The following is a 144,179-nucleotide window of genomic DNA, read 5'->3' as shown; positions in this document are numbered from 1 at the left end:
AACAACGGAAGGTATTAATGGATTTTTGCAAACCCCTTAAACTCACTTTTGGTCAACTGAATTTTCAGATGGGCAAATGACATGGTCAGGTTTCCTGTCCAGTATTTTTTGGACCCTAAATTGATACAGAAAGCTAAAGGATAGCTCACAAGTCACATTACCTGGGCAGCAGTAATCATAAAGCTTGATTTAATGTCATATGTTCCATATAGTAGTTAGTGTGTATATATATGTATGTGTGTATATATATATATGTATATGGTAATGAAGTTCCATCCTGGGGGATAGGGGACCGGAGCAATTTAGATTCAGAAGAATGTTGCTGGAAGAATGAAATTTTTATATCCATGGTTGAAAATGAATTTACTTGTAAAGGGTCAGAAGAGCAGAGAGGCAAAAGCTTGTCCCTTGGACCGAAGATTTTTACATGGTGCTGGCTCCTTTCCCAAGGTTTCAGGATCTTACACTTGCTCTGCTCCTTGTTTTGCAGTGATTGGTGAAACTGTAATTGTCACATGCTGATAGAGAGGGGATGTTGGTTCATTTCCTTCCTTTCCTGGCTTTTTTAGTAGGGGGATGCTTGATTTTATAAAACGTAATTGCATTGACTGCTCTTGTTATCAGGATTGATTGTATTGACTTGAGTTGCATGTTGTTATGTTTTCACACTCTTGCTTTGAAATACAGTTTTGCTTTTGTGGTTTGTTGGGGTTTTTGTTCCTCCGTTTTGAGATTATTTACAATACATTTTGAGTTAAGGCTCTCCTGCATTTGATTTATCAAGCACTAGGATTGCTCTGAAATGCTGTCAAAAGTATTCATAGTATCTACGTGACAGTAACCACTAGAACCAATTGCTGTTGACCCCAGCCGTGTCAACCGTCATAACCTTCCCTCAGGTTAGGAGGCTGAAGCCAGGAAATACATTTCAGCTTCTTATTCCTGTGTGTCACGTCCTTATTGCAATCCATTTCAATTGTTCATTAGGGAATTGGGGTAGTTGAGAATACCACAGTGAATAAATAATAGCAACTAGATGTCTGTAGAGAATGATGCTAGTAACAAAATGCAGGGGCTGTGCCATTGAGCCCTGGAGGTGAAGGAAATTATGAAGATTTAATTTTAGATGTGGTGATGATGCATAAGTTATTTGTGGAAGTGTGTATTTACTTGGACATGCATGAGATGGGGGGGGGGGTTAAGGCTGACATTTTTCAAACTTGGGCACTTAGAATTAGGTACTTAACCCTATATATAGGTACGTCAAAGGAAGTAGTCTGGTTTTAAGAGCTGAATGATGCTGAACTTATTGAAGACTGGAAGTACTCAGTATTTCTGAAAATTAGGCCATTTCTCTTTAGCGGCTCAAACATTGTTTTGGGATATGATTTTCAAAGACATTTTAGAGCATGTGAGAAAATGCTGTCGTTGTTTTGGAAAACCTTTGCTTGAAGTGTCTGATTTTAGGTACTTAGGTGGAATTTGAAAAATTGTACACACTGTTATAACTTTTCTTATACTGAAAGCAGTGGGAGAATTGCCACTGATTTCTGTGGGAGCTGGGTTAAGCTGATACATGCATGAAAACCTGACTTTAAAATTTTGCTTAAATCTTAAAAGCCGTATCCTTTCTTTCCTTGTAAACCAACTGATGCTGAATTTAAGGAGCATTTACCCAAATTTGTTGCAATGGGAATATATAAAAAATATCTCTTTCCCCAGCAAAAAATGCTTTAGAAACAATAATTGAGAACTTTGCTTTTGTATAGTTTCTGGGTTTGCTTTATCTATGTGGAATTTTCACCTTTTCTCCCTCTTTGTGTTCTGCAACATTTTGAATTCCTTCTCTGAGTTGATGTATTTGCAAAGACTTTGAGAAAAGATCTGAAATGCCTTGGAAGAAGCTGCTAATAGCCTCAAAGACCAGATTAGAGGACACATACATACCGTCTGTGTCGTATTAGGTCTCAAGTAAAGTCTTGTTTAAAGTAAAATACCAACTGTCTTTTGAAATGCCATCATTCCCCAAAGTCCTGTTACAGAGCCCTAAATCCCGAGTACAGTATCTCTGCATCTACAGGCAAAGGACAAAGGGTCAAAGACATAGTTTCTCCTTATTTAAGATTCCTCTTTCATTTTATTACAGGACCCTGGGGTAGACTCTCTCTTCAAGTCCAGTCTTCACCAATCACATGCTAATAACTTCAGCTGAAAGAGGGCTCTACCCTAATGTCATTATACTCCCAAGCAGTGATTGATTGTGTTATAGTATGTTTTTGAAACCTAATTACTGTCTCAGTTTGTATTTGAGCTCATTAATCTTCTAGCCTGTAAATAAGTAAAATTGACTAAATAACTGAATTTCTTTAATGATGGGTTCAAGTTATCCTTATACCTACTGTTTTGTGTTAACCTTTTTATTGCCAGAAATAATTTTTTTTGTTGTTGTTAGTGTTTTCTTCAGCTCTGATAAGCTTGCATGGCTGGCAACATAGCTGTTTCAAACACTTGTCTCACCAAACGCATTGCTGGTAGTGAACAGAGGGACCCAGCCTGGCTTGCAGCCTCCCTGTCCTTCTCAAGCCAGAGGGCTGCTCTTTTAGGGTCCTGTAAGAAGGAGCCCTCCCTGCAGTTGTAGTCTTGCAAAAATTAGCTAGTAAGGCTGTTAGGATGGTACAGAGCCAGTTCTCAATTTCCCTTAAGAATCAGGTAAAAGAGGATGGGAATTACTCAGAAAATTGCTTATGCTCTGTCTTCAAAGCATGGGCCTTTGGATTCATCAGCGATCTCCAGCTCTACTGGGCACCCTCATGGTGCTTGATGCCCACAGCTGTGACTGCTAAAGAGACAGTCAGTCCTAGGAGCCAGCAGCAAGATCACAGCAGCCTGCTGGTTGAAGCAGCACTGGCTAGATTTTAAGACTAGGACCTTAGCAATGCGTTCTGCAAAAAAGCACCACCAAATACTTCTGGCAGTATGCATTTAGGCAGCCTGGACTGGCTCCTCAGCATACAGATTTTGGCTGAACACCTCTCCTGTGTGTGGAAGCCTTTGGTAGTTTTGACTGTAGTTACTTGAGAGGTCAGCGCTCTCTGCAGTCCTTTTTTTCTTACAAGAGCCTCATCTGCTGGATCCTTGCCACTGCTGACAAATAAATGAAGGCTCTGGCAATAGCCAGACTAAGCTTGTGGAACAGATTTCCAGGAAAAACAAGCATGACTACTACCTTCAGCACAAGCAGAAACATATGGCAACTTCATCTCCTTGTTTTGGTTCCCTCCAGTAAACTGATTTAATCTACAGATACATGCACCTATTTAAATCCTCTTTCTACATGCCAGTCAGGAAGCAAGGAAACTGTGATTGATTATTTTCATTTATTGTGATACACTCAGTCTGGACGACAGGGACTTTATAAGCACCCAGGTGGACAGGACATCTCAAATGCTGTCGCGCTTGCCAGATGTGTTAGCTGTGACTCCAGGCCCTGATGAGAGCCTTCAATTTGATCTGTGTCTTGCCAGAGCACTTAAGCACATGCTTATCTCTAGATGTATGGATAGTCCCTTGAGAACGCCCATGTGCTTAAAGTTAGGCATGCATTTAAGTGCTTTGCTGGAGCAGGCTCCTAAGTCTTACCGGGGATAATTAAGTCATGCCAAAAGCTATTTTACTGCCACATTTTCTTTCTGGTTCACAGGATGAGAAAATCCATTCTCATCAGAATACCAAGTGGATCATTTTTAACCTGATTATTTGTTAAAGGATTCATGTCATTAAAGTGAACTTCTTTGCGCCTTCCTTCCATTCAGTGGGTGCCTGTATTTTTAATACGTCCTCCTGTATTGCTCAGCAATGAGCTATGCTGTAATTGAGCCAAACTCTACTTATATACCTGGCAGTGCTAATGAAAGGTGGTGACCTTTGGCCACTCCTTCAGTAATGAACCTCTCTACAGTAGGACCAGATGGTGCTTTCACTTCCAAGGGTGCAACATTACTGAGGTTATGCAGGTGCAAGTGTATTTCTGGAAAGGTTTGCTGCCTGGAGGAGTGACGCAGTGGGATTGGTAGCTGGAAGCAGAAAATAGCCTTTGGGGCACAAACATAAAAGCAGAAAGTGGGAAATAGTGGTTGTGCAATTGGCATTATGCAGCATAGATTAAGTGGTTACAGCCATAATACTCCTCTGTGTGCTGTAGGTAGGAACTTGCATGGTTTCATGGTTCATGGGCAAATGAATTTGCTTGTTTGCTGCTTTGAAAGGTAGGAATAAAACCCCTCAGTATGGCCATGCATGTAATGCTTCAGAATTTTCCATGCAATGCCAATTAAGGGAAGGATTAAGTAAAGGAATAAGGAAAGCTCTGGTTTGAGATTCTAAAAAGGAGCATTTGTCCGGTCTTGGAGTGAACAATATGCTTTCCACAGATGTCATCAAAGGAGTCAATGCGCAAAGCATGAAGTGAGGTGACAGTAAAGTCTGGAGAAGAGAATGCTCAGAGGGGGACCTCATTGCTCTCTACAACTACCTGAAAGGAGGTTGTAGGGGGGTGGGGGTCAGTCTCTTCCCCCAAGTAACAAGTGACAAGTTAAGGGGAAACAGCCTCAAGCTGCACCAGGGGAGGTTTAGATTGGATATTAGGAAAAAATTCTTCACAGAGAGGGTACTCATGCATTGGAACAGGCTGCACAGGGCAGTGGTGGAATCACCATCCCTGAAAGTGTTTACAAACTGGGTAGATGAGGCCCCAAGTGATACGTGTAGTGGTGGTCTCAGCAATCCTGGGATAGAGATTGGACTTGATGATCTTAAAGGTCTTTTCCAATCTAGCCTATTCCATGATTCAACAGAAGGAGGAGGAGAGTGATGTACCTCCCTGCATCCCTGGGCACTCCTGGGTTGGGGTGGTTCAGCCCCTGATAAAACCAAGTACGTTCTGCTTCATTTCCTGTTTCAGAAGATGGGGATTGAATGCTAAAAGGCTAATAGCACTTTGTTTTTGAAAATTAGTTTGATAATTCATCATATTGTAATTAAACTAATTAGAACACTATTCATTTCCAGCCACCTTAATTAGGCCTCAACTTGGCAGGGAGCCCATGAGACCAAAATGTTGCAATTTGTTAAACAATCAAAAGACTTTGATAACAAATGACTGTATTCAGCTACATTTTAGTTAATAAGATTTATATATTAATCTAGTTATACTTTGTTCCCTTAGAATTTGGCAGAGCTTGCAGGTCTTCTGATCCCCCTATGAAATTCCTGAAGTCTGAGTTAAAGTAACTGGAAAATTTTCCCCATTTAACAGAGACTGTCCCATTTTTTTCACCGGAGCAGGCGTTCATAAGGTTGTAATGCTTTTTATTTCTTATTTTTCCCCTTATTTAAATCAAGTAAATAGCTTTTGTAATAAAATAGCTACTTTGTGGAGCAGTCTGAGGCAGGGCTGCAGGTCACAGTGCCCAGAGGGTGTTGGGGTGTCTGGTTGCCTATGGGTTTGCTTTTGGGGGCGCTGTTGGATCAGGCTGTGCTTGTTTGCCTGTACAGGAGACTCTGCTTGTACCGGTTTGGACCCGCAGTCCTTGTCACATCACTGTGACAAATGCTTGGCCAGGGCAAGAGCTGGCACCCCAGACTCACACGAGAGGTGGAGGACTTGCGTGCTGTTTGGTTCATCAGTGGTGAATTTCCCCGCATGCTCTCTTTGACAGCATAATGAAGTGATAATTACCTAAATGAATAAATGTTGATGGCTGAGATAAATATCCACATTCCCTTAATCTATTTTCCTCTGAAATTGCTAAAGGAAATTTGGCTTTAATGGGGGGTATATGTCAATTTTTACAAATGACTGTAAATCTGTTTAGAGAGAACTTAGATGAGTCAGTCTGTGTTTCAGCATTAAAAGTTATTGATGTATGAAGGCATAAGATGGACAAAAAAATGAACAAGATACTGTAATAATTATCTTTCTCAGTGTCACTACCTTTGGCAACATCTGGTTTGTTTCTGTTCTTTCCACATCCTGCAGATGTTGCTGAACACATGAAAAACACTGACAGGAGAATATTTTAGCCAAGAAGCAATTTCAGTGAATAATATAAAAGGGTATCCTCTTAACTCTCCAGAAGTCGAGTAAGCAAAGACTTCTAGTTTCATTGCTAGTAAAGATCAGACCAATAAGCAAATGGGCCAGGGGCCCTCTAAAAGTGTCAGGAATAATCTGTTGTGGATGAAATAGAAAAGTATCTGGAAACAGGATGAAATAATAAATCCAGATTGAGTCTTACTCTGACACCCTTCCTGAGCCTTACCCCTTAAGCAGTCCTACTCGTATTAGAGGTTTGTGTTCAAGCTACCAGTATGGGATTTCCTTCCTTGCCTATCCCTGGTTTGCACGGCAGAGAAAAGGAAGATTAGGGACATGTCAGAAGCCTATATAAATACCATTTTTATACTGTGTTTCAAGGTCATGTAGCATACTGATGAGTTAGGTTTTGAGTTCTGTCTGTCTGTCTACATCACCAGCAGATATGCCAACAGTGGTTTGTCCACACAGCACAGTGTACGTGATGGCTATGTGATGCATGGTCTCCTGTTGCTGCAGGGGTAGGAAGGGAGCTGGTTCTGTGGTTTGCCTTTACCAAAGCAAAGCTGTTCGCTGAAGCTGCCCTTAGCTCTTAAATAATCCTGAAATAGTTTGGCTGAGGCTACTGCCTAGTTTTCCATCCTGATGACCTGCTGCACCACCTCGTTACTCTGCTGATGATTTTTCCATGGGTCTAGTCACCTTTCTGAGCTCCGGGGAGTCTCCTGGCACAGGCTGGTTCACCAGCTTTATGGGTGGAAGGCAGGGAAATTACAAGCCATCATTGAGCAAGAACATGGTTTTCTGCCATGGCCTTGGTTAGAGCAGCTTGGAAGGTACTCTAACCTTCCAAGACAGCAGTGTAGCCACTACTCCTCCATGTCATTTCAGTGGGGTCTCTGTAAACTCCTGCAATGCATTCAGAGTAGATACTAGGAAATGTATTAGATTGGATTTTAGGAAAAATTCTTGACTATAAGGGTGGTGAGGCACTGGCCCAGGATGCCCAGAGAAGCTGTGGCTGCCCCATCTCTGGAAGTGTTCAAGGCCAGGTTGGACAGGGCTTGGAACAACCTGATCTAGTGGCAGGAGTCCCTGCCCATGGCAAGGTGGCTGGAGCTAGATGAGCTGTAAGGTCCCTTCCAACCCAAACCTGTGTTCCTATCTGTGATTCTGTGATTTGTGCTGCACAAATGGGGCTGCACGGAAGTCTAGCTTTTCTCCCAGGAGTAACTCATTGTCTTCTATCAGTGATGTCAGAGTTGGGATGGAACTTCTTCTTGTGCTACCTCCTGAAACATAGAAATGACAAAGGAGAAAACAAAAGAGCGTGGAAATTAATGGTAAATTCCCACTGTTTTCTCAGTGGCTTGGGTTTCACCGCACATGTTGCATTCTGAAATGAGAAGGACTTAGAGTGATCAGATGGGTGACTCCAAAGCAGCCCTGCACAAGTGCAGAAGCAAAGACCTTACCTGAAACAAATGAGAGGAGTTAAGAATCTGAAAAAAGACTGAAGAAGGAAGAGGCTGATCCTATGTGTAACTGCTCTTTGTCAGGGGAAAATAGGACACTCTGAAGGAGATACTGGAAAAACTGGGCTGGGACTTAGCAAGCGTTAGAACAGGAGTGAGCAGGTGCCAGAAAATACATCCTGTGTGCCTCGGTCATTGCTGTAGTACCTCCAACTGATTGCAGAATAATTCAGAGGTGGATTTAAAAGTGTGTGCCTGGGAGATAGGCCATGTCAGCTGCCCTTGCTGCCATAGAAAAATCTTCTTCAAAGCCTTTTCCTTTTATGCAGATGAGCATAAATTAATGGTTGTTTTTCAGCAAGGAAACAGCAATAGATGGGAAGGTGCATAAACAGGTGCATCGTTTCTCTCCTCCCCTCTTGAGCAGCTCATTTTAATATACACCAGTTATTGCTGTGCATAATAATGAACATCTGTCAAACGCTTTTCGGAGTGTGTGAAAATACACCTACAGAGCTATGAAGCAGGCGAGCTGTGTAGTAGTTGTGCTGCACCCTGTATTGCCAGTGAAGCTTCTCCAAATTGAAATCTCTCCTGTTCACACTCTATTCCAGACCTGTATTTTCTAATGAAATATGTTATTCCTCTGCACAAAATGTAAGAGACTCCAGTGACCACCAGTGCTCTCTGATGTAATTCCAGAGAAATCTCCGACTCCCTCCGAGTCCAAGGCCCTGGAGAGCCCAGTTTCTGAGGTGACGGGCTCCTGCCAGGAAAGAATGAGGTCCCCTGGGTCACATTCTCCCCCCAGATAGAGCCATTGCAAGCCTAATAAAGGAAATGAGGTTGCCAGGGTGTGGTTGGAGACAGAATTTGGCCATATTTGAAGTGTGTGGAGTGACTCCAGGATGAGATCAAGAGCTGGCCTCTCCCCCCAGCCTCCCCTTTAATATTAGTTCTTTATAAAGCAGCATACATTGCCTCACGGATGCATTCCTGTAGCAGAGGCTGGGTCCAAATCCCTCTCAAGAAGTTAAGAGTTTTCCTTTTGGAGGCTAGGGTTACTATAGAATACACACTATCCAACTGCAATAAGCTCGTTGCTTAAGCATATTTTATCTCAGACTTAATGCACACAGCTGAATTTGAAAACTCCTTTTTGCCTTTGCTTCGCTCCATAGAGAAGTTAAAAAGATGCAAAAAGTACCCCCAGGAGAAAACCCAATGCTCAACTCTGAGAGCCTGTATTTGGTTGGTGATGCTTTGCAGGGGTCACAGGGATTAATGAAAAACACAATTAGAACAACATCAAGCTGGGGGCCCCAGTTTGGCACTGAAGGATCCATTTGGGTGTATCATATTGCATTATATGATGTAAGAATGTGGGCTAGTGTAATCAAAATGTAACTGCAATCCTTACCAAAAACACCTGTTTAACCTCAGCTAACCTGGGAAGAGAACTTTAGACTTTTTTTCCCCTTCTTCTGCTGTGGAGGCGTACTGGTGGACGTGGAATAATAAAGCTTCTGTTCATAGGTCCTGGAAGTGGAAGTATTCAGAGTTTGTGCCCAGTCTTTCCCCAAATCTATTTTATGTTCTTTTAGGTATGTGAGTACTTAACTTAGTTGTGTGCTTGGGAAGCCTGCCGAAGTGGGGGGAATGGAAGCTGACGATGAAAGTATTTCATCTGTGATTTGATAAATTGTGGCTAGTGGCAATACAAGCATCGCCTGGCCCAAGAACAGAGGACTGTGAGGTACAAATATCCCAACTTGTGGAGGCAGTGAGGCCTTCTGGCGCTTTTTGAGGAAAAACTGGTTTGAAAATGGAAAGTGAGTGACGAATAATGATCAGAGCTCAGAACCCAGATCTGAGCTGAAATTGCCAATTTTATCGCTTTGCCCACTGAGCCGTTGGAATCGTTCCCTTGGTGATAAATGCTGAACAGACTCCAAGGCAGAGTGGCTCGGCAGCAAGGAAGAAATGTCCTGATGGTTCAACTGTTGGTACGAGACTTGAGAAGAGAGATTCTTGTCTTCCATTCTGCTGCAGGCTTTTTATTTTTTTTTTTGTGAGATTAGGCAAATTATTTAGGGTACGATTAATCTCACCTAATTTTAGCTGTCTAGTGTAAGTGAGTCACTAACATTCCTTCTTCCTTCAGTGATTCATCCTGTTAATGCAGTCACTTGAGTATGGGATGATTTACCTTCTGAAGGCATTTCTCTCCAGCAGTGCAAAGGAGCACTTACAACTACCTGAGATGAGATGCTCAGCTTTTAGTTACCTAAGATGAAGTGAGATGACTCACATCTTTACTTACGACAAGACACTCATCCTTCCTTGTTTCATTGGCGTAAGTACTCGTAAGAATAAATATGGTAAATTTTAAAAGGAGCACCTTCCTAAAAGTGTGCTGTTATCTTAACCTATAGCAGGCAAAGTGTTCCAGGAGTTAGTGGGAAGTACTTGGTTTTTCATATTTCCCAAAGAAGAATGAAAAGCCACCACAGATGCTACAGAGCTTTTTTTCATCACCTCTGTGTAGACTAAAGCTTTTCTTCACTTTCAGTGAGAGCTTGGTGTTGAATTGCTGCTTGTACCTTAAGCATCCTTATCCCCTTTTGCCATGTTGTGGTGATAAATTTAGGGTGCTCACTATCTTACATAAGATCAGGAGTCCTCAATGAGATTTCAGGTGTCAGGCTGTTGACCTAGGAGCTCCAGTGCAGGATGCAGATGGCTCAATAAAGACACATGGACCAGCAACTGAGGCTGCATCCTGAGCTGGTGATAAATCAGAAAGCTTTATTATAGACTCCAGAAGAGCTATTGCCTTGATTCCAGCCCAAAGTGTCTAGTGGATATATGGTATTTTTACACCTCCAAAGAGAATCCTGAGTGAAGTGTCAAAGCTTTTGCAAGGCGAAGGTGTAGTTTTGGGAAGGTGGTCAGTGACAGAAAGTCAAGAAGGGATTTCTGAGACAATGTCAGGCAAGTGAGAGACTTGGGCTTTGTGTTCTAAAGATTTGGGGAAGCTGTTCTGGTAAAAGGGCTCAGAGCTGAAAGGCCACATCAGAATCTCTCATGAAGGGCAGAAAACTCCAGTGCACCAAAATCCCTGGTTTGCCATACCCTGATTTTGATGAGTGACCTACTGCGGCTTTTTCTGCTTAAATACATCATGAGACCTTTTACAGGGTAGGATAGGAAATAAAAGAAGCATCAGCATAAACTAAATGAATAAAATAATGATGTCCCAATGCTACCACCAGGCCATACTGTAGGTTACTTTATAGTATGTTCTGGCTTTGGTGTAACAGCAGTTGCAGGGGCCATAATCACTGCATGGAGTCTGTGCGTTGCCTGTGTGTGCTGTGACTGATTTAACCAGCACTATATAAATCACTCAATCCCCTGGGCATTAAATTGCCAATATTTTTCTAAGCAGCTTACCAATTGTATTTTTTTTTTTTTTAATCAAAGCAAAGCAAAACAACTTCCCATGCTCTACTGATGTCTTGTTTCAGGGCATGGTTTACCTGAGGCAGACAGAAGTGCATCGAGTTCTCCATGGACTTGTCAGGGCAAATACTTGTCAATGGCCTAAATGTTTCTGTGGATATTAGGGAATCATGAATATTAGGGAATAGTCTTGCAAGAGGGATAAAAGCACAAGCTCCCTCTGACCCCTCCCACCCCTTTCCTCAGCCCACAAAACCTGGAGGGATTAGTTACATTTTGAAACAGATGCCCCTGTAATCAGGGAGGAAGAAACATGACTGTTTGGAAAAGACACCTTTGGATTACACAGCAGCAGACCCACAGATCCATTACAGAAGTGCAATCTGACAAAACAGCTTAAGGTCTCAACTCGCTGCTCCCCTTTCATGATGGCACTTTATATCAATGAAGATGCCTCGTAGTCCTTCATCTTAGAAAGGTTCAGACATGGGAGGGCCTGTGGAAAAATTTACAGCATCCAAAAAGCCCAGTACTGAAATTTCTTTAATCTGATCAGACTTGTTCTTAACCCTGAGACATAAATATCCAGCATATTACACTTTTGATTTACTATTATGCATGTATCAGAGCAACAGTGGTCCTTTTGAATTATGCATTCTCTTAACAGAACATTAAACCTTATGGGGAGATGGAGTGGCCCAACACATAACTATTATCCTGACAGAGGGGAGGGTGAGATGAAGAGTAATGCTCCCAAGCTACAGAAACTCTTCAGTTTTTGTTAGATTGCTTGAATGAGCATTATAAATAGCACTTTGTTCCTTCTCGTTAATAAATAGTGTTTAGATTGCTCACAAGAAACCTGATAGATGACTCATCAAGAGGAAAAGGAGGGATTATTCTTTGACATAGAAGAATAACAACATCCCTAAGTCTTGAAACTTGCCCTGAAACTGCTAGAAGCACGCAGCAGAACTGTGCCTGAGCTTCTGAGAACAAAGCTTACCTTTTAATAACTGGATAATCCATTTGTTTTGGGTTCTTCATATCAAGTCATGACCAAAAGTTACTACAGTACTACAAGAAATCAAGTTTGATTTTGTAATATAGTCAAACGAGTACTTTGGAGTGCCATGTCTAAGATCAATAAGGAAGCGGTAACTACGTTTGCTGTCATATGATGATATTGATGTAAAAACATAATGGTCAAAATTATAAAATCAATTTCATAATTTAATCAGAAATGTTTATTGATACTATTAAAGCTGAATTCAATAGCTCCTGGTATGCAGTTAATTTCTTACCTGTCAGAAAAACATATTGAATGCTTGGAGTTAATTCAGTAAAAAACCCAGCAGTGACCTGTGGCTGGAATGGGCAGAGGGTGTTGTTAGATGGGGAGATGGGTGAAACTTTTTAAGTAGTTTGTAGAAAAATGTTTCATGCTTTGCAGAGTGCTTGTGTTTTACATGTCTGCACACAAGTGTGTATAATGTGACTTTGGCTCTAACAGTGCCAGTAAGTGCAGTGTCACAGCATGAATCCTGACCCTGGGGAGGACAGTGGAAACTTCACTCAGATTCAGCAGAGACAGGACTGGCTGTTGGATAAAGGTTCTGAGATTTTCCTCCTACACGGCATCTGTGTGTGGGCAGGAGCAGAGATATGAAGTGGTAGGCTGTGTTGGCTTCTTGTACTGCATCCCCTGTCCCTGGGATTGTGTACTCCTCTGCGGTAAGCACTAAGGACTGAAGTAAATGCAGATTTTAGGATAAAAACTTAAGTGGTTTTGCCTTTGCTTTTCCACCCCAATCTAGCCTATGTTTGGGATAAATCCCACAATGTGGTGTGCACTGCAAAGACAGTGGAGGCCAAAAGACCAGGGCAGCAGTGTGTTTGAGGTCAGAATTCGTGGGTGAGAGTAGCCTGTGCAGGTGGAAGAAAGGAGAAGGCAGAGGGGAGTTTGCTGGGTAGAGATGATGTCTACCATGTGGATATGAAATCTTTATTCTGGGCTGTTCTCTTCGTGATGCTTCTGTGAAGGAACCTCTGAGCACACAGGGTAAAGATGCTGCGGGGGCTAGGAAAGACACAACCCCAGGGTGTCACCACTGCGGTAGTTCTTTGGGAATAAGAGGAGAAGGGGAGTTTTCCAAAAAACATACAAATACATAGATAAAAATTTGAGATTGTTGTGTGATTGGAATTGACTGGCCAAGAGAAGATCTCACCAAGATACCCAGAGAAGCTGTGGCTGCCCCATCTCTGGAAGTGTTCAGGGCCAGGTTTGATGGAGCTTGGAGCAACCTGGTCTAGTGGAAGGTGTCCCTGCCTCTCCAGGGACCTTGGAACTAGTGGGGCTTTAAGGCCTCTTCCAACCCAAACCATTCTATGATTCTGTAAGGATTTCTTGGACCACAAGTCCCTAAGAGATGGAGAAAGAATTAAGATTGCCTATTTCTCTGTAGACTGTATGCATAAAGAATAAATCTATTCATCTTGGGGAGCAATACTGAATACATGCTTCATTATTGAACAAAACCTGAGCTGTGCCCCAGACAGATTAATTTAATATATTTTTTTCTATATGGTAGTTCTGATATTTAAATACTTCATTCTACAGGAGGCTGTCTGGTGAGAAGCCTTCTATGTTATCAGGGTTTTTTTTTCACTCTAAAGAAACTAATTTCTTGTGAACTGCATGTAATGGGTAAACCATACTATCTATTTAGGTCCTGCTTCTCTATTTAAGTATGTGAGATTCTAGGCCTTGTATGTGAGCATATATTTGAAAGTGATCAATATACATTATTGATGCAGTATTTCTTTTATTTTTATATCACTAGTCAAAGTTTGGTTTACATTCTTTTAGTGCAGTGTTAAAAAAAAAATGTTAAGATTTCCTTACTGTGACAGAAAGATGTATTTCCATTCCTTGAAGCGGATGTGAGTGTGTATAGGAAAAGATCTAGGTATGCACAGAGTCATTTATACTGAGATTTGTGTTCTTTATGACTTTAAGCCCGGTGTGAGGCTCTTTTTAATAGGCCTGAAACCAGCTCACTTCATATCTCTGGGCCAAGTAAGAACGAAGCATGACCATCAACCATGCCTTCCTGTGGCTTTCAAGGCACTCTGCAAAGATGGACACCAGATTTTCTAACTAGCATGACTAAGTGTTGAGAACCAAAACTATCTGTGGGAGGTGATTTCTTTTTGGTGGATAAAATGTAGCTCTGGCTACAAGTCCAGGCTTAACAGTTAGTTCTGCTACAGGCTTTCTGCAACCTAACCTGTGGAAGGTAGCTTAAATTGCCTGTTCATCAGATATGAATCTTACCAGAGATAGTCTGCCGAGTGGTTGTGAAATGAAGACAGGCTTAACACATGTGTAAGATTTTTCCTTTTTTTAAAGTAGCAGAGACCATTTGGGAAGCCAACAATGAAGTTTGCTGCTGTTGTCTTTTATTATATTTATCAGCACAGAGTCAATCTTTTCTCTTCTCTACCCTAGCCAATAATAGGAGCAAGCCTGAAAAACCTGTTTCAAGGTTTGTGGAGTAAGGTGATCTTAATGACAGGTGAGAAGATAGATGAGGCATTTTTCCAAATGAAAGCAAATTTAAGTCACTAAATCACACATATGGAACAAGAGTTCCTTTCTCTGCATTTCCAGAAATTCCTCAATGTCTTTGAAATGTGACTCTAAAATTTGATATCATGAAGATATTTTTTTTTCTCTCTCTGTAGAATTACATGGAGGATTTATATTCAACTTGGTGGGTCAGACCACTTCTTGAGAACATAGGCTTGTTGTCCTTGATTTGCACAGGCTGTTTTACTGGACTGAAACCTTTTGAAACTGTGTCCAAGTCTGCTCTGTGGAAGGACCTGTTCACTCCTCAGCTAATGGTGGAGAACCAGAACTGCCAGAATGTGCATTTCACCTCTGACACCTATTCTAGTACGGGTTAAAACATCCTCAGAAAACTCTCTCTTGCTGTTACAGAAGGAGTTTAGAGGATGACATTAAACCCAATTCTGAATTTCATATAAGGTTATAGGAGAGCCAAGTGACTGTAGATTTTGGAGGTATGCAAATCCAAAGATGTTGTAAGCTGGCAGTAGATGAACTACGAAGTTCAGAAGACTTTGATACCTATTAAAACAGGATTGTCTGCCTCAATATTTAATGCTTTTATATGAGATTTAACTGAGGGAGTGCAGCTAATTAGTTAAAGATTAGACTGCGGACTAAGTGGGTCTAAGGTCTGTTCCTCACTCAGACGCTGTTTTTTCTGAGTGCTAATTGCTTGTCTATATTTTAATTTTCCTTCAGCGTAAATAATCATGATGATGTGTAAACCATAATGGTCTTCTGTAACGGAATTCAGGCAGGATTAGTAACCGCTACATTATTTTGGGTTGATCTGCATTTGAGAAATAGGAAGGACAAGATTTGTTTTCAGAAAACAAATAGCTGAGCCTTTGGCGTCTGGCTTGGGATATTTGTCTATATAATACGAATCAGGAAAGCAATTTGTATCCAGTTTCTATCTGCAAAACTGGCATATTTTATGACCAATATAACTGATTTAGAAACTTATTTAGACTTACCAGATTGTCCTATGTACAGCAGAGAGGAATGGGGCCACTGAACTGTGCCAGGGTAAGGGAAGAATGGAGACTTTCTTGGAAATGTTCCAGCATTTTGGAGAAGCATTTAGAGAAGCCACAGGAATGCCAGGATTAAGAGCCTGAATGCAGAATATAAGCTTAAGGAGATGGTGATGGATTACTTAATTCTTTTATTAAGATCCTGTACTGTTCCATATTCAGTATAGGTCCCTGTAATTTCCAAAAGATGTAGTCATATCTGAGAAGGGACTGAATGAAAAAGGACTGTGAGATGAAACTAGGTCTATAAAGAGTATTAAGATTGACTAAACATTCTGGTCTTCTAAAGGAATATTTTATCTGGTTCAACAAAGCTATAGAAAATCTTAAATCATATACTTAATTCCGCACTTCTATCATGGTGTCATAAAGCCCATAAGAAACATTTGGTTCTTTGTCTACCATGAAAATGCAGTGCTGATGCATTTTGCTGTGAAATGTGGTAGGCTGAGCTCATGGAGATATTATCAGATCTTTCATCGCCATGCATCCAGGCAAATAAAATGTGAAAATCAGTTTTCAAAGCCCAAACCTCTAAAATGTCATAATGGTTTCTGAGTTTTAAAGCTTGAAATTGCAGCTCTTAGTGAAATGCCTTGTGCTGCACTGTTAACATTTGTTAGATGGCAGCAAAAAGGCCACTTAGAGCAATCAGGATGACTTTGTTTGTGTTTGTTTTCATCTTCCATTAGTCTATGACAAAGTATGAAATTTACCATTTTAACCATAACTACCCCATTAGATCTGTTGTCTATTCCCACGGTTTCTGTGGAATTCTGAATTCAGAGCAATGCCCATTTAGATGAGAGTTCTTGGCCTAAACCAGATGATAGAAATGCTCCAAAAGAGAGTCTGTGTGTGACTATAAAGCACAAACATAGCAAGTCTGGACACGGAAAAATTTGGTGATATCAAAATATCATAGTGAATGTACTCTATAACCAAAATAGACAGGCTGAGGAAAAGAAACCCAAATCCTAAGAAGTTAAATAGCGCTTTTGTTTAAAAAGGGAAAAAGAAAAAAAGAAAAAGAAGAAAGAAGCCACTTTATCATGGGGGGAAGCCAGGATACGTAAATAGACAAAAGAATGTTTAGTGTCACAATATGACTTGGGAGTGGTGCTAAAGCTTAATCAGCCATATAGTTTGCAAACTTTCCCACAGCTAAATGGATGTCCAGGACTAAAATAACTCAGGAGCTGAGCTGAGATAAATTGATGGATAGCTATGTAGCTTGTCTCTCCCTTCCTAAAAGTAGGAAACTATCAAGATGACAGTTCATCAAGAAAGTCTTGCAAATTTTTTGGAAGAGCTGAAAAAAATGGCAGGAATGTTTTGGTAGGGTGTTCAGTTTCTGGACCTGTAACATAAGAAGGTCTAGCAGAAGAAATGTTAATGCAAGGTTAGTCTGGCAGCTTTGATCCCAAAACTAAAAAGAAGAGATCCAATTCAAAAGATTGGCTTTGATCTGGCATTGACTTTTGAGTTTTTTGGGGAAATTTTTCTCCTCTAACATAAATTAAGCATCTAGGAATTCATTATCTTTAACTGAATGATATAAGCTGTCTGTTGGTGGTGGGAGAGAAAGGATCACTTCAATGGAATGTTTCATCTATATTGTCCTTGAGAGTTATTTTAGGATGGGCTGACTCATACCCTGAAGATAGTTATCCCTCTACTGGCTATGGGCAGTGCCAGTGGGTAGCCTAGACTTACATACACAAGTTTTTGGTGGCTAATGTGGATGCAGTGTGTCCTCCCTCAGTGACTTCAAGTCCATCTGTGATCCAGTATGTCTGCTTTTAATAATCCAAAGTAAAAAGCCTCCTCCCCTTCTAAAGCATTCATATTAATTAGGTATGAAAAATTACTTTCTGGATCAGTTCACTAGCACTTCAAGGTTTTTTAACCACCTCTAAATGACCTAAGGCATATTAACCGAGACAGAGCAAGTGGGAAGAGGGAAACAGAACTACCGCTTTTTGAAGTATAGAAAAACAGGATGAAAAGAGTTCCTTCTCTTTTGGTTTTAATATTTACTTTTGTTCATCTCTTAAACTTGAAAATCTCATCAAACAATCTGTCAGCACCTGTACAGTGAACAGAGCCCTTTAGCAGGAAAGGAAGCCATCAGTAGTCGGTCCTGCTTGTAATTTTAAGCATATCATTCAATCTACTTATGCCAGTAGGACTTCTCTTAACAGTCATTGAATGCATGCATGTCTGTGAAAGGGCTTTTTCGTCCTTAATTACATGAATGTGAGTAACACAGCAGAAAGCAGCCACATGCAGGTGGCCTAAAATCCAGCTGTGTCTCCTTTATGTGGTCAGAGCACAGAGCTAGCTAGCCTTGAGAAAAACAACACGTCTCCATAAGGTACTGGTAGGGAGCTGTCTAGAGCTAATTAATAGGAAACTATGTAAAATACTGAATTAGAAGAGATTTCCAGCAATAAGGAACAGCTGGACCAGGAAGAGGTTGAGAATAATGTTTCAGAAATAAATTGGGGAAAAAAAATGGTCCTGAAGTTGCTAACCTGCACTTAGAACGTTCTTGCATCCTGCTGAAGGATGGGTTTAGTTCTAATACTTGATTCCAAAGAGTGATACCGGCCTCATGGTGTGGAGAATCAAACAGCCCATATGTCTGCCAGTACTTCAGGGCCTGAAAATCTGTTTTGCAAATGCTTTGTAAACCTGCAACAGTGCAGAGTTGTTTTGGTGTAGTACGACATCATTGCAGTAAATAATTGTAGTTTACAAACTAGTGCTTCTTTCCCTGGTGTTTCCTGGGCCTGAATACCATAAATCATAACACATTTTAGCAAGATGGCCAAGTGATTTTGCTTAACTTGAAGTTTGCTGAGCTTTTCTGTTTGGTCGGGGAGTCCTTAGGATGACATTCTGTTTCTCTTGCTTTGCAATTTTACAGCGTTTTGTTGCTTACAGGGTATTACAATCTTCTGGTACTGCTGAACTCTTCTTGCTGTGAGCCTAAAAGATACTGATTTCCTGGGAAAAGATTTATAATTGTCACAGAATCGATTTCCCGGAGGTGCAGGCAAAGCAAGAGCTTTGATTTGACATGGAGTTCAGGGTCTTGGGGATAAAGCCACCTAAATGACTAGATCATCTAATCCAATCCTCTGCTTGGAGGAGGATTTATTTTATGTTTCTGGATAGATGCTTGTTGAAATTGTTCTTGCAAATCCCTAATGCTGAAGACTTCATCATGTGCTGTTCTTCCCAGGTCTAATTCAGTTCTGCACTCTTATGATCAGAAACTCGTTGCTAGTCTCCAGCCTGAATCTCTCAGATGGTGGTTTATGCCCATAACTTCTAGTTTATCTAATCTGAACAGAAAAAACAGATTGTGCTTCCCTCCCTGATCCTCCCAAGCTCTTTGATTCACAGGCTGGTCTTAACTCTTTTTTAGCTTGTGACTACTTGTCCAAAGTCAGAATAATTCAATATTAGATACTCGGCGTCGACAATGTCAAACCTTGTTCATCTATGGTGGTCATGAAATAAAAGGCTATTCCTGTCTCCTTATTTATTTGTTCAAATTTAATATTCTATAGGCACACAGACATCAAGAGCTGATTCTGCTTTTAGCTGGTAAGAAAATGCAGTACACTTCTAGAACTCCAAAAAGAGATCTGGCAGGGATTATTTCCCCTCTAAAAGCCTGCCTGCCTATGGGGGTATCTTTGCCCAGGAGATTGAAGCATTAGGCTTCTGCTCATGAAAATGTGATCCTTTGTGAGAGAGAGAAAACTGTGATCTGGTGTTCTGGTTTTGTGCTCTTTTTTTTTTTGCTGCTTTTTGATTGGCAAGAACCGAATACACGCTTTAATTACATCTGGCCTTCTTTACAGCATGACTAAGCTGTCCAACAGATGTCTGCTTTAGGTCCAAACAGCATGAACATATGACAGGGAGGCAAACAATAATCTCATGGAGTTTCATCCCCGTTGTCTTTCACACAGATTTGGTCACACTATATCAAAAGCCTGTGCAAGTCCTTTATTCTTTTGGAAAGTAACATTGCCAACAAGTAGCTTCTGAATCTGGTCTCCTCTTATGACTTCCAAAGCCCTCTCTGTAAAGATATCTTCAGATCGCGTCTAATTGCCACTCATAACCTGATGATGCGCGCAGGGGTCGAAGCTTTATAGGCCACACTCCAGCAGAAATCCTTAAGGAGGACTAGGAAATGGATACCATCAGGCCAGATTTGGAGGACTGGAAATAATTTACCCATAACTCTTGATTTAATCTGTCTGTTCAAATTCATCTCTCATCTAATCAATCTGAACAAGAGGACTGAAATTCTGGAAGTAGTGTGTTTATTAGTTTAAAAAAAAAAAATAATAAAAAAAGAAGTTCTGGAAAGATGTGTTTTAACAAGTTGTTGAGTTAGCAATTCTTTCTTACACTACAGCCCGGTCTGCCACACATACTGTAACTTTCATCTCCAGCCAGAAAACTTCAAAGTCCTTCTGAGGTCAAGGGCAGTATGGCAACATGTATTAAATAAAGAGTTTCCAGATCAGTGTACGTTCTTGGATGTGGACATGGACTGCAACATACAGCGACACTGTAGAAACTAAACTAAGCTCCCACTTGCAGAAATTAATGATTTGAGGCCTGCAGAGCTGAGAGGGTTGGGGGGTTTTGTTGTTTTATTGTGTTTTAACTACTGTGGTTTAAAGAGCAGAAGGCACATACATGACTTCAGTGTATTGTTCTGCAGCTTGCTTTATTAGATTTACTCATGGGTGAAATGGTGCTGCACAACCCAACCAGTAAGCAAAATCCTCTCAAAGCCAGGCAAGAAAACAGTCTTTTTCCAAATGTAGCTTTATCAGAAACATAATGAAAACCTGTTTTATAAGGTGAAACAGTCATCTGTAAAAGTAGTAAGCTTGCAATGATGCTCTGAACTGGTTGGGTTTGCTCCTGCTTCTAGTTTGTGTTCCATTTGGAATAATCTTATTTTTCATTCACAACCATCATGTTCTGTCTGTCCTGAGAATGAAATGCAAGCTAGTCCCTGCCTGATACATTTCTGCTCAGAGCAGTGTAATACATGGTCTTGGCTTTATTAGGCAACAAGAACGGTTGTCACTTTTCCTTCCAGCAGCTTGGAAAGAACCTTAATGAAAAATGTACCTGTTTTACTGCAGAAACAAAACCAAAGCCTTATAGTAACAGGCAAGAGTTTAAACATTCTCAGGTGAACTAATATTCTGAAATTGTCTTCTTTAATCTTGGAATTACCAAAACTAGTGGCAATAAGAATTTTTTGCAAAAACAGAGCTGCATTTGAATCCACAAAATAATACACACAACAAAGTCTCCTTTCATCCCTTGAAAATACAAGCACTTAAGTAAGGTTTTATGTAAGATTTTCATTACTGCAGATTCCCTCTAGGATCAGTAAAGATAAACAGAGGGAGGGCAGCTTGGCTTTGAATGTGCAGCTACACCCTTCTAATTTTTCATAAAAAGAAAAATCTTCACAATGTTTATGTGAATTTGCATGTGTGATGTTCTCAGTCTTCCTACAAATGTTACATCCATAGAGCATACATATTTAATTATAGAATCATAGAATGGTTTGGGTTGGAAGAGACCTTAAAGCTCATCCAGTTCCAACCCCCTGCCATGGGCAGGGACACCTTCCACTAGACCAGGTTGCTCCAAGCCCAGTCCAACCTGTCCTTGAACACTGCCAGGGATGGGGCAGCCACAGCTTCTCTGGGCAACCTGTGCCAGTGCCTCAGCACCCTCATAATGAAGAATTTCATCCTAATATCTAATCTAAATCTTGCTTCTCTCAGTTTAAAGCCGTTCCCCCTTATCCTGTTGCTACCTGCCCTGTGAAAGTCCCTCTCCAGATTTATTATAGGTACTGCAGTGCTGCTCTGAGGTCTCCCTGGAGCCTTCTCTTCTCCAGACTGAACAAGCTCAGCCCTCAGCCTGTCTCCATTGCAGAGGTGCTCCATCTCTCTGATCATCTCTGTGGCCTTCTCTGGACATGCTCCAAGTGGTCCATGTCCGTCTTGTGCTGGGCACCCCAGAGCTGGATGCAGGACTGCAGGGAAGGGTCTCATGAGAGTGGAGTAGAGGGGGAGAATCTCCTCCCTCAACCGACTGGTCACACTGCTGGGGATGCAGCCCAGAAACCAGCTGTATCCCAGCACACACTGTTGGGTCATGTTGAACTTCTTGTTGACTAACACCCCCAAGCTCTTCTCCTCAGGGCTGCTTTCAATCCATTCTCCACTCAGGCTGTGTTTGTGCCTGGGATTGCCCTGACCCAGGTGCAGGACCTTGCAGTTGGCCTTGTTGAACTCCATGAGGTTGGCACTGGCCAGAAAGGAAAGAAAAAAAGGATATCTCTTTTTATAAATCCCACTTCCAAATTCAGTCACAAACCCTGGTTCTCAGGGTGAGCTTAGTTAGCTAAAGAGAGAATAACAAAATTAATTCACAGAGCCTCGGCTGCAGTTTCAAATATCCAGTCTGATTGCCCCAAAGTGCCAGATAACCAAGCTGGAATGTTGTTTTCTCAGAAAACCTCCTTCCAAATGAATCACCCTCTTTGCTTCAGGCAGAACATCGCTCTTCTTCAAGTTTCCCATCCACCTCTTGGTCGCTCCTAATTTAGTATGGGTGCCAGTCTGTCATAATTAGAGTGGGAATACGAAAACGCAATTCAAGTGAACTTAAACTAAAGCATGGTTTAGGTTTTCAGCCCAGATTCAGGTAGTTTCTATTTTTGCCAAACAAATTACCTCACTGCTGAATAAAATGGCTATCTTGCTTCATCAGCATTGCTCTGTGAAAAAAAGGAATTAATCAGATTTCCTGCCGTTCCATTAGCTAGTTTTTTTTTGTTTCATTTAATATTTCAGCTGCCTCCAGAATGATTTTTCTAATACCAAAAGGGCCTAGTCAATTTTCGGGACTAACTACTTGCAAAATGTCAGTTTAATAAAGCAGGTTTATTGCTGGAACTTGGCACAAAAAGAAAAGCTGAAGCAATGTAAAAATGTATTTTGATGAACTTTAAAAAAGTGGGGGGGAGTAGTGCTGGTTGTTTCTCAGTGCCCTTGATTTCTGTAACAACTGAGTCAATTGAGGCTACTCAGCATTTTTGGTGTTTGCATTCTTCATGTACAGGCATATTTGGTTGGCATCTTTACAGTATTATCCAGATCTGCTTTGAACTTGCGTGGTTTAAATCTACCCGTTGATGAAAGATTTACATGTAAAGTTTAAATATTAGAAAGGCAAAAATAGAATTAAAACAAGAAAACACTTTGACAACCAGACATGGAGAGAAATGCTAGTGATTAGTCTTTCAACTGACTGTGCTTTTTCATTTTATGGAAAAAGCATGCTTCATTCCGATACAGCTCCAAAAGAGATTTCTTTTCACGTTTGTGGCCTACCGTGCTCAGGTACCCATCTGGTTTGTGCCCTGCTAAAGCACCGTGTAGGGCAGGAATGTATAGATACCAAGACAAAGACAGGCAGCTCTTCTCAGAGTTTTTCCCCTCTTTGCTTTCCCCCGCCATGCCTGTAGCCAACCTGCTTGTGTAAGGTGAACGCCGAACGTTCCCAAACAACCTTGTCTCAGGCTTCTTTAAAACTGCTAAACGAAGGAGAGGAGGATGGGGAATTCAGTTTTGCGTGCGTGTAGGTTTGGCGTGAAAAACTCTCTCACCTGCCATTCATCAGAAATAGTCACCAGCTGCTCCCAGTCTAACGTTACAATGTCAATGGGAGGTCTTTAGCATGAGAGGGAGAAAAAGGTCTTTGCCAAGATGTTAAAAAGTGGAGTACAGTGAAACTGGAAACTTCCCTTGATAGTGAGCACATTATCTAAGCATCTTATTACAAATTACTGAGAGCCCTTTTAGCATTATTTTTTTTTTCATGTCTTAAGGGGATTTAACTAATTAGGCACAAAGTCTTATGCTCGGGATTTATTCACTCATATTTTTTCACTTAAGGTATGGCAAGTTGTCTGGTTTTTTCATGTTCTGGTGGTCATTTGCAGACGAAGCAGATTTAGCTGAGAGAAATCCAGCTGCAGTTGCTAATAATGTTCAGCAGTGCTGACTCTACACACTTGCTGTGCACAGACTCCTGTTGGATTCAGCTGAAGACCTATGTTCTTGCTAGTGTGCAGTTCTGCTCTTGCTGCTCATGTTGCCACTGTCACACAGCGTCGGTATATAGCTATAGGACTAGATTTTGAGTATACAAGGATGGCAAGGGTGGCTCATCAATGCTGATATTGCCCCCCTTGTTTGGAGAACATGAGAGCATCCAGCTGCCTGATAGCACAGCCTTGGTAGTCCTGAAAAGCTCCACCTTGGAGGGGAGAAGAAGCAACAATTCAAGGACCCCAATAGCCAGTAGGGAGATGGCCTTACAAAACAGCATGGAGTATGTCAGTTCAGGATCTTCCTTCTGCCTGGTGCTCAGGTATTCAAAGGAGGCAACGTGGTAGCTCACTTTGGAGTTGGATTGATTTGTGGAACATAGTCTCTCTTCCTAGTACTAAAACACATGCATAGAAACAAGGACTGGCCCTGAGTCCACAAGCATCCTTAGACCATGCAGTGACCTATGAAAGGTCTCTAAGAATAGGAGACCTATTGTCTGTGGATTTGAATTACAAATTTGAAATGTATAGAGCTCTGTGGATAGATTGAAAACCACTTTTAATCTGACAGTTCCTGCTGTTTTCCTTGAGACCCCTGTGATCTCACAAGCATTTCCAAAGCAACCAGTAGGAAAGTCACTGAGATCTTTGTATTTAAAGCAGGATCATGTAGCAGGAGAGCGTAAAGCATACTAGAGAGTACTCTGTGCCTTCAGCCTCTTGGACCTGCAGTGGGGCGGGAGGAGCAGCTTTGCAGACTTATATCAAAAGTCTCAAAGATTATATCCAAAGCCTCAAAGACTAATCCATCCTTGCTCACTTATCCATCTGTAAAAATCAACACTGCATTCTGGGTTGCAGAAATGTCTGGTATATGAAATCGTTTCTCATTAAAGTTTGTTGCTCTCAGGTGTTACTTAGCTTATTAAGGCTGTTTGAGAAGCATTTGTTCTTAAAGAGTCAAAAATGTGTTGCTGTATGTGGAAGAGTTAGCTAATTCAAATAACTTTATAGACTGTTAATGGTCAAATCCTCAAGTTTTCTTAGAGTCATGTCAGGTGAAATTTGCAATTGGTTTTGGTGAGACATGGACTCCTCCATTACAAAAGGATCTTTTAAAGTCTTCCTTTGGTTCCTACCTAGTGGTTAGCTCAGAAATCCAACCATGTTCATCCAAATGTTATCTCACAGCCATGCCACAAAACTACTTCTTCTCACCTATTGAACTTGGAGGTACTGGGGGCCACATGTAGGTTTCTACAGAACTTCACTTGGTGTAAAGTATAGGGCGATATTGCTGGCACATTCTTTAACCCACAGTTTTGGTTAATGTAATTCAGAAAACCAAGCTGCGAAAGTGCTAAAATCTCACTACTCTTGACTTTTACTGAACATGTTGCATGATATCTCAAACAACCAGAATCATCTGGCACCAACTATGTTTGACTTACTGTCGTACTAAAAGGTGTATAGGAAAAATCAATATCTGTTTTGTTTCACAGTAGAAGATCTCAGTATTTTGTAGCCTAACATATATTTTAGTGGTTTCAATGCATCACTAAAGGTCAAATACCATATCTGTGCCTGTGATTTCCTGTACTGCTTTAAAGCACATCCAGGGCCTGTAACTCTTTTAAGGGCACAATCCTGTTATACTGAAACAAATGGAGGTATTTTTTGATGGTGAAAAATTAAATGTAAGAAAATAGCTTGTGCAGTAGTTTTTGAAGCTTTTCTTCAACTTTTTCTCATCGTCACTTGTCACATCTAGCAGTAATTTTATAAACTATATGCTTAATTATAAGCTCATGGCTAAACCCATACTATAGCTTACAGGCCAGGGACTCAGACAACAAGGATGAGATCTGAATGACAGCAGATTGTATTAGATATTTCCTGATTATAAATGTTGCAGTGCTTTCTAAGGAATTTCAGATCTTGCATATTTTGCTTAGTTTTTTACTGACTCAATTCATATTCTATTGTGCAAGCCACATTATAGCTCTGTTCTGTAGTATTTGCATTTTCCACCTCTTCTATTTGTCTGTTACCTGATATGTTGCATTTTCTTTTTAGAAACTTACCTGGTGGATTGCTTGACACCTCAATATCCCATACATCTAATTCCAGACAAATTTATAAAAAACAGATAAACCCCACACTTGTTTCCTAACCACTTTTGCATTTTATTGACATTTCTGGTTCTGCCTGCGTTCATTATTTATTTGCTGTGATGAAACAAGTTACACTCCCTGATTTATTTGGTGTAAAATACCGTTCTACATACAAAAGGTCCAATGTAAATCAATCAATAATAATAATAAGTAAAGAAAGTTAACATTTCACTTTATGATTTTCTGAGAAACAAAACACAAAGTCTCTGTTGACTGTGAGACATTAAATAAAGCACTACACAAACACACCAGCACACACCCTTTATAACTTACTTGATGCAATTAAAATCCAGGCTTAAGGGTGGCTGCCCAGGAGTTTATGACATGTCTGTTGTTGTCCTATCTTTTAATTTTAAACTGCATCTTGTAAATCAATTTCTGTTATAATTCTCATAAAGGAGTATTTTGTTCAATGAAGTGTGTGCTGTGGTGATACCAGATAACAGTACCAGTTCCCCTTAGCTTGTTTGAGCTGTGTAGGACATACGTATCTTATAAATTACTTCCCCTGTTCGATGATACGTCTATGGCTGCTTTCAGGAAAGTATATTTTTGTGAAGTGGGGAAGCCTGTAATTCTTCAAGTGATCCCTGAACCTTATTTAATGCTGCAAAACACTACAGGAAAGGGGGTTGAACTTTAATGTCTGCAAGGGGGAAAGTAATAACTTTCCCCATCTCTTCTGTAAGCGACTTGGGCTATGTGATGAATGCAGAACCTTCACTCACAAGGTTTTCCTGATATTATACACTTGTAGCAAATAAGGTTGGAACCTTTAAAATATAGCATTTAGTAATGTACTGGAAATAGCTTCTTCTCGATTCCTTTAAAGGTCACTGCATTTGCTTTTCAGTCGTAATTTTAGTTCGGACCTCTACAGAGTAGAACTGAGAACAAGCTTCACAATGTTCTCTCAATTTCCCCAAGACTGAAAATAAAATGGCATGGGACATTCATATGTAGTGAACAAGTGTGTGTTTTGTGTGTGTGTTTGTATGTATGCCTGCAGAAAAATGTTTAGAACATGTTTGTGAATAGGTTACTAGACCAAATAATCAGAGATAGACACAAACCACAGAGAAATAATCACTTTAATATCCACTGTTTCCCTTAAATCTTAGCATGACCTCACTCTCTGACACTGCCCAGAGCTCGGGGATCTCCAACCTCCCCAGCCAAACAACAGGCCTGTTGCTGACCCTGTAATCATGTTTTGCTTAATAATTTGGCCTTGCTATGAAATAAAAACCAAGTGTTTCTTTAGCAGTTTGGTTAGGACATCTGAAATGAGGAAAGATGCTGAAAAGTAATGAGTGCCTGTGAGATATATTTTTCCTCTCAGACTTTAGAAATATTCCATAGAGAGCAGTTTGTTTTGTAGTTGGCCTAAATTTGCCAGTAATGCTAAAGTTTATTAGGAATTGACATTTACTCATTAAGGACAGGTGTGGAACATTCGGGTAGAATAGGGTTAGAAGATGATGTGAGGAGCATCTGTGAAGTGTGGGCTGGCAGAAGTTGCATTTCACCTGAAAGACACAGATGCAAAGCAGTGGGTTTGGGTTGCTTGGGAAGATCTTTTTTTCTGGCTGTGGAAAAGTCACATGGGCTCAGATCCAATGAATATTGAGGCTCCAGACTTCTAATTTCAGTGCAATGATGAGGAGTTACAGTAGCTGTCTGGAGAGGGGCTGTGATGCTAGAGGTCATTGTTTCAATACCTAAGTTGAACAGATTCCTCTGAGCAGATGCCATGACCCTGAGTTCACGTGCCTTTGCTCTCAGCATGGGGAATGGTTGGCAGCTGAAAAGAGGTTGTAATTTTTTTTGCTGAAATAGGTCCTGAGCTGTAATATTTTTTACACATGAACTTATATTTTAAGTCTTGCCCTAGGCTTATAAAAGAAATGCTTTTTTTAAAGCACATAAATCAAGTTGGGTGCCAGCTGGATTTTCCCAGGAGAATATTCATATTCAGTGACTGAAAGGATTTATTCTCTGTTTATGTTTATGAGATTTGGCAACGGTTAATGGAAGTAGAAAAATCAGCTATCTTCCTTTATAGCAGGTAACTATATCTCTTTGGCTGATCAAGATTTACAGACATCTTCTCAGTTGATTTATTCATGTTAACATTGATACTGGTCTATTTTGAAACTCAGGAGAATGATGCCAATTTTCATTTCTGTAAATGAAGGCGAAGAATTAGTTTTGTCAGCTGCCAGCTAATAACTTCCTAAATAATATGTTTGGGTGGTTTCACTGGTCCATTTGGAAGATGTTTGACCTGTTTCGTATTAACTGAAGGACTCAGAGCTCCATTTTCTGAAGTGACTGCTGCGAATACCTGATGATTTAGGTATACAGCTGAGATATCTGGTTTTCAGCTCTCAGGTGTTCAGTGCATGGAAACCTACCCTCTTTTGGATGTCTCTGCTTGAGCTCCAAATTTAAATAGTCTGATCATGAGTTATTCTTTCTACTAAATCATTTCTCTCCTCAGATACTCTCTTTGCTCTGGAAGCATCTGAGCTTGAAAGCAGTGCTAGTCATCCTGCAACAGGGTGCTTGCTATAGCCGAGGTCTTGGTTGTAGTCTTTTAGCTAATGTGGATGGTATAGACTGGATCAGATTGTGTTTCAAAACTACTTGATCCTAGCAGCGTGGCAGGTAACTGTCTGCCTGAGCTGATGAACAAACTGTACCTGAATGTCGTGGAGAGGAATCCTCATTCTGAAAGTTGTAGCACCCTGTGAAAGGCTTTTATTTTTCTCATGCTTGTGGCAATCCAGGAGGACAGTGAGTGATTCCCAACTGCTTTAGATCGCTGTCCAATCCTCACAGATCTTGTGGAATAACACCCTCTCATTTATGTGAAAACACCATACATTTCACTGTCTGATAGGTCTTTAGGGACCCACTGCAGAGTGTTGAAAGAGGCTTTGTAGACCATAAGTGGGGCAGGACCACACTGTGAGAGATCATGGATTAAAGTCTGTTACGCTTTCCTGACTGGTTTACTCTCTTAATCTCTGTCTTGGTTGATGTGCTCTGCATTCAAACTAACTTGCAAATATACCTGATTAATTACCTCAGTGCATTTGCTGGGCAAGGCATTTCACAAATATACTAAAGCTACAATTACCGCTTTAAAAACATCCTAAGCCATTGATCCTATCCTTCTGAAAAACACTTTGTGCCACAGCCAGAGCGTAAGCCACTTTGGTGATTGAAATACCATTATATAGTCTCCTTTGCATCTATAAACGCCTTGCAACCTGAAGACAAATTTCTTTGCCAGCTTCTGAACTGGAGGAGTTAACCCTGCTTACCATCCCTCACTGCGCGGAGTGCTGTTGGCTGCCCAGCGCAGGGGGGGCATAGAATATATTATTCCATTAACGCTTGTCTGTGTTCTGTACTCTGCATATTAAAGCAACTGAGGAGATCAATTATCTTCAGCTGGGGATACTAAGCCATATTATGTCTTTTTTTTTTTAATGTTTATCCAGAGCACTATGAACTTTCATTCTCTAAAGGTAGCAATCAACAAAGATAAACGGAGTGGCAGAAATCTGCTCCCTAACTAACATCTTTTTCTGCTCAACACAGGGTTCTGAATTCAACAGAGGTGAGGCTCTAAAATGAAAGCTAAAGGAGGGGTTGGGAGACAAAAAACAGCCAATTGAGATCTCAGAGTAAGAGATGTTAATGGCAAAGATCACACACAACAAAACCAAACAAAATGAAGCAGCTAAAGACAGTGATTATATAGATCTGAGCAGACTGTTGACTATGTGGAATTGCAATTATCTCTCGGGCTCCTGGGACCTTGCTCAGGGAATCATTACTACAAAACTAAGAAGATTGTTCTCAGGTGCAGAACATATTGATTTTGCTGTTCTCCAGCATCCTGCAAAGCAACTGACCATGTCATTTAAGTGTTCGTTAACCAAACACATCAATAAACATAAAACTTTCAAAAAAGTAAAAATCACCTCATAAATAATTATAAAGGAGTGAATTATTACCTAGGAGCAAGTGTAATTGATGTCATTATAAATAAACCACAAAATATATTCTGTCCCAAGCTTAAAAATGTATGAAGGCATCCATCTACCTTGTTAAAAAATGATAGTTTATCTTGCCAGGAGGACAGCTTTCATAGCTGCCTGATTGGAAGAGGTGTGTGCAGAGAAGAGATTACATTGTAAATATTTTTTATTTGCTTTATTTTTTTTCTTTTTTAGTTTTATGTGAATTCAAAGCTTATAAAGAGAGAGGAACAGATAACATTTGTTACAGCTGAGCTGCAGGAAGGGCAAGAAGAGTTTCTCAGTGCGGTTCACAGCAACCCTGACCTGCAGTGCTCCAACTATTGTAATCCTTGACCTTTGAAGAGCAGCTGTCAGTAACAACAGGCTTTTTTTTTTTCCCCTCAAGGACTGCAGGGACAAACAAATTCGTTTTGAATGTGTGATGTGAGGTAATCAGTAATGGCAAAGCACTCACATCCTCTGTTCTCCAGCATTGCCCATTCACCCATAACCACAATTAACACTAGCGAGATATTAATGCAGGAGGAAATGAGAGCCTTGGCTCTGTGTTGACCAATGTCCCAACATACCTCTTAATCGGGGTCCCTTCTTCTCCAAATGCTGAGACAGGGACAAGCCCGCAGGGTAGGTCAAAGGGGTAAAGATGAAGGCTTTGGATTTTCGCTGACTAGTAACTGAAAGGGACAGATGAATCCATTTGGTAATGGTGGTCTTTTCCTGCATATTATTCCATACATGAAAGAAAACAGTTGAATACTTCCTTTGTGTGCATGCTCATTTAAATAAGCACAACTCTGGGGCTGACCAACTCCCAGAGAAGTCAGTTGAAGACTGTCAGTTGGATGTGAGATAGGGCTTCACGTGTTCCTTTGAAAGAGAGCTTTTAATAAACTTGGAAACTTCTACAACTTGTCATCCAGAGTGGATGGGAGACTGTCTCCATCTCCCTTCCCCTGGATCCTGCATGGATCCATACATCAGCATTCCTCCCCCAGGCTAGCCAGATTTGGCAATACTGGATATAAACTGTGCGTATGCTATATATATGCAGATATAACTTCACATTGTGGGATTTTGTGAAATGAGGTATTTCTCCATCTAGTGTGCTGATGTATCAGAAAACAGTGATTTCTGTTTTAAAAATCTCAGTGAAGAATCTGAAGGAAAACTGAATTTGTTTTCTTTTTTGTATGTCCAGTGATCTGTTTCTTTTCAGGTCAGATTAGCACTGGCTGGTGGCTCTGCTTGAACCCTTAGACATAAGGAGAGATTTCAGAGTCAAAAGGGGCTGTTGGTTGTTTTGACTTCCCAGCAGTTGTTGCTTTTGGTTATTCATGTTTCTCTTCTCTCCTGCATTGCACCCCATTGGCTTCTGTGAGGGTCTCTTTTTGCAGCTGTATTTTCACAGAGTTGTGAGACTCCTGTTCACGTAATAAAGCCAGAGGTTTGTCCAAGAAGGTATTCTGATTTTTTTCACCCTGGTTCCAGGAGTAAAGCCAATATCAAAACACTGGACTTTCTCACAGGGATTTCAACAATCTTTGCTTCCAAAGGCTTTCCACAAATTTGGAGTTCTACTTTGCTGTCTGTTTTGGGCAAGCTTAGGAGCACATGGGCACTGCCTTGGAGAGATGAGAGTGTGAAAAAGCAGAAATGGAGGCAGGGTGAGGGACTGACACAGAAAATCCCATGAAAATATTCCATTGATATTTCCATGGGGCTTCTTACAGATCAGTCTGAGCAAAGGGATGTACTCAGAGAGGTCAGGGCAATGTCTGTCATGCATCTTACTAGTTTTATTTCCTTTCCCTGCTTAGAGTCTTTGTTTATTAATTTACTATTTTCATGTACGAACTTCTTCAAACAATTTTTCAGAGCATCTGAATCATTTTGGTTTTGACAACATATTCCGAGATGGTATTTGTGCAGGGGATAATCACCAGCAAAGGAAAAGTGGATTTGGTGAGCAGAGGAGGAAGGAAGAAGGTGGAGAAATAAATACAAAATGGATGGAAAGCAAGGCTAGGGTAAGTTAGTGAGCTGCTTATTAAAAAGAGACTCTATTTTCTCTTCTAAAAAAAAAAAAGGAAAATTACAGGTTGGTGCTGCCAAGTTTATTGTGCTATGGGCTTGTGCCTTGATTGCTTTGATGTCTGATGCTGGCTTCTTGGACAATGCTGGCCACTGAGTCTAGTGAGACTTCTGGAGGAGCTACTGAGTTAAAAGTAGTAAATAAATAAATACTAAATAAATAAAATAGTAAGTAAATAATAAGGACAATAATAATAATAAACGGGAGATTTAGGTTAGATATAAGGAAGAAATTCTTTACTGTGAATGTGTTGAGGCACCGGAACAGGTCTTCCAAGGAAGTTGTGGATGCCTCATTCCTGGAAATGTTCAAGGCCGGGTTGGACAGGGCTTTGAGCAACCTGGTCTAGTGGAAGTTGTCCCTGCCCATGGCAGGGCAGTTGGAGCTGGATGAGCTTTAAGGTCTTTTCCAATCCTAATCATTCTATGATTCTGTAATAATAGAACATGGACATATACCAGACCTGGTGGGTCACTAGCTTATCTCAGACACCAAAGTTTTTCTCTGAAGGGGCCTTTTCTCTCTGCATAGACGGTTCTTGGGAGTGCAGATTACCAGCTTGACTTGCCTTATTTTTAGACAGCTGATTTTCTGTGTCTAAAGTCAAACCTACTCAAAAAGTAATATTCTTTTCATAGAGGTCATGGCCATGACAAGCTTTAAGTTTTCACTGCATGGCACCATATAGATTAATTAATAGAGCTGGCTGATGCAAGGTCTCAGAGGTCTGACTCCTACTGGCTTTGCATTATTGTAACAGTAATAATTTAAACCTATTTGCAATCTGCAGAAGAGGAGGGGATGGAACACAGCTGTCAAAAAGTAAATTTGCTTCATTAAAAACAAAAGCGATCTGAGGGTTTGACTGATCTGTCAGTTGACGTGAAACAAGAGACGGTGTAAGACTGCAGCTAACTAAAAGCAAGAAAAAACGTGAGTTCTGACATAAGCAGTGCTACAGAGAAGTGAATAGAGATCTGAATACTTTCATATTGCAAGCCTGAAGTTAAAGCAGTAGATTGTGCCATTGAAAAAAGTAGGGAGTTGATTTGGATCTTCAAAACTTCAGTTTTGAATTCGGAGCTTTTTCCTTTGCTTTTCTAGACTGTCCAGCACTCCCTCCGGCTCCCACAGCATTTCCTGGCACTGTCTCCATAACCCTGGTTGGAGGAGCTTATCTAAAGCTCTCCACTGGGGAATGGAAACAGAACATATAGTGCAAGTTACTTGGCTTATCATCCACTCTGACAACAACCACAGCAACAACAAGAAGCTGGACTTATTTTTACTACTTGGCAGTGGAGCAGCTTTGGGAAGAAAACATTTCTGAAATTACATTTTCATTAAAACTTGAGAAAACATTTGAGGGGGAGCACAGGGAGGTATATTTGATGCTACATTATGAGACCTATTTTCAGTTAAGCAGAGGCATGCTTGGGAATAACATTTGCCCCTGGACAAATCCACAATGCAACAAACTAAAACTGAACCTGCCATTGAATTCCCTATGCACAGAAGTTGTCAGCAAATCAGGTCAACAAGGAGGGGAGGGCAGCCTTTGAAATCTGAACCAAAATAGATCTCCATTTCAGCTATCACATCAGTAAATAAGTCATTGTTTTTTACCTTCTTGGCATGCAGAAATCTTTTATATCGATTTGTATCTTTTATATAACAACGGGAGGTTCTGCGTGAAGGAGTGATGCTGTAGTGACTCACGAGTTAGATATTTCTGACAGACTAATTATCTAGATGATAAGAATAGTTCTCACACTTTGGAATAATAATAAGAAAAAGGAGCAAATTAATATTTATTAAGTGTGTTTGAAAAATAATTGTTATTCATCACTTCTTGCAGTTAGCACTGTATTAATTATCTCTGCCTAGTTCATTTGCTCAGTCGCACCTAATGAAGACAGCAGCTTCTGGAAACAAAATCTATGTCTATTAGAGAAGATTAAAATTATTGGAGGAAATCTGAAATTCATTCATTTAATTCTGCTGCCAGAACTTTTTCTGAAAAGGCTTTGTTAAGCTACAGATGAAATCCTTTTTTTCCTCCAGATTTGCGGAGCCATAAGTGAGGGAAAACTCTGACACATAGGTTTTGGGGGTTTCTTTTGTGTGCTGGAACATCTTGGTTCTGCACAACCCGAAAGTTGGCTGGTTCCCACATTCCTAACGATGACGTGCAGGAAGGAGTTCAGTGTGTTGGCTGTTGATTTGTCAATAGCTTAATTCTCCATGACAACCTCCCCAGAGGAGTGAGAAAAGTCAATAGCAGAAAGTTCACATCACCTTGGGTAGCTGATGAGAGGCAAAACACAATAAAGAAGATAGAGGCCATAAACTGTGATAGGCAATGATTAACCCATCAAACTGCAGAAATATAAAGAATCATTAAAATGACAAAATACGATGAGTCATTTGGTGCTGATCTAATTAAATAATATTCCAGTGTAAATCGGTGTAAATCTGAGAGCTGGGGGAAATAGGCATTTGGCCTAAGTAGTGATTTCTGAAAAGTCCCTATAATTATGTTTCTCTGCTTGACATCTTTGTCACGTGCCTGTAGCTCATTTCTGTGAATTTGATTTTGGTCAGGACAAGGTTGACCCAAAGCCAAGCAAAGGCAGTAGAAAGGTGCAGACTAATTTCAGTATGATTTTTGTCAGAGCCAAAAACTGATAGATGATCATCAGTTTGACAGAATGGAAGGTTTTCCCAGCTTGGGAGGAAGGCTGCTTGTTACCCACAGCATGTGGTTAGGTCTCATCATCGTTTAAGAGTCAGAGTGTTCTTTATTTCTAATGGCATTAGTGGTGGCTGTTGTAAGAATGTGGATGTTCAGGTTTAGCTTTGGAAGAAGTTGTGATGAGTGATACAGATTTCAGATCTATTTTACCCAGGCCCTGGGGCTCTGAAATTCCTTTGACAGGAAAATCAGGAATGATTTGTTTTTACCAGGACTTCATTAGTAATGATTTGGTTTCATAACATCGAAACGGACTGGGTTGGTTCAGGTTTAAGTTCCATTCTGTGTGCATGCTCTAAGTCTGAGGATGAAAGTTCTCGGGCATTTTTTATTTTTTTAGTACAAAAATACTATTTGTGAGCTTATTTCTTTGGAAGAAGTTGAAAAGATGCAGATGATACAGGCCTTTTATTTTCTGCCTCATATTTGAACATGGTTACTCTGGCTGATGTGCATCTTCCTTTGCTGTTATTCCCTTACCTGTATTCACTCTGGTGCATGGCGCTGCCTTATTCACTCCCTTCAACTTTAGCAGCTGATAAACAAAGTACAGGAGTAAAATTCTTCTGCTTTTCCTTCATGCAGAAAGCCAGCATTTCTGATTTTACTGGTTTCATCACGTGTATCTAGGCCAGATACTGGGTAGCTGTGAAATGGGATCAAGAAGACAGATGACCGGCTCTTAAGGATGTTTTTTAAAATGTCCTGCTTTAATGCAGTTGGCCATATTGTTCACAGTGTGTGGTATAGTTTCACATGAGTTTATGTCACTATGTTGTTCTCACCAATTTATTATTCATCTGCCATGGCTAAAATATTTATAGGCTGTAAGGTTTGTTTCTTCCCAAGCACCTGTAGTGCTCACACACAACAGTAACTTGGGCATCTGTCACAGCAGGCGTATTTGGTAGTTTTGGCTGCTGTTCCACCATCAGTGACCCAAAAGGCTCCCTAAGTGACCTAATTATGAAATCATGCTGACCAATAGCACATTTACATCGCTCTGTTAACGGCATTATTTTCAGTATAACTCTTTCACTTACTATCCTTCTGATCAATTAACCATGCCAGCATCTGCTGTAATGAATGTCAGGTCCCCATCAAATAAACCTCTCTTATCCATTAGTAATTATTGGCCGTGGCCTTCATCAAAAAGAGTGAGCTGAAAGTAAATGTTCAGATGGTCTTATTTGACTAATGTACTACTTGAATCTGACCTTTTCTTCATTGTGCAGTATAGGCTGATAAGGAGTCTTTCAGAGACTTTGCTCCTTTCTAGTGAAACATAATCTCTTTCATTAAAGTTTGAGTTATTTAATCACATCCTTTTCAATGAGGCCAGCTTTTCCTGAAGTCCAGGAAAAGACTGCCATTGTCAGGGGCTGCTTCAATACCTCCAAACTCGTCATCTTTCTTTTTTGGTTCAGTTTCCATACAAACGCCTTGTGGTTTTATTTTTGCTGTTTTCAAGTAAGTTTTTTATTTAGTAAAGATTTCCCTCATTGCACCTTCCTTGTATCTGTCAGCTATTGTCACTCTTCCTTCTGCCTTTCCAGGGATGCTCAGTTTCAGCCTTGATAAGGCAGGTGGGTGTTTTGCGGGCAGCTGAGGGACATGACAAAAGTTCTGTTGTTCCGTGGATCAACATGGCTTAAGGCCTTCTCTCTTCACAGGCACAAAGTCTCTCACTCCATTTCTCTGTGTAATAATTTGTATTTTAGAGTGAGGGTTTGCTGGGAGATCAGGCTTTGGCTTTTGCATTGCTTGTAATACAGTGAGTTTGCAATTAAGAAACTGAGAAGGTCCAAGTAGCTGATAAGTGGTCCTAAGCTTCACCTAATATTGCAAATATTTTTAATTTTTAATTGCTTTTTTTTTTCTTCAAAGTGACCTATTTTCTCTGGAAGCATCTCACTTTTAGCTGCCAAGTTCTTGATTTCTCCCCCTTTTCCTTCCAGTCTGAGGGATTTCCTCTAGGTACGGCTGTTTTCTACCTTTCAGTGATACTGGAGAAAAACCATCCTGAACCTTTTGAGATCTGTGACCAGATTACAATGCCTGCTTCTTTTTCCATCCCTACTGCTGTTTCCTGGTAGAGTTGTTTTTTCTATATCCACTTACACACTAAGGACACAAAACCTCTTTCACTTGCACAGTGAAGTTAAATATCTTACAATTCAGCACTCTTTATTTTAAAACATATCATCTTTGCATGCGTAGATGTTTACTGCAAAACTGACATAGTCACCATTCACACAAACATGGTCTCCTCAGGAAGCAGATAATTTAGAACCAATACCTTCTAAAACAGACTTCCCCAAGTGTACAGGCTTGATCAGCTGGAAATCAGCTGAACTTCCTCAAATAAGTTGATCTTACTATTTGATACTGGGAGGCAGAACTTGCTGTTCATGCATTTATTTCTACTGGGTGATAATCCTATAGAGAACCCTGGAGAACTCTTGCATTACTTCTTATCCGGTGGATTACACACACAGAAAGACTTCAGCCCCTTAGTATAGTCTCCCCTCCTTGACAACATTGCTGCCAGTTGCTTATTTTGAGATACATCCCATTTTGCCTCTCAGCATCAGGGGGAAGGAGAAGCTGGAGTGTGGTCACAGGCTCAAGCTCACACAAGTGCTTAGGCTGTGGCTCAGCAAAGCTCTCAATGATGGGCTGAACTTTAAAATGAACTACAGGTAAGACAGTTTCCCATGCATCAAATCAGATGTGTGTTTTAGGGGCATTGCTAAACTAAGACCTAGAACCTTATGACTTTGTTTACTGAGGGGTGAATGATTGTATGTGCAGTGTACCTCTGCCTCTGGTGCCAGTCAAGCCATACTGGAGAAGGGCTCCACAAAAGAGGGCCTTACTCTAAGCCTGAAATTGATTCCCAACCTGAAAATTGCAGTGACCAGCATCAAAACTCTCCATTTTCCTCCTTTTTACCCTACTGGCTGGTCAATAGCAAGACCAAAGGCTTGCTAGAGACCTGAAACCAGTAAAAATTTGTAGCAGCCTTTTCATGCAGCAGGGCTGCTTGTGCTGCTGTGGTATCTAATTCCAACCCAGCCAATTTTCTTCTTGGTTAATGGAGAGGAGTTGAGAAGCAGTGATTTAAGGCTAGTGGGAGGGACAGATGCAGGAGAGTAGCAGTTCTGGCTCTAACACTGTGTAGCCTGTTGTGTAAGATTAATGACTGTGGACTACTCTATTTTTCTCTCCCTACAACTGTGAGTAATCGCCTCCAAAATCAGCCTGCTGCTGGCTAGCCAGCAAATAGATAATAAGATCCCTGTGTGTTAAATATGCACAGCTGCACGTCTGACATTGCTGATCCATCTGCACTCCCAGATACCACGTGCCAGCTGTCTTGTTCAGGGTGAACAAGGAAGGGATCCATTAAAGAAAGAAAGTCCACAGCCTCATCTCGGCACTCTCCCCTTTACCATCGCTGTGCTCTGTTGCTCCTGTTCCTGGAGTCTCTCTCCCCTCCGCATCTGTCTTTTGGCTATGGAAGTTTGAAAGCACCAGATGCCTTTACTTTACCATTTAAAAAGTGAGCTGCGTTGCCAGGTGGGTTTTCCCTGAGCTCCTGCAGTGCTAATTTTCACCTCCCCAAGGTGGTGGTGATTCAGAGGAGCTTAGCCAGTCAAGTGAGTCACAGCACCTTCCTACATCCCTCTTTTATTGCCTGGCATGTTCATTCAGTAAGAAAACTGAATAGCCTTTTCCTTGACTTCTTTCTGTCTGTATCTCCTGCTCTCCATCCTCTGCCCCTCCAAGCAGCTTTGCTTCTGGCTCTCTCTTTGGCAGCGGGGGGAGAAGAAAACCAGTGTACTTCTTACGCTCCATGCGCCAATGCCTGCAATAGCCATAGGGGTCTGATCACAGCTTGATGAAGAAAGGAGCATTGGTTCTAGCCAAGAGTTTCAAAACCAGGAGCCTTCAGCTTTGCTCCTGGGTCTGTGTTTAGGCACTGGGGTCGGTGTGGGCTGTTCTTGCTCTATGCTTTTTTGAAAACCAAGCTTCTTTGATGTTTTTGCCAAGGTAGAGATAAATTGTGCCTTCTTGTTGCTGTCACCTTCCTCTTGCTCCCCAGGGCTGCAAGTCTTGGCCATCAAGGGAGGGAGAGAGCAAGGGGGTAAGGAGAAGTCCAAAATCTGTATGGTAGCCACTGACTGCACTAAGGAGTGTTTTGTGGGGCTTACAGCCCAGTGCCATGGTAAACACCACTCTGCAGTTGATGTTTCTGTGTGAACTAGCTCACATCTGGCCATGCTGGATAAAATGATAGAATGGTTCAGGTTCAGGTTGGAAGGGACCTTAAAGACCATCTAATTCCAACCCCCTGCCATGCACAGGGATATCTTCCACTAAACCAGGTTGCTCAACTCACATCTACATCCAAAAGGCCACGTAGAAGACAGGTTCCCAGCAAAGTGCCCTTTGGGACCTTTGGTGGAGGAGGGAACAGGGAATAAAACACACTGTTATCTGTCTATAGGGGCTCCTATTTGGCCTTATCCTTAATCTTTTACTTGCAGCTGAAGCTGCGTACCGTGCTTGTAAATGAGGAATGTCATCACTGTTCTACTGACAGATGTATAAATCCTTTAAGCCATGATTTTATTATGTAAACTTTCTTGCCACTGGCATCCTGTCAGTACTCTAGTGGGAGGGCTTTCCTCCCCAGGTGTAACTGTGCAAACATTATGGTTATGGCACAAAGTCCAACTTGGTTAGGTTCTGTCACATAAATATACATCGAGTTAAATCAAACACAGCTTGCATCCTGTTGGAAAAGCCCCTTCATAGTCAGTTGTTTGCGATCCATAAGATAACCCAGTGTGTAAAGGTAGCCAGTTCCTCTGAAGCATAGTTCCTGGGAAAATGTACAATTGAAGATCAGTATTTAAGCTAAAGCTAATAGGTGACCAGTGCCCTTGGATTTTATATGACTGGATTTCCAACACTTCTCTTTTTTCCCCTTTCTTCTTTATTTTTGTGGTGAAAAATAGTTCTGTAAGTGAAGGAAAACCCAGAATCTGGGAGGGAACCCTTCCAAAATAGCATGTTACAGACAGTCCCTGTCTGGGAAAAAAGGAAATGATAATACTTTGGAACATAATGACATTTTGTATATAAAATAATGGAATTGGCAAAAGTATCATACAAGTGCACATGCTTCAGTTTATTGCTAAATGAATGTGGGAACGAATCCCCTCCTCCCAGTTACTCCTGTGTTTTAAAGTGCAAAAACATTAGCAACATCTAAACCCCAACTGGTACAGAAAAGTTTAGCAGAATAAGCTAAAATGGATATAAACAATTTCTGGGGAAATTAAGTTTCTCACAGTCTTTTGGAGAACTAGGTTTGCTATGACTACATACAGGATACTGCCCCAAAATACAAAAACCAAACACAATACCCCATTCGTGCTTGAAATATTGTGGAATCTGTGGCGAGCAAGACATTTATGTTCCCCTGACAATAAAGGCAGCCAAATAACGTATCAAATATATTTGCAAGGATGTATCATCATTGTTAACATTTTTCTTCATGCTTTTCAGTTTATTTTGTTAGATAAGTGTACTGGGCCTGTTCTTGAGCTCAGCCAGATTTTAGATGGGCATGAATACACTGGCTCCTGATTAGCATCTCTGTAAGTGAGAATGGAGCCAAGGCAGTACCTAGAAGGGAGTTTGAACCAAGCTTTGTCATCCATGTGATTTCTTACAATTTACTTTTTTTAAAAGACCCTTTGGAAAAACAGCACCATCTTTCTGAGCAGAATGAGCCCCTGGATGCAAATGAATTTGAACATGTTTAGGGCTCCATTTCTAAAGGAGACCTGATGAAGCAGTAGGTGTCTCAAATCCTCACACATATTTAGGCATCGATACCCCAGTAAATTTTATTTGACAATTGCATATGTGTAGACTCATCCCATATCACTTTCTGCAGTTAGAAGGTCTGTCTAAAACCCCAGGTACCTCTATAATGGAAATAGAAGGGGGGTCTCAACTAGAGTAAATCACCGTCACGGAAATAGCTGTGACTCGAGTGATTGTAAGGGCAGTTAACGATGATTTAGGCTTCTGAAGTGGACATGGTGGTTAGCTGCCCAAAGTTAGGTGGACCTGTGATCTTTTCTGAAGCATTTTGAACCCCTGGTCAGCCTGGTTCCCACCATATCTTCACAGTGCCTAGCAACTCAATCAGATCTAGGAGCCTACCTTAGATAGGAATGTTTGGCCTCTGCTTGCACACGACAGCAGGAGACACAGTTTAGAGTGAAAACCGTGATTATTATAATTTTATGTATCAAGTTTTGTCATCTGTCTATATACACAAGGTCCTGAAGAGTGTGTACATAAATTAGGTTGTTGAATGCAAATGGGGCTACGTAGATATCTAGAGGGTTATCTGACAGGCATAACTCATGGCTGATTTATGCCTGCAGTCATTATAATGGAATGTACAGTTGTTCGGAGGCCAGAAAAGTCAGAGGGTTTCTTTTTGACTTCAGTCAAATTTAAGCTAAGCCCCCTATAAGTAGTGCATTTCTTCTGCATTCCCAGTGGAAAAGGCTTGACTTCCCTCTTCTTTACCAAAATTTCCATTAAGATAAAGATGAAGAGGATATGAGGTATCTCAGCTTTCAGTGCTAAGGAAAATGGAAGCACTGAAAACAGGAAAATACCTTTCAGTTCTGAAACCATAAAATGTTTGCAAAAAGCCAGAGAACATATGAAAGTAGTCTGGTCTGGGTTTTTTGTTAAAAAAAGAAATTGAGATTCAGCCAAGAGTCATTCAAACATTTACAGGGTGAACAAGGCGACTTGCAAAAGCAAAAGTGCAATTATCCACCAGGAATTTCTGCTTGTCTGTGGTACTTGTTCTCCTAAGACTGTCAGATACTCTCTGAAATCTAAATAGTAAATGTGTCTGTGTCCCTCGCAAACCCAGAAGCCTGATCACAATCCAGATTTCACTACAGCTCTACATATCACCTTTTTTGGCAGATCTGCTCTTCTTTGCTGGGCCCATTACTAGCTGAAATCAAGGACCAGGCTGTGTTCTTGCTTTAGTCTGTGTAGATCTGAAGTAATATCTTTTGACACAATGAAATTATGCTGGGATAAATGAAACTCGAATCTGGCCTTAGAAGTGGCGCGTTCTGGAAAGCCATGAGAAAGGTTAAAATCTACATGTTGATGTGCCAATATCCCACAGGAAGAACAGTTATATATGCTCAATATATTTCTATACAGCCTGAAATTCTCATCAGAGTTCTTGTCCAGCTTTACAGGTTTGTGAAGGCAGATGGTAAAAGTTTCAAATTTCGTGGGACACCTCAGAGGTAGTCGGCTGCATATTTGAAACATACTTGAAGAGGTGTGTCCATTGGTAACGACAAAATCAGCTCTGTGTATCTTGGTACATAAAGGAAAGTATGCATCCCAATGAAAACTGCTTTAGCCTTTTTTCACCTTCCTGGTTTTGCATTTATAAAAATCTTTCACACGTACCAAGATCATTTCTCCTGTATGTTTACAGCATTTAGAAAGAAAGGAAAAGGCAGCCACTGAAATTAGCAAGTTGATGAAATAGTGTAAATCCTGCCTGCTCCCTGCTTGTGGGAGAAACTCTACTTCTGAGTCTTCTCTAATGAATGATGACATTTTGCATTCAAGGAACAAATATGACTTTTCCTGCTGGCCAACACGCTCTTGCTTTCTCTTTGAGTACACATGACAGAAGCTTTCTAAGAAGGAAAACAGTTATAAATGAATTGCAAAGCCCTAGATCTCTTTGTAGAAATGTGGTAACTGCGTAATGTTGTGGTCATGAATTAAAAGGTGAAATAATGTATAGAGCTTAACGGCAGAGTCATCTCCCTCTGTGCAATGAGGAGCACAGCTGGGAATTCCTCAAGCTGCAGCTGTGCAGGGAGGGAAACTGCAAAACCAGGAACAACAGAAACGTTTTTATTCTTCCAGATTGTTCCTGGTAATAATCTAAAATAAAGATCTGCAGGCAGAGTGGTTTGCATGAAATGGAGAAGATCTTGCCAACTATGCATGCAGGACAGGGCTTGGGGCTAGACTTTCAACCTGAGTCTTCTTGCAGGGTTGATCACCCCAGAGTTTCGCTATCTTCACTCCTTTATTATGTGAAGTTGCCTTTGGTGACAGAGCCAGCTGTGAAGAGCTTGGAGAAAGGTACTCTGCTTGATTTGTTGAGTCAGGGTGGAGAGCAGAAGTGGTGTTCTGCTGCTGTTCCCTCTTTCATTGCTGCTTTCCACTAGGGAGCTGTGCAGACTTGAAGAAGTGCTTCTTCATGTACTGCTGGGAAATGCTTTTGGGTATTTGGGTTCAGTGGGAGATAGAGGCCCTGGGACCCCATACCTTCTCTAAAATGCCAAAGTTGTCACTTCTCCTAAAGTGAGAATGCAAAAATGGGAAGTGACATATTTTAATTATGAAGTAGGGTGGGAGTGAGAAGGAAGAAATAAAAAGCAATCCAACAAAGCCAAGATTTAGAGTGACATCACTTTCTATATAATTGCAATGCCAGCAGACACTCAATAAACATATCAGCATTGTTAAAATGATTTATGACCCAAATAGTTGAATATAAAGTATTATCAATAGATGTGTCATCATTGATCTTTCCTGGGGCTAGCAGCTGAAGGATGGAAGAGGGAGATGATTTTAACAAACAATCCTTGACAGGAATCCAAAGGAAACAATGTGCAGGGACAGACAGCTGACAAATTCAGTATGGGGCCATTAAAACATGTGATGAATTTGCTGGGAAAGTATATATTTGTGGAAGAGGTGAGCTCATATCTGCCATAAATTTGTCAGCTGTGACACAGTGTTCTCAGGCCTGGCATGAATAATGCCTAGCTATTTACAGGCTTTGTCTGGCAAAAGCTCTATCAGTCACTCCAGGGTTATTTACAAAGAAAAGTGTCTGTCAGTTACAAGGACATGACTTTGCCACTAAAAGATAACAAAAGAGGAAGTCAGCCAGTGGCCTCTCAGTGCAAGATGCATCTTCTCCAGAGAAGCTCAGGGTTGGAATGAATCAGATGGACTGCAGTAGGACCTCCTGGCAGAGTGCCTGGCATAGGCTGCAACAGTACATTTATCCACACTGATTAGATTAGAATTATTAATAGGGGTCTATGGAGTGGAGCAAAGGGTCATTTAGAGTTTAATTCTGTTCTCAGATAACTTCATTTTAGCTGATGGGATTGTTATTGTAGGGGTTTTATATGTTTATAGGAAACAATATACTCAATAATGAAGTCATGCATCCTTCAGCAAGATTAGGAGAGCTATTGTGTAGCTGGAGTGAAGTCTTCACAATTGTGTTAATTAAGTAATAGTGATTTGACTTTGTCTCCTCATAAAATGCATTTAAGAAGTGACTAAAAGCTGCTGAGAAAGTGTTCCCTCAATAGAAATATATAGCAAAACAAGCAAGAAATGAAAGCAGCCTTGGACTGAGTAAACAGAACTGATGATGCGATGCTTTTACTGAAGACAGGCAATGACTTGATCTGGGGTTTCAGCTTCCTGCTATGTTAATATAAATGTGTATCAATTTAGTATTGAGTACACCAGGCTCCTTTTTCCGTGTCCTCATTCCTGATAAAAGTGGAAGGCAGGACTATAGACCATGGTATTTATGGCATGTTTACATTTGTCAGTCATTTGTTTAAAGCTTCAGATTGTGGAGTTTGAGATTACATCTGGCTTCTTCAAAGTGGGCACCTGACGTTAGGCATTGAATTTTGTATTCAAGATGATAGATTGAAATGGCCTAATATGGGAAAGTAACAGAGCTGGTAGGAACTGGCAGGGCAAGATTTGCAAGTGCTCATGAACAGTGCCAGTTAAGCCACTTTCCGAAGGAAATGCAGGAGGCAATTTCGTATCAAATCATAGAATCATCTAGGTTGGAAAATACCTTGAAGATCATCAAGTCCAAGCTCTACTCCAGCACTTCCAAGGCCACCACTAAACCATGTTACTAAGGGCCTCATCTACACGATTTTTTAAATCTTCCAGGGACAGGGACTCCACCACTGCACTGGGCAGCCTGTTCCAGTGCCTGACCACCCTTTTGGTGAAGAAATCTTCCTGAATGTCCAGTCTAAACCTCCCCTGGTGCAGCTTGAGGTTGTTTCATCTTGTTCTGTCGCTTGTTACTTGGAAGAAGAGATCAGCCACCTCTTCTCTCCATCCTCCTTTCAGGTAACTGTAGAGAGTGATAAGGTCCCCCCTGAGCCTTCTCTTCTCCAGAATTATTGCCCCCAGTTCCCTCAGCTGTTCCTCACCAGATTTGTGCTCCAGACCTTTCACCAGCTTTGTTCTTCTTCTCTGGACCGACTCCATCATAGAGAAATGTTACACACCAGAAGTGTTGACCTGTGCTCTCTTCTGAAATGCCGTTGTCCAGATTTCACAGTGTGTGTTATGCTGTTCCTAGTAACAGTTACGGTTTTGTCACTAGGTACTTTATCTTCAAGGGCTTAGAGTCTGGTGATAAAATTTTTCTGAGAAGTTTAATTTTGCCTGTTTTTCAGTGGCGAGGAGCCAGCTCCATACGTGGTGTAAATTGGACTCTTTTCATTCACTTCAGTGGAAGTGTAGTAACATACATCATTTGAAATCAAATTAAGCAGCAAGCATGGAATGTGAAAAAGCAGCATATTAATGCTTCAGGATAGGATTTCAACTGCAAGTGAAGGAAGTGTCTTGTTCATGACCCCAAGATGTGACCACAGAATAAATAATAAATCCTGACAATGGCAAACACTTCCTTATCCTTCTAAAGATAGTATTCCCTGTTAAAATAAATGTTATCTCACCTCAGTTTCTCAGCCAGAAGCGTGCAGCTAGAAGTTTGTCAAGCAGATGCTTTAACGGGATGGTAATTAATGAGGATAAAGAAGGTTACCCTGTTTCCAAAATGACCACCAGCTTGTGCAGTAAAGGAGTTTCAGAACACTGATGTTTGTTTCGTAGGCTTTGCAGGCATGTGTGACAGCCCTGTTGGTGTGATAAACTGTAAGTGCTCCAAAGGAGCCATCATGGCCAATTTTGTCATTGATACGTTGGCTCTGAGTGATTTACCCTCCATGGTATATGAAATAACTCAAAGGAGTTGCTGTGGCCTGTTGATCAAATCTATACTGGAAGGACCTCAGGAAAGCTGCTAGATCTATTGCTCTAAAGCCTGTCTAGGTACAGCAGGTTTTGTTACCAACATGGTTACACCAGCTTTCTGTGACTTGAAGCAACACGTTTTCATATTCGTGAGTGGAAGTGAAATGTATTTTCAGATTGCTCAAATACTTTTATCCATTTTCTCTTTAAGTTTATTGTGTCACTTAGAAAGCAAAAGCAAATGTTTAAAGACATGTAGTTTGTAATGTGCCAGCTGAGAAAAAGGGATGGAAGATGAAGCAGGTACACCTGCAGCCATGCTTCTCCTTTTTTCCCCTTGGTCCACAGAAAGTGTGCTGGTTCAGGAAAGAAAAATGCAGGTACTAAAGCCTAACTGTATTTGAAGGGAATCTTGTTCTGCACACGTCTGGTCTGGTGTTTGTTGTTGCTGGCAAACGTGTGCTCTGACAGTTTGGGAACTTCTGTTGTGAGGACTTGCGCCATCCATTCACTCTGGGAGTGAAAAGGCTGGAGATCTGGTTTGGCTCTGTCCCGAGTCTGCTGGGTGTGTTTTGAGAACTCTGGTATCCATTTGAATTTCAGCCACTCTGTGTATGTGTCCAAGGATTTATGCCTTTTCCTGGCGCTGCGTCCCATGACTTCAGGAATTTACCAGCCAGTGTGAAGATTGTTTTAATGAAAATCTCTTTCAAAATTTGGTTTCCACTACAGGGGCCCTACTTCCAGCTCTGTTGATTCCCATTGACTCTAGCAGGAGTCAAAGGGAATAGTACTTTAGAGAGACAGCTTTAACAAGTAATTCAAAGGCGGTGAAGACAAACAAGAAATAATCTGCCTTCAATGAACTTTACATCACATTTTCAGGAAGGTGTAATCCCACATATTCTCTTGGTAGGAAAATCTTCCTGCACTGACCTGGAAACTCTGCATGTGCCTCATTTTTATTGGACTTGTATCCAGCCAGCTGTTCCATCGAGATTCTTATTTTCTTCTGAGGACCTGGTTGGCTTTTGTATTTATGAAGTTAACGGTTATACAGCAACAGACTTGAGGGTCTTGAGGTGAAATTTCAGTGTGCTTCATCTCCTTTGGAACTGTCAGCATCAAGGTGCAGTCTCAAGGCACTTGCATGCAGCTTGGTATCTTCATTCCTGCATTACAGGTAGGAAACTGGATGCACAGGGCAAAACGTTTTGCTTGGGAAGCAGAACAAAATCTCACCCACCCAGCCTAGTGCTGTACCCGTGGGGGCTGTGGGGAGGCTTGCAAGCACCTGATAGACACTTTGAGAGGCATCAGGAGGGCAGAGGTGAATGTGGGCTGGCCAGGTTTGCCTCTAACCCATGCCAGCCATGGCCGTAAGAGAGCTCATGGACCTGTTTGTACAGCATTACATTTTTTGGTGTTTTTTTGACTAAATAGAATTTGACTCTAGAAAAAAAGCAAACCTTTCAAAGCTCCGAAGTGGCCAGAAGGATTCATTCTTCTGACAAGTAACTTTAACAACATGTCTTCAATGGAGTCCATGTGTCCGCTTTCAGACAATTTCTACTGGAAATGCCTTCACAAGTAGACGCATTGCTGTAAATAATCAGATTTCAAACACTACAACTCCAAGTCATTTTGAATATAGTCCTGGAGTTGGAATAACAAACATACATAAAGCTGGCTGCCCTAATGCAGAAAAAGGAACTGTAAGGCAAAATCCAAACCAGGAAATGCTGCCAACTTAAGGCAAAGTAAACTGAGAGCAATAAATCAAACTGAAAGACATATTTTATTGTGGACTGAACAATATAGGGCCTGACGTTTCCACAGGCAAGGCACAAATATCCTTTTACTATCAAAACCAAAAGCTTTTAGAGCTTCAAAAGGAGCTGCAGGCAAAGGAGCAAATAAATGACAGGCTGAGCTGGTCTGATGGGGCTTTGTGGGTTGTGTTATAGAGGTCTTAGAAGATTCACAGATGTCTGCTTGCCCTCCAAGCGTCACTGCTGACCATGTCATCCCCAGCTGCTAACGCTTGCAGCAATTTTGGGCAGGTGAACTAAAACAGCTTAACAAGTTAGCTCCCTTCAGCTGAGCTGCTGTGAGCATCTGTGATGTGAGCCCATCTCCACTGCAAGGCAAAATGTATCAGCTTGCATTTCGTTTGCTGAAGATGCTAAAATCAACCTTCCGATAAAGATTTAAGCCAACATTTTGAGCTTGTGGTGGGGACTTCTGGCAGAGACAGCTCAGCTGAGAGGAGATACCTCCTCAAGCTCTTCTGGCTTGGTTGCAGTTAACAATGAGCTCGTGTCCAGGCTGTTGCTGTGAGGCCTAATTCTCTACCTGCTGTAAAAGCGAGTGGGACACTGAACCCAGTGGATGATGTCGCATTTTGCTTTTTAACTTTACTTTACTTTGTCGTTCAATGTGTCAGCTCTTCTGGAACCTTACACGTGGAGTAAATATCCCCTGACTGCTGCAGAGCCAGAGTTTTCCCAACCAAAGGCAGACAGCTTTCCGGAAATGGGAATAAAAGATCCTATCTGCTGTCCTCTTCTCTATGGAGGAAGAGCAGAGAGGGCATTACAGTGTGCTGTGTTCACACATGAGCAGCCTGGGCATCTTGTCATCCTTTTGGAACATACTTCAGAGTTCCTCATGGCGGTACTCAAGTCTTAAGAGTTCCCTTTGCACCCCAGGTTGCAAAGCAAGCATGTGCTGGAGCCTGGAAGGCGACTGCAGCCTGCAGAGGCCTGTGGCCGCCTTTCCTGTGCCTTGTCTCTGTAAGGGCTCGTCCGCAGACTGCTGTGGGTGACATTTGGCCCACACAGGAGGATAAGATTAAGACTGAAAGGAACTTCCTAAGTCATCAAGTCCTGTCCCCCGCTGTTGAAGGCAACCACATCATATGATGTCTTTCGAACACTTATCTAGTTCCATCTTGAAACCATTTCGGTTTCTTGCCCTCACTACTCCTACTGAGAGGCTGTCTTTCTTCTCGTGGTTATAAACCTTCTTCTAATTTCCAGCTTAAATATGTCCAGGGCAGTTTAGGCTGTGTTTAATAGATACTAAGAAAATAAATTAGTCACCAGCTTTTATTTATGTGCATCAAGCTTTTGATACGCATGTATATAAGGCCCCTCTGCTGCCGTGTGTATGCTGTGCTCATGGGGAGATATCTGGATGAGGGGGAAGGGGGCCAGCACTGCTGGGTGCCCCGGTTCGGGGAGGAGGGGATGACCTGGGCAGTCAAGGGAAAACAGGGGGCAAAGGGGAGCAAGTGGAGAAGGAAAGTGAGGAATGGGAAAGGAGAAGACAGCTGAGGCAGGGCAGGGGTCAGGAACAAGGTGTGAGAGGCAGCGAGGCCTGATAACGAGGAGCGGAGAAATTCTGAAACAGAACGTGGTGGGGGGGAAAGGCGCTTTTAAGAAAAGCAAATAATGATGCAGATAAAACATAAGGAAACAATATTAAGGCAACAGGCAAGCAGATAAGGAATGTAAGGCAAAAGGGGAAGATTCACAGAGAGTTCAGAGCAATGAAAAAAGAAACCAATTCAGAGATGAAACCCAAAACTATTTCAAGTATGGGGTATCCCACTTGTTGGGGCAGACTCCAGTTCTGACGCACAGACTGGCTGGGCCTAAGCTCTTCTCCCAGCTGCAGGTCCCACGAAAGGGAAGCACAGGCTTCGTCTTTGAGAAAGACATGACTGTAGAGAGGCAAATCTGTGTTTTCTGAGAATATTCACATATTATTTCTGAGGAGGGTGGGGACTTGAAGAGGGAATGAAAGGTACAAAGGTGTTAGCTGATGTTTGCTGGTACTCAGCAAAGCTCCTCTCTCTGCTGGTCTGTGTGAAGTTGCATTGTTAATACAGCAACTAAAGAGTACTAAAGGAGAAGCCCTTCCCCTTCATCAAAACACAGTTTAAATAGCAAAAGACAATTCCTAACAGAGTGGGTAATTTTAAAAAGGGATGGGGCTTTTCCCCTCCCTGAGGCTAGCACACTATGGCACTGTTGTGTAAAAAGACTTGCGGATGAAGTGAGAAAAACATGGGTCTATGGGCATATGCATAGGGGATAGCAGAGACCTTTGTACTGAGCTAGCTTTAAAGATCCTGCAAAGAGCAGAATTTACTCATAGCTCATGGCAAATGTTATCCTGCAAGTTAGCAGAAAGCTGTATCTGGGAGGTGGGGGAGGTAGCTGTAAGATGAGGTTATTCTGCTCTGTAAGGCTGTGTTAATAGCCGTTAAGGATCCTGTCATGTTGTAATTACTTTATGCACAGTGAATACTTGCACAGAGGCCTAACAGGCTCCTGCAGCCTGTACTGTGTAGGGACAGAGGCAGCACTGGAGGCACAGACATCAGCCACATCTGAGACTCTAAATGTTTAACCGTGTGCTTTGCTTTGAGAAGTCCTGGGGACAAGGCAGGTGCTTATGTGCAGCATATGTGCAGATGGCTTTGCAGAGTCAAGACCACTGTGCGTATTCTGCATGTGGTGCTGATGTGATGTGAAGTCATGGGAATACGACCAGTGACCAGAGTGAGGATTGCTCCAGCTCTGGACTTGTTGATACTCATAAACACTAAATGGAATTTTGGTCATCAACGGGATATAACATTGGCTCTCCTGTCAGTTCTCTTTTCCTTAAAATACGACTTTAGAAACTTCTTTTTCTTTACCTTATGCTGGTACTCAGTGAGATGGGACCTTTTCTGATACAGATTCCTGTATTTCAATATCAAAACTTGAAATGCATTCCTCTCAAGCTAAACAGAAGCAAAGCCTTTATGTGTTTTAGATGAGACTGGTGGGTTTGAGTCCAGTCCCAACCTGCAAATGAGACAGGATTTATTCAAGAGCATTAAGCTTGTATTACTGTGTATTTTTTAGAGGACTGTAAGTTGTTCCTTTATTTTTTCTTTCTCTCCTCAGATGCACATATATGAAATGGGTGTTTTCTGTCCTTATAGCAAGAGTGCTAGTTTCCATCAAGCCAATTAATGAATGGGAGGCGATGTTCAGTGTGAATACCAGGGGCTGCTATCTAATCGGAGAAGAGCTGGGGGCATTGCCTGCATCTTAGTACAAGTCGTCAGGTGGCATATTCACCAAGGAGTCTGCCAGCAGTTTGATTGACTTCATTACAGTTTATCATTATGTCTGCCTCCTTTTTTTTATTTCTACATTTAATCACCTAATATCATTTTTATCAGCTTGTCAGGGCGTGGGAGAGAGTGGTGGGGAATTTGTTCCACTTCCTCATAGTACATGTCTGTTTTGGTAAAACATTATGGCAAGTTTATGACTGTCCTACTTTAAAAAATAAGATCCAAGTGAACTATTTAAGCCTGTGAGTAACAAAACATCTAATTAGCATTAACTCTTAGCTGTAAAACTATCATAGGTTCTTCATTGCAAGATACATTTCTGTATCATTTGAGACACATAATGAACCAGTAACTGGTAGCCAGGTGGTTGGTTAAAAACTGCACCTTCCCAGCTCAAAACTTGCTTTTGATTGAATCATGTTATTGTCCCTATGATAAGACCTATCACATACTATTGGAGAACTGATTCCCAGTTCTAAGAGTATCTTCTTCTTCATTTAATAAGGCACCAAGCCAAACCACTCTTCATGCCTCTATAGCTTGGCCACCAGAAAAGAAGATGACTTCCCTATGTGCCATATGTGTATTCTGGATGTGGAAATGTGTTGCAGTTTCGGTGGAGAGCCAACAGTTGGTTAACTCGTATAAGATTTTAAGACAGCAGTTAATAGCGAGGTTGGAAACTGAAATTCTAGCTATTTAACATTTGCTGTGTATGCCATGCCTGGTTTTAGATGCTGTTCTTGCAGGGAAAGTGCATTCTTGCACGGACATCAATCTAGAAATAGCTGTTGTAAAAAAAACCAACCCCGACATAAAAAAAAATCCTGTAGGCTTCCAAGATACCCTTGCGTCCAGATATACTGTAACAGTGTGAATTTAGGATGATGCCATGCGTGCAGTGGTGTTCATCTTTTGGTTCAGAAAATGGCTAGTTCAGCCCATACAAAGGTGGTATGAAACAGTCATCACATCTCCTTGTTTGAGAAACTGCTTCTCAACAGTGACCCAAGTTTCACTGGAGGTTACTGTCTGAGAATAGATGGTATAAATCACACTTTCCCCACCTCCTCCTCTGCCAGCTCTCCTGTCTAGTGCCTGCATTCAGAAAATTGCCTCCATCCCAGAAGGTCAAGACAAGTGCTACCAGTGATGAGATCCTCTTCTATGGCATCTTCAGTACAGGTCCCCAGGAGACTGGACCTCTGCTGATTGTTCTCCAGATTACTGCATTTCTCTAACAGGCTTTAGTGTCTCAAAAATTCACTCCATTCCTGACCTTCTCAGATCTCTCAGCTGGCAGTTTTCCACAATGCCATCAAACTGGATGCTGTAACCTTTTAAAAAATGTTGTTAACGGAGGTTAAAATCACAGATGCATTTTAGGTTTGATTTCTCTTTTAGAAATTCCAAATTACGCCGCATATTGGAAAGGCCTGGTTTGGCTCGGAGCCATTCTGATAGATGTCATATTGCTAAACAAGATGGGCCTAGAAGTATGCCTAGATGTTTCCTTTTTTATTTCAAACAAATACAAGCAGTAGATTAACATTTGGCTGACCCTGGCGGCAATTGCTAAATGTAATGTTTAGAGCAATCTAACACCCTGGTACTCTGCGGTCCTCCACAGCGGAACGTTGTTTTCAAGCAGCTTTCCAAGTTTTACAAATCTGGGGTATTTCTACAACAGAAGCCTAACCCATGTACCAGCAGATCGAGAGCACCCAAACCGCATGGTCTGATAACATTATGGGGGTGTTTCTCGACCTGGTTGTGTGGACAACAGCAAAGTGCTCTGTAGCTGGCCGTTTGCTTGCAAGTAGTCGATTAAGAATCATACTTCTGTATCATTTATAAAGTTTCTGCACTGTATTGCCCCAAAACAGCTTTCAATGAGCAGGGAAGCCCACGCCAAAAAGCGTGTAAGCAAGCGATAGAGTCAAGTCACGTGAGAGAGAATGAAATTTTCATGTCTCATAAATGAAATATACATTAGGGACTCTCTCCAGCGACCTCCAGGTTCTGTAGTTTTTGGATCAGAGCTGAACACCTAAATCATGGAGCCACAGCGGCCTGTAACACATAGATGGCGGGTATTGCCTTGCTATGGGCCTGCGATGGTAAACAAATGGAACTAGTTTTGGAGAACTGCTATTGACAGTAAAATTCTAATTTTGCTCCAGCTCCCAGAACAGATGTACCTCAGAGTCCATAGACTGCAATACTTAACTGCAGCTACTCAGCTGTGACCTTCAGCCTCAGGCTCACTGCAATAAAATTTTCATGCAACCATATGGAAGAATATTTTAATAGAGATTTACTGTCAGTAACTGTCCCAAAGGAGCAAATAAGGAAGCTGTAACATATTGCGTACAGTAAATCAAGGGGACTTCAATGGAAAAACGAAACCTCCCTGAGGCAAGCATCTTTAAAATTACAGGCAACACTTTGTACAAATATGTGTACAAAGGACTAGATACGCACTCAGTTAAGCAACTCAAAATGGTTTTGATTTGAAGATATATTTATTAGAACTTATTTATTGTATTTGTAAGTGCTAATGGGGGAGGGGGTCATCTCGCCGGGCTCACCAGCAACTGCTGAGCAAGTTTTTGGCTTCATCGGGCGTGATGCGAAACAGGCAAAAGCAGAGAGCAGGAGGGAATGGGAGCGCCGAGACCATGAGTTCACATGGCAAATTGCATCTCCCAACAACCACAACTGCAGTGGTGCTCTCTTAGCCACTCTGACCATACTGAAGGATTTTTAGTTAAGAGCAATTAAGCTTTGCAATTGCTGGTTGCTTCCTGAAGCCTGGTGGAACTGTCAGGAAATGAAGGGGAAATTCCTGCTGGAGTGCTCAGTAGGAAGCAGGAAACACAAATGCTGTAGCTTTGGAAGCATGTCAGAGCTGTTCCCTGTTGGCAGTCCTCTGGGGAACTTCATGTGTGTAGACTGAATCTGAGAAGCACAAACGGGCAGAGGTCTGTCCATTTGGATGTGTTAAGAATTCACCTTTTAGGGCTTCATTCTCTTTCCCTTTTTCAGGAATTTCTACAACTGGATAAAGGCAAACTGGAATCTGAATTTCTCCTCTACTCTCACACTGCGCACACACTTGTTTCATTCCTCTAATGAAGCTAATAACATGACAAGGCAATAAATCAGGAGCAAGTAGATTAAATGCTCAGAGAGGTAGGACCGAGTTATCCTTTGTAATATTCGGTACTAAGCATCATGTAAAGAACAGCTTACGTGAAAACTTACAGGTGTATATTGAGCATACTGAATCATGAAGTATGTGATGAAAGACATAGCAAAGCCCAGGAAAAAAAAATAGCCAAGCAGTAGGATGCAGATCTGCCTTTCTGAAGGAAAAGTGGAGTATTGCATATGAGGGACACCTTCAAGCCCCAACAGCGAGATGATTGGCAAATATTAATGCAGTGTGAGGATTTCCCTGGGTTGCCATGGAAACCAGGTAACACACATATACATATACATATGCACATGCAAATTCATGTGGGCTGCCATTAGCAAGCAGTCCAAAAGCATCCTTTATCTGGTTCCTTGGCTCCAATTCAGTGGTGAACTCTGGTTATGAGGAGGCGATCACACCTGTCAAAGGCAAAAGTAGCACAGGGTCCCTGCCTTCTGACTGCCATTGCCTTCAGCTCCTAGTTCACTCTTTGTTGTTTCTGAATGCACGTGAGTGGATAAGACCACTATTGTGGTCACCAACCTCATACTCCAAACTCTCCCTTTTCACATGCATATTTTGGAGAGACGTGGGTGCAAATCTTAGTTTGGATAGGCCTTTCTTTACTCCAAAGTAAAAAAAAAAAAATGTTATTCTTTACTTGGGTACATCTTAGAGGGCAGAGGGCTTGAGGAGCATCCTTTGCTCAGGATGGCAGTAAGGACAAGCAGCTCTTGATGCAGGAGTGCTCTCCAAGCACTCTGTGCCAGGGAGCATTACTGTCTACTGCCTTGGATGGGTGAACAGGAGAAGTAGCAGGGGTGTATCTTGGTGTAAAACTGCAAAGAAAGGAGTTATAAACATGCCATAACTGTGTGCAGTTTTGGTGGTGAGACAAACATTGTAAGAGAGAATGAGGAAAAGCAAAACAAACCAAGGCATTTTCCATTTTGCAAATAAACGAGCTGTGTAAAAGAAACTGCACTTCATCCCCATGTTTTCCTAAATGGAGTCCTGTGCAAGACCCTTCATGTTGACTAAGTGCATGGTCCGAAGTGACCACTGGAAAGGAAAAAGCATGTTAAAACGGTCATTTCAGTATGGGCTCTGAAAGCACTGCTCCTCTCTGCCTGGTGCAATGACTCTGGAGGCTGCTGTTGTATCAGCAGCCTAGTTCCAGAAGAACTTTATGATTTCCAACAGCTATTTCAAAGGAAGGGCAGATTTTAACTTTAGAACATCTCATGCCTACTCTGGATAGCAATTAGAGATGTTTAAAATAAGGCGTTTTTACAAGAAGTGTTTTTAAATTGCTGTTTTCCATCTCTTTATTTGTACTTTGCAAATCATTCATTTCTGTGCTATAAAATAGGTTGGGTAGCAGTTCTGGGTCCCCTCCTTTGCTCCTCACATGTGTCTAATATGTAAGAAGTCCTCACTTTGCCTGAGTCTGAGCATTTCCATTTCACTGAACTCTTGCTGTGCTGTGAAACATCAGCTACAGGCAAAGGTCTGCCAGTATATATTGATTTTGTTTTCATTTATTTGTTGTTTGTGTTATTTGGTGGGGTGTTTTGGTATTAGCCATAGTGTCAGATTTGGACTAACCTAAGGAATCTATAAGGTGTTTTCCCCTTTTGCTTCCATGTACCTGTTTCCCTCTTGAAATGCTCTATTCAAAGAGCGCCCAAATGAGAGGATTATAAAAGTTTTGTTTTGCTGATCCACTGTTGATAGAGGCTTTTGAGGAAAGACAAATCACTGACAGGCTCTGAGCATCACAGAGATTGTCTCTTCTTAGCTCAGTACTGTTTAATCACCTGCAGGCATCCCAATTACCATAAGCAGAATTACTATCCCAATTAAGCAGCAGTCCTTGCCACTTGGTGTCATTAGGCTTAATTTGGTTCCTTGGGAAGTGTCCTGATTAAGTTGATTACCTGATTAAGTGGGTGTACTCTATATGATGGGCCTGATGCATCAGTGCTTTATGCCAGTTCTGCTTGTTGATTAAAGTGCTATTATGGCAGCGTAGAAATAGAGCAGTGCCAAGGTGAATCTGGCCCGCTGCTTTTAGCAGTCATTGTCCAAGCTTACAAATACTTTGCATTTCTAGCAGGAAGCCACTGGACACAAATCACTCCTGGGTTTAATTCTTCATTTTTGGAGGAAATGAAATTGGGATGAAATCAGACAGTTCTGCTTCTTGCGAGCAAAATAGTGAAATTGGCTGTCTTCAAGGGGGTGGCTGACATGGTGAAAATGGACTTGAGTAATACAAGATAGGAACATTTAGAATTTAAAGACAGGGAAAAAAGAAACCAACCTAGCAGCTCAGGTTGCTACTTTTGCACTGGTTTTCCATGCTGGAAAGTACTGGTGTAGCGTATCAGCCTATTTCTGCAATGAGCTAGAGACCTACTGCCTGAGAATACAGTCACAATTATGTTTTTAAATACTTTATATCTATTTGTTTTTCTTGGCTACCTCTGGGAATAACCTGGAGTGTCAGAATATTAGGAGCCATATTCATTCACTGGTTGACATTGTCAAAAGCAGCGACATCATAAGAGGGGTTAAGTAGGCATCACAAGAAAAAAGGAAGTTATTTCTGGCCAAGCCAGAAGTAAGAGGGAGCAGAAGTAAAACTCCTAAAGCAAAGTCTGGGAAGAGTTTCTTCTTAATTTCTATTTTAGGAATAAAAAACATGGAATACTTCTTAGGTGTGCCGTCTTTGAATGTAATTGTGATAAATGACAGTGCTCAAAATTTGCAGATTAATCTTTGAGCATTAACTCCATCCCTGATTAATACCTGTCATAGCATTCATCTTGCCTGCCTTTGAGCACGGTTGTTATAGAAGTTTATATGGGGATGTTGTGTCTCGGCTTCTTTCATAGCCAAGGAACTATGGGGTTGATCCAACCTGGTACAGATGCCTGTTTTAGGGTGAGGTGTCCTGTCACCTCATCCTAGTAAGTCTCCTCAGCTTGCTCAGAGGTTAATTATCTGTATTAATATCTAATACTGTAGGCACCCAGACTTGGCGAGGCGAATCAGACCCCCACTCTTTGTTGAGGTTGTGCGCTTGGGCTGCAGACATGCCCACTGCTTTCAGCAGAACATGTTGAGAGAAGAATCTGCCCATCTGCCGTGAGATGGAGGGGTAATATCTCTGCTTACTTTTATCTCTTGTCCCTTTCATCCAGAACATATTGCTTCAACTGAAGTTAATACAGCTATTGGCAATGATATGAGCATATTCGATTTTTTTTCCTCCCATTAGGTTTTCTTGGAGGACAGGAAGCAATTTTCCCTTCTGTCATGTCATTTATCTAAGGATAAAGGAGGAGGGATGCAAACCTGCATTAAACTATCTTTGCTAACAGAAATCAGTTGTCCAGTAATATCTGTTTGATCTGTCCAGCTGATGGAAGAGATACAGCACTAACTTAAGCTGATGCTATATTTTCCAGGCTGTTAGCCAGCTTTTATCCATATTTTGGTGCAAAAGGGGGTGTGTACAGCAGAAGGGCAGAAAGAAGGCGGCTTGCCCAGAAGGCTCATCAGAGCAGCAGCCTAGTTTAGGTGCTTTGAAAGCCTAAATGTGATGGATGTGGTAGCAGTAGATACTCTCCATTTAAAAGATTTTGAAATAGTGCACAGCTGTCGTAGTACCTGTGTCTTTCCTTCTTACCCAACCTTCTCTAAAGTCATTCATCCCTAATAGTCAGTCCTTCATGAGGACTGTTTAGGGAATGGAGGGGTTTCTGCCTTCATTTGTCAGACAATTTCCAGGGACCCTTCTTGTAGCCAGCATAGTCTAGCTGACTTCTGAGGTTGGTTTGGTCTGTGCTGCAAAGTGGCTGATCCCAACAGGACAACCTTTCCCTACATATTTTCTCTTGTGTTTACGATAGCTTCTTCAAATCAGATATTCTACCCAGACCACAGGAAGTGAAAATACCGATTTGGACAACAGCCTCCAAAAATGCCTTTAGAAGTATGTGAACCTGTGAGATAGAGGTTTATTTCATTAACTGAACAACATTTAAATCTCCTTCTCTGGTTAATTCAATCCGCCCCTGTTCCAATCAGGAGGGTAAACAGTCTGAGCTCAGGAAATGATTCTGAACCTTGTTTGTAAGCTCTCATGGGCCAGATTGAAAACGGGGGAACCCTCACATGGAATTGGGCTGATACACCGCAGCTGGAGAATCTGGCTCTTTGTACTGACATCCCCTATGTGTGTACATTCAGCTGCTGAGACCTGAGCATGTGCAGTGCATTATTTCCTCCATCTTCACAATCTGGCAAGAAACTGTAGTGCCCTGAAAGGTTACACATGTGGCTATAAAGCTTGCGTGGATACTTGCTCAGCTGCATGCGTCACAGCTACATGAGCCTGGCTCCTCCTTGGAGTTGAGTGAAGGAGGGGTAGGGCTTTCTACCAGTGGATGCACCTTTAAAATAAGAACATAAACACCCACTGTAGTGTAGGAGTCCCCAAGCAAGCTATAATGTGGGCAAGTGGGCCATGTTCTGTAGCCAGAGATGCATATGGGAGTGTTTCCTGCTTGCACAGCCAGCTGCCTTTGGCTGCGCAGGCTGAATGCACAGCTTGTAGATTTTGCCACACATGCCTCAACTTGGCTTTTGCTAAATATTAGGCATAAACCATTTATTTATTATGCCTCTTTGTTTCTTGTTCCTGAAGGTATAATCCCTTTCCACAGACATCAGCAGTGATATTCCCATTTGCATCAGCAGGGCAGGGACAGGCAAAAGTTGCCACCATCGCTCTCCCAAGTGTGTCTGCTCCCTGAGTAATCAGGGATCTGTTCCTTGTTCCCTGCATGTGCTTCGTGTTCAAGGTCTGTTGTTTAGCTTTGACTGGACAAACAGGCTATGAAGTGTCAATTGTCTTTGACTGGATAAACAAGGCATTTAGGAGCAGGCATCTAGTTTGAATATTCATGGCCAGTGTACTTAGAACTCTTTCTACGTGAGTTCTTCAGGGCTTCATTAGGGGTTATTCCCTCTGAAAGCACAGTTCCCTAGAACACTAACAGGAAGAAAACATGAAAAAGGTGAAAACGTAATTGAATCCAATTCCTTTAAAACTGGATGAATGAATATTGCTGTAAAGTATTTGCAGTAACCTCCCAGATGTCTCTCTTAGACTTTGGATGAACTTGGCTCAGAAGTACCTTTTCTTTTCCTTTTTTTTTTTTAGATTTTGCTTTTTATTAAGCTTTTGAACAACATTTTACAACCAGTAATAAAAAGGAATATTAAATCTCATGCAATCTTTCATAGCCGATAAAGAAAAGTGTGCTGTATCTTCTAATATATCACACTCTCCTGGAAAGCTTTTGTACCTTAGAACTGGAATGGGCCTGACTCCCCCATATTAAGTACTTCCCTGCAATTTGTGGGGTAGGAGTTTTAGGTTTGTTAATGTGTATTTCTGCAGCACAACCAGAATCCTCTGTGCTCTGTCATGTATTTGAAAGATGGGATAAATCATTAGGATGTGTCCTAGGAGATTTGCACCCATTACAGACCTTGGAAACTTCATGAGAGGAGCTCATCTCTGAGAGTTCTTGTCTTGCTGAGGTCAGAATCCTGCAAGAACATGGCTATTCTAAAGAACTAAATGTGAACCCGATGTTAGCACTGATTTAATCTTGCTCATAAACTTAAAACTTGAGCCAAAACCTCTCTGCATGTGGATAGCAGGGATGACAGGTTGATGGATCTGAAACTTTAAGTGTTGTGTACAATTGGGATTGCTAAGCAGGATGAGAGACGTGTAGAACCTTGGATAGTCCTGTAAGGATATATAAACCCTTCACAGGCTTGTCAGATGAAGAGCAAATATGGATTTATGTGTTAGGATGAAGGAAACTGGAACCTTCCTACTGGTGAAGGTTAGGAAACCTCTTGCATTCTCTCCAATGAACTGCATGCCTGCATAAGCCAAGGGGATTCACAATCGATGTTCTGCCTGCCAGGAACCGCAGCCTTCAGAGAGTGCAAGTGGCTCTGGGAGATCCCTGAAAAAGAATGAGACCTTCATGTAGGAAAGGGTATTTTTAGTGATTGTTTGTTTGTTTTTACAGTTAAAGGAAATGAAACCAAACTTTCTTTGTGTATTAGTCTGTGCTAATTATTGCTGTTAATAGAACTGTGAGCCCTCAAGGCCCCAAACATGCAAAGACTAGTGCTGCTGTTTTGCGTGCCCATTGAATCCAGAACTGACAAACAACTGCTTGCAAAGTTAAAGGTGTATATCTTTGCAGGATGTGGGCATGAGAAGGGGTTTGGAATCATCGTTGTTTTAAGATCCCAAAAAAAAAACAAGGGCTGGTGGAAAAGATCAAAGTAATTCTCTTCATTCAAGCATGATTCCTGATCAGTTGCTGTCTTCGAGGCTTTCTAGTTAAGCCTTGTACAGGAGAAAATAGTAAGGAATCACAAGCAAATGACAAAATCAATCAAAGGCAGGAAAGAAAAACAACCTCCTTATTTATGATAAGTATCAGTTCTGTTTCCTCTGTGTTGGCTTTATCCGCAGCCTGCTGTAATCAATTATATCTTCCTCTTGACTTGGAAGCATTCTGGGAGAAAGCCTGTGGCTGCTGATGATTGTTTTAAACTGAATCTCTGAGCAAGCTGCATTGGGCTGTAGCACAGCAGTCCTGGACCTCATGCTGCACATGGTGTCCTGCAATAATCGTTGCCCAGGTCCGCTACTGGTGCAGCTGCATAGTCACGGTGTGCTGCCAAGGCTGTGCTGTTCTGCAGAAACATCTTCTTGTGCTAATCCATCTGTACCACTTCTGGTTCCAAGGGAAATGTACAGTGAAGCATCTCGGGAAGCATTAATACCACCAGTCTCTTCATAAGCTACAACTTAAAGGGCAGTTACTGCCAAGAAGTGAACACACCTACGTTGCAGTGGGGTTTTGGCTAAACAGTCTAGACAGGCTGGTTGAGAAATGATTTGTTTTCTTCTCTTTTAAATCCTCTTTAGCACCACCCCACCATGCACAAGCGCACACAACTGGTCATGACAGTGTTTTGACCCTGCTGTTGCAAAGGCAAGGAAAAACGCAATTGGTTTTGGTTAATACTTGTTGTTTAGTTTCATAGAGAACTGCCAGTTTTAAATGACTACAGAGAAGAGATTCCTTTAAAAAGAGATGGAGAGATTAAAATGTGAATAGAAGCATTTTGCAAAAGGAAATGTAAAGTTTTTTGGGGAAAAAATTTCAACTTGCTATATTTTGCTGTATAAGGGGAGACAGGCAACTCTGCACAGTGGTTCTTCCAGTTGATGTTATAATACCTACATGTGGAACAAATCTTTTAAAGTCTCTGGATGAAACTCTTGGAGAAAAACACATGAAATCTAAGGAGCAAAACTGGTTGGAAGAGACATTATGCCTTATGCAGAGAATAAAGTAGTTGTCGAGGCTTCCAAGAATCATTGTGGACTTCCTCCTGACTGTTTAGGTGAAATATGAAACTGGGATGTTTAGGCGCTTACACTGGAGGTAATCATCTTGTGTGTTTCAGAACCATTAACTAGGCTGGGATTTCCAGTGATGTCCAGGTTTGCTAGGTGCCCAACCTCAATGAAAATTCCCTTTGAAAACTATGGAGGAGGTGGGTGGTAATGAGGGTCAAAGTATTTGTGGCCCTAATAGCATCTCACAAGTAAAGTTGGAGTATTACATTGGAGTATTACACAAAAGGAGAACTTCACTGCCTTTGATGAAAGTGTGTATTATGAACTTTATAAGGAACCCCCAAAGCTTGAATGAGATGTCTCATGCTTCATTCTATTTTGGAGTTCAACATTTGAGAGATGGGCTTAAGAGAGGCCACCGTTGTAGTCCTGTTTGTCATCTGCTGGGACCAGGTGGAAAGCAGATAAGAGGATTTTCAAAAGGTATATAGAGCCTAACTCAGAGATTTGTAATTCTTTCTCTAGAAGTGAAAGCACTTCCCACAGAACTTTAAAATATTTTATGATAAATTGAAAAACTGCTCAGGCATAGTGAGCCTTTAAATACAACCCTCACACCATGTTCTTATTTATGTAAGACCAGGTCATCCTGATTAAGAGAGTGATAGTGTTAAGAATAGGAACAGTGACTTGTAAAGAACACTGAGGCTGCATCACAGACCTGTTCTTCTGAAACATAAATTTTCATTACAAAAATACAGTGCTTTCTTTGCAAGGAGCCGTAGAGCGCTTTAAAAGGCTAATGACATTATTGGTAGGTGATACATTTTGCAAATAGAAGACAAGGAAGAGAAAACATAATTTCCTCTAAATTTAGCATAAATTCTATTACCTCTGTTATTGTCCCATAGGCCAATGGCACAGCTTTCCTAAAGCATCTGCTTCCTAGATTATAAGGTACGGTTTGTTCTTTCAGAGTCCTGTATTGTTTCTATGGAGATGAGTGCAAACGCATAGCTCTTCATGCCTATATAGGGCTTATGAGTTATAAAATAAAAAAGGAATGGGAAGTTGGGTATCTGCATATATACTTGGGTAGCAGTAATGTGGAATCCAGTGTGGATTGGCAACTGTGAAAACGTGCTTCATGCTTAGGTTCAGGGAGGTGAGTGCCATGCTCCTGTGTTTAGAAAACCTTGGCCGGAGTCTGCAAGTTACTTACTGATTAGTTGTATTTTATCTTGATTCCCACCTCTTATTTCCTTCTAGTTAAGAGAACTCTTGCAGTTAATCACAGCAAGATTTTTAGACATCAATGGTGAGGATTTGGTGGTGCTGGGCACCTACTGAGTAAAAACCTTTTCCCGTGTTTCTAGACAGGTACTGAATAGATCAGATCAGGATTAGGAAGTGGTTATGTTCATATTGCAGAGAGGAGGCACAGGTACAAATAGGTTACACGGCATTTTGTCCAGACCCTCTGACAGAACTGGAAACTGAACACAGACCCTATTTTCTTGTTTGAGGTCTGTAACCCCAGAGCAGCTCTTCCACCTTCATCTCTCTCACAGGTTTTATTAGCATGCAGCTGGACCGTGGCATCCCAGTTACTCATGGTAATTATTCAGCAACGTCTTGCAGGACTTGGGTGCTGGAAGTATTAGATCTATTCTACATAATTTATATAATTTACTTGTGAAAGTCAGAAGGGAAAAGGAGCCCCTAAGTTTTGATTAGACACTAAATTCATTATTTCACATTAGAATTGCCTTCACCAGAGGACCAAGGATACTTATTTGATTCAGTAACAAGAGCTCCAAAGGGTACTAATTTAGTAAGACTATTGACTGTTCATTACTCTGATGTTGCTCAAATAGCTGAGAGCATGTGTGGTGTTTAATGTGATCTTAAACATTACTATCTACGGTAAATCAGAAACAGGGCACAAGTGCTATAGCTGCTGTTTAATGATGTATGAAAAAGCTGCCTGGTAAAGTGCACCATTAAGAAAAGCTAAAACCAGTGCTGAACAAAGACCCGATGAAATATTGATACCTTTGCAGCCAGTACGATTTCTTCTTACTTGGAAAGTGACTGAAGTCTGGTTTTCAGGAAAATCACACTTAACTTGAGCAAAGCAATGCAATCAGATGCATGGGAGAAAAATATCTACTGGGGCGAGAGAACAAAGAAAAATAATACAGTTAGTCTTCTATACATCAATGTTTAGTTTAAAATCAGGAAGACTTCCAGTTCTGCCATTATTCCCTTTCCATTAAACTACCAAACCTCTCCCACTGCATCCCCAACTCTTTCCTCTTTCTTGGAGAAAGAATCCAATTAAATCCAATTATTATTATTAATCCAATTATTATTATTATTAATCCAATTGAAGAAAAAAAAATAAGACAGTCCTTTTTAAAGGATGAACTAAAGGATGTAAACTTCATCCAACCTTTAAAGAGTGTAAAAAGACTGATGTTCAGGGGAGCTCTCCCTGATCAGATGCCATCATTGCCAGACCTTCCCTCAGAGATTCTCAGGAAAAGCATCACTTTTCTGCAGTGGACTTGCATGTTCTTAGCAGGGAGGAGGATGCTCCTCTGTGCATGTATATCCAAGAGAATGGCTTTTTCAGCACTGTCATGAGCACTGTTATTTACAAATGTGCATCCATTTGCCAGTATTTTGACGTAAAGCTAGTGTTCCTGACACCGGGAACAGTGGCTTCATTTCTTTTAACCTAGGGAATCACCTCTTCAGCTCTTTGTGAATCAGGGCTCAAACGTGTGCAAATTGGGCTATTTTTGTTTTACTTTTCTCTTGCTTTTTTCAATTCCCATCCTTTCCACCAAGCTTGCGGTAACCAGGGCTGTGGTAGGTCAGTGCTGTCTCAAGGGTCTTGTGCACAGGGGTACGATGGAAGCTTTTAGAAATCAGGGTCCTGTCATAATTGTGGAAGCTGGCATGGATTGCAGTACATGTGCTTAGTGGTTAGAGCACCTCTCTCACACCAGTGCCTTCTGTAGTTTGTGGTGAAAACCTGAAGTTCCTCTTGTCTGACAGCTGCAAGTGGGCTTTGCTGGTCCATAGATCCCACTATGCAGCTCTTTCAACCTAGAAAGAAGTAAATACAAAACCAAGAAGGCACCCAGAAATGGTCAAAGCAGGGAGTTTGAAAAGACAAGACAAAAAGGAAGTGCTTTTTCACACAACACATAATGAAATTGTGCTACTCATCAGCACAGGATGCTGAAGAGACCTGAAGAATAAATTCATTCAAGATAAATAAAATAATGGGATTAGGCAACCTTATTAGAAGAGGTCTACTGGTGGTTATTAATGATGTAGGTGGAATCTCCAGGTCAGGAAATCCTGGAGCCATTGATTTTAGGAAACAAGACAATGTAACCAGGAATGAATTGTGCTTTCCTGGCCCCATTTTTTTCCCTGGGTTTCTATTACTGAGGCATTCCAGGGCAGCTACCAGGCCAAGGGACCTCAGGCTGAAGCAGAGCAGCCCTTCTGCTGGAAATGGCCTTAAACTACGAGCTTAATTCAGTCCATCTGAAACCCACAGGTCTCTTCTGCTCTGAGGGTGAGGTTGCCATCTGCACTGAGGACAAAACAAGAGGTTGGGTGTTCAGAATTTGTCTGCTGAGAGCCTTTGCTGTAAGCAAGATCTCAGTGGTTGCTCCAGATTTCTTAAACTGGGGGAATAAAGGCTGGATGCATGGTTATTAATGTGCAGTGTGGGCTCCCTCCACTCTGTTGCTGCAAGAGGCCGTGCATAGATCTGCCTGCTCAATATATACAGTAAGGGTACACAGTATGTACACGTGCACGTATATATGCTGACTCTGGCAGATGAGCAGAAAGAAGGAAATATCAAGAATCATGTGCTCCAGCAGCATTTCAAGTCACTTGGAACTCCAGCACACCTTCTTTTACATGTGGGTGTTTTGAAACTAATGAATAAAAGGGATTTTGGAGATAATTGCTGTAGATCTGTGGTATTGTGCAAGGAAGTGCCCTGAAGAAAGACCCTGAGACAGGCGGCTCAGATTGTAATTAACTCACAAAGAGCAGGTGAGGGCAGGGACAAGCCTCCAGCCTTCTCCCTGTTCTCGTTAAACAAAGACCACCTTTACAAATATGTGTGTATTAGAGCCTTTGGTCTGCAAATTTCTCTCTTGCTCACACCATCATAAAAGATTCAGAGGGCTGTATCTTTTTGATTACTAATTTATGCTGTTTACAGACTGGGTAAGGGGAAAAGAAGAAAAGCTCTGAAAACTCCAGGAGCTGTGCTTTGCCGTTACAAGAAACCAGCATTCTTTGGACAATGTTGTTCATCCTGAGATGGGATTTTGTTTAGCTGGAGAGGAAGGATCAGCCTGAAAGCAAGATGTTCTCTGCTGAGGTAGGGCCCAGTTCAGCAAAGCAGGTTCCCAAGAAAAGAATGGCAGGCATGAATGGTAATGATGCCAGGTTTGGGGAATATGAACTGAAGAAGACCCAACGTGAGGACAAGGGCTCCTGGAGACACTGGATTCACTCCAAATCGTGGGAAAGGCTCACGTTCTTCTCTGGCTACCTTCTAAGGTCTTCTTCCTTAAACCAACCTGAGGTTGGCCAGGAACAAAACAACCCCTTTCACCTAATATGCCAGAGCCATGATGTCCCACTTGTTTTCTGACCTCTGGGACATAGTGTTTTTCTACTTGAGGTGTGTGCCTGCCAGCATCTAGTAGCAGGGTGACGTTTCACTCTTGCCCTGCTGTGAGGCTGCAAGTACGGTACCACTCTCATCATCTGCTCTGCGCTGCTGTAAACTCTGATTTTCATTTTTCAATACCAAGCCCTGATTTTCATCAAGGTGTGCAAGGAATGTAGGTCCAGGCCCTTCATGAGACCCATCTGGGACCCCTGCAACTTCCATTTTTTTCCTTATTGCTCTTTTTCCTTTCCATTAACCTAGCAGAAACCTGGCTTTCCTCCTCCACAGCAATGCAATCAGCACATTGAAGAGCTACACATTATAATCCCTTTGCATCTTTTTCCCGGATTTCTTAAGCTCATTTGTTCATCTAAATATGTGAGCAAACCTTTTCCTCCCTTGCTTTGAGTGGATCCAGACACCCTTAAATTAATACAAAAAATGGCATTGGGGTGCTGTCACTACTTGAGAAAACCCAGAGGAATCAAATTAAGTCCATCAGTGGCCCTCATTCACACATTTGTGGGAAGGTTCAGCACCATAACTGAAAGGTGGAGTCCTGGTATGTCATCTTCTCTTCTTAAAAATGCACTGTAGTGATTTGATAAATCACAAGGATCTCTGCCTCTGAAACAAAGAAATGGGAGATGCTCTTTTGCTGGCGATGTACAATAGGATCCACAGCAAGCTGGTTGAGGATGCCCCTGTTAGGCATGTAAATAGCTGCACTGAGATCACTTGCTTAAGGTAAAGCATGAACTCTGACTAAACTGGGGCTCAGAGAAAGCATTATGGCAAGGTGTTTCCAAGAGAAAGGAAAGAATAAAATCAGGGTCATCCTTTAAAATATTGGTGCCCATGCGACAAACATCATTTAGGGTGCAGAATAGTGCAGAATATAGGTTTCTGTTAGCATGTAAGTTGGCTCAGCTACTAATTGTATCTGTAGTTTTCTTCATTTGTACACACACAGTCTGCACATTGCTTTTAAAATGTATCCCCAGTTCCGTTCTCTTAACCTGCAAGGAGTTTCAGCTGATGACTGCAAGACCAGCTCCATCACCAGTTCACTTGTCTTCTTAGAAATCAAAAGAGCTTAGAGGGACATTATACTGAAAGGAACATCTGCAGAAGGAGGGGGAAAGGAGCTGTTGTAAGTAGATCTTTTAGTTGCTTTTCTAAAAGTTTAACAGGATTCAGTGGTCAGGCCTGAAGATTTGCAACCCACCTCCAAAACGTGCCAGTGCCCAGGCACCCGCACGCACACAAATCCACCAGTAACGCCAACACATGCTTTTCTAGTTCAGAATAACCTTCTTCCCTGAAGGGCCACGTGCATAAAGTGCCAGTACATAACGGCTCATGTAACTGAATTTTAAACTCCTGAAAATAGCAGCTTAGATTGGAAGTGCTGACATAGGCTTAGTGACAGCAGTGCCAATTTAACAGTTGTATGCACTATGGAGTGTTCTTGCAACATTCCTCATTTGAAAGACAATCTGTGCGTGGTACAGACTAGTAAGGTTTAAAAAAAAAATAGAAATAGGGGAGGGAAAAAAAAAACCCAACTGTGGTCTTGGCTGACAAACTCTGTCAACCAATGCAATCTGTGCTCCTGATGTTTACTGCTTGAAGCTAAATAGGGTATTTAGCCAAATTTCAATTCCTGCTACAAATAAAGCTCAATTTGTGTGTGTGTGCGTGTGTGTGTGTGAGATGATTGCTCATTTAAATGACAACTTTATATATGATAATTACAGTCATTAATGAAGACACACTTACTTTACTATAGATTATAAGGATAAAAGAAGATCGCCCAAGAATCACATTCTGGTATAGACTAGAGTCAATAAGAAAATTAGTCCAAATACTATCCGGAAAATTGTTCTTAAATAATGCCCTAAAGGTTAAAGGAACAATGGGTGTAAATTCAATGGAAGAAATGTTAAAAACACACTAGAGGTCACTGTTGCTACTTGAGCAAAAGCTTTTTCAGCTTCCTTGTAGTTTGAGACGCTAAAGTTCAAACATTTCAGCAGGAAAAAAAGTACTTCTGTTTCTATATATTTCAAAGCATGTACAGTTTGATATCCTGAAAAAATAAACAGTACATTGATAGGGAACGGATGGTCGTGCTATGATTGTGGAAATGGTATGTACATGTGAAGAACTTGGAGTCATAGGACAATACAGTTCTATTTTGTGCAGCATCTTTCATACAAATGGCATCCCCAAACACTTTATAGCTTGTAGCATTAAATAATATAGCTTTAAATTACAGAGATAAATAATCAGTGGGAGAGAAATTAAATGTTATGGGCAAGGGACAAAAGAAATGTTAGATATCTGAAAGCTGTGTGAAGGCATGAATTGCAAATCAGAGCCAAAGATAAATGAGGAAGACAAACAATTAAGTCTTGTAATGCAGGAGAAAATACCTCAGTCTTCCCAAATTATTCATGAGCTGGGTATTAAAAGGGAAGCAATCGTTTTATATCATAAATATAGTCCTATGCCTAAATGTATTTATAAATATATATGTGTGTCTGGTGTATATGTATCTGAAGAAGAAATTCCTCTGAATCCCCAAGGGTGTAGACACTCACTATAAAAGCAGGACTAGACCATGGCATGTTGCATTTGTTACAGCCTTCAGCAATTAAAAAGGGGTGGATTTAAAGGAACATTTTTACTCATTGATCTGGAGAATAAAATCATACACTTCATATAATAGGGATATTACCATGGACTTCAAAAGCAGGAGGTAAAGCATTCCTGCAGAATGCAATACGTTGGGTTCTTGGTTGCCTCTTGAATGCCATTAAATTTCAGCAGACAATCAGTTTCTCTGACAGCTGAAGGAATTAAACTACCAGTGTACATAATACTGGTATTATGTGCCAGTGTGTGGGAATGTAGGTGGGTTGAGTACTTTCAAAGATTATCATTTTGTGTTCAATCTTCAAGCTCTAATTAGCACCTCACCTTTCAGAGCTGCCACTGAATTGGTCATGGGTTTAGGGGTTGCCCAGTGACAGTTGCTGTATCTGGTGAGTCCCTTACCTGCTGAGGTCATTAGGATCAGAATTTTCAGCTCCATGGGAACAGTGTAAGAGCATGGGATACTTTTCCAGCCTTCCCTCAGTCTTTTTGAAACCATGTGGATTTTACCTCCATATACTTGTTGTCTTGCAAGCAAGGAACTCAAGAATTATTATCTCATAACTCATTTTTAGTGAGAAAGGATATCTTTTGCAAGTTATCTCTTGTCTTATTGTCCCTTTTGTCTGTATGCCTGGGATTTTCAGGTATCTGCCAGCCCACTCAGTGACTGCATTGGCTGGCTGCAGGATATCTGGGCAGTTGGCCACTGCTACAGTCACACAGATCAGCTGTGTTATCTCATATTTGTTTGTGGCCTGTCACCACTCAGTTCTGGGGGTCTTCATATGTTGGCAGCTCAGGATTATCTCCAAAACGCAGCACAATTACAGAACTGGGGAAGCAGCAGCAAGAATTTATATGCATGTGTTCTGTATGTATACAATATCAGTTTATAGATTTAATACAAGTCAGGGCCATGTTAAAGCCTCAGGCTGTTCTGTCTTTTTTTCCCAGAGTTGTAATAGTTTATTTATTTTTGCTGAGCCAGTTCCTTCGTATAGGGTTAGGCATGGCCCTATCTGTTCATGTAACTCCACCCAGACCTGTAATATGTTCTATTTAGACATCTAAAGCATTCCCAGGTACTAAGGCAGCTTTATTCTTTAAAAGTGAAGTTTCTTTGGGTGAGGATAGCTTAGCTGCTGCTGAGGGACATTGGGCCAATGCAGTCAGTTTTCTGCAGTGATATTTCTGTGGCTGTAATTTTCCCTTTGGCCATCTTTGAACTGAGGAATGCTCTTCATTCTAGACCAAGCAATGTTAATGAGGGAAGCTGGAGTGGAAAACTGGGGAAGTCACCCAAAACGGTGCATACAAGCTGGGGTGTTCAGTCCTGGGTGCCCAGTCTGTGGCACCTCGGGGAGATCTTTATTTTGAGAGAGCTGAGCAAGCATTTTGTGGAAACCCAGCTCCAGTAGCGTCTTGTGGATGTGAGCTCAAACTGGATGTGGCCTGAGAGCAAGGTATAAGAGGAGAAGGGAATAAGTAACTTACAAAGACTGGCAGAAAAGTTCAGTTGTCTGCCCCTGGTTTGCCTGTTTGTATTGATTTAGGATGAGTCTTTGACTAGGTAGCACCTGGCCTTGAATCTCTCTTTGAATTGGTCTTTATTTGAACCAACTCTTCTCAGTGAAGCCGGTAAAGAAGAGAGGGTCACTAATGCGGAAAAACCATGCTGCTAGAGGACTTCTTCCCAGTTTAGGGCAAGAGAGAGGGATTGTGTGGAGTGAGAAAGGTTCAGTGGAAGGTCCTGCTCTTCCTCTCTAGGAGAAAATACAGGCCAAAGGATAACATGTTTTGCCATTAGCCATCATGCCTTAGTTTATCTTCTCCAAGTTTGTAAGCAAAGCCCCATCCCTTCTTCCTTTCAAGCCCCCCCCCCCAGGTTCCATTCCTACCTTGCAGCCTTCAGTGAATCTTATAATCAGGGGTAGAAAATCCTATATCCTCTGTCCCTTCTGTCATTCACAGTACATCTCTGTATATCAGCTGTGGATGTTTGCTGTGCAGACACCTTCTCGTCTTCTGTGTCAAAACCAAGACCATGGTTGCCAGAGAATTACATTGTATGAGCCAGCAGCTTGGCTTGGGAATCAGCGCATGAGCGAGCTGGTGAATTCCCAGCACTGCCACCAAGCTGGGCAGGTAATTTCCTCTTTCTGTTTTCTCTCCCATCTTATTTTTGTACTATAAATTCTTTAGAATGGGGAATATGTGTTATTCTGTGAATACATGTAATAGCTGCTAGACATTACTGCAATGCATATTATAAATACCTGGAAGATGATGTAGCATTTTTAAGGACTACAGTATTTTATTTCCTTGCCAGCGTTTTTTTTTCCCCCCATGATTTTCTTTCCCTTTGTCTATTCAGTGATTGCTTTCTCTGAGAGCAGAATCTTACTTTCTTTATGAAGCACACAATGAAAATGTGAAAACTCTAGGTACAGCCTCAATATTATTGAGAAACAATAAAAATATGTGCTAGTATCTAGCAATCACTGCCTGTGAGAGAGAGAGAGGCAGGAAATAAAAGAATCATGTTGCATGCCCTTACTGAACAAATATTAGCTCTTCAGGGTACTGTATTATCACAGAGCACTTAAGAAATCCAAATTATAATAACAGTCTGAACCAAACTCAGTTCCTTCCCTGTCACACAGGCTCAGCTGCTAATGTTATTTTAATCAAAGATTTGATCAACAATATTAGGCAGATAGTTAGCAGTGAAAATTAACACATAGGCTTCTCACTAGGGAGGAGAGTATTATTTTTAAATCTGCATTTAGTTTCCCACTACCCAGAGTGATTTCTTTGGAGATAAGCACAGCAGCCAACATGTAGTGTGCTGTATCTCAGAGGCAGCAGAAATAGTCCCAGTACCCAGAAACTTGCCTCAGAGTAGAGGTTTGAGGTTGTTGAAGGAAACAGTTCATAGGAGTTTTAATGTAAGGAGACAAAGGAGCATTCTACTTCACAGCTTCAGGTCTTGCATGAACACTGCTGGATGAAGGCTGTTTCTGCTGTAGCTGGATTCATAGGGTAAATCATAGTATTAGTCTTTTAATTAAAACTAGGTAATGCAAAATTAGAACAGCCACTTTGGGGGTAGGAAACATTTGCTCCATTGGCCCTATTTTCCTCTCACAGCAGAGTAACTCAAATGAATATTCCTGTTTCCTGGGTGCATCAGGGAGACAAGAAATCCAGGCAGGCCGAGGGTCTGCTGCGCAGAAGCTTAGTGCAGGTACTTGAGACAGCCCTTTTTTCTTTCCTGCTTGCTGTTGCTCCTTCCCCAGCTGACTCAGGCAGACAGTGTAGCCAAACTGTGAAGAGCGGCTGCCTTTTGGAACAAGCTTCCATCACCCTGTGCCACTGCCTTGGCCAAGCGAGCAAGCTCTGGAGTGGGATATGGGATTTCAGTTCCTTGGAATAGCCAGGGGAGAAGCCTTAAATCAGCGCAGTGCATTCACATCCAAGTAGGTAGTGTGGTCCAGAATCCACATAACAGAGCTGAAACATGATGGCACAAGACATTCAACTGATGTCAAATTTAAATCCCTATTAAAAAGAAGTGTTCTCCTGTCTGTACCAGGCCATCCATTCTGGTAATCTCATTCCATATTTCTTTTCTTTTTGAAAGAAGACATAGATTAATGGCAGAATGAATCCCAGTAGAAAGAACGGGCTCCTTATAAGGAAGGCCTGGGGGAGAGATGGTGGAAATCATAACACAGGATGACTTTGTTGGCAGAGAAGGTTGTATTTGTTCCATTTATATTTGAAAATCCTTCACCTAGGTCAGCGCAGTTCAGCCAAATTAACTCCATCTGGATAGATGGAGGTGAGGATTACTTGTCAGAAAAGACCTAGAATGGCATATTGTAAATTAGTGCCACGATTTAAAAGCTATTAGTGACTGTGGCAGAACTGTACAGACGGGGGGGGGTGGACGGGAGAGGTACAGCAAGGGCTCCTTGCAGTGAAGCACACTAGCAGTGGGATGAAAAGGTCTGAACATTGTGTTTGTTCAGCCCTTTCTCCAAGTTAGTCCGCCCTGACTTGTTGCCTGTTAGAGAAATATGGCCATGGTTCTTGATGGTCTTGAATTAATACACAATCTCACTAGGCAAGTGAATGTTTGCTATTTGCACCGCTGTCAACACATGACGTTTAGTGAGATTCCTGTGATGATTTCTAAAGCCTCAGGCTCTGGAGTCACATGAGCACAGGCTCATCCCTAGCTTCTTGTGAAAAGAAAAAAAACCAACCCAGCCATAAACAAAAGCTTTGATCTTCTCAAGTGTAGAAGAAGAGGACAAAAGTACGGTGCCAATTTGCCTGTTAAAAACAATGCATGGAAATGAAAAGCAATGTATTTATAACAACCCCACAATCAAAAAACTCATCTTGTGCTGTAGAGAAGAGGTTGATGGGGTCATCTGAGTGGTTCAAAGCACCATAAAGCCACATGTGCTGTAGGGAGGCTTGTGGTATCTGAATAGCTACTGGTTCACTTGCTGGTATTTAAGCTCTGGTAAATGTGTAGGACTGCAGATGTCCACACAGCTTGGCAGATCTCACAAAACGGCATTCCTTGGCCATTCATTGGCAAAGCCTGGGCTTGTTCAAGGCAACCTAACAACATCAGGTAGCCCTTCCTGCTTCCTATTACCCCACTGTTAGAGCAGTTACCTTGGAGGCGAGAGATCCCCCTCCGATGTCTGTGCTCCCAACTCTGTTGTGTCCTATAACTGCTCTCATGGGCAGGTAACCACATGAGCCAAAGAGTGGTAACAGCCACTCTTGTGCACAAGGCTGTGTTGTCAAAGATCGTGGAGATGCAAGGTTTTTGTCCCGTGGAGAGAGTCACTATCACCATAATCCAGACTGGAAGAAGGGCACATACTTCAGTCCGTCTTCAGATCTTGGGAGCAAACTCAAAAATCCATTTTTAAGTAAAGACTTCTTTATCTAATGGATTCCTTCTGGCCTTGAGAAACGATCGAGAGTCATTGTGAATGGACCCCATCTTCCTAAGGTACTTGGCAGCGTAGGATTAAAGGCAATCCTAAGTCAATATATGTTTAAGGTTTCTAAAGGAAAAGGAGCTCAAACTGTGATTAATAAGTCCTCATAGTGTGTACAGGGAGGAGAAGGACATGATCATAGAATCACAGAATGGTTTGGGTTGGAAAGGACCTTAAAGCTCATCCAGTTCCAACCCCCTGCCATGGGCAGGGGCACCTTCCACCAGAGCAGGTTGCTCCAAGCCCCGTCCAACCTGGCCTTGAACACTGCCAGGGATGGGGCAGCCACAGCTTCTCTGGGCACCTGTGCCAGCGCCTCAGCACCCTCACAGGGAAGAATTTCTTCCTAATGCCTATTCTGAATTTGCCACCTGTCAGCTTGATATGGACAGGATCATGTCCTTGGCATTTTTTGTAGAGGGTATGTAAGGTATGTAACCTAGGTTACGGGGTTTTTAATATCATTTTTTTCTCTTACCTTTTTTTTGTTTTTTGGTAACCCCCAAATGGAGATGTTTCATCATTTGGGTCAGCAGGAGCCTCCTATTATCCTTATAGGAAAATGTTGTTGATTTTTCCTGGAGGAAGAAAAAAACATTTTGTATCAACCCAAACCAGACTTGATTTTTCTATTTCAGCCACTGAAGTGAAAAAAAAAAATAAAAATCAATGATTAGTACAGCCTCATCTGGAGATGTATATTTTAGGGATCACATTATGCTGAATATGTGCATTACATACGCAGAGTAAAAATCCATGCCATTATTGTGCCTGCTCAGTAGCCACTTTTCAAATTGAAATATCTCAGCCATTTTAAATGACGTTTTTATTTTTGCAAAGATGCTAAAAGCAATTAGAGGGCAATATTGACTGTTCACTTGCCAAATTCCACTGTTCCAATGAAAGCTGCTTTTGAGTTACTGTACACAAGTGCAAAAAGCATCCCAAATCATTTTACATACATTACAAGCAAAACCAAAAAGAAATCACCATTTAAAAGGAAAGAAAAAGCTGTTTATAAAAGAAATGCTTGCTCCCAAGTTGAAACCATGTGTCAGCCTAGAGCAATCTGTTAAACTTGAGTTATGAACCCCTGGAAAAAAACAGTTGTTTGCAGTGCAGATGCTGAGACTCGCAATTAAAGCAGAGGCATGGTGAGGAGAGGTCTCGTGCTGATGTTCTGCATAGGGAAAGTTCTCTAAGTGCCTTTGGTGAGAGAAGTGACAAATTTTGTGTCTCATCCGTTAGTAAAATTTGTTAGCTTTGTGTTTTAGCTGTCTCTTTCTTAGTAATTATGAAACTCTTACATATGACCATATGCAAATGACATCTGTAATTTTAAAGGCTCACAATCAACCCATCTTTCCTGAATTCAAGGCTACCTCCAGTTCACCTGAAGGGCTATTAATTTCTCCTCAGCGTGAATTTAGGCAGCAGGATCATTCTTAGAGAGTTGAGTAAAGGCATAGGTAAGTCATCTCAAAACTTTCCTGAGGAGCTCAAGTGCAAGATGTTGTTAGTATCCAGAGAAAACTACCAGGATTCTATTGCAAGGATGCTTTCAACTCGAGTGGTTGGTAGGTTAGAATCACAGAAGCACAGAATAGTTTGGGTTGGAAGGGACCTTCAGAGGTCATCTAGTTCAACCCCCCTGCAGTGAGCTGGGACCTTGAACTAGATCAGGTTGCCCAGAACCACATCCAGCATGGCCTTGAATGTCTCCAGGGACAGCACATCTACCACCTCTGTGGACAACCTGTGCAGATACCGTCATCCCTTGGGTATTTGTCCTCTGACTTCACTTTGTCCATGCAGTGTAAAGCACTGCAGCCTTTGGTATCAAATTCTTGGGGTGTATGGTTATGTTAAAATCAGTTGAGTTACGCTGTTGGGGTAAATCCTAGGCTCTACTCTGCTATCTGCCATTAATTTATCTGTGGGCTACAAGCCAACATCTGTCTCCTCTGCCTCAGGGCTTGATTCTCATTAATCCTGAAGCCTCTTTACACCTTCTTGGCAGTGAAAAACAGCCTTGCAGCAGAATTTTATTTACACCGGTTTGGTGGCCCCTTGTTTCACTCCTGACACACTTCTGCCTTTTCAACATGCTGTCCCGAGGAACTCGTGTTTTCCTCTCAGGCCTGTGTTTTTGTTACTGTGTTGTCTGCCCTCATGCATGGAAAAGAGAGATTTTATCTGCCAGAAACAAATGTGGTTTTATCATAATGGTCCAAGCAAATGTCATGATTCAGAGTGTAAGAGGATCAACAGCATGGACGAGTTGCACAATAAGTCTGTGTAAACAGAAGCAGGGATGGAGGTGGAATGGCTTCCTTTCCTTTCAAGCAAAAATATTATCCTAGAAGTAAATTTGGGTTAAATTTTCTGGATGGGGAAGATTCCCCTGATTTCACAAGGCTGAGTAGCGTAAATACATATTTCTCCTCTCTTGTCTTTTCTCTCCCCTTCCTTGGGGGAGCTGTTTTTTTTCCTGGGACATCCCAGAGTTGATTTATCTCTGATATTTTCTGGTGTCTGCTAAAACAATTTTCTCCTCCATTTCAAAATAACAATTGAGTGCCACACCATGTGCCTTTGAGATATGAGACAGGGTAACCCTGTTAAGAATTGAACCAGAGCCATGCAGAAAAGGAAAGGGGGTTATTTGAGTGGGTGACACAAGGGCGATGCTTAGTAGCCTGCACTAAGCCATTGTTCATGGGAACACGGTCTTTATTTATAAATTATAAGTAAAGATCTGCTAACTGCCCAACTGAGGACACTTATTCATCTGCACACTTCAGCCCAAATGCAATAAATACAGATCAAATGCTCACCATCCATATAGGAATAAGGGTCTGATCCAAGGCACATTTTCATTTCGACAGGATTACCTTGGATCACATTGTGTTTCGTTACGTTATATATGGATGTGTCGTTATTGAAAGGAAAATAAGGGACAGAGCTGAAAACAATTGCAATTGCCAGTTGGAACTCTTGAGGCAACTGGAGACACTGTCTGAAAAGTAGCACCTTAGCCAGTATCTGTTAACACATTTGTTTGCACAGTTTACAGGGCCATTTATTTTACGCCATTTTATGCCATTTGCAGTCAGCTCTTGAAGTTTTGAGATAATTAAAATGGAAATATTTTTTAAAGCCTGCTGTTTGGAATTCAGAGTAATACCCAAAGCCTCTCCTGGAAATTCGAGGTGCTCTTTGGCTCTGAGAACGCAGCATTTATATTTTCCTAGGTAATCATAAAGAAACGTATTGTGAAGAACTTTGTGCCAGATTCCCCATTATGCTGCAGGAATGTACTGATTGCAAAAGGGAGAGCTCAGAAATGAAGAAGTGATGCAGGGAGTGTGTCAGGCCTGACCTTTCCACCTCTCCCTTCCAAGTACACATTTTGATTTGATCTTTTATTACCTAACCGCATACCGCTTTTACACTGCATCCCTGCCTAATTGAGAGCACCAGATGGATGATGTATATCCAAAAAAGCAGTTTGTTTTGCATGCTTGTCATTGAGTACAGCTTTAATCTATTACAAATCATTCTTCTCAGTGTAAAATAAGTTTGGGCTTTTTTTCTTTATTTTTTAATAGACTTCCCCATGGTGCCAGGATCTGAGTGCATCAAAATCATTGAAGATTTTACCTTCAGAAGTAGTCCTGGGAGTATGTTTGTCCCAGATTCGCATGCATGGATTTAGGCACTTAATTTTAAGCACAAAAATCTCCTCTGGTTTGCATATATTGCATACAGGAAAGTTGATGCCTCTGGAGAGCAAGTCAAAGTAGGCAGTAATTATGGGTGTAAGTGGAGTCCTTGGCATATGCTGGTGGAGGCATCTGTCTCTCCCCTGTTATCCTAGCGTTGTAAGGGACATTTGGGGATAAGAATACACCAGAGTCACAAAGAAACAAAATACCTAAAGACATTTTCTCAGGGAACTAGCTAAGCTAGTAGCAAATATTACTACCCCAAGCTGTCCTTCATCACTCATGTCCTGGTGGTTATTGTACTCAGGAGCTCCATCAGCAGCAGAGAGGCAGTGTGTGCTCCCTGCTCTGCCTTGGTGCCACGCCAGCAGGTTAGATCTAACTGCCTTTATTGTGCTCTGCCTCAAAGCTTCAAGCCACATCGAAGGCAACACAGTGTCCTGTTGAATAGTAAAACTCTGGGACAGTACTTCACCCACAAGTTGAGCTTTGTCTTGCTGGACACACCTTTCTCTCTGTTCGGAAACCATGCTGCAGCATCCCCAGGCTGCCCATAGCAACAAGGAAGAAGCAGAGATCCTCCTGATACTATTTAATGTATTGACTCTCCCGTTTCATCTCTTTCCTTCCTGAAAATTGATGAAGCAGCATCCTGCAGGCGTTAAAGAGAAAAAAGGAAAGAACTGTAGACGTGTCAATTCTCCATTCCAGGAGCATGAGTAAGGTTTCTGTAAAGATTTTGTTTTATTATGAATGAGATGCGTCTTGTGTCATTTTAGAGGGCTGGGGACTAGATGCCTGTGTCTAAGCCAGTCATTTGAATGTTTCATCTAGTCAGTGGTAGGAAACAGGCACTTCGAGGTCATGACTGATTGCACCTGGTTTAGATGCCTACCATAGCCAGAGAAGATTCACAACCTGGGAGTATTTATTCCTGCCCACTTGCTATGGAGAGCCCTGATAAGTAGCTCAGAGCCGGAATCCTGCACTTAAACATCTAAAATTGCAGTGGAGTTGTGTTCTTCCTGGCTTTTGGGTGCATCTGCCCTATTTTTGGGTCCCTGCTCAACAGAGCACCAGGGCACATGCTGCCTCCAGGCTTCGCTGCAGGGAGGTGGCATTGACCACCCATCTGAGTGTCAGGCTAAAGTAGCTCCTCAGTGTGCTTTTTAAAAGATATTTACTAGGAATAGCAAATAATACTCCAGCACCTCCAGCTGTTTGTTACACAGCAAAAAAAAAATCAGTGCACATCCATTCAGCTGAACCAGAATAACAGAAGCAGGAATAAGAAAGGGTTCCTAAAGTTAGCCTTTTAAAGGCCTGTTTAAACACATGCATATGGGTTGGTCCTCATTTCCAAAGGCAGGGGTAGCTGTAGCTGTTTCTGTTACAGTTGCTGCATTTGTCATGTATATTTGGTCTTTTTTTGCATTGTTAAATTTAACCATATTATGGAAAGGTTCTTACTATAATTTTAGGGGAATTTCTTGGAAAACCTGTGTGCTGTCATCTGTTACCACCAGTGATGGCACACATAAACAAAGGTACGTGGGGAAGAAGGGCGTTTTCTTTATGAAGAGCACCAGAAGTTTTTTAAATGAGGTAGAAAGGAAGGCTTTTCCTGCTGCCTTTAGTTAAACTGGACAATGTATTTGTTTTTTCTGGAACAAATCTTCCACGTTTCACCTAGAAAGGGGGAAAAGTCTTAGCTTTAGCTCCTGCATAAATATTTGCACAATGTTAATTCTCAAGTTTGTGTGTGATCATCTTTAATTGCTTTAAATGACCATAATAAAGAAAAGAACCACTGCATTTTGTACAAGAAGAACTGCATGCAATTACGTATGGAGACTGAAGTAGTGGCTTAAATGTGCAAAGTTGGTTGAAATACGGAAGGAATGGATTTGGCTCAGCAAGTTTGAGATGAAACAGAGCTGTTTCTGGGAAGCCATTACAAGTGTCAGTCTGGAAACTGGCTATCTCTGCACCTGCTAAAGAATTGCATTAGTACCAGTTTCCATTGAGTGATCTTTTGGCTGTAAGAATAAGAGCAGCACAAATTTGGGTTTCAGAAGACCCTACTAATGGCAAAGTAGGAGAGGGTGAAGCTGTGTCGACTTCAAGAAGATAAAAAGTGATAAAGCAGCTGGCAGAGGGTCCAATCTGTGTTCACAGGGTTTGAAAGCTGGGCTTATGCAAAAGTAAGGGTCATGGACTGATGTGAAAACTAAGACTGCCTGCTTGAAGCTTCTGGCAGCTGCCCCAAGAGCCTTCATTCTCTACCTGCTTTCAGACTTCGCTGCAGCACTTGCCCAAGAGAGGTGCGTTCCTAGAGAGGGCTTGGTGAGGAGGCACCCAGAACTTCACAAACTGAGCTAGAAAAGCACAGCTGATAATGGTAAAAAAGCTGTTGCACATCGTGCATTTCTTCAGCAGCTGAGCTGCACAAGAGCAGTTGCATCAACCCATTAAGCAACAACCTTGCTTGCTTGGATGAGGTGTTATATGTGGTTTTTACCCTGCTCGCTTCTTACTCTCCTCTCTTAAGGCTAGGTTTTAAGACTGTTTATTTGCATGGAGTAGGTGGTTATGAGTGTTTTCTAGACTGTGACTCTTTACTTTTACAGAGAATCATTCTAATTCAGCCCTTCATCTGAAGGGGACTCTGAATTTTAGAGACGTCCCTCCCCTAACAGCAAGACAACTTGAAATCCTGTGTCTGAGCAGCTCCAGACTTTCTGGGGTTTGCAAACTTAAGACCTGATATCTGGCCCAGCTTCTTAATGACAATGGAAAATTGCATTTTGAGCCTCAGCCTTCCTGAAGGACAGCCTGTGCCAAACCCGATGAGCTTGAGATAAAAACAAGGATTTGCAGGACGCTGTGTCCCATCTCAGGCAAAGGTCAGCCGGAGTTTTGAGCCGAGTGGGACTGGCCCCTCTAGCTGGAAATCTCTTTATTTGCCTCTGAGCTCCATGGCCACTGGGGTTTGAGACCTACGCAGGTGTGCGGTGGGGAGCGAGCCATTTGTTTTGCTCAGAAGAGGATATCTGTGATGAGGGAAATTACAGATTTTATGTGCTCGCGGTTTTTTTTTGTTTCCTCCTTAAGCGAAAAGGGAACCTTTAGAATGCCAAAATCTTGTCTTAATATTTCACGGAAGTAAGTATTTTATAAACGCGTGTTGCAAATGGCACTATAAATTCTCCACTATGGAAAATTGCTATCTGGTTTGAAACTAGGCAGGATAAATAGAACTATAAAAGGTTACCTGGAGTAAACAGATAGGGTTTCCAAAATATACCACATGAGATAGATTGGAGCTCATAATAATCTGTTTTCCATGCTTAACATACGCTGAGCATCAGCTGAACTCTGTAACTGAGCTGCCATCTGTATCAATCCCGTTCCTAGATGTCACGGCCCTGTTAATGAAATCTGGAAGTGAAATTGTAAATGGATTCAGTGAATGGTAGATGTCAGCTATTGCGTGATGGGCAATCATCAATCACGCACTGTCAGTTATTTCTGTCTCAGTGAGTAAGCCTTTATTTAAAGCATAAAGTAAGAATGTTGCCAGACCACAGGAACAAGCCCTGAGCTGTTTGCAGGTGCTGCTATTCACAGCTGCCAATTAAACCCCTGACATTTCCATAATGGCCAAGAGGCAAAGCATATGCACTTGATATAACCATTTTTGTAAAAATTAATCTCAGTTTATCAATACTTCACTTTATTTTATTTTTTTTTTTCCAGGGCGATGTACAACTTCCTACTTGGCCTATTGTTTGTTTGCTGTAGAAAGGGTGAAATACAAGTTGGAGAGCAGCCAGGGCGTTTATTTCCTCAGGACATACAGTAGATTCCAGTGGCTTGTTTCAACCCTTAATTGGGGAGGGAAAGCACAGTAGTGAGGAATCCCACCTTTGGAAAATGGTGTGTTTGTGCCCCTTGCCCCCAGCCATGTGCACGTGCTCAGCTCCGAATCTTCACATCCCATGTTGGCCCTTAGCTCAGTAAAAATGTGATGCTTGTTCTGGCAAATGCTGTTCCTGACGTTACCCAGCCCGTTGTGGTTCTTTGCTGCTGTACCAACATTTTGCCCTGCCTGGATTTTTACACAGCTCTCTGGGTGTGTTGCTTCTGGCTGGTCCTTTTCATTACCCCTCCGCTCTCTGAAAGAAGAATAATCCAAACCACCAAAACCTAAAGAAGCGAGCACTTTTTAATATGCACATTATTTTCTTTTGGACAGGAGACAAAAAATAATTGTCAACTCAACTTATTAAAGGCATTCATCAGTACCACAAAATTTATATCTGTATTTCATAAAGCTGCCAGTGATGGGCTCACTTTTATTTTATTATTTTCTGTCAGCGAAAATATTTTCATGGAATAAATAAATAAATATATATACCTACAGAAAAAATAAACTGCCCGCTATTGCCACCTGACATTTATAGTTCGGAGGACATAAAACTTTTCAGAGGTCCCTTTATTTTTTGCTCTCAGCTGTTTATAGTTCTTCAGGGGTACACTCATCTGTAAGTAAATACTGAAAAAGAAAGGGCCGCATTCACGTTTCCAAGGAGGTTTCATCACAGGCTGATTGCTCTCCCCCACTTTGCTGCAGTCTACACAAGGCAGAGTACTGAGTGGGGAACTGGATATAGCACTAGGGCATTTTAAAGTTGGTTCCTTCACTCTTCATGGTACCAAGAAAGAGCACATAAATCAGCCAGCGATTTGAAGTGTTTTTCATATGTTGCATTATCTGGTTGTAAAATTATGCAGTATTGCATGAAATTGATTTCTGAAACCTATAGAATTCTGTTAACATGATATATCTGCAGTTGGTGTTAGAGGTCATGCTGGCATGTGTGCATTAAATTGGATGTGATTTTTTGCCAGGTAGCAGTGCTGGTCTAAGTGCTAATTGTCAGATGCAGATATACTGGTGCAGCTTTTATTGGCATAGCTAATTTGACTTCACCTACCTGAAATAAGCCATACTGCCTTAAGCACTTCCCTGGAAGTGGAAGTGTAGTTACACTGAGCAGTTTCCTACCTATCAATGTATCTAAAATTGTTAAGGATAGATTGATATTTGCTCAATTTTCTGTTTCTTTTGTCCATGTAGGTGCCTTGTGAAGTTCCATGTCTCTTCAGATTTCAGGGATAGATGTTGCTTCAGATACCCATGACCTGTTTTGAACCCAGCTAATTCAGGTAATTTTCTAACATGTTTCTTAAGTCTTTTAATGCATTTTTTTTCATTCAAAACCATTCAAAGTGTTTGAGATCCACAAAGATGTAGTCTTTAGATGTTAAAAAAGAATGTTAAAATCTAAATAATGTTCAATCTCTTTAGAACTTGAAGGATCAAACTGGCTGACTTACTGAGGGTAGGTCAACTAATCCCACATATATCACCTGTTTATTTTAAACAGAAAGTGTTACAAAAGGCTGGCTTAAAAAAACTTAAAAAGCAAAAAGGCTCAACATCAAATGATGATAGTAGCCTATCTTTGTGGCTGTAAAGTGATTTCTTGGGTTCAGGATGACCCAGTATTCATTATCACCCAAGATGACCATCTAATTTGTGTACATTCCTGTAAGCAGAAATAACTGCTGAATTCAGTGAGGTCTTTCTGCATTGCTGTCACCTCTGACTTGGCCCCTCTGTGCCGAGCAAAGGTAAAAGGTAACTAACCCCCATTATCAGTTCCTGTGCTCTTATTATAGCAATACTAACAATATCGCTCTGAGTATGTCCACATGACAATGCCCAAGCTAGCTGTAAATGAACCATTGTGGATACCGGACGCACTCAAAATGAGACAGCAGAGAACACCAAGAGGACTAATTTACCCTGCTTTTTGGCGGTGTTAGCTCCATATGGGCTAATTTATCCTGCCGGGAAGCAGGCTCATTTATGGCTAGCTCATTTACAGCTAGTCTGAGTACCTCTTCACTCTACTGGAATTTGCAATATAGACGTGCTTTCTGTTAAGGTGACAAATGTGTGATTGTATTATGTAAAAATATGGAGGTTGGGATTTTGAAGGCACCTAAGGGCTTCTTTTGAAAGTAAGAGGCTACCACCTCCAGCGATCGGCTTTGCAGCTTCTCTTGAAGATGACTTTCCCCATGAATCGGCACGTGGCATCACATGCCCACCAAACAGCCTCTTGAGTTTATGGCACAATATTTTAGTTTAACTCACCAAAGAGGATGTGCTTGTAGTAAGACAGTAAATGATGAACTGAATCAGAGCAGGTGTTATCTGTTGATATGGCAGAAGCAGGCAGACAGCTTGGGTGACAATGTTCCATATTGCTCATTTTACAGAGCCTAAGGAGAACTGAGTTCCAGGTCTTATGGAAATGTGTTTCTGCTTTAGAATGCAGTAGGGGTTGGATACCTCATTCTCCTCAAATCCTTTCAAAAGAAGTCATCAGCATTATTTGTCTTTTTAGGGTCGTGCAGATCCAAATGCCACTATCTGCTCAGCTACTCTGAAGTCTGATCCAGCTAAAGAAACTAAAACAAACCAGCATGACACCAGTGAGATTTCTCAGGTGCTTAAAGCTAAACACATTTTAAAATTAAGATTTATTTGTTCAAGCTTTACCTGCATTTACTTCAGGGTAGTTAATACACGTTAACACTTCTGGTGCAAAGGGAGACAAGCATGCAGAGAAGGGTTTGACATTCAAGAAAGCAGACGAGTACCAGCAGCCATTCTTGTACCGCTGCAGTCACGTACGATGAGCTCCAGGCTTGTCTCTTGCTTCCCTGCTTCTGGGGCTGCCCAGCTATGATCTAGTATGCTGACCTTACTAGCCAAGTAATGACTTTCATGCTGCTGAATCCCATCAGGAACTTCATGTCTCTTGTGGTCGTCTTCATCCATGGCTAACTTGTATTATCATTGGCACGCTTAAAATTGTGATGTTATGTTTCAGATGTTTTCAAAGCTGAAATACACAAGCTCTTTTATTTCTCTTCTGCCTAGTAGGATTATTTCAGCTCCACACATGCAAAACCTCATATTATGCAAGAAATTAATCATATCAGGGTAAAGTAGCTACTGAAAAATTGCCAAGCACCATAAACATTGGTCAAAATGCAGGCCAACCATTTGCACAGCAAGTAATTGAAGCTAGAGGTTCATTGGAGCGACACGTAACTTTTCATGATGAATTAGAAAGCTTTTCAAATATAAAATGATATCTGAGAAGACTGCACTACCTAAAAGGTTTCAGTAAACACTCAAAAAAAAAAGTGTTAAAATATGCTGGAGAGATCAATCATGCTTTATGGTTACTTGCTCCATGTAGTTTCACACACATTCTTTGATAAACAATGTCCCACACTCTCTGCCCAGACCCATTATTTTCTTCAGCACCAAAGCGTCAAGGGCCAGATCCTCATTTGGGTTAAGTCAGCAGAGCTCTGCTGAGGTTGACTGCTTGCCATTGATTTATGCCAGCTGAAGATCTGGCCTGAAGAGTGACAAAAATATAATTTTATGTTTTATTTATGGGTGTAAAACAATAGTCCTAAAGGGAGCAGATGTTCCGTGTCGAGGGAGGAGGTTTATGAAATGCAATTCCAGACACAAAAGCTAATCTCTGTGGTCAGGGAAGGCATGAGGCCTGTTTTACATGATGAACTTTAATTGAAATCTTGCTCTTTTGTGTTCATTTATTTCTTCTGTTTGGGAGCCAACAAGCATCGTTTAAATGACTTCCCATCCGCCAGACACCTTAAAAAAGCAATAGGTAGTTGTCTGAGACACCTAGAGAAGGATGGACAATCTTCATTTGTCTTCCCAGTACCTGCTGAAATGGTATTAATTTGGTATCACATATTTTCAATTAAGTGGTCACTTCACTGAAGAAATTTCCATCTGTTTCAGATGGAGCTGTGGGGAGAAAGATCGTTCAGTTTTATGGAGGGTTTTGCAATTGTAAAATGGTTGAGTTTTTCTAATTTGAATGAAAACCAAAGCGTTTTGAAATTCTCTCAAAAGGAGAAGGGAGTGTCTGTCTCTAAGTCTCAGGCCCCAGACCACTTATTGTCCCCAGTGCCGAAACTATTCCCTTTGTGGACCATCTTCCTTCTGTAGGTCCTAGAGCAGGACGCCCTTGGCTTCTCTAAAGCGGCTGCCAAAAATTGAAGCTAGGGAGCTGAAAGAAAATCAGTTGTAACAGCCTGCTTGCAGGAATGTCATGGGTTTGAGGCACTCTTCATCATGTTTTCTTTCAACAAGCTGGTATTTTTGACTCCTGTGCCACTGCATCCACCCTAAAAAGGAGAGAACATTCAGTGATATGCCTTCTCCTTGGCTTTATATGGCACAGAAATGTACCATAGCGAGTTCTGAGTTCTTCACAGGAGCAAAGCAATAGTCAGCTGAGCTGTGCTGATTCATATCAGATGAATTTTGGACCAAAAAGTGTAAGGATGAGATTTTCTCCTTGACCTTCTGTGTCACTCTCCACACCCTCGTGGTCAAACGGGGTACATGGAGAGCTGGAGAACAAGCTGTGCTTATCAGAGGCCAACAGCGACATCTAAATTGCAGCTTTGGAAAAATAGGGCAAGTGGAGCAAAATCTGAAGTATTCCCGTATTCTATTCCCGTATCTGTTCTGTAAAAGAGAGAAACAGAAACACAGCTTGAGGAAAGCTGTTTATGAAGAACAGAAGGGAGCAGGAGCTAACTCTCCTATCTCAATTTAGCTGGAAACCCCCCCATTTAAAGTGTGATTTTGTCCTGAAGCAGGCTGAGCATAAGAAGTTTGAAATTCTCTGTGAAAACCCAAATTAGAAAAAGAAACCTAAGGCTAAACTGGGGATGGAATGCAGGGACCACTGAGACACTTCATTCATGTTTCAGCATAATTTTTGTTAATCCACTTTAGAAATCTGGTGCATCTTCATTGTAACACTTTTCAACACAAACAGCAGCAGCAACCACAACTTTCCATTCTAAAAACATCAAAGTGGGAACTTCCAAGGTTATAAAAATGCTTCATTTTTGTTAGCCTCCACGGGTAAGAAGTTAGTGGAAGAAGTTTTGCAGAACAGCTTTATTCGGTTAGACATGGCATTTGTTCCCTTTCAAAGCCACTCTGCACAACATTTCCAGCTGCACATTTCCAAGGGTGACTCACATCACATAATGGGAGATGTCCATGGGAGATGCCTTCACAGCCACACCAGCCTTTCTAGACCCCTGCAGGGGTCTCCTAGTAGAGAAACACACACTTTAGGACACAGTCAGAGCTGTTTTAAACCTCTGCTTTAGGATGATATAATTAGGCCCTGCAGTTGTCTTCCCTCCCCACTCCTCCATCAGCTGAAAGGTAGTCCAGGGTGACTAACACCAAGGATCAAATGAATCCCACCCAAATATTCTCATCCATAGGGATAGCTGCTGTAGCATGCTATGGTAAGGTAGTTCATATCTCTAGACATCATATGAAGGTGAGTGAGAGAAAGAAGGTTTATGTATTGAAGTCACGGAAGAGTAATAAAATACTCAAAGAATTGGAAGGGCTTAGTTAGAAGGAAGTATGAAAGCACCTCAATAAGAACAAATGCAAAGTGCAGGAGAAATATGTTACATGCTTAATTATCACTTGAAATGGGGAGACACAATGGAAGGAGAATCAGAATTAAGGCTTTCCAGAGGAATGAAGTAAAGAGGGTGGGTTCTGATAAAGGGGAGAGGGAGGATAATTTTCTTGTCAGATGATGTGTTTAGTCTAGGGAGTAGTTTTCAAGAGAAGCAGTAGCCTCAGAGTTTGAGTCATTTCTTACCAGAGCTTGGAAATGGACAATAGAGATCGCTCCTGTCTAGGCAGGGAATGAAAAAATAGGGTCTACTGATCTCATCCAGCCCTCACTTCATTCAGCAGGAATCTTTTCCACTGACTCAAGCAGGATTTGGATCAGACCCTTTTTTACCTCCTAGGTTGATGGCTGTTTGAAAAGACTTTAGGAAAAGACACAAACTAGAGCCCAAGTATGACACCAAGAATGGCTTTTTTGGGCTGCTATGAGGAAAAATGCAAGTCTCAGAAAATTATGAAGCAGGCGGCTGGCAAACTGGAGGGGCAGTTTTACAGCTGGGAGCTGAGTCAAACTGTAAAGCATCTTTACGGACTTAAATGACATTGAGCTGGGGTGTCACTAATTCCCTTAAAGCTGTAAGGAAACACTTCTCCAACAGCAGCTATAAGGGCAGCGTCATCGCTTGGCAAGTTTTGCTTTTGCCACAGCAGGGGGGTAGCTCTGCATATCCAGCTCCATTTTATTTATATGCCCAGTATTTGAGAGAGGTTTTGTTGTGGATAACAAAACATAGCTACATTTTATATCTGATTCAAAAGAAAACAATAATAATAGTAGTGGGGTAACATTTTTGTATATGCCCGAGTGAGTCCCTTTGCCTGTTTTCAACCTACCTAATGGCAAAGCTCACTTCATTCTACGCTGCTCTAATTAATTTGACAGGACTGGAAACTTGCTCTTCCTGTTCACACTTATTATTCATCTCTTCAGAATGCCCTGTAGGGAGTACGAGCACAATAAAGCAGTATTTACCAAATCCCTCAATGCTAAATACACCTTTTAAGCTGACTCTGCACAATGCCAGCAGTGAGAAGATCTGACTAAAGGGCGGCCAAAGAAAAATAACATTTTCCAGAGCATCGTCTCTTTACACATGACTAGAAAGTCTTAGGCAAGGAAACTATGTCTTTTTGCCCCCCTTCAAATTCTACAGTAGGCTCCGGGGATCCCAGCTTATTCCTACTGTATCTGAAAGCTTTACTGTAGCCAAAGCAAATGACAGAGTGATCATACTCAATAAGATACGATGTTAGTTCACAAGAGTCATTGGGTAATTTCATACAGGCATATCTTTTAACCTTTCATCACCCAAATTAGAAACATCATAACACAACATAAAACACATCTGAAAAATCCATCGGAGGCAGGAACTCAGAAACGTGCAAGTAGAAATAAGCGTTTTGAGAATTAGAAAGTGTTTTGAGAAAACACTGAAATTGAATGTTAGGTTTCCTTCTTTAAAATTCTCATTGCAGAAAGGGACCTTTTACAAACACACGAGGTGATTAAGGAATTTCGAAAGTGGAGCACGCTGATTTGCACACACTGGGGAAGCAACTCAGACATTTCATATTTTAAAAGTGAAAGATCAGTGAAAGAGATTTTCAGCAGCAAGTTACCAGTTGGGTCTTCAGCTCTAATCACCAGCTCCCTTTGCACCTTTTGTGCCTCCCTAAATCTCACCTTACATGAAGCTAACAGTTAAGTTTTCAAAGTACCCCAGAAAACTTCTGCGCGGCATGTGCAAATATACCCCCATCAGCCCTAAATGAACTAACTCAAATACCAAAACGGGATAGAATCACAGTAGTAGGGCAGTTTTGCCCAGCTTTTTGCTCTTAACCTCCAAATGTTGCTTTGTGTGGCTTTCAGCCAGAGTCAGATGCCACAAGATGCAAGTCACTCTTGAAAATGGGGACTTACAGCCAATTTTCAAAGGCGTGTAAAGAAACAGACCGGCCTTCAGTGGGATTTTCAAGGCACCTGTGAAAATGGAAACTAAGGAACTGCACATAGGTGCTTTGGGAAATGAAATACCTGAAACTTGAGAAAAATCTGAGAATTAGATTCCTGATCTGCTTCTGAAAACTTTATGTTGAGTCATTTTTCCTAGATTCTGAACCTCCTTATTCATGTTGGAAAGCAGCAAATCTCAACATTTTATGGGCCAGCATGCGCACATACACACACAGGCTTTCTTATTCCCTTTAGTCTTAGCTTTTCCCCATTTATCCACTTGTTGCCCTATGGAAAATGGAATCCTGATTCCTTTTGCAGTCACAGAGATCTTACACTGATGCTATATTGTTCACCTCTGTAAAGGTATTTGGGGCTTACGGTAATGCGCTTTTCTGGCCTTGATGCAAAGCCTAATGAAGACGAACAGGAGACTCCCACCGGTTCAGTGTGGTTTTGGATCAGACCCTAATAAAGAGAGGAATTGGGCTCATTGACTTGTAGATAAAATAACAGCTCAACTCCTTCAGGCGTAGCTCCTCTCTGAATTACCGTAAAGGAAAGCCCACTCTAAACAGATTGAATCTGGAATAAAACCTTGAATAATTGGGAACAGAATGGGTCCATTGACTTCAAGGGGAATACTGCATAAAAAAAAGGTGTGCTGGCATTGGCCTTTACTGTGTTACATAAGAAAGATGGTTCTTGAAACTAATTAATCCTTGAAAAGATCAGCTGACCCATCTCATTGTTAGCAATACATTTTTAATTATTCATTTTAGTCAAGCATCATTTGAACACAAGTCAATTTGCAATTTCATTAGAGTACAGAAAAGGCCTGGGGTCTATTCCTGGTAAAAAGGAAAAAATCTCTGGCAAAATTTCATAAAGGATGTTAATCCTCTAATTAATTTTATGTATCAAGCAAGAATTAATGTGTCCTGCTATTTAAGCAGAAGTCATCTTGCCAAGAAGTGCATTTTGTCATACCTTCCCCTCCAGGAAAACCTCTTTACAAGGTTTGTGGCAAAATACCCTGGCAACTAATGACTAGCTTTGAAGCAACATTCACAGACCATTTGCTTTGATGACATTTGGAGCTTTTTTTCTCCCCCCCTTCTCCTCATTCCAGTCTATTGTAAGTGTAGTGCTCTCACTGCACTGCCTTTGAAAACTAATCAATAAAGCAAGATTTGTCAGGTTGCATCTGAGGAGTATCACATCTTTTAACTCCTTTCTTGGTTGAGCTGCTGTACACATTTTTAAACTAAACCTCATGAACAGATTTGAGTACATTATACTTACCATATTCACAGACACACAAGTGTGACGCCTTCCTCGTTCTCCCTTACATTAACTTCAAAAGCTCAAAACCTGTGCCAGTTAACCTTCCATAAAACTGACATCATGTGGCCATCAGACATAATCGAATGATGGATTGCATGTCAAAAAGTCACAAATAGCAAATGTTTACCCTTGTTACAAGTATAAGAACTACGGTATTGCAAGAACAGAAAATAGCGACTTCACCCCACTCCAAAGAACTCCAAAGAAAACACATCCATGTTAGTAAATAGTGAAACAAATTTGGAATGGCTCCCTAGCATCAGTAGGAGCATTAGAGTGAGGTGATCTGTACTCACAGCGAAGGATGGGGATCAGAATACAGGCCACAGAGTTTCATCTTTATTGTAACTTTTGACTTTCCTTAATCAATGCTAAAATCTTTAGGTCTGATTTCTCATTTCAATGTCTTTGTGTAATGTGTCTCAACCGTACCTCATCTAATTTAATAAGATGCAAGCTAAGGAAGTACTTAAGTTACTTATCAAGGGTTTCAGATGACACATTATTATTGTACTCAAAAGTCAATATTTGCTAATCATGTTAGTACAGGAACTGATCCAGGGTTACAATTCTTGAATTGCAAAGGCATTTAAGATTAATTAAACCTATCTCCTCCTTACTCAACACATATACACATAGCACCCCCCTCCACCCCTCTTCTGGAATGGATGAGTTGGTGTCTCCATAATAAAAACCTGCCTAGTCTGCAGCTTTAGGATGAAAAACTATTGTTTCTCAGCTTTCTTTCTCCAACACTGGTGCGGTCACTCAGAGCCTAACGTCAGGCACTTGGGTAGCTCATGTTCAGCATGTTGGGATTGTGCCCTTTGACACCGCTATGATATCAAACCAATCAAGCGTATTCTACCTGTGATGTGTGCACAAGACTGCAGTTGAAATCAGGGGAGAGCTACATGCTGAGCAAAAGCAGAGCCCATCTGGGCAGTGCGATGCAGGTTGAGAAAGCCTGATTGCTCATTTCATTTCATCTGGGATTGCTCATCTAATAGGCACACATTTAAAGGTACTGAGGTGTTGAGCAAGCCTTGTTCCACACAGTGGCAGAAGAACAGTGAGTTTACGCTGTGCTACACATTCTAATTTTTCTTTTCTCATACGTAATGGGAACAGTTAAAAAATGATCTATGTCTTTCTTTCTCTCTTAAAGCTGTTGATGAATTTGGCATGTATAACGTGAAAAGATTTAGTGCATTTCCTAGGGCTAAGTACAGTGTGAGCAGGTGATGTGCAAGCTTCCACATGCAGAGCTGCCAGTGCTCTTTCAGGATGGATTTGCAACCCTCCTGCTATATACCAGCCTTGGTCTCCTCTGAGCACACTGTCAGCTGCTCAGAGATGATGGCTGCATCTGTACATGCGCATTTCATAAGCAATGTGGTGACTTCCTGATAGGATCATATATTTATTCAGAACCTGGCTTAGAATGAGATACAGATTTGCCTTTAAGTGGCAGTCTCTTAGGGGTTGAAATGTGTCTTACCTGCTACCCAGCATTTATTATTGTAGTTTGTATGTGATTGTGGTTTTCCCTTACACCTTTAAGCCATTATTATATTGGTCTAAACAGTGTAGATTAAATGTTTATATGAAAATAATAGAACAGAATGGAGAATTGGAAACAGTCACATTAGGAGAGATTCTGATCTACATAAAACTCAGGCAGGACACAACAGTGAGACAATCTGCACTGGATTAGCCCAGATTTACCCTCATTAATGGGATAGTAGTATTGGAAACCACAGGAGTGATTCACCATAGAGACACTTGTAAAACTGGTGTATTGCAAAGGCTTATAAAATGGGAGGTGTTCACTGTTATCTGGAGATTGAATTGATATTGTGTATTAAATCATAGAGTGACTGCATGGGTTTTGATCTAGGCATGTAGAACATCAACATGCAAATTAAGCAAAAAAGGTAACTGTTTTGGGTACTGCGGTACCCAGTCTGCTTACATCTTAGATCAACCCAGTATTAGGTAAAATATTCAAAATTACACATTCTGTTTAATATCCCAATTACTGTTGAACTATTAATCTGAATGTGCTAACAGTGGCAGTCACATAAATTTGGCACCTGAAAGCCTCTAAATAGTAATCTGCTATCCTCAGGTAGTATTCATTCAATTTAAAATATGAGACAATTTACCCTTTAAAGTTCCTTCCCCCCCCCCCAAATTTTGTTTTTAATTAAGCATTATTTTATGCATGTCTTTTAACATGCTAATTGATTCATTTAGACCTGCCACACACCGGCTGAATTACTAATCCCATTTATTTATTTATTTTTCTTTAAATCAATAACGATGCCATTTTTAGCAGGCTTTGGAAGCATTCAAATTCCCAGCTATTTCTCTGTGTGTGTATCTGTTTGCCTCAGTTGATTGTTAGGACAGGGAATGTCACACTTGCCTTTACTGGTCTATGCAAACTCAATTTGATAATCTTAGCTCATCTCCCAGTGGAGCGCGTATCCGTGTCACAAATGTCACCTTTGAAACTGGCACTAATTGGCATTCATGTTGGAAGTCTCAGTGGAATGGCCATAGACACAAGGTGAAATTTTGGCTCTGTTGAAGGCAACAGGAGTTTTGTCATTGACTTTAATAGGGTCAGGACTTCTTCCAGAGTCTGAACTGCCTCTCATACAGATGTTCATACTGGGCTGGGAGCTTCAAACCCTCTGTGTTTGCTCATGACTAATAAAATGGTGTTTTTCTGCTAACCTTCGTCCTTCTCCTGACAGGATCTAGTTGTCTTTTTAAGGGACAGAGTGAATAAGCCCAGGTAAGATCCCAGCTTCCTCTTGTACTGTCCTCCCCACATCTTAGCTCCCTTCTTTTTATACTCTGTCATGTCTTTCAAGCGCAAGTTGTCTGTCTTCTGTTATCTCTCCATTCTTCTGTGCTTGTGTATTTTTAGGCACTGTTTTCTAGACCCTCTGCCTTCAAGCATGCTCTTGCTCTTGAAAGAATGAAATTCCTTTAATTCAGTCTCCCTTGAAAAAAACCACTGATTTCTTCATGTCTCTCGTCTCCACATTCTCAGAAGCTGCTGCTTCTTCCCACTTCTAAGTAGCTTCTGAAGCTGTAGCTTCTTCGGTTCCTGTACATGGCTTGATCTGAGGACAATCTTTGTCGTTCTCTTCCCTGACCAAGATCCCTCCCAAGACTTTGCTTCTGTAATTCTCTCTTTTTCTCAATCCCAGTTTGCTTGGAGATGCACCCTCCATGACATTGCCTGTATTTTTTGTGCCTTCCTTTGCTACTTGGTCTCCCCATTGCCTCACAGAGGTAGCCATGAGAGAATCCTGGATGCACTTGCCCTTCTCTGCCAGTCACTCACTCGCTTTCTCTACCAGTAATGCTCTTGCCTGGAGTTTCATAACCATCTGCTTCTTCACGTCCAGCTGGCACTTCAGTATTGGCTTGACTTCTTAAGGTTAGGTATTTACCACTTCTTACTGATTTTCTGATCCTATTTTCCTCTGTCAGTTCTGTTACACTTCTTGTCTCCTGGACTGTCTCCTACACCATCATTTCTCCCATTTTGCTGCCTCTTTCTCCTGCCTGTCTTCCTAACATGGTGGCTATCATGATCTTTTTTTTTCACACAAACTGTTATGATCATCTCTATTCTTGACAGATGATGTCTGCAAAATCTCCCCACTTCCTCCCTTCCATCTAGAACGCTGCTTGCCAGTGCCACCTTGTCTCCACCAGCCAGCAGCTTCCTTGATTTTCGACTGCCTGCTGTAAGAAATTCAAGCTATTAAAAACCCTGTGAAATCTATTACGTGAAGTTCTGCTGCCATTTATCTTCACTCAATTTAGCCAGCTGCTTTTCCCATTCTTCTTTCTTATAGGTTTCTTCTGTGCCTTTTTCCTCTCTTTGCACTTTTTGCTGTGCTGCTTCATAGACAAGGAAGCATTTTTTGTCACCCATGAGCAATATATTCTTTTGCTTCCTGAAGTCTTCCATTAAAAACTCATCTCTAAACTCTGAACTGTCCTTTTCTCTCAGTCATGCAGGCAACAAAACCTGTGATACTGGCCAGAGGTCCGTTAATGCAGTCTCTTTTCTCATGCCCAGTCACAGCCCTGGTGAAGTCAGTTAACGTCCATCGTGTTACCTGGAGCCTGTGGGACCAGTAGAGTGGTGATAGGTACTTGTGTTTGTAGTGCATGGATGGTGCTCATCCTGCCACAATACATTGTTCTTAAGAATAATCGCTATACTGAGAAATGGAATGATTGCACTTGGGGGGGAAACGTAAGAAAACAGTGAATACTTTGAAGCCTGGAGCAAAGCTGAAAGCAGGAGTTGCAAGCTCTGCTGGCTGCTGTTTTGAAAGATTTGCATTAAAAGTCAGGTGGGGAGTTCTTGGTACACACAATTACTTGTGACTCGGCAAGCATTGCTACACAGAACTGCAAGTTTTACTGGTTGAGTTGTTACGGCTGAGGCTGTGTAGGAGTTAGAACAAGGTTATCTCAGTGAGCTTAATAGAGCAGGGTGAATTTTTTGCATAGGTTTGTATTTTACCCTGCAGAGTTCCCTCAGCCAACCTAAAAGGAGTGCTGGAGGAGTGTGTTGACTAAACTCCCTGGACAGAAATAACAAAATACTTCTGTGTGTGGACCATTAAGCAAGATTATTAGAAATATTCCCTCTGATACTGGGAGAGTATATAATGCTACAAAGCGCTACAAAAAAGTTTCATTCTTTGGTATCATGATATGGGGGCTGTGCAAGCCTTGACTCTTCCTGGAGAGGAGGGAGTCATTTTCAGCTCATACAAGGCTGCCCTTCGACTTCAGGTCAGACCACTATATCCTGTGTTCTGTGACTGACTCTCTTTTTGTGATAGAACAAGGTCTAGAGCTGAAGGTCTTAAGTGGTGACAGCTACAGAGAAATGAATGAAAAGCTCCAGATTTAGATCTTCAGCCTGCTTTCATGTATCCACTACCACAAACTTCACTGTGTCCAAAACACTCCCACTACAGGAAACCACATCATATTAAATGGCTGGGGTCACTGCGTATCCCCCTGTTGCACCTTTCTTGTCCTGTAACCCATTCACTGTGCAGATTCATTTTAGCTGGTGTAGGAAAGGTTTTCCTCTGGAAACCTTGCAGTTCTGATTTCTTCGACCTCTGACTGTGTTCAAAGCTTCTCTTCAGTCCAGGAAATCCAAAGGTGACCACTGTCCCTCCGCTGTGGCTCTGTGGCACAAAGTCTTTCATCTTCTCTTTTCTCACAGCTGTCTGTGTGATGACAAATGGCCCAGCTGGCGGTCACTTGACAGCCAGGCCCTAGTCCTGCCCGTCTCCATCACAACATTGGTTTGGATACATCTGCATGATTACGTTTAGGTGCAAGTTAATTACTGAAAATTCCTGGCCTCTGAGCCGATCGGGACTAATTAAACCTCATGCTCCCTTCAGCATAGCAGTGGTTGCCATATAGTACTGCATTCATCTAAGAGCAATGAAAACCTGTGCGGATTGCCCAGTGCAATTCCAGCTGCAGGTAAATTTTTCCAGACACGTTTAGAATATACCTTAGAAAGGAACTTTAAAAGGCATCTCTGTTACCCAGTGGACCATTGCAAATACCGACCTTGACCAATAAAAGGCGAAGCACACCTGTGGGGCTGGAGTGAGAAATCACAAGTTTCCCATGGAGCTCAAAAGAAAGTCTGTGCGTTCCTGTGTGCAAGGACATTTTATGTATTGGAGGTCGACTTTCTGCACATTCAGAGGAACAAATCCTCCAGTTGTGTAAAGTGTCTCCAGCTCCACAGAGGAACTATGACAATTTACACCAGCTGAGGTGCTGCTCAGCATTTTTGGTTATGGGCCTTACTTACTCATGGCTAGTTAGAGTTCCTGTGGAACTGTTAGGGCACGGTGTGGATGTAAATCTTACTTTAGATGCCTTTGGAGCACTTAGGAGATAGCATGCCTGTCTATAAAGTAGAAACATCCTTGACCATGTGCCTGGCATAACCTTATAATAGAATGCTGCCATAGCAATCTGCCATATAGCTATTTTTACCTAAATGAAGATCTACAAATAACATCCGCTACAATGTCACTACACCAGATAATTAAGTAGTGAAGAAGACCCCTTTGTGTTTTGATGTAGCCCATTTCATTTGTGTCTGCATCTTTAAGCAGTTACGTCCCAGAATAAACCTCATCTACCCAAAAGCGTTGTGCTGACTTACCTATTTCTTCTTCTAGAAATTGTTTAGTCAGGGATTGATGTTAGCCATTCTCTTATTGAAATAGGTTTGTTAAACAGTGAACAGCAGCCTTACGTAAGCAAGGCCTAGGGTACTGTCGCAGAGCAACAGTTCTTACTGCAGTAAAGTAAGGTCAGTGTAAATAAGAATTCAGTTGTATGGCTAGACTGTTGAACATAGATAGTTTCTGCGTATTCACTGCGGTAACTCACATCTCCCTGTGGTGGGACTCAGCTGCAAAGGTGGTGTGGCATTTTCATGGCAAGGCCCTAAAATACAGACATTTGAGAACACCTCCTGCTCTCCACAACATCGTGAGTGATGCCAGGCAAAAGGCAGGGTAAGGGTGAACAAGGAAGCCATTACTGGTCTTTGTGTAAACCTCCTAGAGGTCAGCATGTGCAAAGCCAGCAGGGAGCAGGGGGAAGGAACAGCTTGGTCTCCCGAGTCCTTGTCTGTGTTCCACTCCTCAGGGAGGCCGTTTCTGTGAAGCACAGTACAACATGTCAGTATATTGTCAAGACGTGATATGTGAATTGCAAGGGATACAAAACTGTCCTACAAAAAGATGCATTTCTAGGTAGCACTAAGAGGAAAATGTAGGCCCCCATGCAAAAACATTTCCTTAGCACTTTTTAGCTTTAAAGATATTAAATTACAGTATAACTTCCCAAGAGTGTTCTTGCAAGTCATTTATACCATAACACATAAAATTATAGTAAGCCTCCATTAGTCCTGTGGCTACTTTTGTAATCAGTTTTGAAGAATGTGCTCCATCAGTGGAAATATTTAGATTTAAGTTCATAGTGAGGAGCAGTCTAAAAGTTACACTCTAAATTACACTTCAGAATAAGTCCCGTGGTACATCCTTACAATATATATGGTATGCTGACTCCATGTAATTAAATTCTTGTCTCAAGTTGTCATTAAGTTGCAGTAAATACTGAAGCTAACTTCAGTTAAAAATAGATTTACTTCTTGATTTTAGCTGATGAATGTTCTTGTATAGAAAATTAATTAAAATATTCATACATACATATAACAGGGCAGGTCCAATGGTTTCAGCTGTTACAAGCAAGCAAACTGGCAGTGGCTTCTATCAGCATTAAGGTAGCTGATCGACCATGACATGAGGAAAAGCACACGGTTCCACACAAGACTCATCAAGGAATGAAAGTCGTAGGCCCTCTCCCATCTTCTCATTCCTAGGTCAGAAATAACATCAAATTACTTATTAATTAATCAATCAACCACCTGACTTCCTGTGAATAACAAAAATTAGGCAAGTTTGGGGGGTGGAAGTAATCTTTCCTTGTATGTGCTCAAGCCATTATGGGAACAGCACCACCAATAAAGGGAAAGGATGGGGAAATTTCACTGTGTATACTGGGGGAGAGAAAGGTCAGTTCTTTGGAGAGTCTAAAAAGAATGGCATTTTTCAAGAGCTTGATGAAACTGGGTGGGATAATGGAAGAGAAAGTCTCAAAAAAATCCCTGTATCTGCAGAAAAGCTCAGGTGTGCATTTGTTCTTATTAGTCCCTAGAGAATCCACACTGGGTTCTCATTCTAGGGGACTCAACCACAAACGCTTCAGTTGGAGCTTGCATCTTTCTGAAAGTCCATTAGTTAATCTGTAGGAAATCAGTCTTGATGCCTTTCAGTGCTCACAAGATTACTTGTGTTCTTTCTGGAACACAGACAGGCAAATTGCTGAGATGACAAAGATATCCGATGTGTCTTCCAAGAATGTCTCTCACCCTTTCATGAATGTTTAAATCTCTCCATTTCCCAAATGCGTGCTTATTTGACATTTTTATAACTAACAGGTGTTTTATGTAGTTTTGTTGGTGCCTCAAACTTACTCAAGAACATGAAAAAGGGTCTCTCTTTATCTGGTCTACACCAATTGACATTATCTCAAACCACCTTCAAATTTCTTTCCATTCACCTCCATAACTCTTCCTACAGGCTGTCCTCCAACTTGTCTTCATATCTCTATGGTTATCTATTAGAAAGCTGTCACTTGGCCAGACTCTTTTTAATGTGTTCTGTTGTCAAGATTTGACACTCCAGTGAAGTGTATTCAGACTTTTTTGATCTATAGAAATTTTTTATCGGTGATGAGGAGCCTTTCAGAAATTTCACATGCATAGATTGCTGTACAGCGTATATGAACTTGCTGTTCTCATTCGCCCTGCACATATCTGTTAGCAGCAGTCCAAGTATCCCCCCCCCTTCCCCCCCAATACCATCCAGAGATTATAGATTGTACAGCTTTAACACATCAAACTTGGGATCCTGAAATGTCAGTCGTGGATGACTTACACTGTAGAAGATACCAGAGTTAAAGATCAAACTAAAAGTAAATGTAAATTTGAAACTTAGCAGATAGCTCCAGTCTCCCATAAAAGAGTAGGAGTCTGGTTGTTGTGGAAGCTTTAATAGGCCATGATTCCTAGTTAGATCTACAGAGCACACTTAACGACCCACATCATCAGTCATTGAGGGATTGCAGTTACCAAGGGATGGAGAGGAAAAAAGCACCAAGGAGTCTCCAAAAAGCCCATATGAGATTTGGATGGCTGTATTGTATGAAGGGCCTAGGTCAGCCTTTGTGACCTGGGAGAAAATTGTAGAAAAATTGAGTCTGTGAGACCTTGCCCTCAGCCCATAAACAAGCATAGCTTTCTTTTTCTTTCTTAGTACTGGTTGGAAACCTGGCATTAAAAACAAACGGAAAAGCTTCTGGGTTCCTCTGATGTTGTATGTTGGAAATTGAGGGCTTTGCTGACTTGATTGCCACTTCTGATGAGTGGCTTGCATTGAAATCACACAAGTCAGTATGCTGAAAACTGAGCAAGTGATACAGAAAACATAGTCCTTCTGTAAAATTTGGTTTCATTTATTCATCACTAGCACCTGTTTAAGTTCAATAACAAAATAGTTATTTGGGTTAATGTCATCTTCATTTACAAGCATTGGGGTTTACAGAAACATCTGGCCTTACCCAGGTAGAGTGCGTCCTATAAGAAGCAACCAGGAATACAGGAATTCAAATTTGTCCTATTTCCAAGCATATATGTTGGTTGGTTGCTTGTTTTCTGGAGAATATGAGAGGTAATTAAAGAAAGAAACAAACAACCCCAAAACCCCCAGCCAACCAACCTCCTTTCCAAGTCATTGCTGAAGGCAGTACTTCACCTACTCGAATGTTTCCGAAGTGTTACAGAAGCCTCAGAGAACACATTTTTCTTCCTTTCTTTATGTCAGTTTTTTTTTGTTTGTCATTGAGGTTGAGCTTTCTGCAGGTCTCTTAAAACCCACAGGTTCAGCTGAGTATCCAATGGGATATTTAAAAACAACTATTCATCAAGCTCTTTTTGACACCGAGAGTCACCAGTGTGATTCCCCAGTAGTAACTTCCCCGGGTGCTTAAATAGCCTCCTTAGACACTTGGCCCTACAGCCATGATTCTGCAAAACATGCCCAACATATGCTCAGCTTTAGGCATGTAAGAAATCCCACCCTGCTCAGCTCCCTCGAAAAAATCACACCCCAGACCTAAACTGCTGTGCTCAGTATATAATATTTTATTTGGACATCTGTTCACGGAGAGCATGGCAACGAGTGCAAAGCTTCCTTCCCATGTCTACATGGGTCCTCATTTTCCAGGGTTAAAACCTGAATCAAGTTTTTCCTTTAGCAAGGACAAGCTGCAAAGGGCAGACAGCCTCATTAAAAAGGAAATCTATAAATCCTGTAGTCCTCTCCTCGCCTCTGTTAACTACAGTGTTTGAGGTGAAAGCTGTTAACTGCGGCTTTTAAAAGGTATGCATAAATGCAACCTTTTCCTCAAAAACTTTGAAAATGTGCATAAACAATAACAATTTACGATAAATGCAATGCTCTTTTACTAGATTTATGTGCTAAAACCAACAACTACTTACAATAATGAAATGCATGGGCTAGATTTTTCTTTCGCCTGAGTCACTCCATTACCTCCAGTGCTTTAAGGGAATTGCTGCGAAGTAGAATCGGGCCCTTAATGGTTTGCCAGCTACCACACTGACATTACACCCAGACAACAGTCAGAAATTTATATTTAGGTCCACAAGAACAGTACATTCGATATCTTTAAGTGTTTTATGAGGCAGGACTTTTCTGACTGCTCTGGCAAAACCGCCGGTGTGCATAGTAACTGGAGCTTTGAACAAATATTGCAGTTATGATTTACAGCACAATTGCCAGAGTCTCCCTGGCTTCATCTCTGATGGCTACTTACTCAGGCTGTCATTTTTAGCTCCACAGATTCTATCTGCCTTGGCCTCTTCCACAAACACTGGATTCACTGGAGTGTGTTGCAGACAATACAGCTCTCAAACAATGAAGCATTTGTGTTCATTTTCTTCTATTTTATCTTTGGAATTCTACTATTTAGGTCACTATCTGTTGCTTCCAGCTATTCTTTCCTGACAAATTGTAGCTCTTTTTAGGCTTAAAAAGATATAATCAATGAATTCATCTGTTATTCCTCTGGGTATAAAGGTCTAGATGTAATAAGTGGTACACATAGTATAAGAAAGATTACATTGCTATTCCTGAATTGCAGCCCAAAGATTAATTGTGCCTTTATAAGCCAAAATTTGAAGAGCTGCTGGATGCTGGCCTCTGAAAATCTGATACAACACAATAAAACCCCAGTATTACTAGATTTCTCAAATGCTTTATATGTGATCTCTCACCAGCATGACCTGGAAGGGTGTGAATGTATGTATGTATATTCCACAGCACATAATTTTAGATGCAGATAAGGAAAATAATGATGAACAAACCTTTATCTGATCATATCTTAGTATCTGCTTTTCCTAAAAGAAAGAAAATAATTCACCACATTTTTTACTTGAAAAAGATAATCCTTGGATTTTAGCAAGTAACATCACTCATCGTGAAATGCATCAATATCCGTGGGATAAAAACTATACTTAGGTATGGGAACATACTGGAATTCCATTCATATTTAAACTTAAGCTCACTGATTGCTCTGCTCATGTAAAAAATTACTATGCTCTGAATGAAATGAAAATGAGTGCTTAAGCAAACAGTCATAAATTAATTTATAATGAAACATGACAGTCATAATTTAATTTAGAATGTATTTAAGATTGTTGTTACTATTCGTATAGGTCTGTTCTGCCTGGAGGAAGATGTGGCTTCTTAGTGAAATGTCAGCTATTGAAATACAAAACTTCTTATGCGTACATGTGTTTTAATTAATTAAAATAATGTAGCTACTTTCCTAATGGAGATCTGTTGTCTGTGGCAAGCAGTCAGACAAAAGACTGCATGATCGAGGAACATGCAGTATCAGTGGAGCACCAAAGACTTACCAGGAAGCATGAGGGACAGAGAGCCCAACCTGTAAAATCTGTGGGGTCATGAGGCTGCCACTTAGCTTCCTTCCACAGTGGTGAGGAACAGGGAATGTAATGAGAGCAAGGAGCAGGTGCTTTTGTAGTTCTCATCTGTTCTCCGAAGCTGTTGGCTGCCCAGGTACAGCAGAGTGGCTGTCTAGGCCCAGTACCACGTCCTTGAAATACCTGTTAGATAGATGGCTGCTTTTGCTGATGTAAAGCTGAGCACATATGAAATGTAGCTCAGGCACCTATCATCTGAATTGTCCTCTCGGCATCACTGACTGCCATAAGAGCCCCTGAAATGACTCTAGGTCTAACCTGTGCCTCTCAGGTTAGGAGGCACCAAGCTAGCTCTACTTACACCCCTGCTGCATTGCTGGCTTTAATATCCAGATGTTCCAGAATTAGGCAGAGGTTAAACTCCTCATGTTTGCAATGCTGTCAACAGCAGTATGCTGCCCTGTGTGCTGGGCTGGGTCCATGTCCAGCACCCTGCTGATGCCAGCATAGCAGGAAGAGGTGAAGGGCAAGACTAGCAGTTACAGCACAGGCACTCTAAACGAACAAGTTCTGTGGCATGTACTCTTTTAAGACATAGTTTTTCACTAGATTTCTACTAAATCTTTTGATGTTTCTGGCCAATTACTATGAATACGTATCTTTCTAAAGGCAAAAATTCCTACCTTATGGGATTTTATTTTGATATTGCACAGGTTCTTCTTTGTAACTATTTCTAAGCACTAATGAACCTTCTGTCTGCACTGACTCTAACAATGAAACTGTATGGGTTAAAGTATTTCTCTAAGCTTCTCACTTTTATCAAATTTGCCTAATAAAATAGTACAGTAATGGTTTAATTTTAATGCATTACATTATTTCTCTGTTTTGAAAAGCACTGAGTCACAAAAAGAAGTAACTCTATTCAGTTTGTTAACTGAGAAATGGGATGGTAGGACGTTTGGGGATGGTCAGCATGTGACCAAAAAAATCTTGTTTGTCTGGACATCAGTTATGAAACCATGATCCCAAGAACTTGGGATTTTTATTTGGAAGGTAACATTTAAGAAAAAAAAAAAATTATAGGCCTTGAAGCATAATATCTATGCTAAAAATAGGTATTTATGAAAAGTAAAATAAAAAATAAAGCCCTTCTGTTACAATCAGTGTAATGGTAGAGGGCAAAGCATGCATTTGCTGTACACTGTATTTCACACTGATCAGCAAACAGGTTCTTTAGATATGGTTAAGCAGCACGTCGGAAGTACTTGGCTACATAAGTAAACAAGTGACAGTAATTGGGCAGAAAGTAGTTTGTGTCTTCCTCCACCTGGGAAGTTTGCAAAGAGTCCTTTCCACACCTCTCATGGCAACAGAATTCTCCTTGTCATATATTAAAATCTTCTTTTAAAGTCAGGATATAAGGATGGTTAGAGGCTTGTGTTAAAAGATGAGCCAGTATATATTCTTACCCTGCTTTCACAGGGAGAGCAGTGGTAGCATTTTAGTTGAGAAGCTCCAAACCTCCAAGGCCTTTCTATCCTGGGTGCTCAGAAAATCAGCATCACCTGGAAGAGGAGTAAGCTGGTTTTAAACTTTGTGTGTGATAAGGACACATAGCAGCAAGCAGTCAGGCACTGTCACTTTGCATGCTGACCTTTGGTAGCCATAACATGCTTAGCCTCTATTTCATGTTATGTATCTACTATTTATCCCAGTTTCAAACCTGAGTAACAGTTAGTCCTTTAGCATCAGAGAATGAAACCTTCCTAAAAAAAATACTCTCCAGCACCCACAACAGGTCCCTCCTTTCCAGTTAGCTCATCTTCTCAAATCAGGAGTATAATTAACCATGTTATCCTTGAAAACAAAAATTATCCTGGTTCCTTTACAAATTATTTCTAGAGAAAAACCCTAGGGAGGGAAGGGTGATAAGCTAAACACTGTCCTAGCAAAAGCTTAATTTTTATCTTTCTCGATAAGATTTGACATTCTTATGTATCAGTACCTTAAAAGCCAGGTTTATAACTCTCATGTTTCATACTGATAGTAGAAGCCTTTTATTTCATTGCCACTTTCTTGGCTAATATTGCATCTGGCAAGTTACAGTTTCGATTTTCCTTGAACACCACGAATACAAGCAGATCACTCACATGCACAGATCAAACTACATTCAGGATAAAATTTTCACAACAGCCACACATTTATTTGTCACCTGGACATGCAGATCTTCTGTTTTATAAACTACCTGAACACTGCCACCAGAGGCTTGACAAGACAACATGGAGTCTTGCTATTTCATGTTATATTATCATCAAAGGAAGTGTGATCAGCAGGCTGAAGGAGCTGATTCTGCCCCCCCTACTCTGCTCTTGTGAGACCCCACTTGGAGTATTGTGAACTGTTCTGGTGTCCTCAACATCAAAAAGACATGGAACTGTTGGAACAAGTCCAGAGGAGGCCACGAGGATGATCAGGGGACTGGAGCACCTCTCGTATGAAGACAGGCTGAGGAAGTTGGGGCTGTTCAGCCTGGAGAAGAGAAGGCTGCGTGGAGACCTCATAGCAGCCTTCCAGTACCTGAAGGGGGCCTACAAGAATGCCAAAGAGGACTCTTCATCAGGGATTTTAGCAATAGGACAAGGGGTAATGGGTTTAAACTGAAACAGGGGAAGTTCAGGTTGGATATGGGGAAGAACTTCTGCACTATGAGGGTGGTGAGGCCCAGGCACAGGGTGCCCAGAGAAGCTGTGGCTGCCCCATCCCTGGCAGTGTTTAAGGCCAGGCTGGGAGGAGCCTTGAGCAACCTGGTCTAGTGGAAGGTGTCCCTGCCCATGGCAGGGGGATGGAACCGGGTGATCTTAAGGTCCTTTCCAACCCAAATCATTCTATGATTCTATAATGAAGTGCTTTGAAAAGCTGAAAACATTTTTTGGGGGTTAAGTTTCAGTCAGATCAATAAGCTGATCCAACTCATTGTGTATTGCACGGCTGAAGGACAGGGAGCTGCAGTAACAGACTGTAAGCAATGTTTATTGGACACCATCACCCTTTTCAGTGGACTTGGGAATTTGACTTCATAATCAACCAACTAACACCAAGAATGGTGGTTAATACAAAAGCAAGTTAATTAGTTTGAAAACCAGTATAGCTGAGTATTTCGTGACTCTACTGCACCTGGTTGTGTGTAGAACCAGTTCCTCCAACAAGGATTTCTAGTTTAAATGGATTAAAGGAAGCACTTTGTCACCACAACAGGTAGAAAACTGAGGCATGGAATAACTGGGTAAATCACCAAGAAAAGATGTTCAGGTAAAGACCATACAGAATTCCCGTATCACTCCCTTTTACCAGCTTCTGTAGTACAGTATTTTCCAGAACAGACTAGAAAAATGTAAAAAACTTTTAATGATGCTTTACAAATATACAGTACTTACATTTTTAGCAGTTACAAAAATGGCACATACTACAGAAACCAAAAGCTTCCTCTAACCTTTGGTACATTTCAAAGTTATTTATTTACAAAGAAAAATTACAGTCACTTTTCAGTGTCATATGTTTACATATAAGCATTTCTCAGTTGAAAAATATCTTGCAGCTTACCCACAGGCAGTTTTTGCAGTTTGAGCTCTGCACCCATCTATCACATAAAAAATTCTATCAGCCCCTGTTAAGCTGACATGACATTGCATTTTTATGTTTTAACAGCCTTTAGTTAGAAAAATATGTACAACCCATAAGGCTAAACTGATTCATAGCTGTTGAGATTTCATCTGATGTATTATATATTGCGCAAGGTTTGGTAAAATGACATAGGCTACCTTTTTTAGTTAGCTGGGTAACTCACATTTAGACAGAGGTGATCCAATTTTGTCAGCTGGAGTATTCCTAACTCTTCATGAAGGGAATTTAAAAAATGAAAAAAAAAAAAAAAAAAATTAAACATAATTTTCAGGATGCTTTTTTCACATTATGAAACCTTTATATTAAAATTTTCCTTTGCTATGTACAATTCTTACCTAAGGTAGCGAAGACAAACTGAGCACACTTTCCAAATCCTGTTCATTTCCATTAGGTTTCCAATACTGGATGTTTTCTAGATTGTACTTTCTTTAAACAAGAACTTAAAAACTTTCTTCTACCTGAGAACAAATGTTTTCTTAGTCTGAGTGTACTTGAGAGTCTTAGAAATTAAAATACTTGCAATAAGAGAAATACAGCCGAAACACATACAGTCTGTTTTCAACATGTATTTAGGTGTGTATACAAATGCTTTCATGCTCTGGTGATTTTCAGACTATACAATTTCAATACACAACAGTACGTGAACTCAGCACAATCTTCACTGTGCTGAAGGTAGTTTGGAACTACACGTTTACAACTGATAGTTTTTAATTAAGAGTTAATACCACCAGAGTATTAGTGCAGGTCAAGATTGTTTTAAATTGAGAAACAGGAAAAGCTTGCTGTCGGTAGCTGTGAACAGGATTTAAAAAGTGTCTTCCAGCATTACAGTATTTCCCTCCCCAGAACTTACTCAATAGACAAACTCCAAATTCAGGCATCTTTAACGTATGCCTGCATTCTGGATTTTCTTCGTGCAAGAGCTTCTTGCTTTTTTCTTTCAATCTCCTCTTGAGAACATTTTCTGGTTTTATTCTCCACCACAGACACTGTAAGTAAAAAACACGTATTAGGAGCCTTCAAGGTTGTTCAATATGTATTTTAACTTATCTGTTTTCAATGTTTGAAGATCTATGGCAAGAGCACACTATTCTAACATACCAAGCACCCAAGTTAAAAATGGCTCATCTATCCTGTCCCCTCCTGTCCCCAAGGCAGGAAGGGGGGATAAGATGCATGACCTTTGTAGTGGTACCGATTACTACCCCCCAATGAAAATACTGGGATGCAGACGTTTGCTTCAAGGAAATTTTACTTGGCTGCCCTTCAGGTGAACCTTGTGACATCAGGAGTCAACACAGGAGATGGCGATGGGTTAAGAACATTAAGGCTATCAGAGTGAAAAGGGCTCTACAATTTAGTGAGTTAGGCAGAGATATGGGCATGGAGATGGTATAGACACAGGGGTCAGATACAGTACAGGTGTCACACAAATAAAGCCAGAAAGGTTGAAAAAAGGTCAAAAGTAGCAATAAAAATTGGCAAAGGAGACAGGAACATGATAGCTAGCCATAGTATTTTATATGTTGTGATACAGAACTATAAATTCCCATGCAATAAAATCCTGACCTCAGTGCAACCAACAGGAACACTCCCTGCACATACCAAGAATTTTACTGGTTTTATACACCAATTTTTCAATTAATGTATTTTTAATAAGTAATCTTTCAAACTGAATAAATAAAAGGTCTGTTTGCTTCTTAAAACAGGTGTCCATGAAAAAATATTTATCAGTTTTTGAAAGCATTACTTAACATCCATGTTTTTGTTACAGCAACGTCCTTTCACCAAAAAAATTGAAGGTAAGAACAGTTACTGTTTATCTGTAAAGCAAATTTATACTATTGTCATTCCTTTATTCTCTAGAACATTCCTGAGAATGACTAGTCATCTCCCCTCCCTTCCCCTTTAGCATTCTAAATTGCTACTTTCCATTTATCTGCTTCTTTGCTGAGGAAGTAACAGAGATAACATACTGATACTTCAAATAAAGCTGGCTGATATTTTGCAGGAATTCATTTTTTTGTTTTTGTAACAGTGCTTCCTGAAAATTGAAGTTGGTAATAGTACACCAAAAAGCTCATTTTGTCAAAACTAGTATTGCTTAAAAACTTCACCAAGCCATGAGATCAAGTAAAAACAGGACTGACTGGCACTTGGCTGGTTCTGCATTTCCATAGCATGTAACAGCAGTGCACGGAGTATTACAAACTGTTGCCTGATGATGGAAAAGTGACTGACCTCCCCTCTAGGTGAAAGAAAATGTTAGTGTTTAGACTGATAACACAAGAATATTTCACTGGCAGCTTTAGCCACAGAGCAAACAACAATACAGGCTGAGGTTTCAGAACCACTGAATGATTTGAGGTTCCAGTTTCTAGGTGTACAATAGTAAAAGGAAATTGGCATCCTGCATCACCTGCTGCCTTCTTCCCCTGCCCCACCATTAACTGGGGTTTTATGCATCATGACTGAGATAAGTAACTTCTAATGCTTTCAAACTGAGCTGTAAATTAAAGCACAGATTCACACTACAACATTTAATACATATCAAAACAGCAATGTTTTTAAATATCAATTTAAGAATATGATATGCTGAGTGCTGGCATCAGCATATATTTGATCCTAGTGATTCCAAGTGTCACTGGAGAGAGAAGTGGAATAAAAATGGGAAAAAGTCTTTAAATACAGGGATTCAAAAGATGCATCAGCAGAGTTTTATTTTGGAGAAAATATTCTCCAAATTTTCATTAGAACATTTACTAACACCTAAACTGAATGAGTATTGACACCTGTTCTAAGTGCAATACAGTATAAATTTTTCTAACGTTCCGATTACAGTAACAAGCAAACCAGTATAACAGTGATACAATAAAGACAAATACCTGATGTCGGCAGTGCAAAAGACTCTGAAAGGTGCCTCTTGAAAGGTGACTTCTTATTGTCAAGCCTGCTGTGCAAAGTCACATTCACCTGATTCTTGCTTCCTTCCAAAACCTGCAGAGTAATCCCAATGCCAGAATGACTCCCTGCCTTTTCAGACCCTACATGAAGAGCACCCTGAAAATTATTAGTCTTTCGGAACTTAAACTTTGAAGGCATAAGTGATGTTTTGTTACCAGAACTGTTACTTGGCATCTTCCCCATATTATACAAAAAATCTGGACTGTCTAGAGTTTTGCTACCAAAAATATTTACTGCATTAACAGGACTTACTTCAGAACCAGTCTCTCCTGCCGGCACAGAATTTGACCTGTACCATTTTCCTGCCACAGTCTTTGTAGTATCTTCAGAAGCAGCTTGATGACAGTTTTTAGACAGTGTGTATTTACACTCTGTGGAAGTACCTGAGATCACAGTTTGAGGAGTTGAGACATTCTTACAGTTCACTATGTGACCTGTTGTGGCCAGCCCATGTGGAATCTTTGACAAATCCCTACAGGAACCGTTTATTGAGAAAGCATCCTGTTTTCCATTTGTTTTTTGTGCCAAGAGATCAGCTAGTCCTTGTTTAGATTCTGGGAAGCTGTTATCAATATTTGATCTGGCATTAATACTTGTTCCTTGTATAGTTTTAGCTCTTTCATTTCCTTGTTTAACATCCTGGATCTGAGTCTGCTTTTCTATATCATCACACACCTGATACAGCAATTCATCATCCTCACAATTTGCATCCCATAGACTATCGGATTCACAAAACATATCTAGTATCTCATCAGAGAATTTTGGTTCATTCCAGTCATCAAATGATAGAGAACACTTCTTTGATATTTCAACTTGATTTAAGTGAGCTGCATTAGCTTGGTTAATCACCTTAGTTAGATCCTTAGGTTTCGTATTTGTAGAAACACTGGATGATTCACAGAAAATACCATGTGTGTTATTCCCAGGTTTTCCAGACCATTGTCTATGAGGATTAGATCTTGAAGGAAAAACAGGAAGAGAGGCACTTTTAGGCTGCATAGTTTCACTTCCATCCTTCACTTCAGATTGCAATGAAACAGATATATAGTTCAAACCGCTATTTTGGGCACTCTTCCAAACAGGATTTATTTTATCTGGTTTAGTGTTACTTCTGCCATGAAAGGGTGTGGTCTCTGTCTTTGAGTTTTGTGTCTTATATGGCTTTCGTAGAGGAGATTTTACACCATTTGTTGTGTTTTTACTAGGATGTTTCAAAGGTGAAAACTGCAAACTGTTGGATTCATGTACACTCCCCAAACAAGTAACTGAATTGTGGCTACTTCTTTCGTTCGTTCTGCTAGCATTGCTGAAACCATGCACAGATGGGTTTGTAGGAATTGGTGGTGCTTCTTCAGTACTTATCAATTCAGGATTTTGGGTTATTTGCATCACAAAAGAGTCATCTGCCAAAAAATCTGAATCCCAGTCATCAAAGTCATCATTAACTGCTCCATCAGGCTTAATGGAAGCCACTAACTGTGGCTTCAAAGGATGTTTTTTGGTCCGTGTGTGAGTATCAGATTTTGGAAAAGCCTGGTTCACACTTCCTAGTGTACACAGAATATTGGTTTTATATGCCTCTGAATTACAAGGTTGGGTGTCTTTATGTTGCTCAGGAAGGTGTCCCTCCTCCAAGGTGCTTTTATTTTCATGGAAACTATTATTTAAAGATATATCTGATAGTCCTTGGCTCAACTGTCCACTACACTTCTGGGTAGAGCAGTCAAAAAGAGCATGGAGGGCTACTTCAGCTTCAAGGTCTATAGATTTCTGACTGCTAGATGGACAGGGGTCTGCAGCAGGGATACCGGTGCTCTGTCCAACTGGTTTCTGGGAGAGAACAGTATCTGTTTCAGAAACTTCACCAAGGAGTGATTTCAGGTTCTTCCTATTTACTTCAGCTTTAGAATGATTTGAAGACTCTGAGGCAGTCTGGATAACGTCATGACCAAGCTTCTCTTGTTCCTGAACAGCATCTAGCTCTACGAGATTTTTATCAAATTCCTTAGCCAATTTCATGAGTTCCTCTTCAGGATTTTTTATTTTAAGATCTCTAGATTAAAAAACAAAACAAAATTGAAAGAAAGTCAGACCTTCTAAAAAGGTTTAGCAAAGCTCAACACAATGACTGTATGAGAGAACTGTTCATTCTCTACCTTTAACAACTGCAGAGAATATGACTGAATCCTACCACTTTCAATGCACAGTTAACATGCACTCTTTCTGGTAATTCCCAAGAAGTACCCCTTAAGAAGAGATAACAAGCACAAAGTTAAAAATGTTTTGTATGCTAATGTACAGTTATATGGTTCACTATACATAAAGGCACACCACATAACCTTTTTTAATGAAGGCCCAGCTGTGATGGGCAAGACAAAACTGTAACTTACCTTGTGCAACTTAACTTTGTCCTAGGTCGCACTTTTACTACTCCAGGTGTACAGGGAATAGCATCCTCACCAATCCATGTCCCTAAAAGGGAGTCTTCATTACAGCCTGCTTTTTCATCCTGAATGATTAGATTTGTAATGTTTAGCAATCTGATTTCAGAAAAAGACTGGACTAAACATACACCCTGCATTAAAGTTGCTACATCAATGACACTGGATCAAATCTGTTGAAAGCCGCAGATAGGAGCTAAACCAATACAAGTTCAGTGAGATTACTACAATATTGTCTACTGATAATTGGATCACTTTAGTTATATGGATTTAAGACAGGAACTTCAAATAACTGAATTCTACTTTGGTGCTCAAATCTAATTAACTCTATTTACTTCAGGTTTACACATAATCTGCAATATTCACATCACAAGCTGTGATCTAGTTTACTTTACTGTACTACTAAGGAGCTGGTTCAGATACATGGTCTTTAGCCACATAAAACCGCATTAACAGATCAAAGAATTTGAAAGAAATCATATTCTGTATGCTTCTAGGAAAAAAATCTGACTTCTTCCATTACAACTCATTTATACAAGGAACCTTTAAACAAGAATAAATGAAGTTTAGAAATTAAGTGGCGTTGTGCCAGAGCTTCAAAGTTGAGCCTTGGATTTGATTTCTGAAACTGAAGAGATACAATACTGCAGTGGTAAGCTGTTTAGAGGGCCAGAGCCATGGGATGTAGGAAATTACTGCATGTAAGCAGGCAAAAGTAATTTGAACTTTACTAACAACCAGGGTAGTTTGTTGTAGGTTTTCTTTTTCCTTAGATTTTTTTTATTATTATTAAGAAAAAAGAACATAAGCAACGGATACTCGAAAATCCTGGTGTTATTTACATCTATGATAGTGCTATAATCATGTAAAAGGAAGGAAGTAGCATCCCTTACCAGTGATTTTCTAATTCTTACATATAATTTCTCACAAATATGCCAAATAATGAATATATTTTAAATTGCCCTGTCAAATTGGCATATTCTGCAAGCTAAATAACTGTTTTAGGAATGACATGTTATCTTCTTGCACTTAATGAAAAGCAAAGAATAACCCAGTACTTTTATTTTCACTTTGCAGGCTGTGGACATCAGGTTCACAGCAAAAGGGAGACACCAAGAACATAGATATAAGGTAAAAAAAGCAAATTATGTAGAATACCAAAGCAATGTTACTATGTTTATATTATTGTGAAGTCTCTCAGCTCAGTCTTGTTCTTGTACTTCAGAATTTAAGAACATTAAAAATGCTTAAAAACAACTGCTAAGTAAGCCTGGTATGTGAAGAAACTCTTTACCTTTTAACTGAAGAGTAATTAAGGATAAACACACTACTGTAACTAAACCTGAGCCTTCGCTAAGGCTGTAACACTAATCTGTCTGGTGACTGCATATGCAGAGCGTTGTTTTAGTGAGAATTACCTGAGGAGCGATACGATTAACAATGTCTGAGATTTCTACTGCGCATCTACTGGTCGCCTGTTTGGTTTTTCCAGTGCCTATGAAAACAAACAAAAAACCTTCTTAAAAACTGCAAAAGAATTCAATTTATAAAGTGCAGTGTATGTCAGATAATTCAAATATATGTGTTAACATCAGAGCTTAGCACTACATTGAAAAAAATTATGGGTTATTTATGGATTTTTAACAAAACCAAACAACCTACCCCGATGTTGTAGGGAAAAAGGGACCTTTTTTCAAGAAATTTGATAACTTTTAGTGAAGTCCCACAGCATGCCTCAAATAGGCACGCTGAAATCCGGATTTTATTAACATTACCTAGTCCGTGTGCAATTGGTGAATGAGGATCCCAAAAGATTTCTTGCTGTACATCGGTTTCGTTAACAGGAGAGCTGAAAGTAGGTATTCGGGATTTCCTACTCAACGATCTCTTTGGTGTTTTATGCAAACATGACTCTGTGTGAACAGGGAGATGATTCTCATTAAAAACAATGTATAAAAGGCCAAAATAACTTAGAACATAAAACAGGAGAAGGCATAAGATGCTTTAGGAACTTTAAGTTAGGAAAATTGACACTCATTAGCATTACTTATAATAAGAAAATTGTTCACAACTATACATTTAATGTAGAGTATGACTCTTATCTATCAGTTACACCACCAGAGGTAACAGAGCATTACAGCTGACAGCTGTACACTGAACACCTGATATAAGGATGACAATTGTCAATTCTGCTACTTGAGAGGATATTGATTTCAGCTTATGTGGAGAGATAAACTGTGTATACACATATGGGAGAATCTTTTGTATTCTTGCTCGCTCTGTGTCTTTCACCCAGATTCTGATTTGGGTCACAACTTTAATGAGCCCCCAAACTGTTCTGGGTCACAACCTACCTTTGTCTATACTTCCCCCACTGGGCCAGTCAGCTAGAACTGTTAAAAGCAGTCATATAGCTATTCTAAGACAGCTTGCGGCTGCCTCACATCACTAAGTGAACCGAAGACACTGTCTGAAGCTCAGCTTGTCACTCCTGCCCTTTAGAAATGACGCTGCAAATGCGAAAGCCTATAGAAATAATTTTAAACGATGCAATTGCTACGTGAAAAGCATCTCAGGAGACGCTCTGCACTTCAGCACTTTATCCTCCCCTCGAGTGGATGAGCGTCCTCAGTCAGCTCGAAGTATGTGCCGCGGGAAGATGCTCTTCATCACTGCTTGACAAGAAGAGCCCCTTCCCAGCGCACGCAGCCGGGGAAAGGCGGGGGGTTCCCCGCACCGGCCCCCTCCTCACGGTCAGGGCCCGCCTCCCCTGCGGTGGCGGCCGGGACAGGGCCCCGGGGCCGCTCCCGCCGTACCTGCAGCGCCGCGCACCGCCGCCTCCCGCGACGGCGACGGCCGGGGCGCGCGCGGCGCCTCCCCCGCGGGCAGGCTCGGGCCCGCACAGCCTTCCGCGCCGCTGGCCGCAGCCGCGTCCTCCGCGGAGGGCTCTGCCGGGGACTCCGGCGGCCGCCGCCGGGTGAGCTGCTCCTCGCCCCCGCCGCTCCGCCTCCTCAGGGCGGCGGGCTTGAGGCAAGACCCCTTCCGCCGGCTACCGGGCATGCCGCAAGTTACGACGACAGCCCCGCATCCACCCCACCGGCGCCGCCATTTTGCCGGGGAGCCCGCCGCGCCACCGCCGATTGGCCGCCGCCTCGCCGCTTCGAGCCGCCATTGGCTCTCGCGCGGCGGGGGCGGGTCGACGGACGCGGCAGGGAACTGCGGCTGGCAGGGAGCTCGCTTGCGCCGCGCGCGCTTGGCCCCGCCCCCGCCTTGCCATGAGGTGACTTGGCTAGTTCCCGCCGCCCCGGCGATCCGCAGGCTGCCCTCGGGGTTAAGCGTTCAGAGCCCGGGTGCATTAGTTCAGTGCGAACAAGTCTGTGTGCCGCCGCCTGAGGGGCTGGATGTGGTGTCTGATGGGCCGCGGCCACCGGCCTGCCCGGTGGTGGCTTCGTGTCCCTGAGCTGCCTCGTGTGCCTTCAGGGTGCCTCGTTTGTGAGGCCGTCTCACCCCGGACTGGCCACCTCCATCCTGCGAGGCCTGTGGCAGTGTGGGTCTCTGCCCGGGACCCAGAGGGGAGGTGTGTGGTGAGTGTCCTGAAAGAGAAAATAAACCGAGACAGGCATAAACCGTTTCAGCCTGTTATGGGAGTTGGGGCTAGCAAAGAGAGACTTACAGAAGCCAAAGCTGGTAGGTAAGAAATTAACGTGAGGTTCCTGAGGGACTGTGATATTACATCATTATTTAAATAATATAAATGCAAGCACATGTATGTATTACATCATTAGGTGGATATTTCCTCCCTGAGCCACTAAACGTAAATGGATAAACATATCTACCAAGCATATAAGGTCAAGGAGTGACCTACTTGCAGAGGTCGAGTGAACTACTTGTATATTGGTTGCCTGCCTGGTTTTCATTTAATTGATTTGGAGTACTTTGGGATCACACTTCATTTATAGGATGTGAGCAGTGGATTTCACTCTGGGTTCGGGAGTATGAGAAGTTTTAAAGTCACCGAAGAGTGATTCCTGAGCCATGAAACCTTTTCTTTCAACCCAAGGTCTCAGGCAAACTGTATGTTTTTTCACTTCTTCATTCTCACGAGTGTAATTAAAGTCAATAGAAGACTTTTTAACAAGGAAAAAAAAGTTAAGTACTATGTATTAAACAGAGAAGCCGTTACATACATAGAGAATCACAGTTAATCAAAGTTGTGACATTTGAATAATCAACTTGTTTATGTCATACCTATTAAATATAAATTGAAAAAAAGACCAAAAAAATGGGTCAAGAGTCAGGTTCCAAAATCCATCATAGATGTCTGAACACGGCTACTGCCTTGTAGGCAGACGAACATGGGTAGATCTGTGCATAGTGCAAAGTGTGGTGAAGGTATGCATGACATTTTTGAACAGTGATCTGCAGTATAGTAATTAAAAGCAGTAATATGTCACACAGCTACAGAAATGGCTTAACTGGACTCTTTATACCATAGGCACAATGTAGATAACTTGCTCATTGTTTCCAGTTAAAATGGATGCTGAGAAGAAACTGCCTTTTTACAGTAGTGGTAGCTAAAATTTGAGGGCTAACACAATTTGAGGGCTAACAATGCATTGAAATCAACACACTTTAGCACTACTAAAATCTTGATGTCTCTTACCACTTCCTAGTGACCTCTTAGCAGCTGGGTACTGTAAAGTGGTCTGCTTTCATATTCCTTTATGTTAGCAAGAATAGTCTGAAATCATGGTCATTGATAATTAGAATTAAGCGACCTTTGCCATATTAAGTGAGTGCTGTGAATTTTGCAGTGCCATCTTTGATTTCTTCCTTTCTCTGAGCTCACTGTTCACTAACCTCATTCATAAAATGTATTTGCCACAGGCCTTTCACACATTGGAGAGGTTTTACTCGTACAGTTAAAAGTGTTTTGTTCTGGTTTTTTTTTTTTGTTGTTGTTGTTTGGTTGGCTTTGGTTTTTTGTTTGTTCTTTTTTTAGGGAGAAAACATGTTTTATGTGTATCTAGCTCTGGGTGAGAGATTTTGTTACATCATTTTAAGCCTATGCAAGGTTTCATCACCAAAAGTTCACGAAAGAAAATAACCTGTTGGTATGGAAAAGCTGAACAGGTTCATGATGGAAAAATAAAACAAGCCAACACCACTTTCTTGATGAATAAAAGTGTGTGTATCTCACTGCAGCTTAAGAACTTAGCCCTGAGCTGATGCTGTTTATTAAGTTAAGAAATGTAGTGGTAGAAGTCTGTGATGTTGAAGGGTTTCTCTGTGGAGCTGTAGCCTCAAGGAGGAGGGAGTTTGTGTTCCCTTGTCATGGTACGAGCAGCTGGATCAATGGCTAATTGTGGTGAGGCTGTGTTCCAGGGACTTGCAGCAAACTCCTGGTGCTGCAGTTGTGAGTCCTACTTTCAAATCAAGAGGGATAAATAATGGAGGAGCTTGAATGCATAATAAAGTTAGTTCAGTTTTTAATAGTACTGTAAACTGCCTGAGAACTTTACACTGTGTTTTATGAGATGAGGATCTAAAATGAAATTAAAGAAATGTGGAAGATCTGAGAAGTTTCCTGAGAATTTCCTGTAGGTGTAATAAGAGCACTGAAAATAAGAGTGAGAAAAGGCTTCTTTTTAAAGTCCTTTGAATACTGAGTTTTAGAATGGTTTTATCTTGGAAAGAGTATGTATCATTAGTGAGAGTTACTTATTTTCAAAGTATCAAAGACAAGTGACTTTATGTTACAGTTCATCTTTCATTCTTGTTGGGGCTGGAAAAAATGTAAATCAATAATAGTGATTTAAATGAAAATACCAAGATTTGTGAGATGATAGAGGTTATTATAAATAATGAAATTATTTTGACAAATACTGCCTTTTTCCAGAATGTTTTTAAATGCTTCCTGATATTTTTAAAATGAGGTATCATGGGCTTTTGTGTTCCCAAGCTGCATTTTCATTTCAAATTGATTTCTTTAAAAGGACTGAAAGAGAAGTAAAGAAAACATACACATGCACTCATAATTTGTCTCCAGTGGAAATGTGTGCATGCATTTTGATCACCTGAGGCCAGGTGAAAAGACAAATCCTTCAAGCCATATGTTCCTTGGATAATTTGTTTTTTAAAATGGTGTGGGTATAAACTCTAAAACTCAGTATAATTATGTGGTACTTTAAACATAAATATGTTTTCTCCTAGGGAAGGAGAGTTAAATAAGGAGTGTATGGAGCTGACTAGCCGCCTTTAGTACATACCTAAGGCAATATGGTAAACAGGTCATAGTCTCTTTGCTTGTGCAGTTAGACTTCTGGCAAGACAGGTATCAAGAGAAGTTTTCTAAATGTGTGAGGAGCTGTCTACTTCTTTGGTTGTGTACAAATAGCAAAACACAAAAGCAAATGTTAACAAAAGCAAAATGTATCTAAGGTTGTGCACTGCTGTGTTCGGTCTACAGTTCTGTAAAAGTCCTCAGGAAATTTCAGTGGTCCCAAGAGCAAGAGTATGTGGCTGTGCTTCCTTGCACAGTGCAGACTTCCCTCAGCCTTGTCGTGCTTCTGCAGAGTGTGGCTCAGCAATACTCAGAGGTGTACAGAGGGACAGGAGTGGTAACTTAGGTGACGAGACCTTCTAGCTGGGTTTACCATTCAGAGCTGGCTTGGATGTTTCTCTGCAGCACTGCCTCATACCATGTAGGCATACCTTGGTATGCCTGGCTTCATATCTGTCAAAAGGAGGTAACAGTACTCACTGCAGCATGGGTTGTCCTGGGGATAATCGTGAAGCCATTGGATACCACAGTGAGGGGAACTATATAAACAGGAATAAATTTAGATACTTAATGTAAGATGCATTTATAAATACAACCCTGTGGACCCAAGCAAAAATAAACTAAGACACTGGTATAAAACTCAGCTATGAAAGTAGAATATTCTAGCCACAAATTTTTACCTTTTTTCCTCTCAGAAATCCTACTCATCCATATATTCTCTTAAGAAGCCTTGGAGTGTTTACTAAAATGGAGCACTACACGATAGCAGGTAGTTTATACAAGTTAACAACAAGAGATAAGTGTTTTGTTGCCTTCTTTGGGGCCTTAGGAAAAAATGAGAGGGTATCTGAAATGTTAACTTAATGGACAATAATTTTTTCCATCCATAGGGGAACACAGGCATGTGTGTATTTTTGCTTTTATTAATAGCATTTTGATAGCACAGTTATAAAGCTTGTCCTTCGCTTGCCTTGAAATATCATACCGACTTCACTTACTACAGAATGTTACTTTAATTTTCCAAGGTGAAATGTTCACAGAGCACAAACTGGTGAGGAAAATATGGCCAAAACAGTTACGTCTACCTTTATTTTTAAAGTGCTGTCCAGAAGGGCTTGCAGCAATTTTTGCTGATGCATAAATTGACCTAGACAGTAAATGATACATGACCTTAAAAATACCTGAAGTAGCCTTGCTTGAGAATTTTTAGTAGAGAGTTATTAAATGTCAGAGTAATTTACACAAGCATAGCCTGGTTTATGCTTTAGCATTTTCTTTCCCTCTTTCTCTCCACCATGCCATCTGAGAAACATAGAAGCTTTTAAAATATTTTACATATATCTCTTTTTTTTTTTCTCATCATAGAGGTTGATCTTATTTTATCACACTCAGGAAATCTAATCAAATGTGAGACTATAGTGTAGCTCACAAAGGCCTGATCCAGCAGAGCACTTAAGTACCTGCATAACTTCATCGTGATGACATTTTCCATTGCTCATTAACTGGCATTTAAAGGAAATTTTCCATTGCTTGGTGTCTGGGCATTTAGAGGCAATTGTCAGCCAAAATGGGTGAGCCATTTAGAAGAATTAGGTCAGGCAGTGAACAGCCTACAAGTCACAGAGGTCTGTAGGGAGCCCTGGAGGTTCAGGCCCCTTACAGAAGGCTGGAGATCAACACTGAGAGGGCTTTCTATTAGGTATTTATTATAATGTAGGCTTAATTCCACAGCTGTTCTCCAGTTCTCAGGGTGACCTGTATTGAGAAGGTGAGTAATGGTTGTTCAAGGCTGTGGAGACCACTGCTTGGAGAACTTACGCCTTAAATCTTAGCTGGGCCAGTTAGCTTCAGGCACTGCTGCCTGGAGGCAGCTCAACAGCTTCTTCTGGAATTGGTACAGTAATCTGGGCATCTCTTCATTGTGCTGGCTCACACTGGGTAGGCTTGCACCCAGGAGTGACCAGGAGGAGTCTTGAAGCAGTCATCTCCCATCCACTCACTTAAGGCTACATTTGGCCTTGTTGCCAAGGAGCTTTCAGAGCTTTTCACCATTTTTCAGTCGTGTCTGTAACTGTTGTATGCACATCTTGGGTGATCCTCCCAGCTGAAGTGCACCCTATTCTACCTTATTGTTTATACATGAAAAAGAGATTTAAATAAGGGCAGGATCAAAACCTGATCATAGAAATTACAGCAGCAAGATTTTCTTTTCTCTTTTCTTTTCTTGTTTCTCTTTTCTTTTCTTGTTTCTCTTTTCTTTTCTTGTTTCTCTTTTCTTGTTTCTCTTTTCTTTTCTTGTTTTTCTTTTCCCTTCCCTTCCCTTCCACTCCCCTCCTCTCCTCTTTTTTCTTTTCTTTTCTTGTTTTTCTTTTCTTTTCTCTTTTCTTTTTCTTCTCCTTCTCCTTTTCCTTTTTTATTTTATTTTTTTAATCAGTTGATCCTGCTGTATTACAGCTCAAGGCTATCAAGGAATGAGAAGTAGGTTTTCTGTTCTGCTCTCTGAGTTCCTGGAATTTTTTTTATCCCTTCTAGGAAAACAAGTCAGAGGGCTCTTTAAAGAACAGGAAATAATAGGTTTTCAGCTTGTTTGGTAAACCTGGCAAATATTAATCTACTATATATCCTGCAGATGATTTCTTTCATCAATGACAAAAACTGACCTGTATTTGAGATCTTGACTTGCTAAAATTCTCACGTTACAGTGTAAATCAGTGGAGTATTTTACAAGCTACCAAACACAAAGTAGTGGATGGCCAGAGAAAACAGCTTTTTGATCAAGTGTTCTGGAGAAGAAAATAGGCACTGCTTATTTATTGAAAGTAGGCTTAACTTTTGATTGATACATCTGTTCTGAGAGAATATTTAGCCTGCAGTCCTAAACAGCTTACTGAAGAATCAGTGATCAAACTAGTATGAAATTCTCCAAGTGCAGTCATTCTCCATTTGTCTCCAACATACCCAGTGATTTCTGGATAGACTGTTTTCCTGTCAAGTGTTTGTAGCTTGCAGTTCAAAAAACAATTTCGATTACCAAAGTGCTTTTTTTTGAGGCTTTTGTTTTATAAATTCTGTACATTATCCTTTGAGCCTGTATCCCATTAACTATAAGCCACAGTTTATATGGAAATGCATAACAATGAAGCCTGTCTGTTCCATGTGCGTGTGTGGCTCTTGTTATACAGCACATACCGCTGCTGTTTTTAATGTTGGGGTGATTGGAAGTTACTCTCTCCTAAGAGTATTTGTCATCTCTGTACAGTAATTTGAAGTCTCTGACCGGTACCTGATGCCCACATTATAGGACCTAGCTGCCATTAGTGGTTATTTCAGTGACAACGCCAAGCTTGGAGGAGATATGAAGTTTTGCCCCCATGTCATGGAGCCCTAGTTAGTTGCAGAAATGAAGCAAGAGAAAAATTGTGTTTCTGATGCCTTACTTGTTTTCTGGTGGTACCATTTCTTCACAGTATCACAGTATCACAGTATGCTAGAGATTGGAAGGGACCTCGAAAGATCATCTAGTACAATCCCCCTGCCGGAGCAGGAACACCTAGATAATGTTACACAGGAATGTGTCCAGGCGGGTTTTGAATGTCTCCATGGAAGGAGACTCCACAACCTCCCTGGGCAGCCTGTTCCAGTGTTCTGTCACCCTCACTGAGAAGAAGTTTCTTCTCAAGTTTAAGTGGAACCTCTTGTGTTCCAGTTTGTACCCATTACCCCTTGTCCTATCATTGTTTGCCACTGAGTAGAGCCTGGCTCCATCCTCATGACACTCCCCCTTTATATATTTATATACACTAATAAGGTCACCCCTCAGTCTCCTCCAAACTACAGAGACCCAGCTCCCTCAGTCTTTCCTCATAAGGGAGATGCTCCACTCCCTTAATCATCTTAGTTGCCCTGCGCTGGACTCTCTCCAGCAGGTCCCTGTCCTTCTTCTCCTAGAACTGTTGGTTCTGGCACCTTCCTCAAGCAGGAATGAGTTCCAGGCCCCGGGTAATTTCCAGTTTGATATGCCCTGGCCCGATAGTCCTCATTCATACAGTGAGCAAACAAGTGCCCAGATAAGAATTAGACACCCTTTTGATTATTAATTTTTTTCATTTATTTTCAGATGGCTTTTCCTTTTGTCGTATTGTTCACATATAATGCGTCTGACTCTTCCTATGTCACACTACATCTTTGCAGTAATTTTCTGTGCTGTTCTGTCCCTCTGGATTTTACAGCAGTGGATCAGAAGAGAAGTGCGAGCCCTAGCAGAAATAATAAATCCACTGCAGGTCTTGAAGGTACTCATTTCTGCAAAACAAAATACTGCCTCAATTCTGTTATGGGCTAGAAGGAGTGATCAAAGTGAAATACATTCATTGTGGAATTGGTTTGCAAAGCCTGCTTCTAAACCATTACACACTCTTTCTAGATTTCTTTTTTTTTCCTGTGAAAGTAAATGCTGTTGTGTCCAGGCTGGCCTGGAGTACTGAGTCCCGTGCAGCTCTTTGGAAGTTCAAGGATTCCTCCCAAACCAGACCTGTGTCACGAGATGGGCAGGGAGGCTGTTAGCCTGGCAAAGGCGTCACTGGATAGTATGAATCTGCATAACACATAGGAGATCTGTGAGGGGCTGCAAAATTTGGTGCTTATAGGTTGTGCTGGGAACTGTCCATATAGTTGTTGCACTGGAGTGCTAGGGATTCATGGTCATCTCCCATCTGCCGAATCACTTGGACCACTTCAAAGCCTGTGGCATATATGCTGTGCTTCCAACTGGAAGGTTGGGGTGGTTGGTCATCGCTGGAGTAATCTGACATTTGAAAAAATATTTTAGGAACTGTCTTACAATTACAGATATTTCTAATCTATGCAATCTATCTAATTAGGTTCAACCCTGCCCAATTCCTTGTCTGATTGCCTGAGCCTTTCCGCTTAACCAGTCAGGTTTATTCAATAAGGTGTCCTATAATGTTATTTCCTTCCTGGAGAGTATATGTTATCATCCCTGACACAGACTTAAGAATCCCTCCACTTTTTTCTTATTTTTACATTCTCTGTCTCCACCGAAAAGCCCTGTGCTTTAGTTAGGAATCACCTAGCTGAGGAGAAGCTTAGGTGAGACGTTAGATCTCTCTATTTTTATTTTTAACTATCTAGAAGATTCTTAAGAGACACAGAAATTACAGAGTAGGCACAATATAGGTAGAATCCCCATAAATTTAATGCAAGTTAGTTTAAATTGTGGATTCAAATAGTTAACGAGATTGGAAATAATAAGAAATTAATACAGTTGCACAGGCAGTTGACTCACTGTTACTGTCATTTCCTTTTGGCTTTGGTCATGTGGATAACAAGGTAAGAAATAACTTTGTTTCCTTTTATTGATTCTTTTGATATTTGAAATAAAGATGTTCCTTTTTTGTCTGAACAAGTCTTTTGTAAGTTAATATTATGTTAATTAGAATGGATGTCTTCCTGAGCCTTATTTTCTTGTTCATTTGATCTAATTAGCTGATTAATTTTTAATTGCCTACTGAGACATTTTTACCATACTGTGATTTGTGTTTTACCTTTACATTTGGAAAACAATGGTATGCCTAAAATGACTCTATTGTATTGAGGTATTTCTGCAAAGGATAATTGCAAATTATGATTTCTTCCTGCTTCCTAATTTTAGTGCAATCTACTTTGAGTTAGCACTCATTAATCAAAAAGGTTTGCATGGTGTGGAGTAGCAAGAAGGTGTTTCAGTTAGGCAAGCTTCACAGGAAAGGGTCTGTGACTTGGTGATCAAATGGAAATGAAATCTCATGGCTGTGTATAAATACTGCAGAAAACACTTCCCAACTTACAACATATAGTCTTTGTCGCTAGCATTCTGAGATTCTCAAACTGAATTCATTAATAAGCTTAGAACTGGAAGTATAAAGTTTTAATAAGGCCAGGTGTTGATTAAAACTTGTTTTTTGGTGGTGGAAGATAAATCACAGTTCTTAGCAAGTTATTTCAAGTTATTCCCTGAGTGTTTAAAATCTGCACCTCATTCTTAGACTGAATTAGTCTTGCTGTAACTTCTAGCCCTTGGATCTTGTTCTGCCTTTGCCTGCTAGATTGAAGAGCCCTCTATTATCAAATTTTTGTTCCCTATGGTAAGCACTTGTAGACTATGATCAAATCATTCTTTAACTTTCTCTTTGATAAGTTTCCTGATGGAGCGCCTTAAATCTCTTTCAGTAAGTCATGTTTCCTAATATTGTGATTGTTCCCCTGGCTTCCTCACAAGCCATGGAATTTTTTGCAGTCTTTCTCCAAACAGTACCATGAACCCAGTGAAACTACTAGTTGTTTCACTGATGCCAAATAACATAATGTCCCTACTCCTGTTTGTTATTGTTTCTATGTGTGGTGAACGTAGTACCTTTTTGCCACTGCACTACTCTAGAAATTCATAGTAATCTGGTTACTCATCATGGTCTCTGTTCCCAAACCCTTAACCTCCTCTCTACAATCTCTTTCTCCAGTGTAGAGTACTTCCTCTTTAAGTCTGTCTCATTACACTCATTCCTTGATCCATGCCCTTCCTGTTGACTATACTGAAGTGAGTGAACGTCTGGTCACTCTAACCTAACCCAACCATCTTCATTATTTTCCATTTTCTGGTCATCTTCAATACTGTGAAAATGGTATTTTTTTAACAAAAATGAAAGATGGTCCAGGAAACAGTAACCAATTCCAATACCAGTGCCTTGTTCCCTGATCATGTCAAAATGGCTTACATGTGTCTGCTATGTAGTTTTTAAGTAGCTTAAGATGCCATTCTGATTTATCACATCTAATTCCAGCCATCCAGAAATTAGCTTCTAATGGTTGGTACTTTTCTGAGCTCTTAGTAGACAATGGAGGGAGATGGAGACCTTTGAAAAAAGATGTAGTGGACTTATCTGAAAAGCCATAATTCACATTTCAACAGTACCTTTTAATTGACTGTAATGGAAACATAGAGAAGTTAAGAGAAGGTGCTAAAGCTCTAATTACCATGGATGAATCCCATCTCTTATGCTTTTTAGGTTTTTATTCAAACTATGGTGTGTTGCAAAGCCAGTTGTCTTACAGGCATCCATCAAGATGGTTGCCTTTAGCAGTCCCATTTGTAATCACATCAGAAAACGATATCAGGTTAGCTTGACAAGATCTGTTTTCCGGAAACCCATGTGGATCAGCTTTAATTAGATTATTCCTTTTAGTTCCTTATCAGGTTAGTTATCACTTATATGCCTCTTTTACTTTTCTATCAGATCTTTTTATCAAATTCCTGCTTTTTTCACTTTAATATTGACATGCATCCAAATTGTGAAAAATCTGAGGCTCTGATGTCTTAGATTTTTTTATTTCTTTCCCCTTCCTTCATCTGCATCAGGTAGACTTTTGTCTGAGGTGCTCCTGCACTCAATCAGTCAGTGGTAGTCATCAGTTAGGATGACACAGAGTTTTCTCTCAGTTCTTCAGAAGTCTTTACCATGCAGCCTGCCCATGTGGTTTAAGTCCTGCAGTCTTCCCAGTGGAGGGTAAGGTAGTGGGCTTTTTGGTTTGTTTCAGTTTGGGGTTTTTTTAGGACTTGAAGTGAAAATTTTCATAGATCTGTTAGATTGTGTGTTTCTCTTTCCAAACTCACATGTTTTAAAATACTTCTTTTTAATATCTCAGGAAGACTTACCATATTTACGTTCTTCTTCCTCATTCCTTTTTCTCTGTAAAAGAGGCATCCAGAGTAAAGAGGGAGACACAGCATCCCATTGCCCTGTGACTGCAGAGAGGCTAACAGGGCTGAAGGGAGAGCTGTGATCTTGTACTGCATGTATGGTAAGAGATTAAAAGCTTTTTTTTTTCTTTTTTTGATGTAATATTCCATGAGGAGGATGCTCTGGAATAAGGATTTCTGCCTCCAACTAAGAAGGATGCTTGCAGAACAAAAGCAATAGGAGAAAATGTACACAATGGTGTTTTCCTGAACAAGGAGACTCCCCAGATGCTTTAAACTCTACCTGACAGACAAGAGAGATTCTTGCAAGAGAGTTCCTTCAGGTAAACATTTAATTAGAAAACTACTGGTGGCATTTCTTAAAATATGTTAAGCTACCTGGTATCAAAGTGGTAAACTGTAAAGGCAAGTCATTGCCCTCCTGTCCAGCTTCATCCTGCTAGACTTTGAGTAGCACCTCAAAAGACAGAAGGTCTCATATTTAATTCCAGACACCCCTGTTCATCAGTTGGGGGGATGTGTTGCCAGTGTGGTTGTGGATCCTTTCGCAAGATGCATAAGGGTTTCTTGTACCTAACTGATGCTGGAATGCACCAGTTACAGGAATCATTTATTTTCTGTAAAGACAGATTAGAGAAATAATTCAATGATCTGTCTTTCTTCCTGGGTAATCCAAGGACAGATTCAGCTGGGAAGGCAAGATAGTGTTACCTGACAATAATATTTTATGCTGGCTAATTCTGAGTCCTAATAAATATCAGGGAAGCAGTTAATGTCTAGTGTGACCATCCCACTGACGGAGGTTAGTTTGCCTCAGTTGGAGATGTCTGTAATTTTATTTCTTCTCTTTTATTAGTCTTATCTCTTAATTTTTTTTGCTGTTCTCTGCTGTTTCTGCCTCTGCATTAGAAGTACAGGTAATAGTTTTGCAGTGGCCAGGCCATCAGATGGGCCAATTGGAGAGTTCAGTTCATTATGGGACTGCGAGTTTTGGGGTTTTTAAATTACTACTTTGCTAGACTAGTGTTATATGGGATGTTTTGAGAGAATATTTTCCAAAGTGCAGTTTTTAAAGTCCAAAACTAGTATCTTATAACACAGCAAGTGCTTTACAGGCACACTACGTAGTTAACTCTCGAGCATCTCTTATATTATCTATCTTAGCAGAATATTTGCACTGAAGCCATTTCAGATCTTTGTGACAGACCACACTTGCGCTCATTATAGGAGTTACCTAACCAGCAATGAGTTGCATCTCAACGTGAAGGTATTTATGTGATTACTTCTTGGGAGGTGTTCATCCAAGTGTAAATTACTCTGCCTCAGAACAGATTTTAGCTGGTGTCGACAGCTTGGATGACTGGCACATTGTCATTTTCATAACACACCTAAAAGGAAGGTGCCAAAAGAACGTAAGTGGCATTGGTGCAGCGAAAAATTTCCAGTGAAAATTTGTCTTAAGGTATATTGGTAGAAATAGGTCAGCTTCAGTTAGTACCTGGGATAAAACAGGGTTATAAACTATTATTTTTCTTTTTCATTATTTCTGAGGGGGATCTCTGTTCACATGAAAGCAGTGCATGGTGGTGCTGTCATGGTATCATAAGACTCTGTGGTTTATGCTCCTTCCACTGCATACATAGTGCTCTTTTCAGACGTCCCTGCACTACCCTTCCCCAGCTGTGCTGGTGTCATGAAGACAGCTTATTTTCTGCCCTAACCATTCTGTCAGAGGTTGTGTGGGGCAAAACCTCCATGCTGATGTGGATGTTTTCCTCTGTTTTCCCCAAGAATACAAGGGATATGCAGTCACTCTGTGTGCCAACTGGTCAGTTTTGTTGCTGTCTTTCTGTTGTCCAGTTATAACAAAATTCTGAAATTAAATTCCCACTAGTATTATGAAGAATGGTGGTTAAGAATAGCAGACAAACCTAATTTATCACCCCATTCTTCTGGACAAGAGAATCACCGCACTAGAGTGATGCTACACACGCTCCAGAGTTCACACATTACTAAACACATCTCACATGTACTTTATTAGCTGGAGTATAATCCAGCCATGGGATGCAAAATCAAAGTGAACCACACTTTGTAAGTTTACAGCTCAGGAAATGGAGAGAAGCTGCTTTCCTTCTGCTCACTAGAACAGAAATCCTTTTGAAAAGAAGGTTCATTCCAACCTCTGTTTTGGAAATGTGCTGCATGTGATTTCATCCCATTAGCTGTGATGGTCACCATTCAGTCCTCTTAAGTGATGATGTGATGTACTGGTGGAAAGGGTTGTTTCCAGTGTTACCCGGAGAAATCTTCCTATGAACACTTGACCAAGAGCACACATATTTTACAATTATGTCTATTTAAAGGAACCAGCCATTTCCCCGCAGTACTGTAGAATCTTTTTTTTTTTTTTTTTCCCTTGGCAAGGGATGTGAAGAATTTGCAATTTCTGTCTATTATAATAGATTTTAATACAGAAATGGTTCACCCAGGTTTGTAAAACTGAAGGCATGTAGCCCACAGTTTTGTTTGTTTCATTTATTTAGCGTGGCATGGCTAGGTCCTGGAACTAGCTTATATGAGGTCATTACCCTATTGATTAAATAGTGTGATGAAAAGGGCATGATAATACACTGCTGGGAGATTATTGCCAGACACTTTGCAAACAAAGCTGCTGAAAGGAGAGCAGTTGTGAGACCTTCAGTGTGGTGGGTAATTAGCAAGCAAGTAGGAATTAAAATAAAGGATACATGGTGTGATATAGTGATTATGTGCAGATAAGTAATGTTTTGAATACTCCCTTTTGGTAACTGTAATGAGGATACATCTTAGTACAGGAAATGTCTGCTGGGACTACACTATCCAGAATCCTTTAACAAGCTATGCAGTTTGTGTCCCTGGCAGTAAAAAGAAAGCATGGAAGCAGTGCAGCAGATCTGCCTCATTTTCTTTAAATCTGTCTGGGTCTTTATTCTCTTCCCAAAATCTCAAACTGATGTAATGTATCGTAGAGAAAAACGGTTTGTTTGGGATGGAGCATGATTTCTTTAAAGAAACCCGAACAGTCTTTTGGGGGACAGCAACTGGGTCTGAACAAATCATTTATTGAGTGAGAAGCCTCAGCTCTTGCAAGAAAGAATATGCATCTGCGTTGTAAAAGCAGCAGCAAACTTATGATTCTTCCATTTAGAAGGAGGGAAGACTCACCTCTGCCCCTCTCAGAAGCACAAATACATGTTCCTGAACTAAATCAGGACATTTGATCTATTCTGATTTGATCTATTCTGTGGCATGTTTCACTTCAGCAACCCTTTCAGGCCTGCAAAACCCAACAGATTAGAGTCTTTCTAGGCAGCACCTCAGTTGCGTAATGGAGAATTAAATGAAAATTTGCAGAATGTGGCACAGACCAACTGTAGAGAGAGATAGGTAGACATTGAAAGACATCTTGTTGGCCGTGCATTGTTTCTTTGCCCAGTTTCAGGCAGTTTTTGGTCATGAGATATGTCACAGGATACTGAAAATTTCATAAATTTTATTGTTAGTACAATTCTTCAGGCCCCTTACCCACAGTGTTATAGACCAGAGAGGGAGAGAGCTACTGTCCTAGTGTCTTCTTTCAGAAATCTCAAGCTGTACCTTCAATGCACAGATTTAAACAGCCGCAACAGCATTAACAGTCAGAGGGAAGAAGGCACCAGGGAAGGAAAAATAGTAAGGAAGGGAGAAGAGAAGATAAAGTGCTGTTGTGGGGAACGCATCTACACAGGGCAGAAGGGGGAAGCAGCTATGATGAGGGCAAGCTAAATGGGGAATTCTCTGTCCGGCTCTATTAACCATAATTTTAGTTCCTCTTTTCCATTTTTCAGCTTAAGTAAGCAAGCATATAGCCATGTTTATATAATAGCTGGAGTAATGAAGATGGAATATACCAATTTGGGGCTAATTCTTGCCCCCAGGAGAGCACAGGGACTGCAGCTGTGCCCAGCCCCTACCAAAAAGAGGTGGTGAGAACAGCTCCTTGTATCCAACTTCCCATTACATCCTCACTAGGGACCACCATAGCCTAGCCCTTAAAATAAATAGATGAGGTTAATTTTTCCAGCAGTAGAGTTGGTTTAGCAGCTCTCAGCACCGCTTCAGTTGTGCTCCCACTCAAGCTGATGAAGTGGTTTCCTTGGCAAGAGTTGGACCCAATGGAAAATTCTTGAAAAGTCCATTTATAGCCATTTTCAGTCATCAGGTTTTGAGTCCTGGGACTGTCTTTTGTTCTCTTCCTATTTGATATCTTTACCTTCCAGATTATAACAGGCAGGGTTTTCCTCTACTTGTATCACAATGCTGTTACGTACTTACGGCCATAATGTCCTTTCATTGGAGGGTGTGGGAGAAGCCTGCACCATGGCACATCTGACCACATCCTCTGAAACTGAGGTTTTGGCTGAACTAATTATTTTCACAGGTGGAAGAGAGCAGGCAATGCTGCCTATAGAGTGGGAAGATACATGTATTTGTGAGCATGTGTTTGTGTGGTTATGCCATCTAGGAAGAGCAGAGCCAGATACACTTCCCCTTGGCTTTTTAATATGTGCAAATCCCCACTAAAGATGTAACTGGAGAAGTCTCATTTCTCTGCCTGAAGTCCTGCACTTGCCTCAGGTTTGGCATGCTGGGAATGCATCTTGCTGCAGAAACCCTGCCCTCTTGAATTCCTGTTCTGCCATTCCCCAAATGATGCCCTTTGCTTCTGTGAGCAGGGGGGGAAGTTGCCCTTCCTCCACTTTGCTTGTTTTTGTTATACTAGCAGTATGAGGTACCCTTTATTTATAATCTGAACGTTAGGGATGTTGGGCCAATCTGGTGCTTCCAGCTGGCTGAACACTTCCTAGCGCTTTGGATGCCAGATATAACATAATTTATTGTGGAAAACAGTAGGGGTAATACACTTCTTGCTATCAAAGGTTAATGTAGAGTATCAGCAGCTCTTCGACAAGGATACATGTATTGTTGGATGGTCTGTGATTAGGGGTCTCATTAAAATAGAAAAACAAACTGCTTTCCTTTTTAACGCTGCTGTTCACCCCCTTCTCTTTTCCCTCCTTCTCCTCAGTTATTTTAACTCCTTCATTGCATTATGCAGTTTTCACACATTACCTCAGGGAGAAAAAAGCAATCATACTTTGTTTCTTTGGCATGAAACTGAGCAAACCAAGGGGGGATTTCTTTTTCTTTGTTTTAGCTAAAACATTAATTTCCATGCCAAGACAGAGCAAAACTGCTGAGTTAGTCAAGGCTGTAAATTGAACAGGTCCTTTTACCTCTAGAAAATATTAAAGCATCTTTCTGCCAGTGAGCTGGCACCCGTTGCTGGATCAAGTGTGACTATTAACGGGAAATCGGGAAAGTACATTATCACTTCAGTGCTGTCATTACCAGAGGGTTTCACTGAACTATAGCATTCAGGAAAGTGAGGATCCAAAGACCAGAGAAAAATGGCACACTTGCAGAGAGGGAAAGAAAGCTTCAGACAAGGAAGTTAGAGATACATTAAGAGTTTGTGAAGGTACCCAGAGTGGGAGACAAGTGGCTGCTTTATTAAAAAGGGATATGATAGGTAAAGTGTTACATTATTCTTCAAGTTTAGAAAGAAACTGATGCAGACTTTTCTAATGGGCTCATCTAATCAATTCTAGAAGATGTGAAACCTGTCAAGGCAAGATTGCATCTGCCTGAAATCATTAGGTTAGATTAGAGGTTCATTCTGCGCCAAGGAAAACCCCCAAAGAGAGGCTTTTGTTGGGAACTTTGTTTCTACCCAATAGAATAAGTTCCTTTTCCAGGGATTCTTCTGTTTAAAGTGGGATTTTCTAAATCACCAGAAATACACAGTAAACTGCACTAATAGCTCAGTTAAAGAATGTAATGGAAATTTATGGAATAATTAGTAAAAGTTGTGATTATTTAAGACATTAACTTACCACTTAACCCTGAGTGTTGCCAGGTCAGCAGGTGGGGAAGCTGCCTTCTTCCTCCAAAGCCACGTTGAATTCACCTGCAGTTTTGGCATCAGAGCCATAAGGAATGCTATGAATATTTCGTTATAGTTCACAGTCTAGGCTGTGTCTGACTTCCATTTTATGGGATAAAAAATGACAAATAATACGTAAATTCAGTTTGTTTTGCTTCTCCTTTTCAAAGTTCTTTAGAGAACTGAAATAATCTTCCTGACACCCATGCAAGGTAAGCCTAGCTATCAGGTTTTACAGATGTGGAAACTGAGGCACAAAGGGGTGAAATAGTGATATTTGAAAATACAGTGCCTAAAATGAGGCAACTTGAGCCCATGGTCCAAACAGCAGAAGTCCTCAGCTCCTTATTTCACTAGAAAACAAGGATCCTCAACATATGAGTGGTGCAGGCCCTGAATTGACATACTAAAATCTGAAGGCTGCCGGGCAAGGTATGGTTCCCCAGCCTGTGGTCAGATCACTAGACCAGAGCGCTTCTGAATGATTGCCAGAACCTGCATGTTGTTTCTGGCCCTCTTTAGGATTTAGGAATCTGACATTTTTACTGAATTTTGCTCCCAGCTTACCTGCTCTTAGTTGAGTCCCTCAGCTCTACACCTGCTTTTTTTTTTCTTTTGTGAATGGTTTCCCTACAGGCATGATCAGTTTCATGAGAAAAACCTCCATAGGAACGTAAAACCTATTTTTGTTTTTGTTTCCTGGGATAGGCTTCCCTCTGAGAGTTACTCATCAAGCCACATATTTGCTTTGCTCAGCACTATTCTGGTAGAAATATTTCTTGTTTATTTAGGCTTACACATGGTCTGACATTCCCTTGTTACCACAACACAGTAGACTGTGAGCTTGGAGTGCCCAGGGAATCCAAGATTATGGCCCAGAAGTTAAAAAAATGAGCACTGATCTTAACTGTGTATCTTTTGAGGCTCTGGTCAGGGCATCAGCACGTTTGAATTTTCAGCATGTGCTGTGCTCTGATGCTGTGTAGAGCTGTGGTTGTTCTGGGTGCCGTGAAAGGCACCCCTGTGGTTCACAACAAACATCCCCAACCTGGAGCTCCCAAAGAACAGATGGACCTTTGAAACAGTGGTTATTTCAACCGAGCACTTACTGGTTTGATTAATACAGTTTCTGTCAATTCTTAATATCAGTAAGTTAAACAATACTTAGTTCCTATTTGATAGTTCTTAGAAAATAATCCATTCCCAAATTTACAGCAGAAAAGTATTTCCCCCCCAAGTTGTTTTCAATGAGGCTTCAAAAGTCATTCAGATAATCAGACTTTAATGCTGGGAAATTTTATCAAAGGGCACTCTTTCCCTAGATTCAGATATGAACCTATTTTGCCAATCAGATAAAACTTCCCAAGCTTTTTCCTAGCAGTATCAGTAGTTAACTTGATCTTACTGCACTGTAAAGGATTTTATGTTACAAGTCATTTTTCATAGAATCTCCTTGTTATGTTGGATGAACTCTGGACAGAGTATTTGTAAGAACATTTCCAGGAACTTTAATACCACAGTGTAGTCTCCAATGAAATGACTTAAAAAGGGTTTCTTTGAGATTAATAAAAGAGAGAATGTATAATGAAAAGGGTTGATAGGGAAATGTTTAAGTGTATTAATAGGCAGAAGAAATACCTATTAAGCAGAATAATGTCTGTATACCAGCCCCCCATCGATTTTAAATCGGATATATTATTTTAGCTGTTGGGACTCCTTCCTTCCACCTTGTGAAAGCTGACAATTTTTACTTACAGCCTGGAGCTAAATACTGCAGCGCTTCAAAATGGAAGATGAAACAGGCCAACAGGTTTTCTTTGTCTTTTGAAAAAAATGAAGTGTCATTTCTTCTCCCTCCCCCTCATCTGTTCCTCCCCCCTCGCTACACCCCTACTGGTATTAGCAGCTTTTCCTCCAAAAAAGCACTAGATGGTGCCCCTTTTCTTTGAGTGTGACAGAGCTAGATTTCCCAAGAGAGGTGCTATTGCCCTGCCGTGAAGATCATCAGGCATAAGAACTTATAGGGTCTCCTTGTCCCTTAGTAAATTAAGAGCCCAAGATAAGGCACTTTTACTCCTTTCAAGTCTTCAGACCTGAATGAGATCCATCTTTAGGAAACTGTCTTGCTAATGACAGAGAATGAGTCATGGCTTCAAAGATTCATGAGCAGTAAAATAGTTTTTTAAAAAGTGATTGCAAACCAAAAAGGAGAAAAAGCAGGAGATGTGTTTCCCTCCCTGTTTTCAGTTGCCCAGCACTGCAGTATCAACGTTTTCATTAAGCTTTACTGAAAAGAAAACTTTTCAAGACAGGGATCATTAATTAGCTGTTATCTGGGCAATCTGATTGATATTAATTTACTAATTTTTGCTAATTATGACCCTTGTTAATTTGTTAATTTTACGACCAATTTATTGCCCTTTAACTGACCAAGCAGCCTTTTATAAACAGAATTGTTATTACAGTTCAGTTTTCTCTTTTAAAACAAAGTGCCAAACAGGGAATATGGCCCAGCCTTGTATTCTGCATGTTCTGTCAATTTACACTATCTCTTTATTAAAATAAATCCTATTAGTCATGGCTAGCAGATTGTTCCCCAGCCCCTGAAATGGAAAAGAATCACTGCTTAAAAGGATATTACCTGTCTGCATCTGTATTTCTTGCTGCTTTGGAATAACTGTTTACCTGGCATGTGTCATCTTTGTATTTAGATGGTTGATATATTCTAGTCCCTTAACAGAAGAAATAGATAACATGACATTGAAACAAATTCAAAATCACCAACAAATATAATGTCTGCTTGCTACGAATGAAAGTTGAAGCAGATACCAAATTCCTCATTGTGAACCCCCTAAAATTTAACTGAAAAAAAGCTTCTTCCTTTGATCTGTTTATTTATGCATTTGAAATGGCATAAAAAATAAACATCCTTTGAAGTGACCCAAGATAAATTAGTCCAGGTTTGTCATTTCTTACTATTTTTGTAAATGGTCCTTAGAAAATTAGGTCTGTTGGCATCTGGGAACAAAAATTCAACTGGGAAAAGAAGCTTTAATATGAAACAGAAAGAATTATTCCCATGCTCTGGCTGCCCTGTCATATGTCATGACATGTGGCAGGTTGACTGCTCATTAATTCTATTTATATCAGTATGATAATACACCCCACTGAGTACACATGTGTTAAAATATTCATAAATTATGTTTAGTGCAAGCAGATATACATTACATGCCAAAAGAAGACTATTATTTAAAGACAAAACTGGTAAACAGTCAAACATGAAGAAGTCTTTTTAATGTTGGTCCAGTACATTGTGTATCTTCAAACTTGCATTTAATTGCCTTTACTTGCAGACTGTGTCTCCAGCAGTGCAATATCCAATGCACCTTTGTATTTTTTAGCAACTTGCAAAAGAAGCAGCTTTTACTGAAAGTAATTGGAATTTCAGCAATTACTGTAAATGTCATATTATCTCAAAGCAGTAGCTATAACAATTTGAAATATTTAAAATGAAGGTTTACTTTGACCTTCACATATTTTAAGGTACTTTTACACTGAAAGCTGAAAGCTCTACTCTAAATATTAAAAAATTCAAATGCAAACTATTTTTGGAGGAAAATGCAGTCTACCTCTCAGAATAGTTAATCTCTGTTGAGAGTAAATTTTAAGCAAAAAAGATCCAAAAGTAGTTAAGCATATATTGCTCAGGATATTTTCTGTTACGTATATATGTTTCTTAAACTTTTAAAGCTGCAAAATGAAAAGCAATTTTTAGAAGTAGTTGATTTTTTTATACAATGTGAAAGTAATCTCAGACTATTAAAATGGATATATCTGCACCTTAAAATCTGGTTTTTTCAGAATCAAAATGCTCTTCTATGTGCAATCAATTGTAAATTGCTCCTAGCACAGGAATAGAATTATTAGAATATTTAGACACGTGCTTTTTATCTAACAGAAAGTCATTAGGAATTATGTTGAATTCCTTAATTTAAAAATACCTTAAAAATGACCTTTTAAATTTAAAAACATATTTCAAAACTTTAGAAATTATCACAAATTATCGTGGGCTAATGGCACAGGTGTTAAAATCACTGCATGGTTCAAAATTATTAACAGAAGGTATGATATGGTACACATTTACTTGCAGCTATTGTGATAGCAGTTATCCTCCCAAGTAAGTACAAACCAAGCTGGTTTTGATATCCTGTTAGTACTTCACATTTGGGAAACAATTTCAAAACTTTTTAAAACATCAAATGTAGTAATGGGGGCAGTGAGAAGGAAGGAAGGGGTTGCTTCAGGATGCAATATTAAAAAGATATATGATGAGAGTCGGAGTTTCTGTACGTCGCAAAGGGCAAATAGTTACCCTGTTTCTCCTCAGTTTTAAGGGCTCTGAACAGGGGCAGGATGAAGTGACTGGCTGCAAAGTGTATATAACCTTTATAATCACAAAACCATACTAATGTTTCTAGCAGCAGTGAAGCATATTGAGTCCTGATAAAGGATGAAGAGGGGGCACAGGGGCGCAGTGTTACAAAGCCATCCCTGCAGCACATTTTGGAGCAATGATGGCTTGCCCAGGTGTCGTTGGGCAAAAATGTCACCCCTTGGTTTCTGCTGGCCTGTCAAATGTGCCAGCCAAGGTGAATGTTGCCCAGCCGCACAAGTGGCTCAGTTCTACCCATCAGTTCTACGCAGTGAAATGGTTAGGAGGAGTTGGGAATTTTTTCTCTTTCTGATTGAATAGGCTGGTTTGAGGAAATTGAAACTTTTTTTGCAGGCAGGTATCAATTTCAAAGACACTTTCATCAGAAGAGATTTGTCAGCCGCAGGATGGAATTTCTGGTTGAGACCAGAAGGAGATGGTAAGGTTGGAGTATCAGGTAGCGCATGGTCGGGGCACTCACCTGGAATGTGGAAAATCAAGGTTCAGGCCTAGAGACTTGAACGTGAGATTTACAAATCAAGTGCCCTGAGCACAAAGCTTTCAAGTTGTTTGCTTGCTGTGCATTTAACCGTTTATGCAAAGTGGAGCCCTGCTAGCAGGACATCTTGAGACCTGATGGGTCCCTGAAGTGTTGGACGAGCCTGAGACCCAATGGCTAAGGCGCTCATGTAAAATGGGAGAGAGTGGCAAAGTTGGCAGCACTGAATGCTTTACCTACACAGCTTTTAAAGACTGTCTCCCATTCTCATGTATAAAATTCACAAATCTTGGTCCCGCAGAGGAACAAGACCAAGCATTGCAAAATGTGAAACCTGCTTCTCCCATCCCACCCCTATCCTCTTTGCCATAGGAACAAATTGCAAAAGTCCACGGAATTCCTGGGAGCAAACTTTGACTCTTATAATACTCTTGTCAGTTGCTGGAGAATTTAATGGATGTAAGGTTCACTGTGAGTATAAAAAATGCGGCCTTTTCATACGACAGCTTTTAAAAATAAAACGCTTTCTGAATTTTAAGAAACTTTACAATAATATAAACAAGGCTTTTAATCTCGGTAATGATAGCAGCAAATTATATACACTAGAGTTCAATCAGATGATAACAGTTGTAGTTTTTATCTTCAAAACCAGGTTGTGAGTGCTAGAGGGGAATAACTCTTCATATCAAAAGCTAAGTTAATTTTGTGTTGTCTTATGTTGCTGGCAAAGAAGCCTCCTTTTTTTAGTTCCTATCTTTTTTTCTGTTGTTTTTTTTTCCCTAAAAAGGGGAGTAATTTCACACAGCAGTTTATTTAAATACTAAAAAGATCACTTTAAAAGTATTTCTCATTATAAGCTTTCTGAAAGTTTGCTATGCACTTTCATGTAAAACTTGGCCTCAGTACAGAACTGCTGTACAATCATTTTCATCTGAGATTTGAACATATTGGAAGAACTAGAGCAGTTCTTTCTTCTATCCTGTCATTTTTTTCCCTTGGAAATGATGAGCATATGGCAACCACCCTTACTGGATTCTCAAACAACAGGAGGGACCTTATTTCGATTCCTACATCCTGTCATCAGTGAATCCCATGATATTTTGTTCTTGCAAGGCTAAAGATGTGATTCGCATTTGCCATAAGGACAGAGCTTAATGTGATGCCATTTTACCACAGGAGCCCTCAATCAGTTAATTAAACATGATATAAATCACTGCATGTATTTGTAAAGTAAGATTAATATGGCAAAGTCAGAGTAATGAGGAATCCTCACCATTGTCTGAGTGTGAATCACTGATACGAAGATTACCCTTTTTGAAACTGGATAGCTTTGAGTGGGTTTTGTTGGCTTAATCCCTCAGACTGCTTTGTGCAACTTGAAACTCAGAGCTGTCATCTTCAGCCAAAATTTCAGCCATAACTTCCTCAGCTTTCACCCAATCATTTAAATCAGCATTCATAATGCTTAGAAAGATCAAGCCTTTCAGCATACCACAAAGCTTCTTCATACCACCTGGGACATTGGCAACACGTTTAATAAATATTTCATTTCATTGTGGAGATTCTTCCTTTTTTTTCTTTTTTTTTCCAGGGGATTTACAGGGTCCCCACAGCAGCACATTCCGTCACTGCGGTCACTTGGGTTTACAGCCTTAATAAAAGAGGTTTTTTCTTTCTTGAAGTGCTATGGAGCCTTGTTAAACTAGAGCAATTACAGACACACAAGATAGGTGCTCTGGAAAGATCAAAGCCCCCCTAAAGGCAGCTCTGTAGGATTCTGGAGCTCTCTTTGAAAAGCGCTCAGTTTACAAAGTAGAAATGTATAAACCACGCATTAAAAATCCTATGTTCAAATAACGCTAAAGGCCTGACATTAGTTAATGTGGAATCCACTTCAGCTACTCTCTTTTCACATCAAACTTTGAACCACTCCAAAGGAAGTCTCTTGGTATATCAGCATGCTGCAGCACTATGTGCATCCCACAACATGGTGTCTTGCATGGAAAACTATCCGTTTGTTACAGAGCGCTAGTGCTGTGCCTTGGTATTCTTCAAGTGAAGACAGGGATGAGGGTAAAGGCAGATTCAGTGAAAGGAAAAGCTGCTGCCGCATCTGCCTCCTCAAACTCCTCTATGCTTGAGAACTATAGAGTGGCTAAAGAGTGTCTCAGAAACATTATACTATCAAAGGAGCTAGCAAGAAGATCAGATAAAGTCAGAAGCCTTAAGTACTTTCCTGAATTTGTAGAATTTACTCAGAAGATGCTTCCATCAGCTTGAGCCAGATCTTGATAGCCCCACTATGAATGAACTGTACACAGGTACTGTTTTAAAATGTTGGTGGGTGCTCCAGCTGGGATGCCTGGGGAGTAATTCAGCATGGAAGGATGAAACTTGTACCTCCCAGCTCACAGGAGAGTACCCTGCCATCATGCCATCTGTTTCTTCATCAGAAAAAAAGGTGGAAAGGAAGAAAAGATATGGGTGCTTTCTGCTCTTTCTAGTGCAGTTGTGCTGCTGGATGTCAAAGATCATAAGCAGGGAGCACAATACTGACTCCAAAAGCCAAAGGGGAAAGAGATGTGCAAGGGGCAGGTCCCTGTTACACATGTTACCTGCAGACAGTTGTATGAGCAGACTAAGCCATGAGTGCCACATGCTCAAAGACTGATGTGCACCAGTGCAGTTTGTGGGCCTCCAGAAGTGAGTAACTGGTCTGTTGGGACCTTTCAAATTGCTGTTTTCTGTTCTGGTGCCGCAGCTTACTCTTAGTTGATACATCACTTAAGGACTTTGTGAGCCCCAAGTCAGCAGCTTAAGAGTATGTAGAGCTGAGTCCTAAGGTCAGGGACTTCTGTGGACATTAAAAGGAGACCCCCCTGGCCGACCTTTTTTGTTTGTCCTGATGGCCTTCAGAAAACCAGTAGATCCTGTGCAGCTGGAAGCACTGTCATTGCTGTTGGAGTTTTGAAAGGTCTGTGTTTGCAGATGCATGAATGATGAAAGTAAAAAGGGTAACAGGAGAATCCCTCTTGTATTCATAACTTGTCTAAGCTGCAGGTGCATAAACAAACATTTGAGATGTGTTGATCTCCTTTCTATGCTCTTCAGTAAGTTAAAACAGTCAAAATTGAAACTGAAGTGAAGAGCTCAATCATGGAATTGAGACTGTTTCATCTGTGCAAGTGTTTGTCTCTCATTCATGTTCTTTTTAACTTCACAAATTCAAAAGATTTTCTTTTGAGGCAGCAGTTAATAAACATTGTGATACTGATTTGTGAATAGCTATTTGAGTTTCAGCCTAAAACTGTGCATAATTTACCTTACAATACCTTGAAAAGTGGCCTGTTGGAGGAACTTCACTTTTCTATGATCACTGTCAATAAAATTTTCATGATAAAGATTCTCATTATACCAAAATAGTATAGGATTGAAAAGGCTATCAAGAAACATGTTTTCCTTTGAAGTCTTACAAGTACTCCTAAGTTTTTATGATACAGGGTTTTTATCATGAATGGGTTAGTTAGAAAGAATAACTGAAAAGAAAATAACAGAAATATGATGAGCTAACCTGAGAAAGGAAACTGTATAACGTGTAAGAAAAGTCTGGAGCTGGGTTATACCTGTAGGTAGATGCTTGAGCATTTGCGATGACCATTTGTGAGTGTTGCCACTGTTCTTAGAGGCTGCAGGGTTTTATCCATTTTTATCTATCTGTATACCTTTATCTTTCTGTCTATCTGTCTGTCCATCTGTTTATCACCCTGAACTCAAATCAGCAGGAGCTGGAAATCAGTTGCCATTTCCATCTGCTCAAACATCCTATAGCAGGACTGAACTGTCCCGTGTTTTTTACAGTTTTCTGTTTAGAGTTGCTTCTTTTTCTACTCTGGGAATCCATCACTCTCGTAAAACTCCAGTTACAGCTGCATTTACTTACTGTGTGACTTGCTTTTACAGCTCTTCCAAACCTATATTACCTTTTACGAAACCTCCAACATATATCCCCATGTTCATTCTTGTTCTTATTTTTGCCCTATGGGTCATATTGCTTACTTATCCGGTGCTGTCAGACCCTGAATAGCTTTTCTTTATTTATTCCTTTCTTACATTGTTGTGTTTTGTGTTATCTGTAACCTAAAATTCCTTGTCATTTATGATGAAAACTTGCAAAATGCAAACAGTTTACTTAGAGGATTAGAGTTGATGTGAAGGATTAATGCAGAGCTAAGGAATCTCCCTGCAAGATATTTGGATCAAATCCAGGCTGCACAAGTTACCACAAGTTGTAGTGAGCAGAGAAAATGCACTTTTTCATTGGTTTGGGGGACTTTTGTGTATAATCACTCAAAATCTTGAAATGCTCTTGTTTCAGTCAGGTTTGTAAGTTTTGGGGGCTGAAGCACTACAGTAATTTTATTTCAGCACATGAATTCAAGTGAATTTTGCAATTGGTGCCTTAGTATGCAGGGAAGAGTCACTGGGAGATGGTTAAGAAGTTAATATATGTAGTATAAATTTCTGTGTACATGTCCAGCTAGGAAGAGTAAACAGTGCCACGGACTTTTGTCCTCATAATCAGCACAGCTCAGCACACAACTAAAAAATTTGTTACTTATCCATTTGTGGAATTGAACTACTTCATTCCCAGCCTTTTTGGATATTGTTGCAAAGATGGTAGTTGAGGAATAACATCCTGCTCATAGGTTCTCCATAGAAAAGTTAACCAGAGTTAGTTGTAGAGCAGCCTGTGGTGCTGGTACCTTTGTCTATTGATGCAAATCTTAGATAATAAAGTGGAAAAAAAAAGATGAGCTTGAAAGCAATCAGGATCCCTGTTCATATGCTTTACATTAAATTTATTCTAATTTCCTGTCATGTTTTTTTATAGCTTTGTAATCCTCCTTATTGTAAGATTAAGGTAGGCTTATAGGCTGCACTACAGGGACATGTACCTAAACTTGCCCTGAAAAGAGTTGGTGAATGCAGTCAAGACTGCTCCTTTACACTGGCTGGAGTGTGTTGAGGATCCAACCCAACTTTGGTATTCGGTGGTAACGCTCAAGTAGGCTTTAGCGGCTTTTGCTCTGCCTTGTAATTTCTTTGCAGCATAATAAAAAGCTCTTTAGAACATTGCTACATAGATTAATATAGAAAGTGCTTGTGATACTTTTATACACAGGGAGTTTAATACTTGGATGCAAGAGCAAATTGATTGCAGGCAATCCTGTGCTTGAGTACCCAGGAGTGAAAGGAATGATTACAATAACCTCTGGATTTCTTCTCAGAAGTGGTTCCTGAAAACACCCACACCCACGAAGTATTGGGCACAACAGAGTATTGTTTCCTTCAGATGTGGAATCACAGAAGCATATTTTACTTTGGGAGGTGGGAGGGGTTGAGAGGGAGAGGAAACTCAAGAGACATTAATGTTTAATGTTTTTAATTTTGTAAAATGAACAACAAAAAAGGATATGGTTTGTGAGTGCCTCTGAGATTGTTTAAACTCTGGCAGCTTGCTGTCAGATGAGATGCTAAAAGCCAGGAAGGAAGAAACTGAGGGGCACACTGGGTAAATGGCTGCTATCTCACCTTTGGCACCCCAGCTTGATGGAAGAGTGAAATAATGGTGAAACAGATTTGGCATGCACGCTGTGATCTCCACAAAATGACTTGTGCCACCTTGAATTGTATCATGCAGGACATTGAATTGCAGCCAGGCAGGTATATTTCTCTTATTTGTGGAGGGTTCTAGCTGTTACAGAGCTCATTTTCCTGGCCAGCCCATGGAATGAGGACTACATTAGTTTGTGCCTTTCCTTCACTTACCCTTTCCAGATTGCCCCCTTCTGCCCTGACAGAGATCATGTCCATGGCTAAGGGCTTCCAGGCAGATAATTCAGCATCTCTCAGGGATGGGGCGTAATTCCCATAGGACCTTAACACCTGCTCAGTTTAGCAAGGGTACATTAACCCCTGGTAATGCTGAAGAGAGTAATTCAAGTTAGACAGGTTAGAGCAGTGTCTGTATACACACTGCACAAGGGTGTTCATGAAACACCACTGCTTTTCTGTGGCAGATTCTGAAACTTTGGGGTAGGGGAGAATGGCAGATAATTTTGAAGGGAAGGTAAATTCAGAAGAAAATTCAGTTTGGAATCTTACTATCACTTTGTTCAATAACGTTTAAAGATAGGCTTCTAGTACTTTAAAATAGTAAATTGATAATATCAATGTTGGTAGTGTAGCATGCCATAAAATCAAAGAAAGTAAAAAAGAATTACTGATCTTAACAGAATTAAGCAATTCTGCCTTTTTAAAATGTGGCATTGAAGCTTTTATTGTGAAAGTGAAATTTTGGCACAAAAAAAAATCTGCTAATATTTCTTACTCTTTGAAGCTGACTGATGGCTTTAATTTGTAGGGTGTTTGTGCTTAAAGTGCTCAGGTTGGTATTATCCATCTGGTGTATACAACTCTCAGTGGTCAGGGCATTATAATACTGTGCCTCACTGGAGATTTTCCTGGAAGGGGATATAGGAGTAGCTCCAGCACAGCTCTGACACCAGTGAGACTGTGGCAAAGGAACAGATGTTTCTGTAGGTGAATAATAATCTGCTGTTATGGGGGGGTAGGGGGGCAGGGGGAGTAAGAATACTACAAATGAACAGAAGTGGTTTATTTAGGTGTGTACTGGTTTATACTGTGCCTTCAGTTGTGCCATCTCTTCTAAGAGCCACCTTCGTTGTTTCTCATGTGGTGGAGCCCAGAACCAAGATAAGGGCCCCCTGTAAGTCATTCAAACCTGCAAGAGTCTTGGGAGGAAAGGAATTTGTCTGTTTATGGCTATCTGATGTGTAAGAGGGGACCAGTTTTCCCAATGAAGAGCTTTCTGTGGGGTGGGAGTCTGTAGCTTTATGAGCCCCTGACCCATTTACTCCCCAGAAACTCTGTGGAAATGTCAAAGATTTGAACTACTATAGCTCAGACTACATGCACTTTTCTGTATCACTTCCTTTTTACTCAGGGCCCCATATTTGGGTGCAGGAGTTGCTGGGACACCCATTCATGGGAGACAGTGGAGTGAAGCAACTGTTTCTTCATCCAGGACAGATTAATGCAAGAATTCATGTTATTCTTTGTGCAAGTGCCCAGGGTCATACAGAGAGTAAAGCAATGCTGGTATTTGTTTTACAGTGGGCTACAGATGGAGAGACTCCAAAAGGCTGCCTACACTAATGTGGGGAACATTCAGTGTAAAGAGCGTATTTTATCTCTGACGGTTACTGGCTACTGGATTAGAAAAACACCAGGCTCATTACCTGCACAGGCT

General features: G+C 40.9%; 1 protein-coding gene and 1 long non-coding RNA gene across 10 annotated transcripts; one reads left to right on the top strand and one right to left on the bottom strand.

The window, feature by feature from the left end:
- The first annotated feature begins 51,140 nt into the window (after window positions 1-51,140).
- On the top strand, window positions 51,141-99,587 carry LOC130606812 (uncharacterized). Of its 2 annotated transcripts, none has more exons than XR_008974062.1 (5): window positions 51,141-51,299; window positions 83,273-83,361; window positions 84,612-84,713; window positions 96,479-96,635; window positions 98,399-99,587. It is a non-coding gene; the product is annotated as an uncharacterized LOC130606812 (long non-coding RNA). The 2 variants fall into 2 exon arrangements; XR_008974061.1 differs by lacking the exon at window positions 51,141-51,299 and adding an exon at window positions 60,661-60,799.
- A 1,714-nt stretch (window positions 99,588-101,301) lies between these two features.
- On the bottom strand, window positions 101,302-115,002 carry ETAA1 (ETAA1 activator of ATR kinase). Of its 8 annotated transcripts, none has more exons than XM_057423358.1 (9): window positions 114,671-115,002; window positions 113,630-113,767; window positions 113,273-113,349; window positions 111,804-111,922; window positions 109,335-111,466; window positions 107,303-107,438; window positions 106,061-106,149; window positions 104,238-104,333; window positions 101,302-102,219 (listed from the first exon to the last, which is right to left on the bottom strand). In XM_057423358.1, exons 1-6 carry the CDS (start codon window positions 114,912-114,914, stop codon window positions 107,323-107,325), a joined length of 2,826 nt encoding a protein of 941 aa, XP_057279341.1. In that variant the 5' UTR covers window positions 114,915-115,002; the 3' UTR covers window positions 101,302-102,219; window positions 104,238-104,333; window positions 106,061-106,149; window positions 107,303-107,322. The 8 variants fall into 8 exon arrangements, with proteins under 8 accessions (XP_057279341.1, XP_057279346.1, XP_057279344.1 ...); XM_057423363.1 differs by having other exon boundaries at window positions 101,302-101,375; XM_057423361.1 differs by lacking the exon at window positions 106,061-106,149 and having other exon boundaries at window positions 101,302-101,375; window positions 102,097-102,219.
- Window positions 115,003-144,179: the final 29,177 nt, after the last annotated feature.

Source organism: Pezoporus wallicus, unplaced genomic scaffold (assembly GCF_028554395.1).
Source record: "Pezoporus wallicus isolate ANWC-B61680 ecotype Strahan unplaced genomic scaffold, APGP_CSIRO_Pwel_v1 contig_4191, whole genome shotgun sequence".
Classification (NCBI taxonomy): Eukaryota; Metazoa; Chordata; class Aves; order Psittaciformes; family Psittacidae; genus Pezoporus; species Pezoporus wallicus.
The sequence above is the reverse complement of the archived record's forward strand: the minus strand, read 5'-3'. Positions and strand labels throughout refer to the sequence as shown.

Excerpts from the sequence above, each read along its gene's own strand:
- ETAA1 (XM_057423358.1), bottom strand. The coding sequence starts at position 114,914 with ATGCCCGGTAGCCGGCGGAAGGGGTCTTGCCTCAAGCCCGCCGCCCTG. Across the intron at positions 113,768-114,670 it reads GGCGGTGCGCGGCGCTGCAG|AGTCATGTTTGCATAAAACA; the intron begins GTACGGCGGGAG and ends CTGTTCACACAG. Across the intron at positions 107,439-109,334 it reads TTTTGCACTGCCGACATCAG|TGTCTGTGGTGGAGAATAAA; the intron begins GTATTTGTCTTT and ends TTTTACTTACAG.